The 144,179-nt window shown below is 33.1% G+C and overlaps 17 protein-coding genes and 1 long non-coding RNA gene across 18 annotated transcripts; 8 read left to right on the top strand and 10 right to left on the bottom strand.

Moving 5' to 3' along the window:
* Positions 1-17,556: 17,556 nt before the first annotated feature.
* Positions 17,557-18,573, bottom strand: LOC138348174 (uncharacterized). Its single transcript, XM_069296792.1, has 2 exons — positions 18,113-18,573; positions 17,557-17,950 (listed from the first exon to the last, which is right to left on the bottom strand). The coding sequence occupies exons 1-2, from the start codon at positions 18,571-18,573 to the stop codon at positions 17,557-17,559; spliced, it is 855 nt and encodes a 284-aa protein (XP_069152893.1).
* Positions 18,574-26,292: 7,719 nt separating this feature from the next.
* Positions 26,293-26,901, bottom strand: LOC104646964 (uncharacterized). Its single transcript, XR_741123.4, has 2 exons — positions 26,652-26,901; positions 26,293-26,568 (listed from the first exon to the last, which is right to left on the bottom strand). It is a non-coding gene; the product is annotated as an uncharacterized lncRNA (long non-coding RNA).
* An 8,691-nt stretch (positions 26,902-35,592) lies between these two features.
* Positions 35,593-36,897, bottom strand: LOC109120063 (uncharacterized mitochondrial protein AtMg00810-like). The gene is made up of 2 exons (XM_019213429.2): positions 36,745-36,897; positions 35,593-36,612 (listed from the first exon to the last, which is right to left on the bottom strand). The coding sequence occupies exons 1-2, from the start codon at positions 36,895-36,897 to the stop codon at positions 35,593-35,595; spliced, it is 1,173 nt and encodes a 390-aa protein (XP_019068974.2).
* A 19,380-nt stretch (positions 36,898-56,277) lies between these two features.
* Positions 56,278-60,825, top strand: LOC101252771 (auxin-responsive protein SAUR68-like). Its single transcript, XM_069297183.1, has one exon. It carries the CDS (start codon positions 60,123-60,125, stop codon positions 60,567-60,569), a length of 447 nt encoding a protein of 148 aa, XP_069153284.1. The 5' UTR covers positions 56,278-60,122; the 3' UTR covers positions 60,570-60,825.
* Positions 56,511-56,951, bottom strand: LOC101252479 (auxin-responsive protein SAUR68-like). The gene has a single exon (XM_004237401.5). The coding sequence runs from the start codon at positions 56,949-56,951 to the stop codon at positions 56,511-56,513; it is 441 nt and encodes a 146-aa protein (XP_004237449.1).
* An 820-nt stretch (positions 60,826-61,645) lies between the features above and the next one.
* Positions 61,646-62,092, bottom strand: LOC101253080 (auxin-responsive protein SAUR68-like). The gene has a single exon (XM_004237403.5). It carries the CDS (start codon positions 62,090-62,092, stop codon positions 61,646-61,648), a length of 447 nt encoding a protein of 148 aa, XP_004237451.2.
* Positions 62,093-62,725: 633 nt separating this feature from the next.
* On the bottom strand, positions 62,726-64,584 carry LOC101253683 (auxin-responsive protein SAUR68-like). Its single transcript, XM_004237405.5, has one exon. It carries the CDS (start codon positions 64,435-64,437, stop codon positions 64,009-64,011), a length of 429 nt encoding a protein of 142 aa, XP_004237453.2. The 5' UTR covers positions 64,438-64,584; the 3' UTR covers positions 62,726-64,008.
* Positions 64,585-65,459: 875 nt separating this feature from the next.
* On the top strand, positions 65,460-66,047 carry LOC101268177 (uncharacterized). Its single transcript, XM_019213428.1, has one exon. The coding sequence runs from the start codon at positions 65,460-65,462 to the stop codon at positions 66,045-66,047; it is 588 nt and encodes a 195-aa protein (XP_019068973.1).
* A 21-nt stretch (positions 66,048-66,068) lies between these two features.
* On the top strand, positions 66,069-68,293 carry LOC104647048 (uncharacterized). The gene is made up of 3 exons (XM_010321611.1): positions 66,069-66,276; positions 66,937-67,048; positions 67,642-68,293. The coding sequence occupies exons 1-3, from the start codon at positions 66,069-66,071 to the stop codon at positions 68,291-68,293; spliced, it is 972 nt and encodes a 323-aa protein (XP_010319913.1).
* Positions 68,294-68,302: 9 nt separating this feature from the next.
* On the top strand, positions 68,303-69,033 carry LOC109120062 (secreted RxLR effector protein 161-like). Its single transcript, XM_019213427.1, has 3 exons — positions 68,303-68,381; positions 68,429-68,499; positions 68,566-69,033. Exons 1-3 carry the CDS (start codon positions 68,303-68,305, stop codon positions 69,031-69,033), a joined length of 618 nt encoding a protein of 205 aa, XP_019068972.1.
* Positions 69,034-70,694: 1,661 nt separating this feature from the next.
* LOC112941374 (auxin-induced protein 15A-like) lies at positions 70,695-72,539 on the top strand. The gene has a single exon (XM_026030729.2). It carries the CDS (start codon positions 72,087-72,089, stop codon positions 72,396-72,398), a length of 312 nt encoding a protein of 103 aa, XP_025886514.1. The 5' UTR covers positions 70,695-72,086; the 3' UTR covers positions 72,399-72,539.
* On the bottom strand, positions 70,940-71,386 carry LOC101253994 (auxin-responsive protein SAUR68-like). Its single transcript, XM_004237406.5, has one exon. The coding sequence runs from the start codon at positions 71,384-71,386 to the stop codon at positions 70,940-70,942; it is 447 nt and encodes a 148-aa protein (XP_004237454.1).
* Positions 72,540-73,387: 848 nt separating the features above from the next.
* LOC101254589 (auxin-responsive protein SAUR68-like) lies at positions 73,388-75,176 on the bottom strand. The gene has a single exon (XM_019213497.3). The coding sequence runs from the start codon at positions 73,951-73,953 to the stop codon at positions 73,507-73,509; it is 447 nt and encodes a 148-aa protein (XP_019069042.1). The 5' UTR covers positions 73,954-75,176; the 3' UTR covers positions 73,388-73,506.
* An 11,049-nt stretch (positions 75,177-86,225) lies between these two features.
* LOC138348173 (uncharacterized) lies at positions 86,226-88,215 on the top strand. The gene is made up of 10 exons (XM_069296791.1): positions 86,226-86,253; positions 86,301-86,456; positions 86,565-86,644; positions 86,750-86,890; positions 86,998-87,198; positions 87,246-87,474; positions 87,522-87,609; positions 87,677-87,684; positions 87,767-87,891; positions 87,991-88,215. The coding sequence occupies exons 1-10, from the start codon at positions 86,226-86,228 to the stop codon at positions 88,213-88,215; spliced, it is 1,281 nt and encodes a 426-aa protein (XP_069152892.1).
* A 2,892-nt stretch (positions 88,216-91,107) lies between these two features.
* Positions 91,108-92,526, top strand: LOC138348172 (uncharacterized). Its single transcript, XM_069296790.1, has 7 exons — positions 91,108-91,126; positions 91,240-91,328; positions 91,434-91,620; positions 91,734-91,878; positions 91,964-92,073; positions 92,147-92,256; positions 92,365-92,526. The coding sequence occupies exons 1-7, from the start codon at positions 91,108-91,110 to the stop codon at positions 92,524-92,526; spliced, it is 822 nt and encodes a 273-aa protein (XP_069152891.1).
* Positions 92,527-92,533: 7 nt separating this feature from the next.
* On the top strand, positions 92,534-98,203 carry LOC104647050 (uncharacterized). Its single transcript, XM_069296789.1, has 15 exons — positions 92,534-92,552; positions 92,665-92,753; positions 92,859-93,045; positions 93,141-93,315; positions 93,389-93,548; positions 93,642-93,732; positions 93,863-93,957; positions 94,066-94,257; positions 96,643-96,747; positions 96,816-96,947; positions 97,056-97,242; positions 97,338-97,507; positions 97,555-97,749; positions 97,797-97,922; positions 98,030-98,203. The coding sequence occupies exons 1-15, from the start codon at positions 92,534-92,536 to the stop codon at positions 98,201-98,203; spliced, it is 2,097 nt and encodes a 698-aa protein (XP_069152890.1).
* A 5,613-nt stretch (positions 98,204-103,816) lies between these two features.
* Positions 103,817-104,323, bottom strand: LOC101268756 (auxin-responsive protein SAUR68-like). Its single transcript, XM_069296787.1, has 2 exons — positions 104,257-104,323; positions 103,817-104,151 (listed from the first exon to the last, which is right to left on the bottom strand). The coding sequence occupies exons 1-2, from the start codon at positions 104,321-104,323 to the stop codon at positions 103,817-103,819; spliced, it is 402 nt and encodes a 133-aa protein (XP_069152888.1).
* Positions 104,324-141,195: 36,872 nt separating this feature from the next.
* LOC101254894 (auxin-responsive protein SAUR68-like) lies at positions 141,196-143,777 on the bottom strand. Its single transcript, XM_069296786.1, has 2 exons — positions 143,702-143,777; positions 141,196-141,644 (listed from the first exon to the last, which is right to left on the bottom strand). The coding sequence occupies exons 1-2, from the start codon at positions 143,775-143,777 to the stop codon at positions 141,196-141,198; spliced, it is 525 nt and encodes a 174-aa protein (XP_069152887.1).
* Between the last annotated feature and the right edge of the window lie 402 nt (positions 143,778-144,179).

Below are 144,179 nucleotides of genomic sequence, written 5' to 3'. Positions count from 1 at the left end.
ATTCAGAAAATCCCTCAATACATAAAGATATTTTTGAAATCATCATTTATTTTGAGAGAATTCATGAGATTTTGTTTTGGAAATAAAAAATAATGTTGAATTTTGGATTGTATGTATTACAAATTTTTCATCATTTTTTCTATTTTTATATGAGTTTGTTAACATACTCATCAAATATTTATGCATTTCAGAATTTTAGTATTTGAAACACTATTTTTTATGATTTTATTTTCATATTTGAGATTTTGTAGATTGTAATTTGTAGTAATCCATATAAGTATTCATACATAATATATTGTTCGAAATTTTTTGTGTATTCATATTTAATAATTTTGAATTTTGCTTATAGAATTATTAATTCACAAATAAACACATATTCAGATTTGAATTTGGTTAAAAAAATTGAAAAAAAGAAACACAGGAGACGAAGAAAAAAGAGAAAGTAAAAAAAAAAATTGCGAAATTGTATTCATATCAAAATAATATTCATATTAATTTTGTTTGTCAATTATTTTTCTTTTACTCATCATTTGTATTTTTATTAAGAACATTGTATTTCTTTTTTATTTGTAGTCATTCAAATACGTATCTCATATGTATTTATATTTTTTAATCATAAATCCTATTTTTTAACAGTTAATTTATATTTTCTTAGAATATTATATTCTGATTATATCATTTTTCACTGTGTATGCTATCTCATATGAATTTGTATTACTTAAACATATATGTATCCTGTTTTTCAACAGTTAATTTGTATTTTTTTAGAATATTGTATCTTGATTATATTGTGTTACTGTGTATGCTATCTGTTTTTCAAAATCTTGTACTCTTATTTCTTTCATAGTCGATTTGTATTTTTTTTTCCTCAACAGATTTATTATTTCCACCAAGTATGTAAACCCCCCCCCCCTCCCACAAAATCTTGTACCCTTTAATAAATCATATTCATATATACTGAAATACGTGTATATATATATGTCAATTAAATAATACAATTTTGATCACCGAAATACAATTTGTAGTTTGAAAGGAAAAAAAGTTAATTTTAATTTGAATGATAAAATGAGCACATAAAATGTAAAAAATATTGGTATATAATTATAATAAAAACATAACAAAGGAAAAAGGAAAGTTGATCTAATGAATGAAAAAAGATTTTTTTTTTTTGAATAATGATGAGAATTTTAAGTGATATGTTCCTTTTCTAAAAAAATGTTGTCTCACTTTTTCATCATACTATTTTTTCGTATTTTATATATTATTATACAATATTCTAAATAAAACTAGAATAAATAGAAATACAAATAATATACATATTGAAATGAATACGAATTACAAGATTTTCGAAGAAACAAATAAATACACATGAAAAAAATATATGAATACAAATATGTTTCTTAAATAACTATAGATTAATTTGGCATACCTATTAAAATGAATACAAACTAATAGAAAAATGTTATGATTCTGGAGAAAAAAAGAAGAACAAAATTTGAGTTTTATTTGAAAATGTAAATGATGAAAAAATTAAGTGATATTTATTTTTTTTGGAAATATTCACTCCCTTGATTTTCATCCTATTGTTATTAAATAATTGTATTCTTTGAATAAAAATAAATAATAAAAACATAAATAAGATAAATAATAAATTAAAATTTTTACATTTTTACTAAATATTAAAAGTGTTGCTAATGACCCTCTTAAATACTAAAATATTAATATTTTTCTCTTAAATACTAAAATATTGATATTTTGAAAAATTTCCCTTTACTAATTAATTAGTTTTCATCGTACGACTCAAGCATACTGCATCAGGTAAATATACATACATTTATTGCTCCTATTTGGTAGTGATTCCAGGATGTATTAGGCTGTTACCACAATTAGTATCGTATTGTCGGTGAATGATTATTTTTATTTTTATTTTATTTTATTTCTGTTAGATTGTGTAAATTAAAGGGTAATTATTGTTGGGTGGCTTACTGTTGACAATTCTAGGGTTTTATTAAGAAGAAATTATGAGCAATGGTTGGGCATAATAATCCAATCAGTTGGGGGATGTCATATTATTAATTAATATTATATAATACATAATTTAAGAACAACTGCATAAAAATATTTCTCTGAGTAATTAGTAGCTCATGGTTAAGTACATATTTTTGTAATTAGAATTTGGTTTCGGAGTTTTTGTAATTATCAAAAATTTCAGTTGACATATTAGTACATGTAATTAAATGTTAGGTATATTATAATATATGAACACAACTATAGTTAAGTTATGGGAAATAATTATGACTTAGAATATTATATTTTCGTTTATTTTTCTACTTAAAATATTGAATTGAATTGGTAAAAGTATTAAATTGACTTATCTATCGGTTAGAAACATAGATACCATCACAATTTGATATTTTGGATCGTGATAAATTCGCTTGATATGAATTAGGAAAAAGAGCTTCTTTTTTTCTTTGAAAATTCAAAATCCTAATTATACCTTGCACACTATCTTGTTAATCAATTACCCATTATTATAAAAATATTACATCTTCACGAATTAAATTTGATTAATGTATTTCTCATTAACTATTTATCCGTGCTATATTAAGAATATAAATATCTTCTATCTTTATATAATAGAAGAAGAAAAAGCTTCACATGTTAACACCACAAAAAACTTATTTTTAGAAATAATTAGATGGAAATAATTTGAAAACAATTTTAAATATTATGATGATGTAATTGTAAAATTGTTTTTAATTAATACTCATAATTCTATATATTAAAAACAGATTGGTAAGAAAATTAATCAAAAACAGTGGATTTTCATATGGAAAATGAGATTGTTTTTTTGTTTTTAAAAAAATTAAAATATCATCTCGATTACATACCTTATTAAATAATATAAAGAAATCTTTCAGTCATAAACTTTTTTTTAAAAAATAATAATAATCAGGTTCTTTCTTTATAAATAAAAAGAAAGATCTAGCCATGACAAAATACTAAATAATGAACTTAAAATTTAAATTTTAAATAATAACTACTCTTATCCTTAAAAACAGTTAAACTTCATAAGCTATATCTGTGAAAAATACTCTTAACTACGTTATTATCTACATCTTTTTAAACCAACTCTTCAATAATATTTTCAAAAATGTGTAACAGTAATCACAATAAAAAATTAATTTGATTACACTTGAGATTGTAAAAGAAAATTGAGTGGAAGTATATAGTACTATATTATATGTATGCCTTCTATCTAATGGTATGCGCTCTTTTTTTTTCAATTTTATGTGAAATTGTTGATTATTGTTAAAGAGTACCATCATCTGCGGTGCAATGAAAAAGAAGAAGAAGAAATTAATAATAAAGAAATAGAGAAATTTTAAAGAATTTTGAATCCTTGCACGTGACTTATTCGTATTTTTTAATGCACTGCCTGTGATTCAGCATGGGAGAAAAAGCCGGAACTGCACACTTTCGTATTCAGAGCATATGATAGTGGATTATGTACGCCATTTTTTAATATTTTTGATACATAAATTATTGCCATGATAATTGTTTCGTTAATTTAATACATTGCATGACATTAAATATTTTCGGTTCTGAAAATTTAGACTTTCTATGTTCATTTTCATATTAAATTAAAATGGTCTCTTTTAAGTGATTTATTATTATTAGATTATTAGATGAATATACATTATAAACTTAATTACTATTTCAATTTGGTTGGCATTACTTATTTATGTTGATTTCATATTCTTCTACGGTTGGTGTTTCATTTTAAAAGAATAAAATTAATTAAATAATGATTATGAGACAAGAATAAAATCAATATGAATATTGATGGAAAAGATAAAAGCGATAATTCGTAAATAAAAATGCCATCATACCTTAGGTAATTATGGAAATTAATTTTTACTTTTTTAAAAAAAATTATACTTTTCTCATTCTTCTTCCTTTGTTGATAATACAAGTTTTATGCTAAAAGTTATTAAATTTTTTAATTATAAAAGCTAATATGCTACATTCACTCTCTAATTGGGATGAGATCATATTTCATACAATAATTGAAATTACATTTGTTTAATTTGGATAATGAAAGAATTTTGATTAATTTATAAATATTTATTATTTATTTTAAATATTAAAACTTTAATATATTCTTTTTTTTAAAAAAATTAAGTAACATCACAATTGAGCCGAACGAATAATTAAGATGAACATAGTTAGACTTTTAGGTTTATTAGTAATTTTTAGTTAGACACTTGAATTATAATATGTTTTGATTGAAAACTTGAATGTATGATAATTTATTTCTATAGACATTTCAGCCTCAAATTTTTAGAAACAGTCATTGAAAGTATATTTTCTATTGTTGTATTACTAATGGAGCGGACTTATTAATTGGGTGTGGTTTATTTAATAATAAGTGGGTAGTAGATTGATTTATAAATTATATTAATAACTTAAATTATAAAAATAGTTGAGCGCCATGTATTAAGAAAATATTCAAATAGTTTAAATTTAAAATCGCTAAATAAGTGGTTAATTTTGATCCAAAGATGGACGACTAGAGTATTTTGGAGTCAATAGGTGGATAAGAAGAATATTTTGAGTCAATAGGTGGGTGAAGGGTAGTTTTGTACCATTTCTGATACTTCTAGGGTATGTTGGGCCTTTTTCCGTTATATCAAAGCCATTAACAGGAATTCTCCTTGCTTACTGACATCACAATAGCAAGAATTGAATTTGTTGATTGATTATTAATCAAAAGACTAACTTAAGCATACACAAACATTAAAATTGAAAAATTATTTAAAACAGTTTATAAAAACCTCAAATATGAAAATATTGAGCATTAAATATAAAGTCTCAAATAAACATCTAAAACTGAGTACTGCAAGATTGACCAAGACTCTCTCTATCTATGAAGTCTTTACTATATAAAGATAGGTATAAATATAAGATTCATGGCACCTAAAAATGTTACTACTAACAAATCATAAAAACTGGAGTAGTACGAAAGTAAGAAGGTTATTTGAAGAGAATCTTGAACTTGGAGTCTTTAGATCTTGAGATATTAGAGAAATCCTTTCCCGGAGTTGTTGATCTTTGGAAGAATGAGAATTGGTGATTTTGAGAATTAGGTTATAAAATGGACTTAGGGAAGTTGATTTAGGGTAAAAGGTCAAAAATACCATTTTAGAAACATAAGAAAATCATAAAATAAAAGAAAATGACCTTTTAGTGAATTTTGTAGCCAAATCGGTGATCTAGAGGTCTCCTCACCAAAAATACTCGGTGGATCATTCATTGGAACTGTAGATCACACATATGGATATAAACTTGAAGTTTTCAGGAAAATTTGGCGAGCGAATTCGATGATTCGCCAACCCATTCGATGGATCGTCAATTAAGCAAGTGAGTTTGCCCAATTTCTCAACCCGGGTATGTTCTAGTAAAACGACCATATATAATTTCTTACTCCAACCTTTAAATAAGGAAAATTTGATGGCGATGGAAAGAAGACTCATAGGTCTTTAAATTGATAGACCATATGTACCTTATTCACCATATACCGAGAGATACAAGTGTTTGAAGTTAACAAGTATATGAACTCATGAGAGAACTTAGCCAATATGAATGCTTTGAGCTTGACTTGGTGTTTGAGATCCCTTATGACCCTGAATCACATTAGAAACCCTTTATACACTTGGCAAAAGACGTTAAGCAAGTAGGACATCATCCTGTTCAAACTCATACACTTACTGCAAATGATTCAAGTTTTAAGAGTAGAGTTGCAAGACATTATACAGTGATTTCAGTCTTAGCTTAGAATTTTTTGGAGTGTTAAAGTGATTCAATCAAGAAATGTTTCAATTAGACTCTTTTAAATTTGATTTAGGGATCATAAGACACAAGTAATCCCGAAAGTCGTTACTATAGCCACCACGATTTTGACAACCCTCCTTTTAATTTTTTTCTCACTTTTGCAATAAGTTGTTTTCTAAGTCTAAGATGTATCCTTATCGAACTAATTGGGTAAGCCCAAAACACTTAAAGATCGAACCAGGGGAATGAAATGTATCAAGAACGCTATTAGACATTTCTGAAATCATTCTTTTAATTTTTTTCTCACTTTTGCAATAAGTTGTTTTCTAAGTCTAAGATATATCCTTATCGAACTAATTGGGTAAGCCCAAAATACTTAAAGATCGAACCAGGGGAATGAAATGTATCAAGAACACCATTAGAAATTTCTGAAACCATTATAAATGCACTCCAAGATGAACTATGTGCATTAGCAAGGTTCTTTCACCTCTCTATCATAAAGATACCGGGAGTGAAAGATTCATTAATTTTTTAAAATGGATTTTTTTTAAAAATAAAATAAAAGAAATCCTGAAGTGATTGAAAGAAATTTACCTCCTTAATAACTTGAAATCATTAATTGAAAAGAAAAGAAATTTGAAATTCAAAAAAGATTAATGAAAGTAACTTTGGAGAGATTTGTAGAGTAAAAAAAATGAAGAAAAATTATGATAAGAAATTTCAAATTAATGTATCTAAATGAACAAAAAAAGGAACTTTTTAATATTTAAAATGTTAGGAAAAAATATAAAAATAAATAATGTGTAATTAGATAATTTTTTCAAAATTTCTTTTATCAAATATACCTTTCTATTTCCAAATATATAATTATAATAATAATATATAGAAGAGGCTAGAGCACACTAGGTTATCAAACATGGGTACTCTGCTTCATATTTAGTTACTTAGCTTAGTGGTTGCTTGAATGCACAAGGTCCCAAGATTAATCCCAAACCAGCGCCTCTTTTTTATTTCTATTTTTAATTCAGTCAATTTTCTCAGTTTTAGTTTTCGGTGGCATCAGTTCAATGCTCTTTCACTTTTTTTCGTATTAAAAAAATTGGGCTAGTTTAACTGGGAACGAAGTTTAAGAAAAGAAAAAATATTTTTTAATTTTGTGTTTTTTAAATTAAGGTTATGTTGAATATTACCAAAATGTTTTTTAATCTTGTAGTTTTAAACATGTCACGTGAAAAATTAAAATTGAAATGTTGTCAAAAAAGAAAAGGGGTCATTTTTCTTAAATAAACTAAAAAGAAAATATAAATATTCTTTTTGAAACAAAGGGAACATTAATTAAAAAGAAATATTTTGTATTACGTAAATATATTTTGTATTCGTATTTTAATTATCCATCTTCTATCTTACATAAAAATATCCTTAATTTTTTAATGTTATAAAAATATTTTATTTTATATAATTAAAAATAGTATTTGTATTATTATTAATTAATTAAGAAAATCTTTCATATATATATAGAGAGAGGGGGGGGGGGCTAACACGTACTCGACATGTCATTTGAATGTGGTTACTTTTGACACTATAAAAAGTCATTACAAAATAAAGCACTACGATTGCAGAAAATACAATTGAATGCAAACAATTACTTTTGGATTTTAAGCCTTGAAATTACAAATGATTAAATTTTTTTAATTACGAGAGTTAAAAAGTGTATTGGTACGAAACAAAATATATTCTGAAAATATTTTTTAATTTTTTCATTTTTGATTTATATAAAAGTTTTAAAAAATGTTTTCTAAATTAATTTATTTTTTTGAAAATTTAAAAAATTGAATTTTTTTCCAAAAGTTAAGGTAAAATATATTTTTCAAAACTTTCCTCCAACTCAAAATTACATTCTTTAGAGGGAAAAATAACAATTTAAGAAAAATATTTTCTATTTTTTAATTTTTAATTTTTTACTCGATCCATAACCCCCACTCATCCACCACTGGTCACCAACTCCAACCCCAACCCCTCCCCAAAAAATTAATTTTTCCTTTTAAAATATTTTCAACTTCAAATTTTTATTTTTAAACTTCTACCTCTCCCCTCCGACCAACCCCCTTACCCACTACCTACTAGCACCCCACCCACAACCTACACCAAAAAAATCAATTTTATTTTTTAAAAAATACTATGAACTTCAATTTTTTATTTTTCACTCCTACCCCTTTTCCGTCCCCCTCCCTCTGCCCCCACCCACTACACTTCACCCACCCCTACCCTAAAAAAATATTTTTAAAAATATTTTCTACTCTAGTAAAAATAAAAGATTTTTCAAAAATATTTTTCATTTATAAACCAAACACAAAATCATTTTACAGAAAAATATTTTCAACTCACCAACCAAACATGAAAAAACAAATCCAAAATTTACTTGTTTTCGAGAAAAACGTTTTTCATGGAAAACATTTTCCTTCCTACCAAACACACCTAAGAGTATCAATTCTCACGCTATCAAACTCCAATAGTGATTAAGAATTTTGAGTGATTGAGCTGAGGAAAAAGACAATGTAGTCCATAACACTATTCTCTTAATGAAAGGCCTAACAAAAAAATGTATACTGTTACATTATCATCACGATTTAACAATCTTAAATGATAAAAAAAGAAATTGAAAAATTTGGTCAATAATCTTAACTTAACGTAAGTGAATTAAGCCAAGACAAAAGAGAAATGTTTACTCTAGAGAGAAAGACATCAAATATTTCTATACAGGTAAAAAACATTGTCCTATTACAAATAATGGCATGATTTTGAGTTTTAGCTGATTCATTAAACTTCTAATCAACAACTTAATACATTTTTGTTCAGGGAAGAGTACACAAATGAAGATGGATCTCTTAATATTCTGGTGATAATAGGATACAAAATCAACTAATGGAATTTTTGCACCTTTCTACACCACAAGGGAAAAAAATGAAGTAAAAATATAACACAGAGAGAAAATTGATGTAGGCATTTTTATGAATATTGGTTACTATTACAGTGTGAATCCTGAAAAAAAACTAAGAGAAAAAAAAATGAAGTAGAAGAGAAACATGTTCATACCGTCTTGAAGAACTACTTTAACATGAAGAAGACAACTTTAAGAATTTTTGAGAAATAAATAAATTATACCTTGGATTACTACTAAAAATAGAACTTTTTTTTTGGGGTCAAGGAAAGAGAAAAGACTTATGCAAGTGTCTCATTAGGAATGGAAATGAAACATACACATCCTTCGAGAATTCCATTAAGATGCAACTACTATTTTGGCCTTGAATATAGTCACATTTTCAAAATTGCCTAGGTTGTTCCACCGTCCATGTTTCGTGATACAGGTCCAATATAATTTTACATATTTTATTGAATAAATTACATAAAATCAAAAGTTCCCTTATTAGAGAGATGGCTGATGCGTATAGTATTACTACCGTAGAACCATGTGGCTTCTTGCATATAATCCCTTTCAAATCACCTCTTAGAAGTCCTAATTAAGTCATGCATGATACATAAACCCTAGGTGGTTTATCCCTTAATGTAAATTCATAAATAGTACCACCCTATCGTTTAAGGGGCCCCAACACCCTTTAGACAAATTGCATACCTATGTTCAATGTGATTATAATAATTAAATCAAGTTAACTTTGTCAAAATGGAGTTTAGAAGTTATTTTTAGTTTTGTTTGCAGAGTCATGGATGATGTCGAATTTTCAAACCCTCAAATGGTCACAAACATAAATTACAGACTTAGAAGTTGGTAGATTGATATAAAGAGAGATCAGGAAAGGGAGATTCGTCAATTGTTGAGTGGTCTCAAATTACTTATCTTCATCATACAAAATCCTCATCTGCCAAGGCCCTACTAGAATCTTTGGACACTATGAGGATGGTTCTCAAATTTACAAATTGTAACTTGACACTAATAATTGAAGAAATCAGTGATTTTATCCACTTGTCATACCATGAGTGTGAAATGATGGTACCATATAAGTCATCATGAAGGTAATTTCTAAAAAGTCTAGTGATGAAATCAAATTTATCATTAAAAGTGTAGTAGCTATTATCTTGGCCAAATCGTGAGTATAGAAAGTCTACATTAGTCCAGCCAAAGTCTCAAAAATCCAAGTTGAATTAGACTTCATCCCAAAACTTTTTAAAAATTCCCTTGATTATGGCTTATGTGGTACCATCATTTCAAACTCATGGAAGATAAGTCAATGAAATCGCTAATTTCTTCAATTGTTGGCGTCAAGTCACAATTTGTAAATTTGAAAATCATCCTCACAGGATCCCAAAATTCTAGTAGGGCTTGTGAGATAAGGGTTTGGTATGACGAAGATAAGAAATGTGAGACCACCCAAAATGACGAATCTTCCTTTCCTGATCTTTCTTTATATCCATTCACCAAATCCTAAGTCTGTAATTCAACTCCTTGACCATTTGAGGGTTTGGGGAGCCGACATTATCCTTTACTCAAAAAACAAAACAAAAAATAACTTCTAAACTCTATTTTAACAAAATTGACTTGATTTAATTATTATGATCACATTGACACATAAATATGAAATTTTCTTAAAGGGTATTGAAATTCTTTAGACGATGGAATAACTAATATATAAATTGACACAAAAAGTCAAACCACTTAGGGCCTATGCAATATGTATAACCTTATTAATATTTCAAACAATAAAGATCACTTACTATTTTAATTAATAAAGCGTGCAAGGCTTAGGTGATAAATAACCACTATTAAGCAATTAATTCATATTATTATTTTAATAAATTATAAGCATACAAAACTAGGTGATAAAAATAATAAACATAGCAAATACTAATCAATTAAATAAAGATAAACGAGGCAATAGAAATTTCACAATTAAATAAGCGAATAATTTTATTTTATTTAAGCTACCCCAATTTTATTATTAAACAATTAAAATTACCTCAATTATTTATTAATTAAGCATGCGACATATGGATAAATAAATATTACACAAATATTGAGCAATCAATAAATAGATAAGCAAAAAGACAGAATATGCACAAATAGATATATAAAATAGTTCGATTTTATCAATAATGCTATCCTAAACAAGCATAAGATGTGCAAAAATAAAATTTTGAAAATCAAGCAAGTTATAAATAAAGGATTTTTTAAAAAATAATGTTTGTTTATTATTAATCGTGCTACTCCACCGTAAAATAATTTTGATTTGAGATCGGTTTTAGAAAAAATTGATAATAGTTTATATTTTGAAGATGATTTAAAAGATTTAGTTTACACATAAACACATAAATATTTAATATAAATACACATAATCCCTTTTTAAAATCATGGATACGTGATAATCCAAAGGACGCGTCGGCTTAATTTAAAAATTAAAATTAGATCTCATATTTTCTTTGACTTTCTTACTAACGATAGGTTAGGAGATGGTGCTTATCATTTATACTTATTAAAACACATGTCATAACAATCAAAAGTTTAAAAAGAGGATTGAACAATGATTTTGACAAAACAAAAAATAATAATGTTATAGGATTTTTTTTTTTTTTAAAAAAAGGTAGAACATTAACGTAGCCAATAAATTAAATGTAAAGATTATCACTATGAAATATATTTATTTATAAGTCAAGCAATTCATTAAACGCAACAAATGATTTTTTTAACTTTTAGAATAGTTACATATTGTATTACTAGAACAGAAATTACTTCAAGAGGTAAATTCGGTTATTAATTAGCAACAATATTAGCTGATTTATTTATTTAAAAATGGCAGAAAATATGTCCAACAAATATTATTTCAATTATTGATATGCTGAAAATTATTCAGAAGCCTATAAATTAGGTGATTAACATGATTTAATAACTCCGAACGAAATATAATATTCTAAGCCTTAGGCATGCTTTCTACGTAATAAGGCATGCTGAAAAAATTATAAATATACAAAGAATTATTAACATCTAAACAATTAATCTACTAAAATTATTAGAATTTGATTTAACATTTAACCAATTAATCTACTAAAAATATTAGAGTTTGATTTAACATGCAAAAGTTATTAGAATCTAATTATTTTAAAACTCATTAACAAACTTAAAGTTATTAGACAAAGCATTAGACATGTCGAAAATTGGTTAAATTATTATACCTATAAAAATGATTTCTAGGTGGTCAAAAGAAAATTAATATCGCATAACACATATAGCCATGATTTTTAACTTCAGAAATTATGATAAATAAATAAACAAGTAGCATATAGTCCCTCTCCCCCTTAGACGGGCCCCAAATATCTATCATATATATATAGAATTTAGAGTATGGAGTTTATACAAATTGTTACAAAGTCACAATTATGTGAAAAACATGAATTAATTAAAATTGGTTTGTCAAAGTGTTTTCGTCTCTTGGCGACTCTTCTAAATCTTGAAACTTAAGTTCAAACCTGCTAATTATTTAAGTTTTTCATATAATTGTTCACAGCCAACACACGAATTTCAACATATAAGATCACACATCGAGGATAAGAATACTAACTTGGATGCTAAATAAAAACACTAACCTGTTAGGCGAAAAAGATTATCAACAATGAAGTGTTTAGTAAAATTTTCAATCCACAACAAGAAAATATTGCCCAAAGGATGATCTAGAATTGTACTAGAATTCTTACTTCTTTTCTAGGGTAGAGTGAGTAATATATTTTTCTTATTATTCAAGAGTGAGCCAAAGTGAGATATGAGAGTGAATGATTAATAAGAAAACTTGTGATGAAAATGAGTGAATGAGTAACGAGTGAATGAGTAATGAGGTCTATTTATATAGGAAAGAGGGAGAGCACTTAAGGAAAGGGATAAACTAGAATAAATTAGGAGTATAATATTCTTTTACATTAAATAAAGAAATGCCAAAATTAAAATTATTTTAAATTATTTTTACCAAACATGAAAACAAGTAAGAGATTTGTCAATTTTAATCAAGGGAAGAAGGATCAATTAATATTATTTTCCTTATTTCAAAGGAGTCAAAAATCGAAATTATTATTTTTCTAAAGTAAGTAAGTAAGACTCTGCCTAATTTTCAACAAAAGAATAAGGAATCAATTAACAATATTAAAAAAAATAAAATAATATAGATATTCATCACATATTATAATACAATTTAACAACAAATAAGCAAAATTGAAAGGAAAAATATGAGATCCATCAACAATATTAAACATTGCCACCCCATATATGCGGGTTCGAACCTGGGCATCAACATGCCTTTTTTTTTCTTGCTCCTTTTTTTTTCTTTTTTTCTTTTCTTTTTCTATATTCATTCTTGTTATAAAACTATTAAATAAGAAGAAGAAGCTAGAGAGAAAAGAAGAGAAGACTTGTTATTTTTCTTGATGAATGAATTTACAATGAAGAGGGGCACTCTACTTATAGGAGAAATCTAACTTGGTCCCCAAGTAGGAGGACTCTTTAATCATATCCTAAAAAGGACTCCACATGATAGACATTCACTATAATACAAATACTTTATAACACTCCCCCTGAATGTCTAATTCATAGATGATGTGCCTCGTCAAAAACCTTACTAAAAAAAACTTTAAGAAAAGAAAAACTCTAGTAAAGGAAAAGAGTACACATATCTATTAATACGCATCTAGGTTGCCTCATTAAAAACCTTACAAGGAAAACCCAGTGGGACAAAACCTCATGAGGGAAAAAGAGTACAGCGCGTATTCACTCCCCCTAATGAGAACATTAATCCAGAGACTTGAATCTTCGCATTCCAAGCTTGTGCACCATCTTCTTGAAAGTTGCAGTTGGTAGAGACTTGGTAAATAGATCAGCCACATTGTCACTTGAACGAATCTGTTGCACATTTATATCACCATTCTTTTGAAGTTCATGTGTATAGAAAAGCTTCGGTGAAATGTGCTTTGTTCTATCTCCTTTTATGAATCCTCCCTTAAGTTGTGCTATGCATGCTGCATTATCTTCATATAAAGTGGTGGGTAATTTATCACATTTCAAACCACATTTCTCTCGAATGAGATGTATCATAGACCTTAACCACACACATTCTCTACTTGCTTCATGAATAGCTATTATTTCAGCATGATTAGATGAAGTGGCTACGATGGACTGCTTTGTAGATCTCCAAGATATAGCAGTCCCCCCACATATAAACACATAGCCTGTTTGGGATCGAGCTTTGTGTGGATTAGATAAATATCCTGCATCAGCATAACCAACAAGATTTGGGCTACAATTAACAGAATAAAATAAGCCCATATCAGTTGTCCCTTTAAGATATCGCAAAATGTGTTTGATCTCATTCCAATGTCTCCTAGTAGGAGCAGAACTATACCTTGCTAACAAGTTAACAGCAAAAGCTATATCAGGCCTTGTAGTGTTAGCAAGATACATTAGTGCACCAATTGCACTAAGATACGGTACTTCAGAACCAAGAATTTCTTCATCCTTTTCTTGAGGTCGGAATGGATCCTTATTCACATCAAGTGAACGAACAACCATCGGAGTACTTAATGGATGCGCTTCATCCATACAGAATCTTTTCAACACTTTTTCTGTGTAGGCAGATTGATGAACAAAAATATCATTTGTCAAATGCTCAATTTGCAGACCAAGACATAATTTTGTTCTTCCCAGATCTTTCATCTCAAATTCATTCTTTAAATAATCAATTGCCTTTTGAAGCTCTATTGGAGTTCCAATAAGATTTATGACATCAACATAAATAGCAAGTACAACAAATTCCGATATTGTTTTCTTTATAAAGACACATGGACAAATTGCATCATTTGTATAACCTTCCTTAATTAAATACTCACTAAGACAGTTATACCACATGCGCCCAGATTGCTTCAAACCATATAATGATCTTTGCAATTTAATTGAATACTTTTCTCGAGATTTTAAATTACATGATTTAGGCATCACAAATCCTTCAGGAATTTTCATGTATATCTCATTATCAAGTGATCCATAAAGGTAGGCTGTAACCACATCCATCAAATGCATTTCAAGTTGCTCATGGACTGTGAAACTAATGAGATAACGCAATGTTATTGCATCCATAACGGGTGAGTATGTCTCTTCATAGTCAACGCCAGGCCTTTGAGAAAATCCTTGTGCCACAAGGCGTGCTTTATACCTTTGTATTTCATTTTTCTCATTTCTTTTTCGCACAAAAATCCATTTGTAACCAACAGGTTTAATACCATTAGGTGTTTGAACTATAGGTCCAAAGACTTCACGCTTTGCAAGTGAATTCAACTCTGATTGAATTGCTTCTTGCCATTTTGGCCAATCATTTCGTTGTCGACATTCTATAACAGATTGAGGTTCATGATCCTCATTATCTTGCATGATATTTGTTGCAACATTATATGCAAAGACATAATCAACCTCTATTTCTGATCGATTCATATTAGTTTCAACATCTCTTAAATTTATGGATAGTTCATTATTTCTTTGAGTTTCAAGTTCATTGATTCTTTCATGAATATCAGACTTATTCAAATTTTGAACTTCCATATGAGATTCTTTCATAGTGTCATCTTGACATTTAATCTTTCTTTTTCTAGGATTTTGATCCTTAGACCCCAATGGTCTACTACATTTTAAGTGTGTTTTTGACTCATTAGCTATGACACTAGTAGATGGTCCTTTAGGGACATCAATTCGAATTGGGACATTTTCTGCAGGAATATGTGATTTAGTAATCCTTTTCAAATCTGTAAATGCGTCTGGCATTTGATTTGCAATTTTCTGCAGATGAATAATCTTTTGTACTTCTTGTTCGCAAGTAGAAGAATATGGATCAAGATGAGACAATGATAAATTTTTTCACAAAATTTCTCGTTTCATTTCACTATTCTCTCCCCCTAATTTTGGGAAAACTGTCTCATCAAACTGACAATCTGCAAATCTAGCACTAAACATGTCTCCAGTCAATGGTTCAAGATAGCGTATAATGGAGGGTGACTCAAACCCAACATATATTCCTAACCTTCTTTGAGAGCCCATCTTAGTGCGGTTTGGTGGTGCCACAGGCACATATACAACACTTCCAAAAATTCTTAGATGGGATATATTAGGTCCTTGACCCATAACCAATTGCAATTGAGAAACTTTATGATAACTTGTCGGTCTTAGACGAATAAGTGTTGCGGCATGCAAAATTGCATGTCCCCACACAGAAGTGGGCAACTTAGTTTTCATAAGCAATGGTCTTGCTATTAATTGCAAACGTTTAATCAATGATTCAGCAAGACCATTCTGAGTATGAACATGAGCAATAGAGTGTTCAACTCTTATCCCAATCGCTAAACAATAATCATTAAATGATTGGGATGAAAACTCTGCAGCATTATCAAGACGAATGGACTTAATCTGATTATCAGGAAAGTGTGCCCTTAACCTTATTATTTGTGCCAATAATTTTGCAAATGCCAAGTTACGAGATGACAATAGGCACACATGAGACCATCTAGAAGACGCATCTATTAGAACCATAAAATATCTAAATGATCCACTAGGTGGGTGAATAGGTCCACAAATATCCCCATGTATACGTTCCAAGAACGCAGGGGACTCAATCTTAACTTTCATTGGTGATGGTCTCACAATTAACTTGCCTTGATAACAAGCAGTACAAGAAAATTCACCATTTAAAAGAACTTTTAGGTCTTTTAGTGGATGTCCATTCAAATTTTCTATAATTCGTCTCATCATTATTGACCCAGGATGTCCTAGACGATCATGCCAAAGTACAAATGTATTGGAATCAGTAAACTTCTTATTTACTATAAAATGTGCCTCAATTGCACTAATTTTTGTCCAATACAAGCCAGAAGATAAAGCATGGAACTTTTCTATAACACATGTCTGCCCAGAGACATACTTGGTGATACCAAGATATTCAAGATTTATTTCATCCATTAATTGGATATGATAACCATTTTCACGGATATCTTTAAAACTCAACAAGTTTCTCTTAGATTTTGGAGAAAACATAGCATTATTAATGATGAGTTTAGTTCCCTTGGGCAAAATTACAATGGCTCTTCCAAAGCCCTCAATCATATTAGTACTACCAAAAATTGTAGTAACATTTATTTTTCCCATACTTAAATGAGAAAAATATTTCTTATTTTTGAATATCGTATGTGTTGTACCAGAATCAATCAAACAAATATCTTTATATTTCGATAATATGTTCTTAGAATTATCCATATCTTCACATGAAATGACATACACAAAATAAATATATATTAAATATTAGTGTTGTCAAAAGGGTACAATATATTCAAAGGAATAAATTAATGATTAAATATTAGAAATTGAGCCTTAATTTATTGTTTCCTCTAAGTCAAAAACGAGTTGTTTGGAAAATAAAATAAAATCATTATTTAATCCTAGTTAATAACAGACTGCATGTTTTTAACATTAGATCAAGTTAAAGACCTAATATAATACAAACACGTGATAAAGTTTAGTATTTGACTAACTCTATCATATTAGAATCATATAAATAAAACAATGAAAAATATATATTATTTTATTAAGAATTAAGGAACAAGCTAATGAACGACTAAACTAATTTAAAATACTAATATTCATGCAAACAACTATCATTACATGAAATTTATTAATAAATACTACAAAAAAAAATATCACTCTGCCATGTTCACAGAACCATCACCAATTAAGTGATCTATTTTTCCTTCAGGATGTGCGAAGAAATCTGCTATATCCAAGTGCGTGATGTCAACTTGATTTTCAGAGATAAAATTTGCCTCAGGATTTTTCTCTTTCTTCTTTAGTGATTCTTGATAAAGCTCAACCAAGTGTTTGGCAGTACGACAATCACGTGCATAATGACCTCTTCCACCACATCGAAAACAACCTTCCCTAGTTGCTTCACGTTTCTCATCCTTTCTTTTTTCCTTTTTATTTGAAGAATGATTAATGCCAAGATTAGAATTACGTTCTTGACCATAATCACGACCACGTCCACGTCCACGACCATGTCCACGTCCACGATTAGGACTGCGACCTTTTCCACGCCTAGCATGGTGGGCGTACGGCTCATTCACTTCAGGAAGTGGTTCAGATCCAGTAGGTCAATTCTCATGATTTTTCAATAATAAATCATTATTTTGCTCGGCCACAAGAAGTTGAGCAATTAGTTCAGAATACTTTTTGAAACATTTCTCTCGATATTGTTACTGCAAGAGCACATTCGAGGCATGGAAAGTGGAGAATGTCTTTTCCATCATATCAATCTCACTAACCGTTTCTCCACATAATTTCAATTGAGAAGTGATTCTGAACATGGCAGAATTATACTCATGTATAGACTTAAAGTCTTGTAGCCTTAGATGCATCCAATCATATCGTGCCTTTGGATGTATGACCATCTTCAAGTGGTCAAATCTTTCTTTTAGGTTTTTCCACAAAACAAGTGGATCCTTAACTGTCAGATATTCGATTTTCAGAATCTCGTCAAGATGATGACGCAAGAATATCATTGCTCGTGCACAGTTTTGATTTGATGCCTTATTTTCTTCTTTTATGGTGTCTCCAAGATCCATTGCATCAAGGTGGATTTCAGCATCCAACACCCATGAGAGGTAGTTCATGTCCGAACTTTGGAGGGCAGTGAACTCTAGTTTTGTAAGATTGGCCATTAAAATTAAAAACAAAAGAATAAATAATACCTTTATTAATTCTTCAAATCTAACGTTCACTTTTGAGAAATTAGAGTCTCGTGCTGATAACGTGTTATAAAACTATTAAATAAGAAGAAGAAGCTAGAGAGAAAAGAAGAGAAGATTTGTTATTTTTCTTGATGAATGAATTTACAATGAAGAGGGGCGCTCCATTTATAGGAGAAATCTAACTTGGTCCCCAAGTAGGAGGACTCTTTAATCATATCCTAAAAAGGACTCCACATGATAGACATTCACTATAATACAAATACTTTATAACAATTCTTATTTATTTATGACTATTCTTTATTAATTCAATTTGACCTTTTCTTTTCTTTTCTTTTTCTACGTGTATTCTTATTTATTTATTACTATTTTTTATCAATTCAAATTGACCCTTCTCATAATTAATTTTGAGTTTTTTTTTTACTTTCTCTTGCACTAATTTTTAATCTCTTGATATGAGTGTAGCATGTTTATCTGATCACATAATATCTAAAAGAAAATATTATTAATGCATATTTGATCGATTTATTTTAAAAAATAAATAAAATTAATAACCTGAGTTGTAACCCAAAAAAAATCAATCCTTTCCTCTTACTTAAACGTTGTGCTATCTCCGCCCTTCAAATTCTAGATCCGCCTCTGAAATTGGTCCAAATAGAGTGAAATGAATAGTGAGAATGCATATTCCTACTCTAAGGAGCATGTAATTGCGGTATGATTGTAATGGAATTAAAAAGAGTAATAGAAGTAACTGGATCGTTGTGGCCGATAAGTAAATGCTAACAAACTGATATACAAACATTAAGAGTTTTTCATCTATATTATTGTTACATGTTATAGATTTTGACCAAATGATAGCAAAAGTTTTCAGTTAGAAAACTAAGTAAAGCTTAATGTTGATCAAACAAACATCATCTGAACTTATGTGCTAGGGTCCAGTAATCTCAAATTGGGCTTTAGATTGTCATCACATATATACATAACATATACATAATCATAAACAAGGATTGTGTCATTGTTTTTAGAAAATTGCACCTTTTTAGTCAGTTACACCCATGATGCTGCCAAATCAGCTGAATTATTTCAACCATTTGTATTAAGTTCTAACTTGTTTGTGCATATGGGTTGATTATGTTATAATTCGTAGTACTATTATATTTAAACAACTTAATTAATATTCTCATATAATATTTACTCATGAAGGATTCATAATTTTGAATCAAAGAAAGAAAGTTGTACATGCAATCATGTATTACAAATAAATATAATTTTTTTCAAGTGTATATAGTGAAATGACAACGATACATTATCCATCCTAAAAAAGATATATACTAATCAATATTTTTACATTATGAAGTACAATTTTTGTTCGAAAATAACATCTTGATATGTATGTGAATATAAGGAGGAGACTATAGTTTCTTAAAAAGAAGACACAAACTTTAAGATGTGAAACATTTACAAACATAATCAACGTTACTTATATTTACCAATAAACTATATGTTCTTGAACTACTAAAAAAATAAGAAAAGTGTCACACTAAGTATAAAATATATGAGAACTACATGAGTAAAATGGTATACCAAATTCAATTGATTGTTTATAGCTAAAAACAAATACCCTTTCATAAATTTAGTCACTTATTTCTTACATGTTTTAGCATCATCTATATCATTCAAAAAAGTTGTACAAATTAACATGGAATACACGTACAACGCACGTATTCAAAAACTAGTATAAGAAAAGTAAGAAAGATTTTTTAATTAAGCAAAATGAATTTTTTTCCCTTAGTTGTCCATGACTTGGCATTTCTGTATAGTAAGAAAAAAAAAGAAATATAATTAAATATATATAGGGCTAATCCATCAGTGACCACCTAAACTTGACATCAATTTTCACTTAGACACCTTAATTAGGTTTTGTTCATTTTAGACACCTCATATCATGTTCAACTGTGTCATTTAAACACTTTTTCTACAATCTGCCAAATTTGTAAGGTGTGTGTAACACACTCGCTGATGACGTATCAAAGTGACGAATTAAATAACGACATGTGGTATATATAGAAAAAAAATATTAAATGATACTTTAGTAGGAAAAAAACTACCAATGAATATTGACATGTGACATTTATTTAACTAAACAATTTTCTTTAAAAAATTAACCACTTTTAATTTTTAAAAAATTATTCCCATGCCTCCACCCCGAATTGTCTTTTTCAATATCCCACCGCCCTACCTTAATCCCCAACCCCTCTCTCTCACGAAGATTGTCTTTCCACCCACCACCAGCCCCGACCCTCCCCCATCCAAATGTGTCAAAAGAAGAAGCTTTTTTTTGTTTGTTTTCATCACTTTGTGAATATCGTGAGATAAGAACCTTTTTTTGTGGTAAATTGATATTTGAATGTTTGATTTGGTGAATGTGGTAATGAATTTGTTTAACCTTTTTCAGGGATTTTTTTTTTCTTTTCAGCTGATTTTTTGGACGAATGCAAATACAAAATTCATACTTTAATATATAAATATGGAGTTTCAATCTGAACTTTTTTCGTGATTATGATGTGAGAACGCATACAAATGGATTAGAACGCTAAAATTATTTGTTGTGAATGTAGAATTTGATAATTGAAACTATAATTTCTTGCCATTTTCAATATGTTATTTTCTTCTTAAAATTCATGTTGATTTTCTCAAATTATTTTGAGGGGAAAGAAGAACAACACAATAAGTGAAAGTATCAAAGCTTAAAATTTCTGGACACTAGAATTTACTTTTTGTTTGTGGCATCGTAAGATTTATTTCACCATGAAAAAAGTTTAAGCTTGGAAAATGGAAGTCAAAAATTGGGGAAGAAGAAGAAGAAGAAAAAAATTTGGTAAATTGAGGCTCTCATGCGCGTCCAGTGAGTGTATCACACTTGTTATGCCATCTCAGCAAAAAGTGTCAAATAGACATAGCGAAACATGACATGACATGTCTAAAATGAACAAAGTTAAATTAAGGTGTCTTACTGAAAATTAGTATCAACTTCACGGCTACCAATGGGTTTGACCTAAAATATATAAATAATTTTAAGCATCTAATAGGAAATAATGAAATTTGGTGGATTAGCATAGGTTAGAAAATGGTTAGAAATTAATTTATATGCTTATTTAATTAATGAGTTGAATTGAGTTTGAATATGTCCTAAAGAGAGTTGAATAATCTATAGGTAGTTATATTTGGATAAGACAAAAGATTCCATAAATTACGATAGAAATCATAACAACACATTCTAACTTAATTCAGATCCTATTACCCTCTTCACTCCTCTAAACTCATTTTTTTTTTTTATATATTTTCGTATATGTTTTATGCTGATGTTACATCTTCAATTAGGTAAAATTAGTCACATATAACACGCACCGCCGCGTGTATAGTTATTTCATTTTTTATTTATATTTTTTTATTTTTATAAAAAAAAATCTTCTTATTTTCTTTATTTTGTATTTAAACTAAGTTAACACATGTAATTTTTAAAAAAACTTTTTACCATATATTTAAACTTTTTTTGCTTTCAATTTTTGAACTTCATTTGGGTTTTTCATTCTTTTCTTTCTATTGATTTTATTTATTCCTTTTATTTTCTTTGCCTTTTCTAAATTCGATTTCAAATTTAATTTCAAGTTTTTTCTATTTAAGTCAATTTCTGAAGATTTCGAAACAAGTGAAGAAAATTAAATAAAATATTTAAAAAATTAAAAAATTAGAATTAAATGAAACTTTTAAAAAAATATTATTATAAATGTACGTCATTTTTAAAAATAATTAAAAGTGAAAAGATAAGAAGTTTGTAAAAGAGGAAAATAAATAAATAAATAAACTCGTTATGCAACTTTTGAAGATGTTTCTTTAATTCTTCGATACATGTACAATAAGTTTAATTTATTTTTCGCTTCACTCATTTATCGATTCATATTCTAGCGAGAGTCTTTTCTTGTTGAAGTTAGTTGCATTATTTCCTTTGTTCATCTCGCTAAGGATTGAAAACACCATAAAAACTATCATGAAGACGGTAAAAAACAGTAAGAAGAAAAAGAGAAAATGTGAAAAAAACATTCAAAAGAACTTTGGAGCCGTTGGTACAGATTTACTGATTTTGATCTTCTATATCACTTGCTTCTTATTATATGGAAAACTTATTTAGAAAAATTGTTTTATATCTTTTTTTTACCTGATATAATATTTAAAGTATTCTAATAGGAAGATAATATGTTTTGATGGATTAACATATGCTAAAAAATGGTTAAAATATGATTTCTATAGGAAAAAAGAGGGTCATAAGTTGTTTTATTCAATAAATTCTCGTTCTCTTGTCGATAATAGCTTCCATCAATATTAAAATTTATAATCCGAAAAAATAAAATAAGTGAATAAGTGATGAACAATTTAAAGTCAATCTTCAATGGGAAAAAAATCACATCTTTTTTTAATTTAAATAAACTATTTCTTTTTATTTTTTTATTCTTTTTATTTAAAAAAAAATAAACCAAGAATTATCTAACCTAAGGAATTTCTAGCACATCAATAACTACTCATTGATAATGTCTTCAACCAATAATAAAAAAACCCCCAAAAAAGGGAAAACAGAAAAAACCGAGAGAGAGCAAATTATTGAGAGTCGGGCATAAATGCAAACCTTTTTTTTTTTTCTTTCACTTTATAAAGATTAAAGTTTTTTTTTTTCACAAATTGGTCTTTTATTAAACATAAAAAATATCACAATGAATGAGTATCAGCAAGGAGTGCTAGACCTTACCTTACTAATCCTAACGTCTATTACCTAACAAGCATGAAGAAAATAAGAGCTAGAGAGAAGTAAGTATTTTCCAATCATCACAGAATTTGTAATACACTCCATGGTTATATTACAAATGAGGATGCTTAAATAAAGTACAAATATGTCAACCAAGAAGAAAGTTGAGTTATCAGCCCTCAAACTTTCTATTACAAACGTATAAATTAAAAAATATTGATTGCCCATCAAAATTAATTTGAAATATTTTTCTCTTGTCTTCTTCTTCAAGCCTATCCAACAACACTTGAATATTCATACTTTCTTTATGTATTTATTGGCTCTTGTTGAACCTATTGATATTGTCAAATGGTTCTGCTTTGTCTGTCGCATCGGTAGGTGCCTTGGAACAAATTCCTTTGTCATTTTACCGTCCGACTATGTTACCTTCCATGTGTCTTTTTTTTGCTTTTGTTGCGTCGACTTCTTTGTTGCCTAGACAATGTATCTCCTTCCCTAGACACTCTATAAAGGCATATGTTGAACATATCTTCCATCTTCGTATCCTCGCCCAAAACAAACATATTGTCTTCCTTATCTTCATGAAGAGAATTCTCGCCCAAATCAACTGTATTGGAAATTAAGGCCCTTGACTCATTCTACTTATTCTTATTTGCAATCACACATTTAGGCATTGACTTAATTTGCTATTCAGAGTAGGTGGTGAGACCTGCTTTTCTTGGATCAAATTGTTGTCATTCTCTGTTAACTTTATTTGCTTTTCAGTAGTCTTCGATAAAGCATCAAAGCTATTCAAGCATAATAGGCCTCTTGAGGCATTACTAATATCTTATCTCTTCTCACTATCATCATGAAAATTTCTAGTCCCGCCCTTTTAACTATATGGAGATTTATTTAAACTAGTTGAAGAAAGACTTTGATTACTAATTGAATTTTGGTGTGAAACAACTGTCCAATTTTTAGTTGCATTCTTGGTTTTATTTTTCAACTTGTAAAATATGTTGTCCATAATTTTTAGCATCTTCAACATTATATGTATCCATTAGTTTGTGTCCTGAATTCATTATTTTTTTACCTGAACCAACTCACGGCTCATCAACCCCAACTCTTAGCGCGTTCCCCCTTTGTTTTCAGTAGTTGTTTGAACACCAATATTACTTGTACAACACCCATTGAGTGTGCACAACTTTGCTCAGAAGTGACAACAACCAATTGTCGATCTAGAGAAGTAGATTTACTTTGATCGACATCTACAACAATTCTTTTCTCATTTAGTATTTCTCTCGCATCACCTTGATAATGTTCACTATCGATAGTACCTTTTGAAGCAACTTCAATGGTATCATTAATTTAATTTCTATTTTAATTTCTTTTCAAGATCAAATGACAATTATATTCATCATAAACTTTGTGCTACATAATTGCAAACAGAGGTAGATTATCATATAAAATCTCTTGAAAAATCTTGATCAATTTATCAGATTTTTCATCTATAAACTGCAATGTTATACGATTTGAAAACTTTTCCATTATATCAAGTATAATTACCTTGATCCTAGTTGTTCTAGGTCTTGATTTTATTTGGGTAGCTTTATCTATAGCTATTGATTTTCCAACTGCCGATGCTATAGACAACAAAGACTTCTTTGATATCAAGATGTTTCGGAAATATTGACCTTAATCCTTCAAATCTGACGCACCATGCGATAATTTAAGCACCGCTGCTTAATGCAATCCCTCTTCAATCATAAAGTCTTGCCTTTCCTCCATTGTAGACGTGATAGTAGATTCTCCGTGAATTATTTTGATTGATTTTGCGAATGTTTTTGAGTTAATTAGGGCAGGTTGTTTAAGATTTATAATATTGGAATTGAAAAGATTGACGTATATGGTGGTTTGAGGGTGGTGGGGCGGGCAGATTGTTTAAGATTTATACTCCCCAATTCATTTTTAGATTAAAGTATTTACTTTGATAAAAAAATATATATATTTAATCTGTCCAGACTAAACAATTTTTTAAACCGTGATGTATGAGATTTTGATAAAAAAATTTATCGTCTTTACATTTAATTTCTTCCCAATAATCTAACAATTTATTATTTATTTTGTCGATGAAAATCTAAGAGTATTCACTTTTATCAAATTTAAAGATAAAAATTACTCATTATGAGTATCTTTTAAGGGTCCATTATAAATCTAAAGATAGACTTTACATGGAGAATTTTCAACTATATTTTTTTCAGAACATTAAAAAAAATCCTATAATAGAAAGGGACACTAAGGATTTATTGTATTGTATCCCATCGTTGGAAATATCGAATGAATTAATTACTTCCCTTTAATAATTAACTTCTGAATTTCTTTTGTTTGTGCTTTGTATCAATAATTTGGGGATTTAAAAAATTTAACTTATGAGTTTAATCTTTAATATTTTAGGATTATATTAAAATTTACATAAAATCTAATTGTCCGCGTAAAAAATTGGATTTGAATAAATTTACAAAGAAATAACTTGATCAGTCCCTATCAACATAATGATGCTTTTTATTACAATTTTTTACTATTATGTGTTAGATATCGAACTTTGTAAGTGAAACTGGCAAGCACTCTAAGTATTTGCCTAAAAAAGAAAAATTTTAACTATACCTATTTTGCACTTAACATTATTATTTTATTTCATTTTGCAAGTTGCATGAGAACTAAGAATGAATAAACTTGTATCATTGAACGTGATGATTGACTAATTTTTAATTTGTAATTAACTTGATTTAATAGTAGTAATTCGAAAATATTTCTTGGTTTTAAAGGTCTGGCATTAATTTTATTTTTTATTTTTGATTTATTTGAGTTTTTATTCTTATATACTTTATTAAAAAGACTATTAAACAAAATTATGAGATAACTTATAATACATTTCAGCAAAGTTAAATATTGAACGACTCCGGTACAAACCATGATAGCAATGAAATGAAAAAAAAAAACATTGCTAATACAATAAGATTTTTCAAAGAGAAAACTACAATTACTTTTTATTTTAATAAAACCCAACCTTTTTTTTCCATGGCATGAGCTGAAGCATTAAGGCCACACTAGAAATCTTTGGTTATAAACTCTACTTTTCATCAGCAACTGTCTTTACATTATTTGACAAAATTTGTCAATTTTTCATACTGCAAACAAAAGGCCATACAAAGTTAATAATCAATTTACTAGAGCATTTCATGAATTAATATTTGATGAAAAGAAAATTAACCTCCATTTGTAGTTGATCAAACTCCGTATACAACTTTTCAAGACGTTCCTTCAATTCTTTGATACATGCACAACAAATTGATTTTTCGCTCCACAAATTTATCGATTCGTCTTCTAGGGAGAACCTTTTGTTTTTAAAGATAATTGTATTGTTTTCTTTGTTCATCTCGCTAAGAATTGAAAACATCATAAGAACACATATGAAGACAGTAAAACAAATAGCAAGAAAAAAGAGAAAATGTGAAAAGGACATGGAAAAGAACTTTGGAGAAGCCATTTATAAATATTTTTAGAGCAATTAATAATAAAGGAACTTTATTTATTTTAGTTTTTTATATCACTTGCTTCTTATAAGAGGGAAAACCATTTTGAATAAAAGTTTTTATTAATTTTTTACCAAATATAATATTTGAAGTATCTAATAGGAAAATAATGAATTTTGATGGATTAGCATAGGTTAGAAAATGGTAAGAAATTAATTTTTTATACTTAATTTAATTAATGAGATGAATTGAATTTGAATTTATCCTAAAGAGACTTGGATAATATATAGATAGTTATATATTTTGGATAAGATATAAGATTCCAAAACTATATTAGAAGTCATAACGATACATCTTAACTTAATTCGAGTCCTATTACCCTCTCCTTCCCTTTAAACTCAATTTTCTATATTTCGTGCACGTTTATGGTGATGTAGCACCTTCAAGGTAAAAGTAATTGCGTGTCTGACACGCATCGCCACATGTGTTTTTTTTAAAAAAAATATTTTTATTTAGAAAATTCTTTTTATTTTGTTTATCTTGTATTTAAACTAAGTTTATACATGTAACTTTTTTAAAAAAAATTAACTTATATTTAATTTTTTTTCTTTCAATTTTAAACTTCATTCATTGTTTTCGCTCTTTTTTTTTATTGATTTTATTTATTCCTTTTTTATTTTCTTTGCCTTATTTTAATTAGATTTCAAATTTAATTCAAAATGTTTGTATTTAAGTTAATTTAGAAAGGATATCGAAGAAAATTAAGAAAATATTGAAATAATTAAAACGTCAAAACTAAATGACATTTAAAAAAAATTATTATTATGTTATTATTATAAAATATATGTAATTTTTTAAAACAACTAAAAGTGAAAAGATAAGAAGTTAGTAACAGAGGAAAAGAATGAAAAGTTCAATCAAACTTTTTATGCAACTTTTCAGATGTTTCTGTAAATTCTTCATACATGCAGAAAAAGTTTGTTTTTTTAAGAGAGGTCATTTTATTAATTTTTGTAGAGCAAATTAATAAAATGCATACCATACATTTTTTGAACTGCGATACATTAGATTTGATAAGATTTTTCTCGTCTTTGTATTTTATTTTCTCCCAATATAATCTAACAAATTCTTTTTTTTTTTGTCGATGAAGATCAAGAGTGTTCACTTAATCACTTTTATCAAAATTAAAAGATAAAAATTACTGATTAATATCTTTAAGGTCCATTATGAATCTACCCAAAATAGAGTTTCCATGGATTATTTTCAACTGTATATTTTTTCAAAACATTAAAAGATTTCCTATAATAAGAAGGGTCATTAAGGATTTATTGTAGATTTGTCAATTAAAATATGGATATCGTTTATTACTTCCCATTTAATAATTGATCTGTGATTTTCTTTTATTTTGTGTGTTGTATTGATAATTAAGGTGGATTCAAAAGTTAATCTATTTTAACTAAAAAAAAATATTTGACTTGTGAGTTTAACCTTTAAGGCTTTAAGACTGAAGTTATTATGTCAAATTATGAGTGAACGAAATCATAGTTTTTGAAATTCTTATTGGTCAAGTTTTACATAAATTTTAATTATCCACATAAAAATGTTGAATTCGAATATATTATCATTTATTAACAACGAAATAATTTGATCAGTCGTTATCAACGATGCTTTTTATTTATATGTTCTACTATTATGTATTTAATATTGTTGAATTTGTAAGTGAAATTGGCAAGTAGTACTCTTGGGCCTCTTAGTATATATTTGCCTTAACAAGAAATTTTTTGACTATGCCTATTTTGCAATTATATTAATATTTTACTTGGTTTTGCAAGTAACATGAGAACCGAATAAAGGAAACATTTGTACCATTGAACGTAATAATTAACTAATTTTTAATTTGTAATCCTTTAATTAATTTAGTAGTAAAATTAGTAATTAGAAAATACTTGTCTCGAATGATTTTAAAGGTCTGCCATTACTTTTAATAATTTCTTTTGGTTTATTTGACTTCTTATTCTAATACATCAAAAAGATTATGAACAAAAATCATGAGAATGAATATTGTACATTTTAACAAAATTAAGGTACAGAGAACATGACAACGATTAGATTTGATAAAAAAAAATTGTTATATACAACTAAAATTTCAAAGAGAAAAATTCAATTACTCTATTTTTAATAACTCCCAATCTTTTCACTAGAAATTTTTGGTCCAAACTCTACTTTTCACTAGATACTGTCTTCACATATTTAACAAAACTTGCAAACTTTTCATAAGTCAAATGAAAAGGTCAAATTATAAAGTCAACAATCAATTTATTAGAACATCCCATGAATAAATATTTGATAAAAAGGAAATTAATCTTGGTTTACTTTTCAATATGCATCCTTAGTATTTGCCTAAAAAAGATTTTTTTTTTTCCATCCCTACTTTGCACATACTATTATTTTACCTGATTTTGCAAGTAGCATGAGAACCAAATATAGAAAAACTTGTACCACTAAATGATAGACAAACATGTACCACTTAATGTGATGATTAACTATTTTTCTAAAATTAGTTTTAAATTAGTAATTAGAAAGTATTAAATTATTATTGGTTTTATTTTAAGTTATAGCTATGCCATTAATTAGTATTATTTTTTGGTTAATTTGACTTCTTATTCTTATGCATTGAGAAAAACTATAAAAGAAAATATGAGAACAACTATAGTACATTTTAAAAATTTCAAGGTATTAAAACATGATAGCAATTAAATATGAGAAAAAAAATATTTCTACACAACTAGAATTTTCTAAAAAAAAATTATAATTATTTTAATAGTACCCAACCATTTTCATTAGAAATCTTTGGGTCCAACACTACTTTTCATCCGATATTATCTTCATATAATTGACAAAACTTGCAAACTTTTAATACTAAAAACGAAAATGTCAGATTGTAAAGTCAATAATCAATTTATTAGAACATTCCATGTATGAATATTTGATGAAAAGGAAATTTACCTACATTTTTAATCAGTCTAACTCTTTAATTTATGTAACTTTTCTAGAAGTTCCTTGAATAATTTTTTACACATGCAAAATATGTTGATTTCTTGATCCATTCATTTATCGATTCGTATGCTAGCTAGAGACTTTTTCTTTTGAAGTTAATTGTATTGTTTCTTTTCTTGATTTTCGCTAAGGATTGAAATTACCATAAACATGTTCATGAAGACTATAAAAACAAATAGCAAGAAAATAAAAATGTAAAAAGACATCGATAAAATCTTTGGATTCAGAATCCGCTGGTAGTTATTTTTAGAGCAAATTAATAAGAATTATTTTAATCTTCTATATTACTTTCTTCTTATAAGAAGGAAAACCTTTTTGAATCGATGTTTTTATAAAAAATTTTTACAGAATATAATATTTGATGTATTCTAATAAGAAAAAGATAATGACTTTTGATAGATTAGCGTACTTTAGCATATGTTAAAAAATGATAAGAAATTGATTTTTATAAATAATTTAATGAGATGCGATTTTTAAGATATTTAAGTTATAAGTTTAAATTATAAAAATTTTAGCATTGAATCCGTTACATTAAATTATGAGCTCACAAATAATAATCTTTAAATTTTAAATAATTCTTACATAAAATTCAATCATTCGTATAAAAAAAATTGAATTTGAATTAATGTATAACAATATAACTTGATGAGTCCCTACTCCCTACAAATATGATACTTTGTAGTTGTATTTTTTCTACTATTATATATAAGAAAGGGGAATGAGACACAGCTAGCAGTCAACATGGCTGAAAGTGTATCTTGGCCTATTGGCCAGAGATTAACTTTCCATGTTCAAGGTCCCAGTTTCAAACCTTGGTTACAATTAGGGGTGTTTGTGATTCGATTTAGATCGATTATTGATTAAAAGTCAAAATCAAATCAATTTAATTGATTTTTTAAATTTCAAAAACCAAATTAAATCAAACCAAACGAAAAAAATAACTAACGATTTGGTTATTGTCGATTTGGTTCAATTTTTATGGTTTATTCAATTTGAAAGTAATAATTTTTTTGAGTATGTATGTATCTCGACAGATACAAACATCAATTACATGAGCAATTTACAGAAAAGTCAATGTCAGTTCAGTCAAGCAATTAAGCAAAAACTAAAAAATAGACTTGAATTTGAAATTGTTATACTTGGGCTGAAATGTTGGACTTGAGAAAATGATAAAGTTAAAATTTAAGTTAATTAAAATTTAACAAAATATTTTTAATTTATTTATAAATAATATATAAATAATTATAAAATCTATATATCTAATTTAACGGTTTGATTTGGTTATTTTTGCGGTTATATTTTATAAAATCAAAATCAAACCAAATAGTATCGTTTTTGAAAATTTAAAAATCAAATTTAACCAAACTAAATCAAATATCTATTTTTTTTAATCGGTTTGATTTGGAATGCGATTTAATTTGGTTGTTAACAATAACCATGAACAACCCTAGTTACAACCCTTTTCTTTAATTTTTCCTTTTTAATTCCTTCCAACTTTAATTTTATGTAAATATTAATAATCAAAATTTAATTATTTATGTATTACTTATTTATATTTTAGTTATTTCATTTTTTTATTGAAAAAAATTAAAAAATTATTCTTTTGGTTCTATACAATTTTTTCGCAATTATAGAATCTTTTTTTAGCTCTGACGTTTAATTCTCCATCAATGTGCTTGCTTGTTGACGGAAGGCTATTCAGGTAATTTTAACGAGAGGCTATTCAGATAATTTTAACTTATAATAATGTCAATTTCTATCCTTTTTGTTGCAAATATTTATAGAAAATTGTCATTATTATGAAATAATAATATTTCATTTACTTACTTCAATATTTCCTAATAAAAACTCACTAACAACTTATTTTAATTTCTTAATAAAAATAATTTTAAAATATTTACTTATTTTAATATGTTTACCCACCCGTTTATTATTTTACTTTACTTAATACTTTCTAATAAAACTTACTAGTTACTTACTAAAGTATAAAATTGTTATTACTATTATTATTACTAATATTATTATTATTGTTATGAGAATGTTTCATTTTACTTACTTTAATATTTTCTAATAAAATTACAAATGGATTATTTTAATTCCATAATATAATTAATTATTAAATTTTAACTTATTTCATTATGTTTACCGACCCCCTCAACAATTAATTACTTTACTTACTTCAACACTTTATAATAATATTAATTAAGTAAATAAACTCCTAATAATATTAATAAATAAACTCCTCAAATTACTTTAATGCTTAATTAAATTAAGTTAATTTCATTGTCAATACATATAATTTAAAAGAAAAAATTTAAATCATGTTAAATATCTTAAATATTTCACAAATATTATTGAATCCGTACAAGCACGGGCTATCTTTTACTAGTCATAGGTTAGAAAGTCTATTTTGTAAGTGAATTGGCACGTACTCTAAGTATTTGCCTAAAAGGGAAATTCTTTAAGTATGCCATTTTGCACTTATATTATTATTTTACCTGATTTTGCAAGTTAGCATGACCACCAAGTATGGAAAAACTTTTGTACCATTAAATGTGATAATGAACTAATTTTTAATTTGTAATTAATTTGACAGTGATAAAACTAGTAATTAGAAAACATTTATCTCCATTGATTTTAACTTTTAAAGGTCTGTTCATTAATTTTAAATATATGTATTTTTTGGTCTATTTGACTTCTTAATTAATCTTATGTAAAAAAGACTAAACAGAAATCATGAGAAATTTCAACAAAGTTAAGGTACAAAAAACATGATAACAATTAAATCTAAAGGAAAAAACTTTGCAATACAACTGGCTAGAATTTTCAGAAAACTACAATTACTTTATTCTAATAATACCAAACCTTTTTCACTAAAAAAATTTGTGTTCAAACTTGCCAACTTTTCATACTGCAAACGAAAAGACCAAGTAAAGTTAATAATCAATTAATTTACTAGAACATTTTAGGAATGAATATTTGATGAAAAGAAAATTAACCTTCGTTTTTAACTTGTCAAACTCCTTATGCAAATCTTCAAAATGTTCCTTTAATTCTTCAATACATGCAGAACAAGTTGGTTTATCGATCCACTCATTTGCCGATTTGTATTCTTTCTTTTCGAAGTTAGTTTTATTGTTTCCTTTCTTCATCTCGCTAAGGATTGAAAACACCATATGAACGTTCATTAAAACGATAAAACAAATAAAAAGAAAAAAGAAAAAATGTAAAAAGGACGTCAACAAGAACTTTAGAGAAGCCATTTATAAATATTTTTAGAGCAAATTACTAAGAAAGAAACTTTATTTATTTTAATTTTGTGTATCATTTGCTTCTTATAAGAGGGAAAACCTTTTCAAATTAGATGTTCATATTATTTTTTTACCAAATATAATAGTTAAAGCATCTAAATAGGAAAATAATGAATTGGATAGATTAGCATATGAAAATGGTAAGAAATTTATTTTTATACTTAATGTAATGAGATGAGATGAACTGAATTTGAATCTATCTTAAAGAGACATAGATAATATATGGATAATTATATATTTTGGATAAGACATGAGATCCCTTTAAATTATAATAGAAATCACAACGATGACACAAGTCCTATTACCTCTTCTCCTCCTTTGAACTTAACTTTTTTATATTTTCGTACATATTTTATTCTGATATGATATTTCTAATAAGGTAAAATTGATTGCGTGTATAACACACACTGTCAAATATGTAATTTTCTTTCTGACATTTTTAAAAAAAATCATCTTATTTTCTTCATCGTATATTTAAATTAATAAGTTAATACATGTAACTTTTAAAAGAATTATTAATTATTTTGCCCTTTATTTATCCTTTTTTTCTTTCAATTTTTAGACTTCATTCATTGTTTTTTCACTCTTTTCTTCTATTGACTTTTATTTATTCCTTTAATTTTCTTTTGTCTTTCCTTTTGATTGGATTTCAGTTTTAATTTCAAATATTCTTGTATTTTAGTTAATTTCGGAAGAATATTAAAATGAGTGAGGAAAATCAAATAAAACCTACATAAATATTAAAATTAAAGGACATTTTTTTTATAAAAATATTATTATTATTATTATATGTAATTTTTAAAACAATTATAAGTTGAAAGATAAGAAGTTAGCAAAAGAGAAAAAAATAACTTTTTTTAAAAAATCATACTCCTTATGCAACATTTAAAAATGTTTTTTTTTTATTGCAGAACAATTAAATTAATTTTTCGCTTCGTATCCTTAGAACAACCTTTTCTTTTTAAAGTTAGTTGCATGGTTTCCTCTCTTGACTCGCTAAGGATTGAAAGCATTATAAAAATGTCCATAAAAACGGTAAAACAAATTAACAAGAAAAAAAATAAAAAGATGTAAAAAGGACATCAACTAGAATTATTGGTGAACTTTTTTAGAGCAAATTAATATGAAAAAAGAAGCTTTATTTATTTATTTTAATCTTCTGTATCACTTTTACTTCTTATAAAAGGAAAAACTTGTTAAATAGATAATTTTTATAATTGTTTTACCTAATATAATATTTGAAGTATTCTAATAGGAATATAATGAATTTTGATTAATTAATATAGATTAGAAATGGTAAGAAATTGATTTTTATGATAAAGAAGAGAGTCATATATTGTTTTATTCGATAAATTCGTAATCTTTAGTTTTTCAAATTTGTACAATAGAATGTCAAGAAATGAATTCTTTTAGCTCTTGGCCAATTAAATCAATATCTTCCATCATTATGAGGATTCAAGAGTGGAAAAAAAATTAAGAGGAAAAAAACAAGTGATGAATGAATTGAAGTCAATTTTCAATGGAGAAATCTAAAGAAATCACCATATTTTTGGATTTAAATAAACTACTCTATTTGTCCTAATTTATATGAAACAATTAATATTTTGAAAGCCAAATAGTTCAAGTTTGATAAAAAATTTACGCATAAAATCTTTAATTTTTTTAAAATTGAAATTTACATATTTGTATATGTAAAAGTACTATGATCACAATGATTAACAATTAAAAGTTTTTTGGTCCAAACTTTACTTTTCATCCGGTAATGTCTTCACATAAGTGACAAAACTTGCCAACTTTTCATACTGCAAGAAAAAAGCCATATAAAGTCAATAATCAATTTACTAACAACATTTCATGAATGAATATTTGATGAGAAAAAAAGTTAACCTCCATTTTCAATTGATCAAATTTCTTATGCAATTTTTCAAGATGTTCTTTTGTTTCTTTGATACTATTAAGTTTGTGAACTCACACGAACACAGAAAGACAGAGGAACAGAAGAAGAAGAAGAAAGAAGAAAGAAGAAAGAAGAAACGCAGAGATAGTTTTGCAGGGAGAATTTGGAAGCAATCTGTCTTCCTTTTTCTTATTGATTACTTGTACATCTATGCTTCATTATATATATAGAGAATTACAATTGGTGTTAGTTTGTGACAAACTAACTCTTCAACTAACTATAACAAATCCTAACAGAAAAATGGAAAGCATGTGACAACCATGTGACTCTAACTAACACATGTGACTCCAACTAACATTTGAACTAACCAACCATAAAACTACACATCATCATATCTACATTTTAATACACCCCTCAAACTGAAGGGTGAAAGACATCTAGCACACCAAGTTTGGTCATGAGGAGATGATGTTGATTGGCCCCTAGCCCCTTTGTCAAAATATCAGCAGGCTGCATGGTAGTGGACAAATGTTGAATGTCAATGAACCCTGACTTCACCTTTTCTCGAATGAAATGACAATCAATATCGATGTGTTTCGTACGCTCATGGAAAACTGGATTCTCAGCTATTTGAATGGCTGATTTGCTGTCTGTGAACACTGAAATTGGAGTGGCACCTGAAAAATGTAATTCATTAAGTAAACCTGCTAACCAGATCAGCTCAGCAACAAGAGCTGCCAGACTTCTATACTCTGCTTCAGCTGAACTCCTACTTACTGTCTGCTGCTTCTTTGATTTCCACGAAATAAGAGAATCTCCAAGCTTTACCATGTATCCAGTTGTTGACCTTCTTGTGTTTGGACATGATGACCAATCTGAGTCAAAGTATCCTGTGAGTTTTGTAACCCCTGTACCTCTTCTAAGCATTACTCCAAGTCCTGGGGATCTTTTTATGTATCTTACTACCCTTAATGCTGCCTCCCAATGTGAAACCTTAGGGTGCTGCATGAATTGACTCAAAACTTGAACACTGAAACAAATGTCAGGTCTGGTAATTGTCAAATACAGCAATTTACCAATCAATCTTTGGTATGCTGTAACATCTTCTAGCTCTGCATCATCAGATCCACCAGTGTGTTGATCAAACTCTACACTAGTCAACTTTTGATTGAATTCTAAAAGAGTGCTTACAGTCTTTGCTCCACTCAATCCAGCCTCTGAGATTAGTTGTAAAGCATACTTTCTTTGATTCAATAACAACCCTTCTTTGGACTTCAAGATTTCAATCCCCAAAAAATATCTGAGGCTTCCCAAGTCTTTCATTTTAAAATTTTTGTGTAATGTGTCTTTGGCTTCTTGAACCATTCTGGAGCTATTTCCAGTTATCAAAAGATCATCAACATATACTAAAATCACAATCATTTCAGTTCCTTCCTTTCTAATAAAAAAAGAGTGATCATGAACACTTTGAGAGTATCCTGCTTCCAACAATGCTTCGGTGAATTTAATATTTTATTGTCTAGAAGCCTGCTTAAGACCATAAAGTGACTTCCTTAGCTTGCAGACCTTAGATTCCCCCTGTCCTTGGAAGCCTAGAGGAAGTGCCATGTATATGTCTTCAATTAAATCACCTTGCAAGAAAGCATTGTTAACATCCATTTGAGATAAATCCCAACCATAAGAAGCTGCCAAGCTAAGAACAGTTCTAATAGTAACCATCTTTGCAACTGGAGAAAAAGTGTTATGATAGTCAAGTCCCTCTCTTTGAGTATATCCTTTGGCAACTAGTCGAGCTTTGTATCTATCCACATCACCATTAGACTGAAACTTTATCTTCTACAGCCTTAATCTCTTGTTTCATAGCATCAATCCACTTCTTATCTTGTGATGCTTCATGAAAAGATTGAGGTTCTACAGCTGCTGAAAAAGCTTGTAAATAAGATTGATATCCTGAGGAGACATTGTCATAACAAACATGATTAGTGATAGAATGAGGACTGGATTTATGAGGCACAACATAATCTTTGATCCACACAGGTGCCTTGTTTGTTCTGGTAGTCTTTCTGGATCCAACCTTACTTGGAGGTTCATTATGAGAACTATGAGAACTTTCCTGCAGACCATCAGTGTTATTGGAAATCTCTTCAATATGAGTATGACATGGGTCCAAGTTTACATCATTACTAGCATCATCTACATTATCAAGGAAAGGTGCTAGCAAAGGACAAGGACCTGTATCAGCAGATTGCATGAGCTTAAAAGGAAACACTGTCTCTCTGAATACAACATCCCTGCTAATGAACATAATTTTAGCCTCAAGATCATATAGCTTATATTCTTTCTGTGTGGAAGAAAAACCCATTAAAACAACTTTCTTAGCTCTAGCTTCAAACTTTCCACCTCTTGGTAATGTAGTAGCAAAACATAAACATCCAAAAACTCTTATATGTTCTAGTTTTGGAGCCTTTCCAAACAACCTTTCATAAGGAGATTGTCCATTCAACACACCAGTAGGTAACCTATTAATTAAGTAGACTGCAGTTTGTACACATTCACCCCAGAATCTACTAGGAACATGAGACTGCAATTTTAAAGCTCTACTTGTATCAAGTATATGCCTATGTTTCCTTTCAACAATACCATTTTTTTGTGGAGTATATGCACAACTACTTTGATGTATAATACCAAAAGAGGACAACAACTCATTTACTTGAATGTTAAAGAACTCAGTTCCATTGTCAGATCTCAACACCTTTATTGCACAATCAAATTGATTACAAACCATTGCTATAAAACTTCTCAAAACAACTACTACATCCTTCTTATTTTGCAGTAAAGAAACCCATGTAAATCTGCTAAAGTCATCAACTATAGTCAGAAAATATTGTTTTCTATCATAAGTTGGATCTTTATGAGGTCCCCAAACATCTAGATGTACCAACTGAAACATCTTATTACTATGAGTAACACTAGAAAGGAATTTGAGTCTACATTGTTTTGCCAAAGGACAAATAAAACAATCTTCATGTATAGTCTCAACCAGTTTATTCTTCAATATATGTAGATGCTGCAATACTTTCAAAGAAGGATGTCCTAGTCTAAGGTGCCAAAGTTTATGTTCTTCTGAGTTCTTGCTTTTGAATGCTGCTCCAACAGTAGCTATTACTTCTTGTCTGAGAATATACAAGCCATCACTCTCCTTACCAATCCCAATCACCTCTCCAGTAAAGAGAGCCTGCATTACACATAAATCAGGATAGAAAGACACACTACATTTTAGATCCTTGGTTAGTTTAGAAATTGACAGCAAGTTGAACCTAAAATCTGGTACATGCAAAACATTTCTTAACTCCCAGTTCCCCAAAATCACTGCATCTCCTATATGTTTCACATGAATTTTATTTCCTGTTGGCACTTGCACTTTATTACAACTGGATTCTGATAACTTTCTACATTCACTCAATATACTTTCACAGCATGTAATGTGATATGTTGCTCCTGAATCAATAATCCATCTCACTGCATTTCCACTATCATTAACATTTAAAGGATTCATACCTGCAGCATTAGCCTCAGCCCTGCAGTTTCCTGTAGGTGAAGAAGGAGATAACATCTTAGTAACTTGCTCATATTGCTCCTTTGTGAAATAGCCTCCTGGAAAATAGAAGTTTGATGCTGATCCAGATCCAGATGACTCAGAAGTGAAATTATTTGCATATGCTTCATTCATAGATCCAGATCCCTTCCTCTTGCTCTTAAAATCTGCTGGAAATCCTACAATTCTATAACAACTTTCTCTGGTATGACCTTTGTAACCACAGTGATCACAAACTAATCTCATCCTTCTACCAAGTGAATTCTGACCCTGAGTCTTCTTAGTATGCAAGCTGTTGTTCATCTGATTATTGTTCATTTGATTATTGAAATTATGTGGTTGAGCACTTCTTCCTGCCATCATTGTGAGAGGTTCTTTACCTCCTTCTGTTTGTCCTAGCTTCCTTTGACTTTCTTCTTGTATAGCCATTGCATAGGCTTGGTTTACACTTGGAACAGATGGACTCAACAAAATAGAACTCCTCAGTTGAGCATAACTCTCATTCAAACCTACCAAAAACTGCAATAACCTTTGTTGTTTAACATGTTCAGCATGTGAACTAGATTCAACACAATCACAAGATGGAGAGGGTACCATTACATCCATCTCATCCCATAGATCTCTCATTTTGGAATAATAGGCTGTTACAGAATCAGTGCCTTGTGACAATATACTAATCTCTTTCCATAGGTGAAAAATCCTTGTCAAATTGGATTTATCAAACCTTTCCTTGAAGTCATTCCAGATCTTCTTCGAACTAGAAGCATATACTATGCTAGTCATCAACTCTAGTGCAACTGCTGCACTTATCCAAGATAACACAACTGCATCTCATCTTTCCCATCTAACTGCCAGATCTCCCTTGTACGAACTTTTAACACATGTGCCATCAACAAATTCAAGTTTATTTTTGACTAGTAGTGCTAATCGCATAGATCTGCTCCATACACCATAGTTCTCTGGTCCTGTAAGCTTCATTAGAATCAAGGCAACACCAGGTATGTCTGATGCTTGAAGATGAAGTGGATGGTTGTGATTTGACTGGGGATTATCTTCTACCTCTGTACTCTGTGATTCCACCATTGTTGCAGCTTCAACAATTGCAAAAATTATAGATTCAAAAACTTCAGAAATCCTTTGATCGTAGCTCTGATACAATATTAAGTTTGTGAACTCACACAAACACAGAAAGACAGAGGAACAGAAGAAGAAGAAGAAAGAAGAAAGAAGAAAGAAGAAACGCAAAGATAGTTTTGCAGGGAGAATTTGGAAGCAATCTGTCTTCCTTTTTCTTATTGATTACTTGTACATCTATGCTTCATTATCTATATATAGAGAATTACAATTGGTGTTAGTTTGTTACAAACTAACTCTTCAACTAACTATAACAAATCCTAACAGAAAAATGGAAAGCATGTGACAACCATGTGACTCTAACTAACACATGTGACTCCAACTAACATTTGAACTAACCAACCATAAAACTACACATCATCATATCTACATTTTAATAGATACATGTAGATAAAATTGATTTTTCTTTCAGCTCATTTACCGATTCATATTCTGTATTTAAAATTTCTCTACCACTTGCTTTTTATAAGAGGGAAAACCTTTTAAAATAGATGTTCTCATAAATTCTTTTTTACCAACTATTTACATCCCTAATCTTTCGGAATAGGTCGAAACGTCACGGCAACTCAGAAAATTATTAATTGATGCAATTTTAACAAAGTTAAAAAATAAACGAGTTTTAAAAAAAGAGTCACCACCTAATTTTAGGAAAAAACTAGGAAACCATTAAATGATTTACGAAACCAGTTCGATTCTAGGTAAGGGGTTTAAATTATTCCGAAGGGAAGTGTTTAGGCACCCTTCGGAATCCACAATTGTGGTTCCCGACTGAATTCATTTTTTTTAATTGAGGAAGAATATAAAATAATGTACAGATATAATAAACATGCAATATTCAAAATAAACAAAATAATAATCGGCCTAAGATTTGCCTAACGTCAATATTTACGAAATAATAAAATAAAATATAATTCGAGTTTTTCGAATGGCTTCAAGAAAGCAAGTTTTGAGTATCTGTAAACACACTTAATAAAAGTGTTAGTAAAGAATAAATATGATTAAAAATGAATAACTCAAATAATAACTAAAAAATAAAAATCCTTCTTATTAACATGGGAAGCCTTGAAAATCGACGGTAGTTTCTTCATCGGCCAATTCCAACAACAACAAAAAATTATATATAAACTTAGATTAGATTTCCGTCTTTCAAAATGGGAAGGCCTCCAAAAACAACGGAGAGTTTTCTCATTGGCCACTTTCAACATATAAAATGTATAAACTTGAATTAAAATTCCGTCTTTTTAAAATGGGAAGGCCTCCAAAACCGACGGAGAGTTTTCTCATTGGCCATTTTTAACATATAAAATATATAAACTTGAACTAAAATTCCGTCTTTTTAAAATGGGGAGGCCTCTAAACCCGACGGATAGATTTTTCATCGGCCCTTTTCAACAACTAAAATATATAAACTTAAATTAAAATTTCCGTCTTTCAAAATGGAAAGGCCTCCAAAACCGACGGAGAGTTTTCTCATTGGCCATTTTCAACATATAAAATATATAAACTTGAATTAAAATTCCGTCTTTTTAAAATGGGGAAGCCTCTAAACCCGACGGATAGATTTTTCATCGGCCCTTTTCATCATTGAATATATTAATCAAATAATTAAAAATAAAAATAATAAAAAAATGGATCGGTCAACCATAGAAACAATCATATGAAACTAATGAAAATCGATTAAGACAATATGCAACGTTTAACTAATAATTAACATAACAAAGTGAAAAGTAAAATAAAATAAACTAACCAAACGATAGTTACTATCAATATAATTGTTAATGACAAAACGGTAAATAGTGACAAACAAGATCATAAAGAAATCAAAATACCAATTATATCTAACTTTAGAATCAAAACATCCAAAATAAATAAATATTTAATAAAAGTCAAAACAATTCACAAGAAATTAATGAAAAGCAAAATGGGCAATAATTATATAGTCGCCAAAAATAAAATATGAAACACAGTGATAAAAACAACCTAACAAAAAAGTGAATAAAACTTGCCTCAAAATAGAAATAAAAAAAATATAAGAATAGTAAACAATAACAGCAAACCCAACAATCAAATGACAAAAATAATAATAATAATAGTACCACGAATTAATATTATTAAAAACACACAAAACCAATATATATATATATATATATATATATATATATATATATATATATATATATATATATATATATATATTGCAATAGCACAAACACCATAATCAAGATGACTAACAAAGCTAAGTCTATAAGAAAATAAATATACACATATTACTAAAGGTAATAAGAATAAGAAACAGTGCAAAAATAAGAACAAAACATTGATGGAGTATGAGTTAACTACCCTTAACGTTTAGTGCGAAAGCTCAATAATATAGTCGGGGGCACTGGAATATCATAATAGTGACTAAAGAATCACAAGAATAAAATAATAATTGCCAGAATTTGAAATCCTCCGGTTAGATCTAAAAGAGAAACAAAGTGAAAGAGGTTACCGGAGTTGGAAATTGGAGGTCCGTGCTTTGCGGGTTCGAGCTGTTGTCGCCAGCTGGAGCTGCTCTTATTTGCTTGTTATTCCTCGGAGGTACGCCGGAGTCGATGTTCCCCTGCAGCTCCTGATGCTGCTGGTGTCTTCACCGGATAAGTATGCAAGTGGTGGCACTGCTATTTCCGTCGTTTGTTGTTGCTGCTTCAGCCGGAGCTTTCGCCGGTTGCTGATGTTGCTATCGTTTTCCTTCACTGATGGCCTCTCCAGGCCTGTTGTCGTCGTCGGACGCCTTCGTCGGTGCCAAGGAGGAGAGAAGAAAGGGGATGAAGGGAGGGGAAGGCCGTTAGGAGATGGAGGGGAGATGGGAGAGGAAGGCCGCTAGCGGCTGGCGGTTGTGGAAAAAGGGAGGGGAAGGGTTTGGGAGGAAGAGAGAAGAGGAGATGGAGAGGGGGGAAGAAGGGTTTTTTCCCCTTTTTCTTTTCTTGAAAAATTACTTCCTCCTCTTTTTGACCTAAATAAAGACTCAAAATGGGCTCAAATGACGGACTTAGCATTGTGGCCCAAAATTATGAATTTTTTAAAAACGTTAAGCCAAAATTGGGTGTCAACAGCTGTCCCTTTCTTTGTGTATGATTGATGAATGAAATCGTGGACAACGAAAATTGACAAACCCAATTTTGACTGAACACATGACCTTTGTAGAGAAGTGCGGTTGCATGTGGTGGAAGTCGATTTTAGACCTGTCTCCAAAAGGTTCTAGCACCTGTTTTTTTTTTTTGAAGAAATTCATCCCTTCGAATGCTCTTGACAACGACTGAGATAAAACTCGTCAGCTTAAAATGCAATTTAAATGGGAGACAGTGTCTTTCACCGTGTCGACACTTAATTTCTCTCCTCCACATTTTACGTCAGTTGACGTTGAGGGATAAATATTTCCTTTGAGTTGCACGATTCTTTTTCTGGCAGTGCATGATTGCTTGCAGGGCACAAATATCTTCCCGCGATGCGCAAATTTTGCGAGGGATGAAATCTTCTCGCGATGCATAAAATTTTACGAGGGATGGGATCTTCTCGCAATGCATAAAATTTTGCGAGGGATGAAATCTTCTCGCGATGCATAAATTCCGCAAGGTATGAAATCTTCTTGCGATATGTAAACTTTTGCGAGGACTTGAATCTTCTCGCGATGCATAAAAAATTTAACTTGCGATGCATGAATATTAACTCGCAATGCATGAATATTAACTAGTGATGCATGAATTGACTCTCGATGCATGAATATTAACTCTCGATGCCTAAATATTAACTCTCGATGCATGAATTAACTAGTGATGCATGAATTTTCTGCGAGGTATGGAATCTTCTCACGATGCATAGAATTTTCTGCGAGGAATGAAATCTTCTCGCGATGCATGAATTTTCTGCGCGGTATGAAATCTTCTCGCGATGCATGAATTTTCAGCGAGGTATGAAATCTTCTCGCAATGCATGAATATTAATTCGCGATGCATGAATATTAACTCGCAATGCATGAATATTGACTCGCAATGCATGAATTAACTCGCGATGCATGAATATTAACTAGTGATGCATGAATTGACTCTCGATGCATGAATATTCACTCGCAATGCATGAATTAACTCTCGATGCATGAATATTAACTCTCGATGCATGAATTAACTAGTGATGCATGAATTTTCTACGAGGTATGAAATCTTCTCGCGATGCATGGAATTTTCTGCGAGGTATGGAATCTTCTCGCGATGCATGAAATTTCTGCGAGGTATGAAATCTTCTCGCAACGCATGAATATTAATTCGTGATGCATGAATATTAACTCGCAATGCATGAATATTAACTCGCAATGCATGAATTAACTCGCGATGCATGAATATTAACTAGTGATGCATGAATTAACTCTCGATGCATGAATATTCACTCGCAATGCATGAATTGACTCTCGATGCATGAATTTTCTGCGAGGTATGGAATCTTCTCGCGATGCATGGAATTTTCTGCGAGGTATGGAATCTTCTCGCGATGCATGGAATTTTCTGCGAGGTATGGAATCTTCTCGCGATGCATGAATTTTCTGCGAGGTATGAAATCTTCTCGCGATGCATGAATTTTCTGCGAGGTATGAAATCTTCTCGCAATGCATGAATTTTGACTCGCAATGCATGAATTTTCTGCGAGGTATGAAATCTTCTCGCGATGCATGAATTTTCTGCGAGGTATGGAATCTTCTCGCGATGCATGAATTTTCTACGAGGTATGAAATCTTCTCGCGATGCATGAATTTTCTGCGAGGTATGAAATCTTCTCGCGATGCATGAATTTTCTGCGAGGTATGAAATCTTCTCGCGATGCATAAATTCCTGCGAGGTATGAAATCTTCTCGCGATGCATGAATTTTTTGCGAGGTATGAAATCTTCTCGCGATGCATGAATTTTCTGCGAGGTATGAAATTTTCTCACTATGCATGAATTGGCTCTCAATGCATGAATATTAACTAGTGGTGCATGAATTTTCTGCGAGGTATGGAATCTTCTCGCGATGCATGGAATTTTCTGCGAGGTATGAAATCTTCTCGCGATGCATGAATTTTTTTGCGAGGTATGAAATCTTCTCGCGATGCATGAAATTTCTGCGAGGTATGAAATCTTCTCGCGATGCATGAATTTTGACTCGCAATGCATGAATATTAACTAGTGGTGCATGAATTGACTCTCGATGCATAAATATTAACTCGCTATGCATGATTTTCCGCGATGCATGATTTTTAACGAGGCTTGAATGGCTCGATAATGTTCCAACTGTAACGAGGTGGATGTCTCGATAATGTTCCAACTGTAACGAGGTGGATGTCTCGATAATGTTCCAACTGTAACGAGGTGGACGGCTCGATAATGTTCCAACTATAACGAGGTGGACGTCTCGATAATGTTCCAACTGTAACGAGGTGGATGGCTCGATAATGTTCCAACTGTAACGAGGTGGACGGCTCGATAATGTTCCACTGTAACGAGGTGGACGGCTCAATAATGTTCCACTGTAACGAGGTGGATGTCTCGATAAGGTTCCAACTGTAACGAGGTGGATGCTCGATAATATTCCAACTGTAACGAGGTGGATGGCTCGATAATAGTCCAACTTCAAATGAATTTTTGAGATCCTCTCAAAAATTCTGTCCCAGTTTCCATTATGAAGAGAAATTTAAATCTTACTGGGTATATGACCGAGCCGTTGTGGCGCCTACGTATCCCATTGGAGCAGGAATCAGGTCAAACGTAGTTCCCCTCTTGTGGATGATGAGTGCTGCAAAGAATCTAAAAGATTATCAGTAGAAAATGCACAATATGAACATGATGGAGTATGCAAATGGTATCCTTTGCTATATTCAAAGCCTAAAACAAGACATATTACATTTTGGAGATGGACAATCCAATGAAGTAAAATAGGCGTCTCAAATATATAAGATTAACTTAACAACACCTTTTATAATGAACAACTCAAAAGATAATTTTTTTTCTTTTTTTTTTCAAAAATAAAAATGTGATGAGATAGTCAAATTTTCACCACGATTGGTACCAACAGTTAAGATTGCAGGTAAATCTCTCATTCTTTTTTTTTAAAGATTGAATTAAGGTAATTCCTACAGCTTCAAGTGGTACCTCAAATATACTTAAGGATTGACAAGATCCGTTCATCTTGTTTCAAACAAAGATTTTGAATTGTATCAATCCTCATGTTTCAAGTGCCCTCATGACAAAAGCTAGTCCAATTTCACACGTATTTGAGACATGATTATAGGACATTTTTCAAAGTGCACTCACACTCACAAGAATGTTCAATGTACACAACTGTGATACCATATGTTTGACCCTTATGTAAATCTCAACTAATGTGAGAATATTCGGAATGAGATCATGTAGGGCTTGTCATTGGCTTGTAACGTAGGCTTAGTGATGGGTATGATACTTATTTGAGATAAAAGTGACTTAATTCCTCCTTAAGCGTCACACAGAATTTGTGCTCTTAATGATTGGTACGTCTTTGACGTTAGATCCTCTTCATTATTCTCCCACCTTTCATCTTCTTTTGAATTCTCATTTTTAACATTTCCCACTTTTTTTTGAGTTCTCAATTTTTGAGCTTTTCACTTCTTTTTTTTTCTTTTGAGTCCTTATTCCGTGGAGCTTTTCATTTATTCACTTCTTTATTATAATAGTTTTTCCCTTTTTTGTTGGAGTATTTTCCTTCCCTCCTTTCACTGACCCTGTAAGGGTATTCTTTACCTTTCTTTATTTCTTCCACTTTTCTTTCTTCCTTTCTCTCTTTTCTTTAGAGGTCTTTGCTTCCTTTATTTTGAGAGACTCAATATCTTTTCTTTTTGAATTTTCGAACATGGATCTCCTCTTATAATTTGCACATTCTTTGTGCACTCAAGAAGGTTGGGCCAAGAGAGGATAGCACTCGTAAGCACTCAAAAGGGTAGTGGTTAAAATGTGGTTGTCCAAATGAAGGTTTCAGGCTCAAAATGGGAAAACTAGGAATTAATGTAATTTGGTAGGCTTTGAAAGGCACAATCGGGTAAAAAAAAGGCCTACAATCCTTTCTCAAACCAAACATTACTCATGATTTCGCCTCGAAAAACTTTCAGGTCAAGTTCTAGATCAACAGTGTAACACAATCGAACTTTGATCAAAATCTCACCACACAATGCACATGAAACATAAGGTTAGTTTTATTCTTATCTTGATTGAATGCAAGAGAATTTTCAAGCATCACAAAATTACAGATAAGAGGTACCACGAGAATCTATGGTTTACCGCAAAGTCAGTCTTTTCCATCATATCGAATATATTTACACGCTCTTAACTGCATAGGTTCCGACCGAGTTGAAGACATGACTCTTACAGTATGTACAAATAATTTTTTTTGGAAAAGATAATACCGAACCCAAGAAGGGTTGCCTACGTATCTCATTAAAAATGAGAATCAGGTACGCGTAGTTCGACCAGATATGGCTTGAAAAATATGCACAAACTATTTTATAATAATTTTTTTTTGAAAAAGACAATACCGAACCCAAGAAGGGTTGCCTACGTATCTCACCGAAATGAGAATCAGGTACGCATAGTTCGGCCAGATATGGATGGGAAAATATGCACAAACAATTTTTATAAAATCTTTTTTTTTGAAGATTATACCGAACCCAAGAAGGATTGCCTACGTATCTCATTGACATGAGAATCAGGTACGCGTAGTTCGAACATATATAACTTTGAAAATATGCACAAACTCTTTTATTATTATTTTTTTTTTATTTTTTTAAAAGATAATACCGAACCCAAGAAGGGTTGCCTACGTATCTCATTAAAATGAGAATCAGGTACGCGTAGTTCGTCCAGATAAGGCATATAAGAATTTGAAGATTTAGACAACTCAAAGAAATTCCTAGGTCTAGCGCCACTAAATTTGTACTCATGAAGTTTTTTTTTATCAATATGCTTTATAACCTCTTAATCGTCAATATTTATCATGTCAATTGAATGCAACCTATGAATTTCTACAGTAACGATTTGTTGTACTCTTTTTGGATGTTTTCTTGAATCTTTGTCTCCTTCTAATTTTTACGAGATCCAGACATTGTTATGACCATCCCCGACTGATGTCGGGGATGATATCCCTACAAAAATATGAGAAATATGTGAGAGGAGAACCGACATGCAAAATAATAATAAAAATAAGTGGATGCGACCTCATAGTCAAATACTCCCCTAATTTATTGTTTTGACTTGATATTAATGTCTTGTGAAATACAGGGACTCGAATTTCGTAAATCCTCTTGTCTCTTACGGGTTCGGACAAATAATGATTTCAAAATATGAACATAAATTAATTTTTTGTTGTAAAGAAGAACAACTCAAAATGTAAAAAATGTTAGTTCATGTAAATAATGAATAATGCCAAATATCACACAATAATGAATAAAACACCTAAATACTGTTTTAATTTAAGACAAACTGAATATATCACATAGTATACAAACAATTATTGCGCGTCCTATACAAATATGTGACCCTTTTATGCCTAGGGTAGACCTATCGATTTGAATGATGTATAAGCCATTTCAAAATATTTCATTGCCCCAAAACTCAAAATTATACAAAATTTACAAATAAAACTTAATGGGGATACATAATAGGGGAAATGTATACAAAATAATCAATCCCACCCATGGGTACGACCCTAAATTATGCCTCCGCGAAATATCCTTTTGCTTTCTTGATTTGTTGTCATATCCGGTTGCTAAGATCTTCGAATAGGCTTGCAGCTGATGAAGCTCTTTCTTTAACCTAAACAAACTATAATCTAATATTTATCCTATGAGACAATGATTTTTTCTCAAACAACGTATACATCCTTCAAATTTAAACACATAAGTATGAACGTCCATTTAAGCCGTGGGCCGTTTTGGACTCAAGGTGGTCTTCTAATGGACCCAACACGTCTTGGGTATTGGGTCATCTTAGTTCTAATGCGCTATTTTTGGAATTTTGCTCGGCTCTACACTAGTTTACTAGGAGTGAGTTGTATTTATAGTAGAAAAGGTAACCCAAGCAGACTACTTGAGCTGGGACAGTTAACGATCATTGACTATCAAGTAGCCAACTACACTCGTCAGGGTGTCCCGAGAAAATCTTTGGTTAATGAACGATTGCGAACCCGCATAATCGTCCTTTAGTGGAATGAAATCAATGTCGTTTGACGGAAAATATTATGCCATGAATGCAATGATAATATACATACTACAAGATAAATAATGAATAAATACAATATACAAATAATTAGCGAAATATAAAAATACAAGGTATAACATAATAATAAAGCAAAAATTTCCTCAATTTGACAAAATAAATAGATTCATATTGGTTAAAACCTCTAAAACTCCCCAGCAGAGTCGCCATTCTGTTTACATCCCTAATCTTTCGGAATAGGTCGAAACGTCACGGCAACTCAGAAAATTATTAATTGATTCAATTTTAACAAAGTTAAAAAATAAACGAGTTTTAAAAAAAGATTCGCCACCTAATTTTAGGAAAAAACTAGGAAACCGTTAAATGATTTACGAAACCAGTTCGATTCTAGGTAAGGGGTTTAAATTATTCCGAAGGGAAGGGTTTAGGCACCCTTCGGAATCCACAATTGTGGTTCCCGACTGAATTCATTTTTTTTAATTGAGGAAGAATATAAAATAATGTACAGATATAATAAACATGCAATATTCAAAATAAACAAAATAATAATCGGCCTAAGATTTGCCTAAAGTCAATATTTACGAAATAATAAAATAAAATATAATTCAAGTTTTTCGAATGGCTTCAAGGAAGTAAGTTTTGAGTACCTGTAAACACACTTAATAAAAGTGTTAGTAAAGAATAAATATGATTAAAAATGAATAACTCAAATAATAACTAAAAAAATAAAAATCCGTCTTATTAACATGAGAGGCCTTGAAAATCGACGGTAGTTTCTTCATCGGCCAATTCCAACAACAACAAAAAATTATATATAAACTTAGATTAGATTTCCGTCTTTCAAAATGGGAAGACCTCCAAAAACGACGGAGAGTTTTCTCATTGGCCACTTTCAACATATAAAATATATAAATTTGAATTAAAATTCCGTCTTTTTAAAATGGGAAGGCCTCCAAAACTGACGGAGAGTTTTCTCATTGGCCATTTTTAACATATAAAATATATAAACTTGAATTAAAATTCCGTCTTTTTAAAATGGGGAGGCCTCTAAACCCGACGGATAGATTTTTCATCGGCCCCTTTCAACAACTAAAATATATAAACTTAAATTAAAATTTCCGTCTTTCAAAATGGAAAGGCCTCCAAAACCGACGGAGAGTTTTCTCATTGGCCATTTTCAACATATAAAATATATAAACTTGAATAAAAATTCCGTCCTTTTAAAATGGGGAGGCCTCTAAACCCGACGGATAGATTTTTCATCGGCCCTTTTCATCATTGAATATATTAATCAAATAATTAAAAATAATAATAATAAAAAAAATTGGATCGGTCAACCATAGAAACAATCATATGAAACTAATGAAAATCGATTAAGACAATATGCAACGTTTAACTAATAATTAACATAACAAAGTGAAAAGTAAAATAAAGTAAACTAACCAAATGATAGTTACTATCAATATAATTGTTAATGACAAAACGGTAAATAGTGACAAACAAGATCATAAAGAAATCAAAATACCAATTATATCTAACTTTAGAATCAAAACATCCAAAATAAATAAATATTTAATAAAAGTCAAAACAATTCACAAGAAATTAATGAAAAGCAAAATGGGCAATAATTACTAGACTTATAAATATAGTCGCCAAAAATATAATATGAAACACAGTGATAAAAAAAAACCTAACAAAAAAGTGAATAAAACTTGCCTCAAAATAGAAAAAAAAATAAGAATAGTAAACAATAACAACAAACCCAACAATCAAATGACAAAAAAAATAATAATAATAATACCACAAATTAATATTAAGAAAAACACACAAAACCAATATATATATATATATATATATATATATATATATATATATATATATATATTTATTGCAATAGCACAAACACCATAATCAAGATGACTAACAAAGCTAAGTCTATAAGAAAATAAATATACACATATTACTAAAGGTAATAAGAATAAGAAACAATGCAAAAATAAGAACAAAACATTGATGGAGTATGAGTTAACTACCCTCAACGTTTAGTGCGAAAGCTCAATAATATAGTCGGGGGCACTGGAATATCATAATAGTGACTAAAGAATCACAAGAATAAAATAATAATGGCCAGAATTTGAAATCCTCCGGTTAGATCTAAAAGAGAAACAAAGTGAAAGAGGTTACCGGAGTTGGAAATTGGAGGTCCGTGCTTTGCGGGTTCGAGCTGTTGTCGCCAGCTGGAGCTGCTCTTATCTGCTTGTTATTCCTCGGAGGTACGCCGGAGTCGATGTTCCCCTGCAGCTGCTGATGCTGCTGGTGTCTTCACCGGATAAGTATGCGAGTGGTGGCGCTGCTATTTCCATCGTTTGTTGTTGCTGCTTCAGCCGGAGCTTTCGCCGGTTGCTGATGTTGTTGTCGTTGGCCTTCACTGATGGCCTCTCCAGGCCTGTTGTCGTCGTCGGACGCCTTCGCCGGTGCCAAGGAGGAGAGAAGAAAGGGGATGAAGGGAGGGGAAGGCCGCTAGGAGATGGAGGGGAGAAGGGAGAGGAAGGCCGCTAGCGGCTGGCGGTTGTGGAAAAAGGGAGGGGAAGGGTTTGGGAGGAAGAGAGAAGAGGAGATGGAGAGGGGGGGAAGAAGGGTTTTTCCCCCTTTTTCTTTTCTTGAAAAATTACTCCCCCCTCTTTTTGACCTAAATAAAGACTCAAAATGGGCTCAAATGACGGATTTAGCATTGTGGCCCAAAATTACGAATTTTTAAAAAATGTTAAGTCAAAATTAGGTGTCAACACCAACTATAATATTTGAAATATTTTAATAGGAAAATAATGAATTTTGATGGATTTAACATAAGTTAGAAAATGGAAAAAAAGTTAATTTTTTTTACTTAATTCAATGAGATGAGATTGAAATTGAATCTATCTTGAATAATAGGTAAGTTAAATATTCTAGGATAATATTGAATGTAAACTTCATTCATTGCTTTTCTTTTCGCTCTTTTTTTCTCTTAAATTTATTTGTTCGTTTTATTTGATTTCAAATTTAATTCAAATATCTTGTATTTAAACTAAGTTAACTTCAAACGAATATCAGAATAAGTGAAATAAATCAAATAAAACATTGAAATGAAAGTACACTTTTAATATATTTCTCAATAGTATTTTTAAATAAAAGCACAAGTATTTTTCTTAATAAAATTAAAATATGGAAAGATAAGAAGTTAATAAAAGAGAAATAAATTAAAATGAGGCGAATGAATATTTTACAAAGAAATAAATAAAAAACAGTTAGATATATATACATTTTTATGTCAATAATTAAATGTACTGACTAATTATAAACAAACCAAAAAAAAAAAAAAGAAGTAGATATATTCACTTGACTTTGAAAGAGTGTGAACATTTTCTGTGTTTGACATTTATAAAATACTAGTTTCTGAGGACGTGCTTCGCACGTGTGTTTCATGTAAATTTTTATAGATACGTTAGAATGACTAAAATCTCATGGAAATATATATATAATTATAATGAATAAAAATGTATCAATTACAAAATTCAAAGACTTACGACAATAAAATATTCATAGAAAACTAAATTAAGAAGTCTAAAAACAGAATATTTAAGTAAAAATACAATGTAGACATTATTCTTATAAGATTGATGTATATAGATGAAAATATAAGTTCAAAATTAGTATTTCATATCCTATCAAAATTCAAGAGTTTTCATCATCTGTTTTTACTATAGAATAAAAATAATAGCCTAATAATCTTCATAGGGGTTTCATGAGATAAAGAAGTTGAATTTATATAAATAGAATAGAAGGAATATTAAAAGATATCTTAAAGTTTTAGTTTAAATGTTTGGAGGTTATGAATATGAAAAGATGAGAGTTATGAATATTAAGAGTATAAAAGTTAAATAAGTAATTAGAAAATAATAATAAATAAATGAAGAATATGAAAAAAAAATTAAAGTTAGCAAACCATGTAAAAAGAACAACTAAAGTTCTTATCATGTAATTAAGCATTAATGAATTAAATTTGTGAAGCTAGAGTCATTTTTTAATAATAATCAAGAGGACATTATCAATGTGCGTCTCCATTTTGTAGATTTGCACCCTTTAAATTATTAAATTTCGTTATTTATCATAAAGGATAATACTTTATCCACATCAATTATATTATTCACGAGAGGGGTTAAGGAAAAAGTTATAAGAAGAGGGAAAGAAAAGAAATTTAGGTAAAAAAATTTTTTTAAAAAAATTATAACTATTATATACATATAGATTATAGATTATAGATGATAAATATTAATAAATTAGATATTTAATTAGAAATTAATCTTAGGAAGTCTAAAAGTCATTAACATTTAATTAAATTTATACAATCAAATATTTAAATATTTTATAATAATTTAATTTGCAGAAAGGGTAAAACCGTAATTCAACTTTCAACTTTTTTGTTCATGCTTTTAGTAATATACTAGTTTCTGACAACGTGCGTTGCACGTTTATTTTTTACTATTGTTATATAATTTAAAATTAAGCTATCAAATAGAAAATGTTTAAATCAACAATATTAATTTTACCAATTATATTTCATGTATCAACAAAAATAAATGAAAAAGGATTGCGCATTTGACACCAAGCAAAAAGTATGTGAAATTAATTAATATAATATAGTCTCCTTTAGCTTTGTATAAGTCCTTTTTATAATCTAAATATCAGTAATAACCTTTTATAGTCATAAATGGATATTAAAAATACATGCACACTTATTGATCAGATTGCCTATTTTATTTTAATGAGATACGATAGAGTGAAATATTTATATTTTTAAGTAAGATTCTAAAATTAAAAGACAGTACTATCAAAATTATACAATATTAAAAGCAATTACATTTAAAGTATAAAATTGACAGATATATAATTTAAACGTTGAACTTCATACATGTATTTCAAAAGCTCATAATAATAGCTAAAAGATTACAACACCACAATGAGTTTATTAGAAATGCAAAAGAAATTGGAAACAACACTAATCTTCGTGATAAAGAATATATATCGAAAGAGATATGAGGACTTAGACAAGTCTAAAAAGAAGTCTTCAAGTTCTTCTCCCCACCTCATGTATTCTATTTTTTCATGTCTTTTTTGCCTATCATAGATGGAATAGATTTTTGATTATCAATTGAATGACATTTTCTTTCATTTTTCAATGGTTATCACCTAGTTCTTAAATAGTAGTAAAAATGTCTCTTTAAATTCTATATTTTTCAGTTCTAAATAATAGTCTTTAATATATAGATAGATGGAAAGATGAAAAATACAAATCATAGTTAGACTTAATAAGAGAATTAACATTACCACTAATAACTATTGCTTTGAACTTGGAATCTAGTCTAGTTTTTTAATAATTAAAAAGATGAAAAACATAAATCATTGTAATTAGTAATAATGAGGCAATTACAAGTCATCTCAATAATTTATTACTAATTCATTCATATATAATAACACATTTTTAATATCTTAGTAATAATAAATCAAATAAATAAAATCAGTGGCATTAATCGATAAATGAAAAGTCACACTTTTCATATGCCAGTAATTATTGGATATACATGTACAATAAAAATATATCTTTTCACATTCCCAACTTTTAATTATTTGCATATATTTTAATTAAGAATTAATTTAAAGAAATGCAAAAGTCATCTACATTTTTATTAAAATAATACAATTTAACATTTAAACTAAATAATTAAATGCTTTTATAACATTTTAATTTATAGCAAGGGTAAAATTGTAATTCAACTTTTAACTTTTTTGTTCCCTCTTATAATAATATATGATGATTTATTCAATTTTGAAGTAATTCGAGAGAGAGGGTAATAGGGGTTGCCCTAGTGCTCTCATTCATCAATATTTGTTGTTGTACTTCATGTCATTTCATTAAAATTGAACTATTCTAAAAATGAGCGGTAGGTTATACAATTGTGTTAATTATTTATTCTAATAAAAGGGATTTGAGGATCCAATAAGGGGGATATTGGTAGAAAACATTAAATGACACATGAGATTTAATTATAATTAACTAAACTATTGAGTTAGTCAAGGAAATTATCCATGGAATAATGATTTTGTTGATTTACTTTTGTGACTTAAAATCTAGCATTTTGGTAAAGGGCAAATGTACATATTATAGCATCTTATCTCATTTTTATGAAGCATTAGATTGTGGTCAAATAGAGTGGTATAAGTCAATGTGGTATGATGTTCATTACAATTGTGTACTATTCTCTCTAAAGACTATTTTTGAGCCAACCTTTATTACAAGACTTGTTAGCTAAAGATGAACAAGAGTTTGACTTCGATCATCCAATGGGTAGTCTCACAATACCTTGCAAAGAGGACGTGCTCGTTCATCTCATGTCATCATGGATTTTATCATAGTGCAAATTCTTTTGCACCATGAAGTTTTGTATAGTACGTAGTAGCACTTAGAAATTAGAAAGTGGAGATCCGTTTATGAATGCAGAAGTTTTTATTATGGTACTATTCTCTTAAAACAATTTCATTAATTCTTTTGGAATTTTTCAGCTGAACAGATTAATTAAGCACCTACCTGCATTCAACAAAGTGTCATTTAGTGGAGTTAGTTTGCTAATATAAGCTACTTTTTGACTTATCCAATATATTTGAAATTCTGTGTAGTAACCTAATGCCAAAGATTTACAGAACTTTTAAAATGTTTCTACATTTGAAATGAAGCTAGTCTGCAATGAGTTTAAATATAGTAAGTGAGAATTTATATAGTTGATCCCACCTTATTATTTGGGACTTAGGTGTAGTTGTTATTGTAGTATTATTGGAGGTCATCGATCCCTAATGTGTAGCACGATAATACATTATAATATGAGAATTGATCATCTAATATGATCCACCATATAATACGTGGACGTTTAGATGCAAAAATCCATAGGTTCAACACAGTATGATTACTGTTGCTGAATGATGGTAAGAAGGAATGAGTAAGACCATAGATCACATAACAATCACTTGGAGACAATGCAGACTTAACTGGAAACATAAAACAAAGTTACACTTGCCATTACATGTGGTTTGCGTCAAATTTTCCTTTTATGAGTTAAAGATTGATATGTCTGGTGCTCCAAGATTGGATTGTTATGACTTCTGATAACAAAATATAAAATTGAAATCCATGTATACGGTAAATTTTCAAATAAATTAGTAGTAAAATTTTGTATGATCTGCTTTACAATTGTGTACTCGTCAATGTCTGATTCTCTAAAAACTATTTTTGAGCTAGCATCTACTAAAATATGTTGTCTTTGACTCAATAAACAAGACGCTGTCGGCTTCCACTCTCTTGGTGCATAGAAGAAATGGAACAGCAGGATGAAGGAATCGAGAGGAGCACTGCTTTGTGAAGATCTCCAGCAGCTACGCCTTTCTTGACAAGTGAAATGATGTAGCTCATGAAGGCTGAATCACAGGGTAATGTAATAGGGCCACCACTTGGCAACCCAAACTCTTCTTCAGACATGCTTAATAGTTGCCTGATGACTTCATTTTCGAGGTAAGCCAATGGAACGACGAAGCGGGCTTGATCTGCTGTATAGACTACAAAATGACCTTTCTCAACTATAGAGGATGAAGATGTACTGAAACTGTCTGCATCACCATCATTTCTTGGAAATGAAATCCTCTTCCTCTGCATAGCCGCTAACTTCTGCCATTTCCTAACCATCTTGATGAGTTTCTTAGCACTGAGCATTGTTATTTTCTTTTTGGGAGATTGAAAATAAGAAAGTTGAAAAGAAATTTAGAGAACTTTGATGGTTGAACTGATAATGCTTGTCCTTGATGATGAAAAGGCTCATGAAAGAGGTATTATTTATACAAAATAGATTTGAAGTTATTGCCACTAACCACCGAAGGCAAAGCCATGTGCCGATGTCATGGCTTTGCCTAAAATTTGTGGATGATGCTAGTTTGTGATAAAAAACCAATTAAGCCTATTTGGTATAATATCAGCTCATAGTTGGTACTTCTCTCCAATACCAATAATTTGAAACCATTAAATGAACCATTGCTGGTGAGAAGCAAAACCATGTTCTTTTCCCTTCATTTTCATGTAGATAGGGGACACTCAACTATCATCTTGGCTAGTTGTGCTAAAAAAACCACTTCATCAAAGTTATCATGTGGCTATTTTGTTTGAGTCTTTGTCACCCTATCTTTAAATCAGGTGGTCCAGGCAAAGTTATCATCTTTATCTATTCTTGTGGATTTTGTTCTAAGGGTGTCCTTTATGTAAATCACGAGTCTTGTTCTTCAACAAATTTGTAGTCTGAATACTTTAGAGAGTAAGCAAAGCCATGTGAAACTTCATATCACATTATCTCTCTTGACCACCACTAAATATTTTGATATGAAACTTGTAACAACAAACTTTCACTTGGGTTTTTCTAAAATTCTTTAGTCATTATTTTTATTTTTATAAGTGAGGGAGTGCTAGAACTTTTCTTACTATTCCTAATGAGTTAACGGACCTCTTGCTTGCAAAACAAGAAAAAATGAACTAGAGAGAACTAAATATTCTAGGATCGGGTCAACATAATAACTATTGCTCTCTTCTTGACTCGATTAGCTGCCAAGATAGGTAATAATTGATCCTACTCAGGGACATGCAGTGCAATATCGAACTCCAAAACTAGCATGTATGTATATACTCCATCAACTTTCTGTTCCCACTAACTCTTATATTATGTGATGAAGAAGTGTTTCCATTGGTCTCTGAGTTTGTTGAAAAATCCTCTGGTTTCGTTCAATCTAGATGTTGTGTATAACCATTGCAAAACTATCTTTTAAGATGATACCCCTTGCTTGTTTACCCCTTGAATTTTTATCCACTCATCTTTCCATTCGAGTATGCCTCTGTGACATGTTTGCAATGCTAGTATTGATGTCCATAATGCTTTGGTATAGAGGCATTAAAAAGATAAATGATCCTCAATCTGCCTTGCATTTGTACCCATAGCATAAATATATGTTTTTCTTCAGCACAACTATGACATACCTCATTTCGTCATTCATGTCTATTCGTCTTAGCCCTGCTGCGGCGATTCAATCCGACATTTCATTTCTCCCTTCATCATTTGATTTTTCGCATCTAAGAGCTGATCTTGCAAAAGGAACACAGTGTGATGACAAGTGATTTGTGATCAATAAAAAGTACCGCCTTTGAGATCAGAAATTTACATCTATGGATCAGTTTTTCAGTGTCTTCCCAAGTCCGCCAAAATTTCCTCATATGCAATATCTTGTATTGGAACTTTCATAGTCCCATTAAGCTGACTTTCAATGTAGTATGTATGAATCCATGTTATTCCGTAGTTTTTCCTTCTTCAAACTCAAAACCAAAGTAGTTTGCTTAAGGCTGCAGTATTCCATATCTTTAGATTCAACAGGTTCATCCCACCGGCACCTTTAGGGAGACATACCTTCTTTCAAGATGTGAAGGCCTTCCTGGAAATGGACGATTCTCTCTATTAGTTTCATAACCTTCTTTGGAAGTAAGAACATTTGGTCCCTATAAGCTTGTACACCAAATAAGACTGCTTTGATAAGTTGGATTCTCCCTGCATATGATAGCTAGACTCTTAACCATCCATGTGGTTAATTTCTGATAAGGCAATCACTGATCAGAAAAGTATAGCTAACAATTAGCCAAATCCAATCTCCTTTAACATTTTCTCAATGAAGTGACATTCAATTGAATCATATGTTTTCGGTAGGGTCCACCTTTACCATACATCTAGAGTATCATTTCACTATTTCATAGCTTAGGATTTAAATGTTATCTGAAATAAGCCTACCAGGAATAAAAGCTAATTGACTTTGGCCAATTACCCCATCTAAACGACCCTCAATTTCAAACTGATAAGATCTTAGAAATAACTTTGTACACTGTTGTGCAACAAGCTATAGGCCTAAAATGCCTTACACTTTCAGGATGGGGAGTTTTAGGTATCACAGTGACCACACTGCTATTCACAGCTTTAAGGAACCTGTTATGCTGATTATATCCCATGTTTTCTTATAAAAAGTATGCTTTAAATTCATCAATACCTGGTGCCTTATTGTCATCAACGGCGAAGAGTGCAATCCTGGCCTCTTCTCTAGTGTCCAGCAAGCAAATTTCCCTTTGTTGGTATAGATCAATTTCCCTTTGTTGGTATAGATCAATTCTGAAGTCCTGTCTCATGATAGATAAGTCTATACGAGCAATTTGTCTGCTGATGTACACATCAAAGCCTTTGTAAAAAGTTTGTTTGAACGTCCGTAGACTTGTGTTTTGCTTAAAATTATTTCTATATATGTGTGTGTATATATACAAGTTAGGGGAATGCTTTATATACAAATTTAATGGTGACAGACAATGGCACATGTAGCTTAACATGGTTTTGCTTACTCTGTTACTATGAACTATTTGAAACAATAAATTTGTTTAAGAACAACATTAGGCCCCATATCAACATGTCCAAGATGGAAATCTATAGTTCACCTATCTACATGACAAAGAAAAGAGCGGAACATGGTTTTGCTTCTTACCAGCAATCGTTCATTTAATGGTTTCGAATTATTGGCGTTGAGAGAAGAAGGCAACAAACTTCTCATCTTTTAATTTCAAACGAGCTGCATTCACAAATTTTAGGCCCCATGTCAACATGGCCAACAAGCATAGGCACATGGATTTGCCTTCGGTGGTTAGTCATGACAAAAACATCAGCTCCAACCCAAGGCCTGTCTATATACTCCTTATATAAATAGTCTCCCATTCATGATCTTTTTTCATCGTCAAGAACAAGAATTATCAATTTAGCCATCAAAGATTTATTAATATCTCATTTATTTTCTTGTTTCCGGTCATCCAAAAAAAGAAATGGCAATGCTCAGCGCCAAGAAACTCATCAAGATGGCCAGGAGATGGCAGAAGTTCGCCGCCATGCAGAGGAAGAGGATTTCATTTCCAAGAAATGGTAGTGATGCAGACAATTGCAGTACTTCCTCATCCTCTATAGTTGAGAAACGCCATTTTGTAGTTTATACAGCTGATCAAGCCCGCTTTGTCGTTCCATTGGCTTACCTAGAAAATGAAGTCATTAGAGAACTTTTAAGCATGTCTGAAGAAGAGTTTGGGTTGCCAAGTGGTGGCCCTATTACATTACCCTGTGATTCAGCCTTCATGAGTTACATTATTTCACTAATCAAGAGAGGTGTAACTGCTGGAGATCTTCACAAAGCACTACTCCTCTCAATTCCTTCAGGCTATTGTTCAACTTCTTCTTTGCACCAAGAAAGTGGAAGCCGACAGATTCTTGTTTGTTGAGTCAAGGCCAACTTTCTTTTTGTAAATGTTAGATCAAAAATAGTTTTTAGAGAGGCGTACATTGAAGATTACACAATTGTAAAGCACATCATAAAAATTTAATACCACTTCATTTGAAAGTTCACCATATTCATGGCTTTGATTTTTCGAATTGGTTATGATCCCAACAATCTAATGTTGGATATTTTTACCTCCTTGATTGAAGAAAGAGTAGACTGTATGAAAGTTTGAAACAAAGGAGTTTATTCAATCAGCATTCAACTGTCTTAAACCCAAACTGTTTAATCTCAATTATATGAATCAACTTTATGCATTATATATAAAGCTAATTTTGTGGCTTGCTTATTCCTTTAATCTATTTTGCAAGAAACAAATGTACATATGGCTGATCGCTTATCATGGCATCTTATCCCATTTATTTTGAACTTATTGTGACAGGTGCATATAGTGCAAATACAGAGGATAAAATGAGAGAAGGTCGTCTGAATCTATCAAGCCATATCCTAGTGGAACTTTAGGAGCACGGATACATAGGTATAATTATATGATGTTGGAATATGATAAGAAGGAATGAGTTAAGCCAATAACGTATAACATAGGGTGCTAATATAACAACCCCTTGGAGCATATGTGGACTTAACTGAGAACATAAACCAACTGATGGATAAGCATAACCATCCTTCGTTGATGAACCGTCTTCTTACTTAAAAGACAAACTTTTCATAACTGGAATGAATGAACCTGATTAGAGCATAATGCTTAAAGGTGATTCATATAATTGAGACTAAACTGTTGGGGTTTGAGATAGCTGAATTATTGTTAATTGATTGATCTACTCGGTGTCAAATTTTCATATTATCTACTCCTTCTGTCAAGGAGGTTCCAAAATCCAACATTAGATGCTTAGGACTTCTCTTAAAAAAATAAAAAAGTGAAAGCCATGACTCATGAATATGGTGAATTTTTAAATGAAGTAGTATTCAATTTGTATGATGTTCTATACAATTGTGCATTTTTAAATGTCTACTTCTCTACATACTATTTTGGCCATCTGCGAAAAATATGTTGTCCTTGACTCAATAAACAAGAAGTTGTCGGCTTCCAATTTTTTGGTGCATAGAAAAAGTCGAACAGCAGCATGAAGGAATCGTGAGGAGCACTGCTTTGTGAAGATCTCCCGCAGCTACACTTTTCTTGATTAGTGAAATGATATAGCTCATGAAGGCTGAATCACATGGTAATTTAATAGGGCCACCACTCGGCAACCCAAACTCTTCTTCAGACATGCTCAAAAGTTTCTTTATGACCTCATTTTCAAGGTAAGCCAAGGGAACGACAAAACGGGCTTGATCAGTTGTATATACTACAAAATGGCCTTTCTCAACTGTAGATGATGAAGATGTACTGCAACTGTCTGCATCACTACCATTTCTTGGAAATGAAATCCTCTTCCTCTGCATGGCTGCAAACTTCTGCCATTTCCTGGCCATCTTGATGAGTTTCTTAGCACTGAGCATTGCCATTTTTTCCTTTGAAGACTGTAAACAAGAAACTAAATGAGAAAATTAGAGACCTTTGATGGCTAAATTGATAATGCTTGAGCTTGATGATGAAAAAGAATCATGAATGGGGATTATTTATACAAAATGGTGCTGAAGTTTTTGTCACTAACCACCGCAGACAAATCCATGTGCCAATGCCTGTTGACAATATTGACATGGGGCCTAAAATTTGTGGATGCAGCTTGTTTGAAAATGAAATATGATAAGTTTCTTCCTTTCTTCTATTTAATTAGGCCTACTTCGTATTTCTCAGCAATGCCAATAATGTGAGACTATTAAATGAACAATTGCTGTTAACAAGCAAAACCGTGTTCTGCTCTCTTCTTTGTCATGTAGATAGGTGACCTTCAGATTTCCATCTTGGCATCAACTCATTGATTCTTGTGGTTTTTATTTCAAATGAAAGCGGGGCCTAATGTCGTTCTACAAATTTATTGTCTGAATACTTGAAAATAATAAAGTAAGCAAAACCATGTGAAGCTTCATGTGCCAATGTCTCTCACCAGTGACCACCAAACCCTCAACACCATTTAACTTGGATATGAAACTTATCACTAACTTTGTATATATACACATACACAAAAAGCTTTTTATGCAAAACACAAGTCTCAATTTCTGTGTATTCTCGAAATCCTTCTCTTTTTAAGTCATTCATTTAAAGCTACAAAAAGTATATCACTATGGGCATCAAAATGAGTCCTCTTATCCAAGGTATTAGAATCTTGAGGAGGTTTTCAAATTCCGGAGGTGTTCCCAAAGGTCATTGTGCAGTATATTTAGGAGAGAGCCAGAAGAAGAGATTCGTCGTGCCTATATCATACTTGAGCCAGCCTTTATTTCAAGACTTGTTAACTCAAGCTGAAGAACAGTTTGGCTTCGATTACCATATGGGTGGTATCACAATACCTTGCAAAGAAGACGTGTTTGTTGATCTCACATACCGCTTGAGACGATGAATTGTATTGAAGTACAAATTCTCTTTGCACATGAAATTTTGTAAATTAGTAGGACGTAGATATTAGAAAGAGGAAATCCACTGTATAGTTCAGAAACGCTTGAACCTTGAAAATTTCTTCAATGGTCAATTTATGAATAGCAGAAGTGCTGGTTCTGATAATCACTATTTGCTAAAAAAATTCTGTTATTCATTTATAATATTTCTTTAAAAAATATTTAAGCCCCTGTATGGAACAGTTGCACGGCGTGGAGCAAACTAGCACATTGAAGAAAGTATCATTTAGCAGAATAAGACTGTCATTTGAATGCCATAAACTTATATATACACATACACAAAGTATTTGAGCATTTCTCAAAATTATTTAGATTTAAAAATCATAGCTTGAAAGACAAAGCCAGGCGATATATTTTGGACATCATTTAGGTTCTTCAGCATCTGCAGTTGTTTTTTCACCTAATTGTTTCTGCAGTAAAAATATATTTTGGACATCTTATTAAGTTCAATAATTTTATTTTAATATTCTGATACTAACTTGGAAGAGAAAGCCACACGATACTTTAGTAAAGCCTGATGTCTGTTGGATATTGTTTATGGGGTCTTAAATTTGTGGAGAAGTTTTGCAGATTTCTTTCTTTCTTCATTTGTTTGACAACTGAATGGACCTATTGATTAATAATAATAGCTTGGGTCCTTTGAATGAAGAATTGATATCTTAGTGGTGTTAATACATAAGAGGTACTAATCCAGGATTAGATTGTTACGTCTTTTCATAGCCAAATGTAAAAGTGAAACATGTAGATATGGTAAATCTTCTCTGATAATATTGAATATTGAATCTGTATGATGAGCTTTACAATTGTGTTCTTCATCCTATGTCCTATCTAAGCTAGAGTGTAATTAGAAAACTGTTAATTATGACTCAACAAACAAGAAGATGTTGGTTTCCACTTTCTTGGTGCAAAGAAGAAGTCGAACAGCAAAAAGAAGGAACTGATAGGAGCAACGCTTTGTGAAGATCTCCAGAAGCTATGCCTTTGTTTATTAGTGGAATGATGTAGTCCATGAAGGCTGAATCACAAGGTAATGTAATAGGGCCACCACTCGGCAGTCCAAACTCTTCTTCGGACATGTTTAAGAGTTGTTCAATGACTTCATTTTCAAGGTAAGCCAATGGAATGACAAAGCGAACTTGATCGACTGTATATACTACAAAATGTCCTTTTTCAACTATAGGTGATGAGAATGTACTGCCATTTCTTGGAAATGAAATCCTCTTCCTCTGCATGGCTGCAAACTTCTGCCATTTCCTAGCCATTTTGATGAGTTTCTTGGTACTAATCATTGCCATTTTCTTTTCCGGAAGATTGAAAACAAGAAAGTAAATAAGAAATCTAGAGAGTTTTGATGGCTGAATTGATAGTGCTTGTGCTTGATGATCAAGGAAGAGAGTTAATTTATACAAGAGGAGCTGATAAGTTTGTTAGGCAAAGCCATGTGCTGATGCCTGTTCACCATGTTAATATGGGGCTTTAAATTTGTGGATGTAGCTAGTTTGAATATATAAGATGATAAGTTTCTTCATTTCTTACCAATGCCAATAATTTGAGACTATTAAATGAACAATTGCTGGTGAGAAGCAAAACCATGTTCTTCTCTCTTCTTTGTCATGTAGATTTTCATCTTGGCATCAACTTCACCAATCCTTGTCGATATTATTTTAAGGGTATCCGTAAGATAAATTTGGGGCCTAATTCAACAAATGTATTGTTTGAATACTTGACAATAACAGGGTAAGCAAAACCATCCAAAGCTTAATATGCAATTGTCTCTCACCAGTGGCCAACAAATTTTCTTCACATTTAATTTGTTCATGAAACTTACAACTAACTTCGTATATATACACATACATAGGAAGTCTTTTATTTATGCAGAACACAAGCCTCACTTGTTGTGTATTTCTCAAAATCATGCATTCTTTTTCTTTTTGATTCATCATTTGAAGTTACAAAGTATCTCAATATGGGTATCAAAATGAGTCCGCTTATTCATTTTAGACAATTGACATTTTTTTCAGCTTATTATTATTTTTTTACTGTTTTTACTTATTTTAGTTTAGTGCTTCCTATTTTCTAGCTAGATTTAGTCAACTTTAGTTGCTCAACTTCCTGAAGTTAGTGGCCCCATTTATGGCTGTTAGTGACCCCTTTTATGGTAATTAGTGACATATTTTCTTATTTAGTTTTAATGTCCTTGTATGAGTTCACTCTATTTTTATTTTTCAAATCAGTTTCTTGAGTATTTTGTTCTAAAAGTGGCATCAGAGCCTCTAGTTGATCTTACAGGACCAAAAGGTTTTAACCTACAACATAAATGACATCCAACAACCTACCTTTAAATCCACCATTCACTTGTACCGGTGAAAATGACCAAACTTGGTCTGTGAAGATGCAAGCTTTTTTTGAAGCCTATGAACTTTGGGAAACTGTGACGGATGATAAACCACTTGTTGCTCTACCAGCAAATCCTACCTTGGCTCAGATCAAATCCAACAACGAAGAGAAGGCAAAGAAATCTAAAGTCAAGTCGCTTATGCAGAATGCTGTGGCAGATTCTATGTTTTACAGAATCATAGCTTGCAAAACTGCAAAAAAGGCTTGGGATAGGTTGAAAGAAGAATATCAAGGCAACGATAGAACACGTCAAATGCAAGTGTTGAACCTGAAAAGAGAGTTTGAGTCCTTGACTATGCAGGAGGATGAAACTATCAGTAAGTATGCTGATAGAATCTCCTTATTTGTTAATAACATTGGACTTCTTGGTGAAGAATTTACAGACAAACAAATTGTGGAGAAAGTGCCTGTGACTCTTCCTCAGAGGTTTGAATTTAAGATTTCCTCTCTTGAAGAATCCAAGGACCTGGGCAAACTTTCATTAAGTGAACTAATGAGTGCTCTTTAAGCACAAGAGCAAGGGAGGACTATGAGACGGGGAAAGTTCAGTGAAGGAGCTTTCTCTGTACAAAAGCAAAAAGGAAAGCAACAATTCCACCAAAAGAATAAGGTCAAGCATGATGGAGGAAACAATAGTGGAGATGTGAAGCAGAAGTTCCCTCCTTGCAAACATTGTAAAAGAAATACACATCTGGAGAAGTATTATTTGTGGAGAGTCGATGCTATATGCGGCAACTGTAAGCATACGGGACACATATCCAAGGTATGCAAATCAATAGCAAAGGCCTCTGGTGCTTAGCAAGCACAAGTAGCAGAAGCTGCCGATGCACATGAGGAGCAACTTTTTGCAGTTTCATACTTTTCAATCAATGAATCCTCTTATTCATAGCTTCTTGACAATTGTTGCACACATCACTTTGCAATGATGTTGAACTGTTCAAATTCGTCGATGATACTTACAAATGTAAAGTAAAAGTGAGAAACGATGAGGCAGTGAAGTCAAAGGCAGAGGTACAATGTCTATCTCAACAATATCAGGTATCAAAACTATTCCTGATATTTTGTACACACCTGATATGAGTCAAATTTTGTTGAGTGTTGGACAAGTGCTTGAAAATAATTATTCTCTGCATTTTAAGAATCGTGAAGGTGTTGTTTTTGACCCTTCTGGAGTAGAGTTATTTTATGTCAAGATGAGCAACAGAATGTTTTATATTGATTGGGAGAAAATAATTGAGCAGGCTTACACTATTACTTCACAAACATGTACAAACCTATGGCACAAAAGGTTTGGTCACTTAAATCTGAGAAGCATCGCGGAGATGAAAAAAAAGGAGCTAGTGGAAACTATGTCTGAATTTCTTTATAATGCTCAAGTTAGTGAAACTTGCCAACAGGGAAAGCAAACAAAATTGTCATTTCAAGCAAATCAAGAACGGAGAGCAAACTAGAAGCTTCAGCTCATTCATACGGATGTTTGCGGCCCAATGAAAACAAATTCACTGAGTGGTAACAAAACTTTCTCCTTTTTATTAATGACTACACCAAAATGTGTTGGATTTATTTCATAATACTGAAGAGTGAAGTCTTTGATGTTTTTAAACAATTTAAAGCTTTAGTGGAAAATATGTAATCTTAGTATTAAAGCTTTAAGGTCTGACAATGGAGGAGAATATACTTCTTCTCAATTTGTGGAGTTTTGTAGTAGCACAGGTATTGAACGCAAATTAACATTACCATACACTCCACAACAAAATGGCATGTCTGAAAGGAAGAACAAGACAGTAATGGAGATGGCCAGATGTATTTAGCTCGAAAGAAAGATCCCAAATCAATTTGGGCTGAGGCAGTCAATACCTCTGTATATTTGCTGAACAGATTGCCTACAAAGGCCTTGCAGGACATGACTCCATATGATGCTTGGTGTGGGAACAAACCATCAGTACACCACCTCAGAATCTTTGGGTGTATATGTTATTATCGAGTTCCAGAAACAAAGAGGAGTAAGCTGGAAACAAGGCTTCATAAAGGCATATTTATGGGCTATAGTTCATCCAAAGGTTACATGATTATTTGTTTGAAATTAGACAAACTAATTCCAGCCGAGAAGTGAAGTTTGATGAAGTAGCTGGTTGGGATTGGAAAAATCAGAAGACCTCTTATTCTGATTTATTTTCAATAGAGCAGCCTCAACTTTTTGAAGATGAACTAGTGGATGATGTACCAGTGAGGGGAACTCGATCCTTAAAAGATGTCTATCAGCGGCGTAACTTGGTTACTCTAAACCAACAAGATATCCTAAAGCACAAGACTCTCTGGCATGGAGGAGAGATATGCAAGAAGAACGACATGATCGAGAAGAACAGAACCTGGCAGCTTGTTGACATACCTAGAAATCGCAAGGTGATTGGTGTAAAATGGATTTTCAAGACTAAACTCAATCCTGATGGAACAATTTGCAAACATAAGGCTAGATTAGTGGTGAAGGTATACACACAACAATATGGTGTGGATTACCAGGAGACATTTGCTCCTATAGCAAGGTATGACACAATCAAGCTTGTTCTTGCATTTGCATCTCATAGTTCCTGGCAGATTCATCAACATGATGTCAAATCGACTTTTTTAAATGGCTTGCTTGCTGAAGAGATCTATCTAGAGAAACCTGATGGTTTCTCAACTCCCAAAAAAAAGAATCAAGTTTATCTCTTAACGAAGGCCTTGTATGGCCTAAAACAAGCCCCAAGGGCATAGTATGAGAGGATGGATAATCATCTTATCCAACTTGGCTTTAGTAGAAGTCAAAGTGAAGCTACTTTGTATGTGAAATTCACTGTTGCAGGTGAGTCCTTAATTGTCTCAATTATGTGGATGACATGCTTGTGACAGGAAACAAAATTGAACTAATCCAAAGGTTCAAGGATGAAATGAAGAAAATCTTTGACATGACTGATCTTGGAGTCATGAAGTACTTTCTTGGCATGAAAGTGTTGTAGTCCAGTGATGGAATTTTCATATGCCATCAGAAATACATTTCGGATATTCTAAACAAGTTCAAAAAACAATACTGCGAACCTGTGAGTGCTCCAATATCTACTGGTGTGAAGCTTGGCAAGGATGAGGATTCCGAAAAAGTGGACGATTGTATATATGGAAGCTTAATTGGCAGTCTTCTATATCTAACCACAAACAGTCCTGACATTCTATTTGTTGTTAGTTTGGTCTCTAGGTTCATGCATTCTCCTAGAGACACAAACCTCACAGCGGCTAAAAGAGTGTTGAGGTATATTAAAGGAACCAGCAAGTATGGAATTTTTTTCCCAACATCTGCCGAAGTAAATATGAACCTCATCGAATACTCTGATAGTGATTGGGGTGGTGGAGTTGATGATTCGAGAAGCACCTCTGGATATCTTTTTTGTTTGGGGACAAGTTTTTTTAGTTGGAGCTCTAGAAAACAAGAAACTACAGCTCAATCAACAGCAGAAGCTTAGTACATAGCTGCTGGAATCAAGCTATCTGGCTGAGGAAGATGATGAAAGACTTAGGCCATGAACAAACATAAGCTACCAAGATCATGTGTGACAACAGTTCAGCAGTTTCAATCTCAAAAAATCCAGTGTTTCATGGTCGAACTAAGCATATCATGATCAAGTTTCATTTTATTAGAGAAGTCCAATAATCTAATAAAGGTGTTGCTTGTTCATTGTTCATCTGAGAACCAGCTAGCTGACATTTTCACCAAGTCATTGCCAAAGGAAAGGTTTGAAGATCTGACGCAAAGATTTGGTGTTTGCCACAAAAATGCCAAGGTGGAGTGTTAGACAATTGACATTTTTTCCAGCTTATTATTATTTTTTACCGTTTTACTTATTTCAGTTTAGTGCTTCCTATTTTCTAGATAGACTTAGTCAACTTTAGTTGCTTAACTTCCAGAACTTAGTGGTCCCATTTATGGCTGTTGGTGGCCCCTTTTTATGGTAGTTAGTGGCACATTTTCTTATTTAGTTTTAATGTCCTTGTATAAATTCAGACTTTCTGCAGATTAATATATAGCTAGAATTTCATAAGTTCACTCTATTTTTATTTTTCAAATCAGTTTCTTGAGTAATTTGTTCTAACAATTCAAGGTACTAGAATCTTGAGGAGGTTTTCAAATTCCGCAGGTGTTCCTAAATGTCATTGCGCAGTATATGTAGGAGTGAACTAGAAGAAGAGATTCGTGGTGCCAATATCTTACTTGAACCAACCATTATTTCAAGACTTGTTAACTCAAGCTGAAGAAGAGTTTGGCTTCAATCATCAGATGGGTGGTCTCACAATACCTTGCAAAGAGGATGTGTTTGTTGATCTCACATTCCGCTTGAGACGATGAATTGTATCACAGTGCATATTCTTTTGCACATGGAATTTTGTAAAGTAGTAGTAGGACTTAGATATTAGAAAGAGTAAAATCCATTGTATAATTCAGAAAGACAACATACTAGAAAATTTCTTCAATAATAAATTTATGTATAGCAAAAGTGCTGGTTCTAATAATCACTATTTTGGAAGTATCTGCGTTCATGTAGGATATTTCTTCTAAGCAAATTAATTAAGCCCCTGCATGCAACAGTTGCACTTAAGAAAGGACAAAGAAAAATTTATATCATGTTTACACCGATCGGATTTCAAAAAGTCCTTCGCCCCTTATCTTCTCGTCTATCTTCTTTATTTTAACTAGCACATCGAAGAAAGCATCAGTTAGCGGAATAAGAATGTCATTTGAGTTGTTCCTCACCAGCTCCACCTTATTGTCTCGACTACTAAATTTTGGATGTGAGACTTTCCATAACATGTACAGTGACAAAATATTTCATTTTTTGTGCATTTTTCATGATTATTTGTTTCTTGTTTATTCTTGGACCATCATTTAGAGTTAAAAATTATATATAGCTTAAAAGAACAGGAATCAAGATGACTCCACTTAAGGACGTTTTCAACATCTGCAATTATTTTATCACCTAATTGTTTCTGCACAAATATATTTTGGGCATCTTATTTTCTTTGACAAGTTTATTTTTAATATGCTGACATCAACATGGAAGACAAAGCAACGCGATGTCTGTTGGATGTTGATATGGGGTATTAAATTTGTCAAAAAATCTTGTTTGACATGATGGAAGTTATGAGTTACATTATTTCTTCATTAGGTTGACAACTAAATGGACCTATAAAATAATTATTGTTTGGGACCTATGATAACCAAATGTAAAAGTGAAAGCGACAGATATGGTAAACTTTCTCTGATTAAATAAAATTCAATCTGTGTGATGCACTTTACAATTTTGTTTGTTAGTCAATGGCCTATCTAAAAACTATTTTGATCTAGGATGTAGTATAAATAATGTTGATTATGACTCAACAAACAAGAAGCTGTTGGTTTCCACTTTCTTGGAGCAGAGAAGAAGTCGAACAATAACATGAAGGAAATGACAGGAGCAATGCTTTGTGAAGATCTCCTGCAGTTAGGCCTTTCCTTATTAGCGAAATGATGTAGTCCATAAAAGCTGAATCACAAGGTAATGTAATAGGGCCACCACTTGACAGACCAAACTCTTCTTCAGATATGATTAAAAGCTGCCTAATGACCTCATTTTCAAGATAAACCAAGGGAATCATGAAGCGCTTTTGATCAATTGTATATACTACAAAATGTCCTTTTTCAGCTATAGACGATGAAGACGTACTACAATCATCTGCATCACTACCATTTCTTGAAAATGAAATCCTCTTCCTTTGCCCGGCTGCAAACTTCTGCCATCTCCTGGCCATTTTGATGAGTTTCTTGGTACCGATCATTGTCATTTTTTTTGGAAGAATGGAAACAAGAGAGTAAATAAGAAATTTAGAGAATTTTTATGGCTGAACTGATTATGCTTTTGATTGATGATGAAAAGGCTCATAGAAGAGGGATTATTTATACAAGATGGAGGTTAAGTGTTTGTTACTAACCAAAGCCAAAGCCATGTGCTAATGTCTGTTGGCCATGTTGGTATGGGGCCTAAAATTTGTGGGTGAAGCTACGTTGAAAATTAAAGAAGATAAGTTTCTTCCTTTCTATTCTTTGATTAAATAGGCCTACTTGGTATTTCTCAGCAATGCCAATAATTTAGACCATTGAATAAACAATTGCTGGTGAGAAGCAAAACTATGTTCTGATCTCTTCTTTGTCATGTAGATAGGTGACCTTTAGATTTCTATCTTGGCATCAACTTCATCAATCCTTGTCGATTTTAATTTAAGGGTGTCCGTAAAATAAAATTGGGGCCTAATGTTGTCCTTCAACAAATTTGTTTTCTGAATACTTGATAATAATAGAGCAAGGAAGGTCATGTGATGTTTCATGTGCCATTGTCCCCTCACCAGTGGCCACAAAATTCTCTTCACCATTAAATTTGGATATGAAATGTACCACTAACTTTGTATATATACATTCATAGAAAGTTTTTTATGCAGAACACAAGTTTCACTTGCTGTGTATTCCTCAAAAATACTTTCTCTTTCTATGAAGTCATCATTTAAAGTTACAAAGTATCTCACTATGGGCATCAAAATGAGTCCGCTTATTCAAGGTACTAGAATCTTGAGGAGGTTTTCAAATTCCGGAGGTGTTCCAAAAGGACATTGCGCAGTATATGTAGGAGAGAGCCAGAAGAAGAGATTCGTCGTGCCAATATCATACTTGAGCCAGCCTTTATTTCAAGACTTGTTAACTCAAGCTGAAGAACAGTTTGGTTTCGATCATCCAATGGGCGGTCTCACGATACCTTGCAAGGAAGACGTGTTTGTTCATCTCACATCCTGCTTGAGATCATGAATTGTATCAAAGTGCAAATTCTCTTGCACATGAAATTTTGTAGATTTAGATGTTAGAAATAGGAGATTGTTAAAAGAACTTTCACTGTATAGTTCAGAAACACAAAAATCTATAGAAGTTGTTACATGATCAGTTTATTAATAGCAGAAGTACTGTTTCTTATAATAACTAATTTAATTGGTTATATTTGCTTGCAAACTAACACATCCAAGAAAGTACCATTTAGCAGAATAAGAATGACTGTTTGTGATAAGAAACAAGGAATTACGTAGCGGAACCAAGTCATCAGCTTTATCAATACTTAAGGCTTAAAATTTTTTATGATGTCCTTGATTCTAAGTTATGAGAAGCTGAGGCCTACTATTCAACAAGTTTAGTGTCTGTATATTTGGATAAACTTTAGGATGTCAAACTTCCTCTAAACATATATATACACAGTGCAAAAACCTTTCCTTTTCTGTGTCTTTCTTAAGATTATGAGTTAATTGTTCATTCTTATAACATCAGTTAGAGTTAAAAACCATATCTTGAAAGAACGGGAATTATCAAATGACTATTTATTCAATCTAATGGAATTTTAAGGACATCTGCAGTTATTCAGATATCATACTTGAGTCTTTCTTTAGATTTGAAGACTAGTTAGCTCATACTGTTTATCACCTAATTGCTTCTGAAAATACCACAAAATGTTCACACTGGATGCTAACTTAGAAGAAAAGCACAACGGTACTTCAGATGTCGTTGTCTCTCATCCCTGACACCCTAATGCAGATACTTCAGCAAAGCCTGATTAGAACATACTAATGCACATACTCATAAAAGGAGCATAGTTGATTTATTGATCATTTAGACCTTATTCAATCTAGAAGGTACTGCTGTAAGTGAAATGCTTGCCATAAACAAAGTGGTGTTAATACGTAAGAGGTACCAATCGAGGATTAGATTGTAAAATCTTCTCATAACTAAACGTAACAAGTGAAAGCCGTGGATATGGTAAACTTTCTCTGATAAAATAATATTAGAAATATCTGTATGATTCACTTTACAATAATGTTTATTCGTGTATGGCCTATCTAAAAAACTATTTTCAGCTAGCATGTATTATGACTCAACAAACAAGAAGCCGTTGGTTTCCACTTTCTTGGTGCAAAGAAGAAGTCGAACAGCAAGAAGAAGGAATTGATAGGAGCAACGCTTTGTGAAGATCTCCAGCAGTTATGCCTTTCTTGATAAGCAAAATGATATGGTGCATGAAGGATGAATCACAGGGTAATGTAATTGGACCACCACTCGGTAGCCCAAATTCTTCTTCGGACATGTTGAAAAGTTGTCTAATGATCTCATTTTCAAGGTAAACCAATGGAATGACAAAGCGAACTTGATCAGCTGTATATACTACAAAATGTCTTTTTTCCACTATAGAGGATGAAGATGTACTGCAACTGTCTGCATCACTACCATTTCTTGGAAATGAAATCCTTTTCCTCTGTATGGCTGCAAACTTCCGCCATTTCCTGGCCATCTTGATGAGTTTCTTAGCGCTGAGCATTGCCATTTTTCCTTTGAAGACTGGAAACAAGAAATTAGAAATTTAGGAAACTTTGATGGCTAAATTTATAATGCTTGTGCTTGATGATGATAAAGGATCATGAATGGGGGATTATTTATACAAAATGGAGCTGAAATTTTTGTCAGTAACCACCTAAGGCAAAGCCATGTGTTGATGCATGTTGGCCAAGTCAATATGGGGCCTAAAATATGTGGATGCAGCTAGTTTTAAATTGAAAGATGATAAGTTTCCTGCTTTCTTCTCTGAATACCAATAATTTGAAACCATAAAATGAACAATTGCCGGTAAGAAGCAAAACCATGTTCCACTCTTTTCTTTGTCATGTAGATAGGTGACCTTTAGATTTCCATCTTGACAATGGAACTTCATCAATTTTTGGGGATTTTATTTTAAGGGTGTCCTCAAAATAAAAGTGGGGCCTGATGTTGTTCTTCAACAAATTTTTGGTTTGAATATTAGATAATAACATAGTAAGCAAAAATATCAGTTGCCATAGTCTTGAATTTTGTTTTGAAGTCCTCCGATAATGTTGTAAAAAAGAGATCATTCCAAGGTGTGAGAACATCAAAAAGCTAAGATTTCACGGGACTACTAAGGACTATAAAATTGGTGAAAATAACAGGTAGTTTGATAATGTTGTCCATATATTCCAAGTGCAAAAAATTTTCCCATCACATCTCAAGGAATTAAAATTGGTCAGACATAGGACTACCTGAACACATTGAGTGAATTGCCTAAAGCTGAAATCAGATGCTTATTGTGGCGAAGAATAGAATCATAGATAACTGAAGGGGTATTTGCTAGATAAGAAGCATAAATCTCATGTCATGGAATATCTGATAAGGAAGAGATTTCTATCGAGTTGTTACCTAAAATGTAGGGACTCAAGTAGAACCGAGGTTTTAGAAGCTAAAAAGTAGTGTAGCGAAGATACTCAGCCGTACTTAATAATAGAAGGATTTGGCAGAAATATGTAAAATTGTCCCTCCTAAAAAGATTATTCCAGAATAAATGGGCAATAGTTAGGAGAGGTGCGCCAGCGGCGAGCAGAAGCAAGGTTATATACATGCAAACAAAGACACTGAGCATAGGAGTAGATCTCCACCAAACAAAGAAAAAGAAGAAACGAGTTATTCAGCTATGTTGGATGAAAAGACAGAGGAGGAAAAATAGAATTTCAGTAATAACTTTGTAGTATATTCAATTGATAATTAAATCTGGATGTTAAGATGTGTTTATAGTAATGGGAAAAGGATAAAATTTGTTAATTGTTGGCAAAGTTGTATTGAACAGGTAGAGTCAACACGTTTCAGAGAATTCAACGAATTCAAGATTGCATAAGGAATACACCATTTTAACTAAATCAAGATGAAAAGGAAATTATATTTTCTTATTTAAATAAGGAAAGTATACCTTCTTATTTACTTGAGGAAAATTTGTGTTTATCCAAGTTAAAGTGCAGCAAGGTTTTCAAGATTAACAAGGCATTTGTCAAAGTCGAGATCAACAAAGATTTGTTGATGTGCAGTATTTTGTAGAAATGAAGTCCAAATAGAAGTCAACAAGGATTTGTAGAAGGCAAATACAAGTTGAATTATACAAGGACTTGTGGAAGTTTTGATCTATAAGTAGGGAGCTATTTGCATCAGAAAAAATCGCGCACTTACAAAAAGAGAAGATCAAAACACGATCAAGAGTTTTGATAAATACTTTTGAGTGTTGCGAGTTGAGTGTTAAAATTGTAAGGTTAAGAGTCTTGTTTAGTAGAAATTGCTTGACAAGTTGAAGAACTTGAAAAGCATTAGAAGATACAAAACTAGAGATTAGTTTTGTGTCTTGGGTAGAAGAAATTAGAGTTTATAATTTCTTAGGTTACGGAGTTCTGTAATCGTTGTATTGTTTGAATCATCATATCATATATTATTACAAGTGGGAAGCCTTCAAGTCCGAAGTTGAATTACGAAAATGCTCATACAAATTTTTATTAACAATTTATTTCTACATTAAAGATTAAAAAAAATAAAATAAAATAAAAAACTTTTAAACAGAAAACCATTCATTTTCTAGGTTGAATTTGAATGTAGAAATTGTTCCATCTTCCCACAATTATTAAATGTTTGAATTACTTAGTTATCTCCGTATTTATTTCGATTTTAATGTTTTGTCTCTTTCATCTTCCATGTAGTAATAGCTTTTTCATATTCTTTACAAATTTTTATGAATTTGCATAGAAAAATATATACATTGATCAATCAAAATAATCACTCAAACATCTAATTTCTTGAAAAAAAATAATGTTAGAAAAGCAATCATAAGACAATTTTATATATTTGTTTCTTCAAGCATATGTAATTGTCCTTTTCCTTCACTTCTCAGTAATCCTTTTAGATTTGGAAACCTTTTCATAAGTGTCTATTTTGCTGCCGAATTGATCCTTTCCCTAGCAAGTCGTTCCAGGTATGAGAAAGTTGGTGCAAAAAATATTATGCTTCTTTGGGTTTTGATAATTGTATGAAACTTTATTTGGGTGTTAGAAATATGCTGGTTGTACTCCCATTATTTATGTATTAATATATGTTAATTATTTTTGGGTTTATATGATACTTCTTTTAGGATGGATTGTAATAATAATTGTGTCTAATACATTTTTACTAATATTCCTTGCAATTGTCTTGCTGAAAATCCCTTCATTTTTTCCTTTTGTATAAATTAATCATTTATTTTTCTCGCTTTGTATATTTTGATAAATAGGTTTGTTGAGTTGCAACTATTTTGGTCTGTTAATAGGCTAATCTCTTGAATTATATGTCATGAGTTCTCTTTTTTGTAATTCTGCTTCTTCAATAGAGAAGATGTGGGATTAAATAATGAATTAGAAATTTTTTATAGTAGTATTTATATGCTTTTAAGTATGTAGTGCGAAGGATGATGGCTCAAAAATTGTATTCGTAAGTTATACGATAAAGTAAAGTCATAAGTTTTACATCGACTTTGTTGTTTATGTGATACAAATAATTAATAAATAAGAGTAAACAAAATAATTAATAAATAAGATTAAAATTTCAATAAGCGAAGCAAGTTGTTGATACTCTTCTCTTAAGGACTATGCAGTATAGCTTCTCATGTTAAATTTTTATTTCATCTTGTTTGAATTGTGCAAATTAGGTTTGCTAAGTTTCATTATGCTTTTAAGTAACTTGTACAAATTAGGTATGCTAAGTTTCATTATGCTTTTAAGTACAAATTTGGATTATAATTTTACCTTTTTGCTAAATTAAATATCTAACTAATTAAATAATAAACAATATCATATATATTATACTAAATACTAAAAGTGAAAAGATGTTAAAAGTAAAAATTTGAATAGACTTATAATTGTAATAAAATGAGAAACATTAACAAAGATGAAAGATTAAAGATCAATACTTTTCATTTAATTTCTACAAATTAAATTTTAAACGGAAAAGAGTCTAAAATACCCTTAAAGTATTGGAAATGGTATAAAATTACCCTCCATCCACCTATTGATTCCAAAATACCCTTCCCACCCACCTATTGGGTCCAAAATACCCTTGTCATCCACCTTTTGATTCAAAATTGACCACTTATTTAACGGTTTTTTATTTAAACTATTTAAATATTTTTTAAATACATGGCGTTCAACTATTTGCTATAATTTAACTTATTAATATATAAATTAATCTACTACTCATCCATTACTAATTATTAAACCCTCCAAATTAATAAATCACTCACATTATTAATACAACAATAGAAAAGCTTCTGGCAATTGAGTTTTTAAAAATTTGAGGCGAAAATATCTATAGAAGTAAATTATCATACATTCAAGTGTCTAAATAAAAATTACCGATAAACTTAAAAGTCTGACTATGTTCATCTTAATTATTCTTACGTGCAATTATGTGATGTTACTTCATAGGTAACTTTTTTTCAAAATAATATATTAAAAGAAATCATAAATATTTATAAAATTATATTTTTAAAAAGTGCATGAATTAATTCGGGATGACGAATTTTATATTATAGTTAGATAATTAATTGTGTGGGGTTTAGTTAGTAATGGGTGGGTAGCGGGTTGGTTTATAAATAATACAAATAAATTAAATTATAACACATTAGTTGAACATCAAGTATTTTAAAAATATTTGAATAGTATAAATTTAAAATCGTTAAATAAGTGGTCAATTTTGAACACAAAGGTGGGTGACAAGGGTATTTTGGAGCCAATAGGTGGATGAAAAGGGCATTTTAGAGCCAATAGGTGGATGAAGGGTAATTTTGTACCATTTTCAATACTTTAAGGGTATTTTAGACCCTTTTCCGAATTTTAAAACTTCATCTTCCATTCTCTCATATTGAATGAAGGAAAAAAATTGGATTGCAAACTATAAATTATGCATTCGATAATATCTTATAAATCATAAGAAATGGTAGTATTTAATTATTAATTTCAAAATCTTTTCTTTATTTTATTCAATCTTCATACGTGTTTTACCATATGTAGTTGTGTTTGTGTCATTTTTTCCTTCTTTCAGTTTTAGTGGCATCATATAAATCATAAATATAGGACAAGATATAGTGTACAACTATAATTATATGTGATAATTCAATAAATTAACTATATTTATTTGGTAAGAATCTCTTATTTCTTTATAATTTTTTTTATGTTTCACAATATCAATTTATGAACTTTTAAAATTTATACGCATACATTATTATTTAGAATAAATGCGCAACACACATTTCTAAAAATTAGTATATATATATATATATATATATATATATATATATATATATATATATATATCAATCAATATATTTAGTATAAATTTAATGAATCCCATAGTGTAATACAATAATTACATTTTGTCCCGATAAATTTAGTATTTCCTAATAATCCCTTATAATTGTTGTGGCGTGATACATTAGTATGTTGTGATACATGGTAAATGATACACAGTAACTTAAAACTGTTAAGATTAAAAGGGGGAAAAATGGAACATTTAAATTTGTTATCTAAATCAACTTGAATTACGGTAACGGTTCATTAATAAGCATTAATTCAGCACGTAATTGGATACAAAAATCAATTGAAGTAGACAATGTTATTAAGAGGATACGGGCCAAATCTATTTTTTGATGGAGAAAGTATGCAACACGGAGTGAGCATAAGTTTTTCCTGGATTCACAATTGTGGAAGGGAACTTTGGATGATTTACAGCGTCAGGATACCCTTGAGTCTCCAAAGACAATGCTGAACGAGCTGATACACAAATCCACCTTTCCCTTTTACATTTATGATCCAATTTGCAGTGAAATGCACAAGGCGCAGTCGCTTGGATATTCATTACTCTTCCTGATTTCTTGTCATAAACTATTGCCACTGGTTTCATTTTCTTATTGCTGTCTAGTACATAGTTTCTATCATATCCAATTTGGACTTCATCGATCCTGCTCCCTACCTTACATTTTGTCCCAACAAATTTGGTATTTACTAATAATCTTTTATAATTGTTGTGGCGTGATACATAGTATGTTGCGATACATGGTAAATGATACACAGTAACTTAAAACTGTTAAGATTAAAAGGGAGAAAAAATGGAACATTTAAATTTGTTATCTAAATCATCTTAAATTACGGTAACAGTTCATTAATAAGCATTAATTCAGCACGTAATATGATAACAATTTCAAATTTTGAAAATTCAAGATTATATCATCTAATTTGAAGACATTTTTATGAACATCCAGTTATTAAACTTATTGACTGATACATGATAACAATTTTCAAAAACTCGTGATACATAGAAAATCATATGATACACATCAAATTCATGTATCAATGCATCGTCTAAACACTATAACACACTGAGTCGATATGTATCAGCAAGCACATTTGATGGGGCAGATATTAAATTTATTGACTGATACATGATAACAATTTTCAAAAGCTCTTGATACATAGTAAATCATATGATACACATCTAAATCATGTATCAATGCATCGACTAAGAACTGAACGGGAGAGAATAACTCAAAACGTGATGGAGTAAGAACTGAACGAGAGAGAAATTGTCCAGATTTTTGAAATTTCAAATTTTTTAAAATTTGAAATTCAAAATTTCAAAATTGGGTGTTTTAATTAAAATTAATAATTCAAAATCCAAAAACTGATTTAAAAGGTTGAGTGTTTTAATGGAGAAAATTCAAAATCCAAAAACTGATTTTAAAGGTTGAGTGTTTTAATGGAGAAAAAATAGGCATTAAAATGGGTAATTGTGTATTATAGGAGAGAGAATGTTATGTATCTATACACTTATACTAAAATTAAAAAAAAGGGAATTATGTAATATTTTAAAAAAGAAGGGAAAATTAGAGAATATAAAACTTATAGTTGTGTATTTAAGTTATTTTTCCATATATTTATATAAAGTAAGAATTTCGGCCCACTGATGTGCGTACCTCAATGATTAGCAAACCTATTTGTCGCAGTTTTTTTTGGAGTTTCCCCCTATATTTCTGTTGAAATGAATTTTAATTAATTAAATGCAACATGAAATTTCCAGTCCTTAACCGTTTCTTCTAATTAAGGCAATAATAATTTATGAATTCTAATAAATTAACGTTTAAGAAGAGAAAGATACCGTTTCATATTATAATTGTAATTTGTCATGCTTAACTGTTTCTCTAATTAAGGCTAAAATAATTAATGGATCCTAATTAATAAATGTATAAGGAGAAATTATATGATGATAAATCTCAGAAAATTTAGTTAATTATGAAATCAATTAATGTCACATAAGATTCAATTGAGAAAAGAAAAGAATTTTTATTAAAAAAATTCTAAACCCGAGAGCAATATCATTCACTATACAAATTATCTTTTTATGACTAAAGGGGTACATTGGACAGAGAGAAAAAAGTAAAAAGTTGCCTTCATTTCGTCCCAAACGTCTAGGAAAATCCTGATGCCGATTAGCAACGAATGTTTGCAGTCTTTGTAGTACAGTAGCGGATCATAAAAAGCATTGTGATAATCCTTGTAAAATGAAAAACTACTTTGTTACACGTACATATGGGTTGATGGTGAATCATTATGGATATGACTTGGTGAAAGAAGTAGTACTTAAAAAACATGAAATTAACTCAACGGATTTGAAGGTGTGCATATCTACAAAAATAGTAGATATTGAACGAATGAATGAATTTGCCAGTGTGATTTTCGCGTAAGTTTTGAATATTCTTATAGTTTTCATTTTTATGTATAATGTATCATGATTTTATATTTAGAAATCCAAATCTAGATTCCGATCCGAATGTACCTCTGGATAAGATTGATAGAGCTCATCGGGCTGGAAAAGCTCAGAGAAAAGGAGCTAGTTCTTCGGTGAATCCTGTTCAAGAAGGAGTTTCAAAGGCTCTGGCAGTTGATACTGTAGGTTACATTAGGTCCCATAGTCCATTTTGTTATTGTTAGGAAAACAACCATTCTAATGAACCTAAAAATGGTTCTGTTGCTGTAGAAGAAGCTGCTGATGAAGAAGCTGCTGCTGCTGATGATACTGATCCACCCCCTCCACCAGCAGCTCAAGCTCGAATACTGTTATAGCAGATTACAGCAGGTCCCATAGTCCATTGTGTTATTGTTAGGAAAACAATTATTGTAATGAACCTAACAATGCAGGTTCTGCTGTAGAAGAAGATGCTGATGAAGAACCTGCTGCTGATGATGATACTGATCCACGTCCACCACCACCTCCTCCACCAGCAGCTCAATAGTCTTCTTAAGCTCCTAATGCTGTTACAACTCAATTTTCTGATCAAGCTCGTAATACTGTTACAGCATGTCCCACAGTCCCATTATGTTATTGTTAGGAAAAAAATTATTGTAATGAACCTAACAATGCAGGTTTTGGTATAGAAGAAGCTATTGTAGAAGAAGCTGATGAAGCTGCTGATGAAGAAGCTGATGGTGCTGATGATACTGATCCATGTCCACCACCACCTCCTCCACTAGCAGCTCAATTGTTTGCTCAAGCTCCTAATGATGTTACAACTCAATTTATGCTCAAGCTCGTAATACTATTACAGGCGGTCACATAGTCCCATTATGTTATTGTTAGGAAAACAATTATTGTAATGAACCTAACAATGCAGGTTTTGCTATAGAAGAAGCTATTGTAGAAGAAGCTGCTAATGAAGAAGTTGCTGCTGATGATGATACCGATCCATGTCCACCACCACCTCCTCCACTAGCAACTCAATGTCCTGCTCAAGCTCCTAATGGTGTTAAACTCAATTGTCGGCTCAAGCTCGTGATACTATTACAGCCAGTCACATAGTCCCATTGTGTTATTGTTAGGAAAACAATTATTGTAATGAACCTAACAATGCAGGTTTTACTATAGAAGAAGCTACTGTAGAACAAGCTGATGAAGATGCTGATGAAGAAGCTGCTGCTAATGATGATACTTATCCATGTCCACCACCACCTCCTCCACCAGCATCTCAATTGTCTTCTCAAACTCTTAATGCTGTTACAACTCAATTTCTGCTCAAGCTCGTAATAATGTTACAGCAGGTTCCATAGTCCCATTGTGTTATTGTTAAGAAAACAATTATTGTAATGAACCTAACAATGCAGGTTCTGCTGTAAAAGAAGGTGCTGATGAAGAAGATGCTGCTGAAGAAAAAGTTGCTGCTGATGATGATATTGATCCACGTTCACCACCACCTCCTCCACTAGAAGCTCAATTGTTTGCTCAAGCTCCTAATGCTGTTACAACTCAATTTATGCTCAAGCTCGTAATACTGCCACTGCGAGTCCCATAGTCCCATTGCGTTATTATTAGGAAAACAATTATTGTAATGAACCTAACAATGCAGGTTCTCCTGTAGAAAAAGCTGATGAAGCTGCTGATGAAGAAGTTGCTGATGATGATGATACCAATCCACGTCCACCACCAACTCCTCCACCAGCAGCTCAATTGTCTGCTTAAGCTCCTAATGCTGTTACAACTCAATTGTCTGCTCAAGTTTGTAATACTGTTACTTAGGTTCCATAGTCCCATTGTGTTATTGTTAGGAAAAAAATTATTGTAATAAATCTAACAATGCAGGTTCTGTTGTAGAAGAACCTGGTGAAGAAGCTGGTGATGATGATAATATTGATCCATGTCCACCACCACCTCCTCCACCAGCAGCTCAATTGTCTGCTCAAGCTCCTAATGCTGTCACAACTCAATTATCTGCTCAAGCTCGTAATACTGTTACAGCAGGTCCCATAGTCCAATTGTGTTATTGTTAGGAAAACAATTATTGTAATGAACCTAACAATGCAGGTTTTGCTGTAAAGGAAGCTATTGTAGAAGAAGCTGATGATCATAATAATACTGATGCACATCCACCACCACCGCCTCCATCAGCAGCCCAATTGTCTGCTCAAGCTTCTAATGCTGTTACAACTCAATTGTCTGCTCAAGCTCGTAATACTGTTACAGCAGGTCCCATAGTCCCATGTGTTATTGTTAGGAAAATAATTATTCCTGGATTCACAATTGTGGAAGGGAACTTTGGATGATTTACAGCGTCAGGATACCCTTGAGTCTCCAAAGACAATGCTGAACGAGGCTGATACACAAATCCACCTTTCCCTTTTACATCTATGATCCAATTTGCAGTGAAATGCACAAGGCGCAATCGCTTGGATATTCATTACTCTTCCTGATTTCTTGTCATAAACTATTGCCACTGATTTCATTTTCTTATTGCTTTCTAGTACATAGTTTCTATCATATCCAATTTGGACTTCATCGATCCTGCTCCCTACCTTACATTTTGTCCCGACAAATTTAGTATTTACTAATAATCTTTTATAATTGTTATGGCTTGATACATAGTATGTTGCGATTCATGGTAAATGATACACAGTAACTTAAAACTGTTAAGATTAAAAGGGAGAAAAAATGGAACATTTAAATTTGTTATCTAAATCATCTTAAATTACGGTAACAGTTCATTAATAAGCATTAATTTAACACGTAATACGATAACAATTTCAAATTTTGAAAATTCAAGATTATATCATCTAGTTTGAAGACATTTTTATGAACATCCAGTTATTAAACTTATTGACTGATACATGATAACAATTTTCAAAAACTCGTGATACATAGAAAATCATATGATACACATCAAATTCATGTATCAATGCATCGTCTAAACACTATAACACACTGAGTCGATATGTATCAGCAAGCACATTTGATGGGGCAGATATTAAACTTATTGACTGATACATGATAACAATTTTCAAAAGCTCTTGATACATAGGAAATCATATGATACACATCTAAATCATATATCAATGCATCGACTAAGAACTGAACGGGAGAGAATAACTCAAAACGTGATGGAGTAAGAACTGAACGAGAGAGAAATTGTCCAGATTTTTGAAATTAAAATTTGAAATTCAAAATTTCAAAATTGGTTGTTTTAATTAAAATTAATAATTCAAAATCCAAAAACTGATTTAAGAGGTTGAGTGTTTTAATGGAGAAAATTCAAAATCAAAAAACTGATTTTAAAGGTTGAGTGTTTTAATGGAGAAAAAATAGGCATTAAAATGGGTAATTGTGTATTATAGGAGAGAGAATGTTATGTATCTATACACTTATACTAAAATTAAAAAAAAAAGGGAATTATGTAATATTTTAAAAAAGAAGGGAAAATTAGAGAATATAAAACTTATAGTTGTGTATTTAAGTTATTTTTCCATATATTTATATAAAGTAAGAATTTCGACCCACTGATATGCGTACCTCAATGATTAGCAAACCTATTTGTCGCAGTTTTTTTTTTTGGAGTTTCCCCCTATATTTCTGTTGAAATGAATTTTAATTAATTAAATGTAACATGCAATTTCCCGTCCTTAACCGTTTCTTCTAATTAAGGCAATAATAATTTATGAATTCTAATAAATTAACGTTTAAGAAGAGAAAGATACTGTTTCATATTGTAATTGTAATTTGTCATGCTTAACTTTTCTCTAATTAAGGCTAAAATAATTAATGGATCCTAATTAATAAATGTATAAGGAGAAAGTATATAATGATAAATCTCAGAAATTTAGTTGATTATGATATCAATTAATGTCACATAAGATTCAATTAAGAAAAGAAAAGAATTTTTATTAAAAAAATTCTAAACCCGAGAGCAGTATCATTCACTATACAAATTATCTTTTTATGACTAAAGGGATACATTGGAATTTTTCTTTCTTTTGTCTTTCTAGAATTTTCCTGGACAGAGAGCAAAAAGTAAAAAGTTGCCTTCCTTTCGTCCCAAACGTCTAGGAAAATCCTAAAGCCGATTAGCAACGAATGTTTGCAGTCTTTGTAGTACAATAGCGGATCATAAAAAGCATTGTGATAATCCTTGTATAATGAAAAACTACTTTGTTACACGTACATATGGGTTGATGGTGAATCATTATGGATATGACTTGGTGAAAGAAGTAGTACTTAAAAAACATGAAATTAACTCAATGGATTTGAAGGTTTGCATATCTACAAAAATAGTAGATATTGAACAAATGAATGAACTTGTCAGTGTGATTTTCGCGTAAGTTTTGAATATTCTTATAGTTTTCATTTTTATGTATAATGTATCATGATTTTATATTTAGAAATCCAAATCTAGATTCCGATCCGAATGTACCTCCGGATAAGATTGATAGATCTCATGGGGCTGGAAAAGCTCGGAGAAAAGCAGCTAGTTCTTCGGTGAATCTTGTTCAAGAAGGAGTTTCAAAGGCTCCGGCAACTGATACTGTAGGTTACATTGGGTCCCATATTCCATTTTGTTATTGTTAGGAAAATAGCCATTCTAATGAACCTAAAAATGGTTCTGTTGCTGTAGAAGAAGCTGCTGATGATACTGATCCACCTCCTCCACCAGCAGCTCAAGTTCGAATACTGTTATAGAAGATTACAGCAGGTCCCATAGTCCATTGTGTTTTTGTTAGGAAAACAATTATTGTAATGAACCTAACAATGCAGGATCTGCTGTAGAAGAAGCTATTGTAGAAGAAGCTGCTGATAAAGAAGCTGATGAAGAACCTGCTGATGATGATGATACTGATCCACGTCCACCACCACCTCCTCCACTAGCAGCTCAATAGTCTGCTCAAGCTCCTAATGCTGTTACAACTCAATTGTCTAATCAAGCTCGTAATAATGTTACAGCAGGTCCCACAGTCCCATTGTGTTATTGTTTGGAAAACACTTATTGTAATGAACCTAATAATGCAGGTTTTGCTATAGAAGAAGATATTGTAGAAGAAGCTGATGAAGCTGCTGATGGTGCTGATGATACTGATCCATGTCCACCACCACCTCCTCCACCAGCAGCTCAATTGTTCGCTCAAGCTCCTAATGTCGTTACAGCCCAATTGTCTGCTCAAGCTCGTAATACTATTACAGTAGGTCCCATAGTCCTATTGTGTTATTGTTAGGAAAACAATTATTTTAATGAACCTAACAATGCAGGTTTTGCTGTAGAATAAGCTATTGTAGAAGAAGCTGATGAAACTACTGATGAAGAAGCTGCTGCTGCTGATGATACTGATCCACGTCCACCACCTCCTCCACCAGCAGTTCAATAGTCTGCTAAAGCTCCTAATGCAGTTACAACTCAATTGTCTGATCAAGCTTGTAATACTGTTACAGCATGTCCCACAGTCCCTTTGTGTTATTGTTAGGAAAACAATTATTGTAATGAACCTAACAATGCAGGTTTTGCTGTAGAAGAAGCTATTGTAGAAGAAGCTGATGAAGCTGCTGATAAAGAAGTTGAGGCTGCTGATGATACTGATCCATGTCCACCACCACCTCCTCCACCAGCAACTTAATTGTCTTCTCAAGCTCCTAATGGTGTTAAACTCAATTGTTTTCTCAAGCTCGTAATACTATTACAGCCGGTCACATAGTCCCATTGTGTTATTGTTAGGAAAACAATTATTGTAATGAACCTAACAATGCAGGTTTTGCTATAGAAGAAGCTATTGTAGAAGAAGCTGATAAAGCTGCTAATGAAGAAGCTGCTACTGATGATGATACAAATCCATGTCCACCACCACCTACTCCACCAGCATCTCAATTGTCTTCTCAAGCTCTTAATGCTGTTACAACTCAATTTCTGCTCAAGCTCGTAATACTGTTACAGCAAGTTCCATAGTCCCATTGTATTATTGTTAGGAAAACAATTATTGTAATGAACCTAACAATGTAGGTTCTGCTGTAAAAGAAGGTGCTGATGAAGAAGCTGCTGCTGATGAAAAAGTTGCTGCTGATGATGATATTGATCCACCTTCACCACCACCTCCTGCAACAGAAGCTCAATTGTTTGCTCAAGCTCCTAATGCTGTTACAACTAAATTTAAGCTCAAGCTCGTAATATTATTACAGCAAGTCCCACGGTCTCATTGTGATATTATTAGGAAAAAAAATTATTGTAATGAACCTAAAATGCAGGTTCTGCTGTAGAAAAAGCTGATGAAGCTTCTGATGATGATGATACCGATCCTAGTCCACCACCACCTCCTCCACCAATAGCTCAATTGTCTGCTTAAGCTCCTAATGCTGTTACAACTCAATTGTCTGCTCAAGCTTGTAATACTGTTACACAGGTTCGATAGTCCCATTGTGTTATTGTTAGGAAAACAATTATTGTAAAGAACCTAACAATGAAGGTTTTGTTGTATAAGAAACTATTGTAGAAGAACCTGATGAAGAAGCTGCTGATGATAATAATACTGATCCAAGTCTACCACCACCTCCTCTACCAGCAGCTCAATTGTCTGCTCAAGCTCCTAATGCTTTTACAACTCAATTATCTGCTCAAGCTCGTAATACTATTATAACAGGTCCCATAGTCCCATTGTGTTATTGTTAGGAAAATAATTATTGTAATGAACCTAACAATGCATGTTTTGCTGTAAAGGAAGCTATTGTAGAAGAAGCTGATGATGATGATAATACTGATGCACATCCACCACCACCTCCTCCATCAGCAGCCCAATTGTCTGCTCAAGTTTCTAATGTTGTTACAACTCAATTGTCTGCTCAATCTCGTAATACTGTTACAGCAGGTCCCATAGTCCCATGTGTTATTATTAGGAAAATAGTTATTCCTGGATTCACAATTGTGGAAAGGAACTTTGGATGATTTACAGCGTCAGGATACCCTTGAGTTTCCAAAGACAATGCTGAACGAGGCTGATACACAAATCCACCTTTCTCTTTTACATCTATGATCCAATTTACAGTGAAATGCACAAGGCGCAGTCGCTTGGATATTCATTACTCTTCCTGATTTCTTGTCATAAACTATTGCCACTGGTTTCATTTTCTTATTGCTGTCTAGTACATAGTTTCTATCATATCCAATTTGGACTTCATCGATCCTGCTCCCTACCTTACATTTTGTCCCGACAAATTTAGTATTTACTAATAATCTTTTATAATTGTTGTGGCATGATACATAGTATGTTGCGATACATGGTAGATGATACACAGTAACTTAAAATTGTTAAGATTGAAAGGGAGAAAAAAATTAATCATTTCAATTTGTTATCTAAATCATCTTAAATTACGGTAACAGTTCATTAATAAGCATTAATTCAGCACGTAATATGATAACAATTTCAAATTTTGAAAATTCAAGATTATATCATCTAGTTTGAAGACATTTTTATGAACATCCAGTTATTAAACTTATTGATTGATACATGATAACAATTTTTAAAAACTCGTGATACATAGAAAATCATATGATACACATCAAATTCAGGTATCAATGCATCGTCTAAACACTATAACACACTGAGTCGATATGTATCAGCAAGCACATTTGATGGGCAGATATTAAACTTATTGACTGAAACATGATAACAATTTTCTAAAGCTCTTGATACATAGGAAATCATATCATACACATCTAAAGCATGTATCAATGCATCGACTAAGAACTTAACGGGAGAGAATAACTAAAAACGTGATGGACTAAGAACTGAACGAGAGAGAAATTGTCCAGATTTTTGAAATTTCAAATTTTTTAAAATTTGAAATTCAAAATTTCAAAATTTGGTGTTTTAGTTAATTAATAATTCAAAATCCAAAAACTGATTTAAAAGGTTGAGTGTTTTAATGGAGAAAATTCAAAATCCAAAAACTGATTTAAAAGGTTCAGTGTTTTAATGGAGAAAAAATAGGCATTAAAATGAGTAATTGTGTATTATAGGAGAGAGAATGTTATGTATCTATACACTTTATACTAAAATTAAAAAAAAGGGAATTATGTAATATTTTAAAAAAGAAGGGAAAATCAGAGAATATAAAACTTATAGTTGTGTATTTAAGTTATTTTTCCATATATTTATATAAAGTAAGAATTTCGGCCCTATGATGTGCGTACCTCAATGATTAGCAAACCTATTTGTCGCAGTTTTTTTTTGGAGTTTCCCCCTATATTTCTGTTGAAATGAATTTTAATTAATTAAATGCAATATGCAATTTCCAGTACTTAACCGTTTATTCTAATTAAGGCAATAATAATTTATGAATTCTAATAAATTAATGATTAAGAAGAGAAAGATACCGTTTCATATTGTAATTGTAATTTGTCATGCTTAACTGTTTCTCTAATTAAGGCTAAAATAATTAATGGATCCTAATTAATAAATGTGTAAGGAGAAAGTATATAATGATAAATCTCAGAAAACTTAGTTAATTATGATATCAATTAATGTCACATAAGATTCAATTGAGAAAAGAAAAGAATTTTTATTAAAAAAATTCTAAACCCGAGAGCAATATCATTCACTATACAAATTATCTTTTTATGACTAATGGGGTACATTGGACTTTTTCTTTCTTTTGTCTTTCTAGAATTTTCCTGGACAGAGAGCAAAAAGTAAAAGGTTGCCTTCCTTTCGTCCCAAACGTCAAGGAAAATCCTAAAGCCGATTAGCAACGAATGTTTGCAGTCTTTGTAGTACAGTAGCGGATCATAAAAAGCATTGTGATAATCCTTGTATAATGAAAAACTACTTTGTTACACGTACATATGAGCTGATGGTAAATCATTAGGGATATGACTTGGTGAAAGAAGTAGTACTTAAAAAACATGAAATCAACTCAACGGATTTGAAGGTGTGCATATCTACAAAAATAGTAGATATTGAACGAATGAATGAATTTGCCAGTGTGATTTTCGCGTAAGTTTTGAATATTCTTATAGTTTTCATTTTTATGTATAATGTATAATGATTTTATATTTAGAAATCCAAATCTGGATTCCGATTCGAATGTACCTCCGGATAAGATTGATAGAGCTTATCATGCTGGAAAAGCTCGGAGAAAAGGAGATTGTTCTTCGGTGAATCCTGTTCAAGAAGGAGTTTCAAAGGCTCCGGCAGCTGATACTGTAGGTTACATTAGGTCCCATAGTCCATTTTATTATTGTTAAGAAAACAACCATTGTAATGAACCTAAAAATGGTTCTGTTGCTGTAGAAGAAGCTGCTGATGAAGAAGCTACTGTTGCTAATGATAATGATCCATCCCCTCCACCAGCAGCACAAGCTCGAATACTGTTATAGCAGACTACAGCAGGTCCCATCCATTGTGTTATTGTTAGGAAAACAATTATTGTAATGAACCTATCCATGCAGGTTTTGCTGTAGAAGAAGCTATTGTAGAAGAAGCTGCTGATAAAGAAGCGGATGAAGAACCTACTGCTGATGATGATACTGATCCACATCCACCACCACCTCCTGCACCAGCAGCTCAATATTTTGCCTAAGCTCCTAATGCTGTTACAACTCAATTGTCTAATCAAGCTCGTAATACTGTTACAGTAGGTCCCACAGTCCCATTGTGTTATTGTTAGGAAAACAATTATTGTAATGAACCTAACAATGCAGGTTCTGCTATAGAAGAAGTTATTGCAGAAGAAGCTGATGAAGCTGCTGATGAAGAAGCTAATATTGCTGATGATACTAATCCATGTCCACCACCACCTCCTCCACCAGCAGCTCAATTGTCTGCTTAAGCTCCTAATGTCGTTACAGCTCAAGTGTCTGCTCAAGCTCGTAATACTATTACAACAGGTCCCATAGTCCTATTGTGTTATTGTTAGGAAAACAATAATTGTAATGAACCTATCATGCAGGTTTTTTTTGTATAAGAAGCTATTGTAGAAAAAGCTGATGAAGCTACTGATGAAGAAGTTGCTGCTGCTGAAGATACTGATCCACGTCCACCACCTCCTCCACCAGCAGTTCAATAGTCTTCTCAAGCTCATAATGCAGTTACAACTCAATTGTGTGATAAAGCTCGTAATACTGTTACAGCATGTCCCACAGTCCCTTTGTGTTATTGTTAGGAAAACAATTATTGTAATGAACCTAACAATGCAGGTTTTGCTGTAAAAGAAGCTATTGTAGAAGAAGCTGATGAAGCTACTGATGAAGAAGCTGATGCAGTTGATGATACTAATCCATGTCCACCACCAACTCCTCCACCAGCAGCTCAATTGTCTGCTCAAGTTCCTAATGCTGTTAAACTAAATTGTCTGCTCAAGCTCGTAATACTTTTACAGCCGGTCACATAGTCCCATTGTGTTATTGTTAGGAAAACAATTATTGTAATGAACCTAACAATGCAGGTTTTGCTATAGAATAAGCTATTGTAGAAGAAGCTGATGAAGCTGTTGATGAAGAAGTTGCTGCTGCTGATGATACTGAACCATGTCCACTACCACCTCCTCCACCAGCATCTCAATTGTCTTCTCAAGCTCTTAATGCTGTTACAACTCAATTTCTGCTCAAGCACGTAATACTGTTACAGCAGGTTCCATAGTCCCATTGTGTTATTGTTAGGAAAACAATTATTGTAATGAACCTAACAATGCAGGTTCTGCTGTAAAAGAAGTGCTGATGAAGAAGTTGCTGCTAATGAAAAAGTTGCTGCTGATGATGATACTGATCCACTCCACCAGCAGCACAAGCTCGAATACTGTTATAGCAGACTACAGCAGGTCCCATCCATTGTGTTATAATTAGGAAAATAATTATTGTAATGAACCTATCAATGCAGGATCTGCTGTAGAAGAAGCTATTGTAGAAGAAGTTGCTGATAAAGAAGCGGATGAAGAACCTGCTGCTGATGATGATACTGATCCACATCCACCACCACCTTCTGCACCAGCAACTCAATATTCTGCCTAAGCTCCTAATGCTGTTACAACTCAATTGTCTAATCAAGCTCGTAATACTGTTACAGCAGGTGCCACAGTCCCATTGTGTTATTGTTAGGAAAACAATTATTGTAATGAACCTAACAATGCAGGTTCTGCTATAGAAGAAGTTATTGCAGAGGAAGCTGATGAAGCTGCTGATGAAGAAGCTAATGCTGCTGATGATACTGATCCATGTCCACCACCATCTCCTCCACCAGCAGCTCAATTGTCTGCTTAAGATCCTAATGTCGTTACAGTTCAAGTGTCTGCTCAAGCTCGTAATACTATTACAACAGGTCCCATAGTCCTATTGTGTTATTGTTAGAAAAACAATAATTGTAATGAACCTATCATGCAGGTTTTTTTGTATAAGAAGCTATTGTAGAAAAAGCTGATGAAGCTACTAATGAAGAAGTTGCTGCTGCTGATGATACTGATCCATGTCCACCACCTCCTCCACCAGCAGTTCAATAGTCTGCTCAAGCTCCTAATGCAGTTACAACTCAATTGTCTGATAAAGCTCGTAATACTGTTACAGCATGTCCCACAGTTCCTTTGTGTTATTGTTAGGAAAACAATTATTGTAATGAACCTAACAATGCAGGTTTTGCTGTAAAAGAAGCTATTGTAGAAGAAGCTGATGAAGCTGCTGATGAAGAAGCTGATGCAGTTGATGATACTGATCTATGTCCACCACCAAATCCTCCACCAGCAGCTCAATTGTCTGCTCAAGTTCCTAATGGTGTTAAACTAAATTGTCTGCTCAAGGTTGTAATACTATTACAGCCGGTCACATAGTCCCATTATGTTATTGTTAGGAAAACAATTATTGTAATGAACCTAACAATGCAGGTTTTGCAATAGAAAAAGCTATTGTAGAAGAAGCTGATGAAGCTGTTGATGAAGAAGTTGCTGCTGATGATGATACTGAACCATGTCCACTACCACCTCCTCCACCAGCATCTCAATTGTCTTCTCAAGCTCTTAATGCTGTTACAACTCAATTTCTGCTCAAGCTCGTAATACTGTTACAGCAGGTTCCATAGTCCCATTGTGTTATTGTTAGAAAAACAATTATTGTAATGAACCTAACAATGCAGGTTCTGCTGTAAAAGAAGTGCTGATGAAGAAGTTGCTGCTGATGAAAAAGCTGCTGCTGCTGATGATACTGATCCACGGTCACCACCACCTCCTCCACCAAAAGCTCAATTTTCTGCTCAAGCTCCTAATGCTGTTACAACTCAATTTATGCTCAAGATCGTAAAACTGTTACTGCAAGTCCCATAGTCCCATTGTGTTATTATTACGAAAACAATTATTGTAATGAACCTAACAATGCAGGTTCTGCTGTAGAAAAAGCTGATGAAGCTGCTGATGAAGAAGCTGCTGCTGATGATGATACTGATCAACGTCCACCACCACCTCCTCCACCAGCAGCTCAATTGTATGCTTAAGCTCCTAATGTTGTTACAACTCAATTGTCTGCTCAAGCTTGTAATATTGTTACATAGGTTCCATAGTCCCATTGTGTTATTGTTAGGAAAACAATTATTGTAATGAACCTAACAATGCAGGTTCTGTTGTAGAAGAAACTATTGTAGAAGAACCTGATGAAGAAGCTGCTGCTGATGATAATACTGATCCATGTCCACCACCACCTCCTCCACCAGCAGCTTAATTGTCTACTCAAGCTCCTAATGCTGTTACAACTCAATTATCTGCTCAAGCTCGTAATACTATTACAGCAGGTCCCATAGTCCTATTGTGTTATTGTTAGGAAAACAATTATTGTAATGAACCTAACAATGCAGGTTTTGCTGTAAAGGAAGCTATTGTAGAAGAAGCTGATGATGATAATAATACTGATGCACATCCACCACCACCTCCTCCATCAGCAGCCCAATTGTCTGCTCAAGCTTCTAATGCTGTTACAACTCAATTGTCTGCTCAAGCTCGTAATACTGTTACAGTAGGTCCCATAGTCCCATGTGTTATTATTAGGAAAATAATTATTCTTGGATTCACAATTGTGGAAGGGAACTTGGGATGATTTACAACGTCAGGATACCCTTGAGTCTCCAAAGACAATGTTGAACGAGGCTGATACACAAATCCACCTTTCCCTTTTACATCTATGATCCAATTTGCAGTGAAATGCACTAGGCGCAGTCGCTTGGATATTCATTAATCTTCCTGATTTCTTGTCATAAACTATTGCCACTGATTTCATTTTCTTATGGCTTTCTAGTACATAGTTTCTATCATATCCAATTTGGACTTCATCGATCCTGCTCCCTACCTTACATTTTGTCCCGACAAATTTAGTATTTACTAATTATCTTTTATAATTGTTGTGGTGTGATACATAGTATGTTGCGATACATGGTAAATGATACACAGTAACTTAAAACTGTTAAGATTAAAAGGGAGAAAAAATGGAACATTTAAATTTGTTATCTAAATCATCTTAAATTACGGTAACAGTTTATTAATAAGCATTAATTCAACACGTAATATGATAACAATTTCAAATTTTTAAAATTCAAAATTATATCATCTAGTTTGAAGACATTTTTATGAACATCCAGTTATTAAACTTATTGACTGATACATGATAACAATTTTCAAAAACTCGTGACACATAGAAAATCATATGATACACATAAAATTCATGTATCAATGCATCGTCTAAACACTATAACACACCGAGTCGATATGTATCAGCAACCACATTTGATGGGGCAGATATTAAACTTATTGACTGATACATGATAACAATTTTCAAAAGCTCTTGATACATAGGAAATCATATGATACACATCTAATTCATGTATCAATGCTTCGACTAAGAACTGAACGGGTGAGAATAACTCAAAACGTGATGGAGTAAGAACTGAACGAGAGAGAAATTGTCCAGATTTTTGAAATTTTAAATTTTTTAAAATTTGAAATTTAAAATTTCAAAATTGGGTGTTTTACTTAAAATTAATTAAAATTAATAATTCAAAATCCAAAAACTGATTTAAAAGGCTGAGTGTTTTAATGGAGAAAATTCAAAATCCAAAAACTGATTTAAAAGGTTGAGTATTTTAATGGAGAAAAAATAGGCATTAAAATGGGTAATTGTGTATTATAGGAGAGAGAATGTTATGTATCTATACACTTAAACTAAAATTAAAAAAAGGGAATTATGTAATATTTAAAAAAAGAAGGGAAAATTAGAGAATATAAAACTTATAGTTGTGTAATTAAGTTATTTTCCATATATTTATATAAAGTAAGAATTTCGGTCCACTGATGTGCGTACCTCAATGATTAGCAAACCTATTTGTCGCAGTTTTTTTTTGGAGTTTCCTCCTATATTTCTGTTGAAATGAATTTTAATTAATTAAATGCAACATATAATTTTCAGTCCTTAACTGTTTCTTCTAATTAAGGCAATAATAATTTATGAATTCTAATAAATTAACGTTTAAGAAGAGAAAGATACCGTTTCATATTGTAATTGTAATTTGTCATGCTTAACTGTTTCTCTAATTAAGGCTAAAATAATTAATGGATCCTAATTAATAAATGTATAAGGAGAAAGTATATAATGATAAATCTCAGAAAATTTAGTTAATTATGATATCAATTAATGTCACATAAGATTCAATTGAGAAAAGAAAAGAAATAAAAAAATTCAAAACCCGAGAGCAATATCATTCACTATACAAATGATCTTTTTATGAGTAAAGGGGTACATTGGACTTTTTCTTTCTTTTGTCTTTCTAGAATTTTCCTGGACAGAGAGCAAAAAGTAAAAAGTTGCCTTCCTTTCGTTCCAAACGTCTAGGAAAATCCTGAAGCCGATTAGCCACGAATGTTTGCAGTCTTTATAGTATAGTAGCGGATCATAAAAAGCATTGTGATAATCCTTGTATAATGAAAAACTACTTTGTTACACGTACATATGAATTGATGGTGAATCATTATGGATATGACTTGGTTAAAGAAGTAGTACTTAAAAAACATGAAATTAACTCAACAGATTTGAAGGTGTGCATATCTACAAAAATAGTAGATATTGAACGAACGAATGAATTTGCCAGTGTGATTTTCGCGTAAGTTTTGAATATTCTTATAGTTTTCATTTATATGTATAATGTATAATGATTTTATATTTAGAAATCAAAATCTGGATTCCAATCCGAATGTACCTCCGGATAAAATTGATAGAGCTCATCGGGCTGGAAAAGCTCGGAGAAAAGGAGCTAGTTCTTCGGTGAATCCTGTTCAATAAGGAGTTTCAAAGGCTCCGGCAGCTGATACTATAGGTTACATTAGGTCCCATAGTCCATTTTGTTATTGTTAGGAAAACAACCATTGTAATGAACCTAAAAATGGTTCTGTTGCTGTAGAAGAAGCTGCTGATGAAGAAGCTGCTGCTGATGATGATACTGATCCACCCCCTCCACCAGCAGCTCAAGATCGAATACTGTTATAGAAGATTACAGCAGGTCCCATAGTCCATTGCGTTATTGTTAGGAAAAAAATTATTGTAATGAACCTAACAATGCAGGTTCTGTTGTAGAAGAAGCTATTGTAGAAGAAGCTGCTGATGAAGAACCTGCTGCTGATGATGATACTGATCCACGTCCACCACCACCTCTTCCACCAGCAGCTCAATAGTCTGCTCAAGCTCCTAATGCTGTTACAACTCAATTGTCTGATCAAGCTCGTAATACTATTACAGCATGTCCCACAGTCTTATTGTGTTATTGTTAGGAAAACAATTATTGTAATGAACCCGATAATACAGGTTTTGCTGTAGAAGAAGCTATTGTAGAAGAAGATGATGAAGCTGCTGATGAAGAAGCTGATGCTGCTGATGATACTAATCCATGTCCACCGCCATCTCCTCCACCAGCAGCTCAATTGTCTGCTCAAGCTCCTAATGGTGTTAAACTCAATTGTCTGCTCAAGCTCATAATACTATTACAGCCAGTCACATTGTCCCATTGTGTTATTGTTAGGAAAACAGTTATTGTAATGAACCTAACAATGCAGGTTTTGCTATAGAAGAAGCTATTGTAGAAGAAGCTGATGAAGCTGCTGCTGATGAAGAAGCTGTTGCTGCTGATGATACTGATCCATGTCCACTACCACCTCCTCCACCAGCATCTCAATTGTCTTCTCAAGCTCTTTATGCTGTTACAACTCAATTTCTGCTCAAGCTCGTAATACTGTTACAGCAGGTTCCATAGTCCCATTGTGTTATTGTTAGGAAAATAATTATTGTAATGAACCTAAAAATGCAGGTTCTGCTGTAAAAGAAGGTGCTGATGAAGAAGCTACTGCTAATGAAAAAGCTGCTGTTGATGATGATACTGATCCACGTTCACCACCACCTCCTCTACCAGAAGCTCAATTGTCTTCTCAAGCTCCTAATGTTGTTAAAACTCAATTTATGCTCAAGCTCGTAATACTGTTACAGCAAGTCCCATAGTCCCATTGTGTTATTATTAGGAAAACAATTATTGTAATGAACCTAACAATTCAGGTTCTGCTGTAGAAGAAGCTGATGAAGCTGCTGATGAAAAAACTACTGATGATGATGATACTGATCCACGTCCACCACCTCCTCCTCCACCAGCAGCTCAATTGTCTGCTTAAGCTTCTAATGCTTTTACAACTCAATTGTCTGCTCAAGCTTGTAATACTGTTACACAGGTTCCATAGTCCTATTGTGTTATTGTTAGGAAAACAATTATTGTAATGAACCTAACAATGAAGGTTCTGTTGTAGAAGAAGCTATTGTAGAAGAACTTGATGAAGAAGCTGCTGATGATGATAATACTGATCCATGTCCACCACAACCTCCTCCACTAGCAGCTCAATTGTCTGCTCAAGCTCCTAATGCTGGTACAACTTAATTGTCTGCTCAAGCTCGTAATACTGTTACAGCAGCTCCCATAGTCCCATTGTGTTTTTGTTAGGAAAGCTTCTAATATATATATTTGTATTCTTAACCGACTTTTTATGCAACCTATAATTACAATATTTAATATGTATTAACCTCTAACAATTGAATTATTATTATTTATAATAATTATAATAAAAATATTATTTTGCATACCTTAAGTAAATAAAATTCAATTATTTAATTTTTCAATTACATAAATTTAACGGGATTTGAAAGTGGAAAAGTGGTTCTTTAATGCCTAGAGTCTTACATGATTAATTGTTTTAAACTAACACATCATGTATTACTTTACCAAATTTTTACAATTCCTATAATTTGTCTTCTATTTTTTTTAACTTGACTTATCAAATTCTAACACTTTTAAATTAGTAACCAATCTTTGTTAATACAATATCAGTAGAATTTCAATAGTTCATTAAGTATTTAGTGTAGGTTAATTAGTATTATGTGAAAAGGAATTTCAAAGAACATAAAAGAAATAGTATATAAAGGTAACAAATGATTTCCATTTCCTTCAAGTTTTGTTTCTTTAGTTGAGCATCTAACCTTCCTTCTAAGTTTTTTCTTTTCACTTAAATTTTTCCTTAAAGAAAACGGGAAATAGAGAAACATGTAGAGTTGATACATGTTGAAATTAAATAATTTTCATATCAATTTACATCGAACATTATTATCTCCGTAAGGAGTGCTAGCAGAAATTCATGAGCTATGAAAAGGAAGAAATTGATTTCTTTGAAATACTGAATTTAGAATTTTCATTAATTGATTTATTCTTATAATGTACTGTAAATATAATTGCTTCAACTATAGATAAATGCAATGTTATTTGTGTATTTGGAGGGAGTTTATATATATATATATATATATATATATATATATATATATATATAAAATAATTTTTTTAATAGATTAATCAATTGGATGAATAACTTTTTATTTTAATTCTTCAAAAATAATCTTAGTTGCAAATTTTTACTACTTTTATTTTCAAAACTAAATATGCATGTAACTTTATGAAATATTATTAATGGGAAACACGCGCAATGCGCGTGCACAAAAACAAGTATTATAAATAATACGAAGTGTTGTTCAATTAGTTTGTTGTTAAAGTCTTGTACAACCAGAAACATGTTGTCTATACGTGTTCCTGTGAAGAATTCAGAAGGATAGAATTTTAACAAGTGGTATCAGAGCGGGTTATATTAATCAAGAGTCTAATAACTCAAGAGAAAAATCAATATGAGTTCTGCACCTCGGATCGTACATGGTCAAGGACAGCACATTAACATACCTCCTTTATTTAATGGATAATACTACTCATGTTGGAAGGCAATGATGGAAGACTTCATTCAAAATGAATACTACGAACTATGAGTTAGAATCACTAAGGGACCACTAACTCCTACTATTACTGATAGTGAAGGGAATAAAATACCTAAACCCACAGATAAATACGATGAAACTGATTATAAGATCTTAGGAAAGAATGCAAAAGCTAAGTGTATTCTCGTATGTGGACTAGGACCTGATGAGTTTAACAGTATTTCAAGTTGTACCTCTTCAAAACAAATATATGATACGTTACATTTCCCTCACGAAGGAACAACTCAAGTTCGAAAATTCAGAATTGCCAGACTTTTTTCTGAATATGAAGCCTTCAAGATGAAGTCCGGAGAATCTCTTCAAGACATGATTACCAGATTCACCACTGTGGTAAATGAAATAATATCCTTGGGCAAAGTATACACCACTGCGAAACAGGTTGACAAAGTACTTAAACGCTAGTAAAAAATCACCACCCATGAAAGAAGAAAATCTTTAGAGACCATAAAGCGGAGACTGCTTCAAGTGTAGCAAGACAGATCACCAGATCAAGGACTGCCCAATGTGGAAATTAGAATGGCAAAAGGAAAAAGTTGAAAAAGAAAAGAAAGAATTCTTTAATAAAAAGAAAAATAAAGAAAAAGAACAAACAATGTATACAACTTGGGAAATAGGTCCTTCATATATGTATGATGAAGATAATGATGACATAGCTTTGATGGCGATGGAAGAATCAGAACCTGAACCTGAATCAAACTCTGAAGAAGCTGAGGTAAATCTTCTTGACTTAAAAGATAAAATAAACTAGAAAAGTTCTCTACGAAAAATCTATCATTCCTATTAATTGCTTCCATAGACACAATTCAAGAACTTGTTAAAATGAAGAACCAATTTCTTGCTTCTTTGTCTAGCTTAAAGTTTGAGTATATTGATCTACAAGAGAAAATCAAGAAACTTGAATCACACAATATGGAACTAAGAAATGAGATTCTAAAACAAAAAGTTCTTGGTAAAGAAAAAGTGGGTGAACTGCCTAATCAAAAACTTGAGGTAGAAAAACTCAAAAATCACTTAAAGCTAGAAGAAGAAAACTCTAGGAGAATAAATTTTGAATTAAATCGGATGAAAAGTGATATGGAAAGAGAAAATAAGTGGAAAAAATCCTTCATGCTAGTAACCCATCTAGGTAACAATAATAGGAACATTAAAATCGAAATAGGTTATAAACAACCCTTAAATAGGAATCCTATGTTTTGTACTATTTGTAAAACTCAGGTCACTCTAAACAATATTGTCCTAAATACATAGTTACTGGAGAAAATAAAACAAAAGGAACTTATGGAACTATTCAAGAGGAACATGTATATTCCTAGAACAAACCGTCTGCCCAAGTGGGCTCATAGAGATATTATTTACCTTTTGATCAATACAAAGGACCCAAGTTAAACTGGGTTCCTAAATCTAACCTCTAATTATTCTTTTTTTAGGAAGAAGTGAGAGAAAACAAGCAACATTGGTACTTGTATAGTGCTTGCTCAAGACACATGACATGTAATAAAACATTGTTTCTCTCACTAGAAGAAGGAAAAGGAGGAATGGTAGCTTTTGGTTGTGGAAAAGGGTCTAATCAGAGGACGTGGTAAGATTGGAAGATCTGATGAACACTCAATTGATAGAGTCTATTATGTGGAAGGACTAAACACAACCTACTCGGCATATCTTTATTATGTGACAAAAGAAACAATCTATTCTTTAGATCCACTGGTGTTGAAGTAATTTACCTAAGCACACAAAAGGTAGTATTAACCGGAAAAAGAGATAAACATGTCTACACTGTAGATACCTCATCTCTCTCTGATAAAAATTTGGCATGTTTAAGCGTGTTGGATAAAGATCCCTTGTTATGATATAAATGGTTGGGTCATGTTAGCCAAGTACAATTGAACAAACTCATCACTAAGGACTTAGTTATAAGACTTCCTAAAATAAAATCCAAGGAAGATAAGGTGTGTGAATCATGTACTCTAGGGAAACAGATAAAATCATCTTTTAAATAAAAAAAGATGATAAGCTCAACATGTTCCTTAGAACTATTTCACATGGACCTGTGTGGACCAATGAGGGTTCAAAGCAGAGGAGGAAAATGATATATGTTTGTTTTAGTTGATGATTATACTAGGTACACCTGATTACTATTTCTTGCATCAAAAGATGATGCCTTTGTTGCTTTTTGTTCATTAATGAGAAAAATTCAAACAAAATTTGGAAAACAATTAATGGCAATCAGATCCGACCATGGAACAGAATTTGAGAATTTAAAGTTTGCCCACTATTGTGACTCCCATAGAGTTGATCATAATTTTTCTGCCCCTAGAACCCCTCAACAAAACGGTGTGGTTGAAAGATAGAACATAATTTTTCAACAAATAGCTAGAACCATGACGATCGCAAGTAAAATCACCAATCATTTCTGGGCAGAAGCAATAAACACTGCCAGTGATACTATAAATAGATGCATGTCTAGACCTCTGTTAGAGAAAACTCCTTATGAATTACTAAAAAGTAGAAAGCCCAACATCTCTCATGTAAGAGTGTTTGGATGCAAATGTTTATTCACAACAATGGGAAAATTTTGCTAAGAATTTGCCTTTTATTTGAATATTATTTGAATATATATAACATTATATGAAAATAAAAGCATAATATTTTCATTTTTAATGACCTGAAAAATAAATTCACACTTCAATTACAATAATTAGGATATTGAAAAGACAACATTTAAACTTACAGTTAAATAACCATGAATAGGGTAAACGAAAAGGCAATTGAAAGTAATAAGTCTTTTTTCTAAGTGAATAATGACTTTCTTCAGGTAAAGAAAGAAACTATGTTTCGTCTTTAAATAAATAATTTCATCTTCATATACATTTAAAAAGGCATGGAATATATAGGAACACTATTTTAGTTAAGAAATCGAAGACTTTAAGACAATTATGAAGAACATATGAAGTGTGGTGTCTGCAGTGATTTCTCGACAATGACAACGGTGAGAAACTGATTTTGTGTTCCTAGAAATCTCATAGTCCTCCAGCATCAACTGCCCTTTATCATTTTTCTTTTTTGAAACTGGAAGTTTTCAAATTTTTAACACTATTTCTTTGTTGTTGTTTTCTTCTAAACCCCCTCCCCCCCTCCTCTTATTGTAGAATATGCCTCTTTTTAGTTTTATATGTGATGCAATTTGAAGTGTTCTTGAAATTCAAGGTATATTGATTTATCCAAGTATTTCTATAACACAATTTCAATCAGGATATTCATTCTAACATATCTATAAAAATTCACATGAAACACACGTGATTTGCACGTACTCAGAAACTAGTATATATATATATATATATATATATATATATATATATATATATATATATATAAAGTTATATAATTTTTTTTAGTTTAATTAAGAAGCAGTGTCTGTGGGATTTCGGTCATAGTCTAGGGGTACTTGTGCCTTATCCCCATAAAATTACTCAAAGGATAGTTTGCAACAAATGAAGTGACTTTCTGAGATAATTACTATTAGTTGAGTAACCATCTAAGAAATCAACTCTCAGCTGGTGGCTTCAGCTGTGCAAGTTCAAGAATAGCAAGAAAACCTTGGAAATAAACCACTGGATATTCTTTCCTACAATAATCCAGGAACTAACTCCCCATAATTAATTGGTTTTGTAACCTACAGATTTTTCATCTTTCATATTACCAAATTGTTTTGATTCAACTTAATAAATGAATTTCTGACAAAATAGATTAAACAATACAGATCAAAAAATGGTGATAGGTGTATGTCATTTTGCCTTTGAAAACTTTTTTATAATTATATATTTATCATGCTTGAATTAGAGTTTTCGCTTATGAAAAGAAAATACATCAATCCAAGATTAGATTGTTAGGACTTCTGTAACCAAACTGAAAAGTAGAAGTCTTGAATATGGTAAATTTTCTCACAAAAATAATATTCAATGTGTATGATTTGCTTTACAATTTTGTACTCTTTAATCTTTACCGTCTAAAAAACTATTTTTCAGCTAGCATGTAAAACAAAATTGTTAACCTTCACTCAACAAACAAGAAGCTGTTGGCTTCCACTTTCTTGGCACAAAGAAGAAGTCGAACAACAAGAGGAAGGAATTGATAGGAGCAACGCTTTGACAAGATCTTCAACAGTTATGCCTTTCTTGATTAGTTATATGATGTAGTCCATGAAGTCTGAATCACAAGGTAATGTAATAGGGCCACCACTTGACAACCCAAACTTTTCTTCGGACATGTCCAAAAGCTGTCTAATAACCTCATTTTCAAGGTAAGCCAAGGGAACAACAAAACGAGCTTGATCAATTATATATACTACAAAATGGTCTTTCTCGATTATAGAGGATGAGAAAGTACTGAAAATTTCTACATCACTCCCATTTCTTGGAAATGAAATTCTCTTCCTCTGCATGGCTGCAAACATCTGCCATTTCCTGGCCATCTTGATGAGTTTCTTAGTGCTGAGTATTGCCATTTTTCCTTTGAATACTGGTAACAAGAAAGTGAATGACAAATTTAGACACTTTTGATGGCTAAATTGATAATTCTTGTGCTTGATGATGAGACAGGATCAGGAAGGGGGATTATTTATACAAAATGGAGCTAACTTTTTGTCACTAACCACCGCAGGCAAAGCCATGTGCCAATGCCTGTTGTCCATGTTTATATGGGGCCTAAAATTTGTGGATGCAGCTTGTTTGAAAATAATTGATGATAAGTTTCTTGCTTTCTTCTCTCAATGCTAATAGTTTGAAACCATTAATTGAACAATTTCTGGTAAGAAGCAAAACCATGTTCTGCTCTTTTCTTGTCATGTAGATAGGTGACCTTTAGATTTCTATCTTGGCAATCAACTTCATCAATTTTTGTTGATTATATTTCGTAAAATAAAAATGGGGCCTAATGTTTCTCTTCAACATATTTATTGTCTGAGTAGTTGATAGTAATAGAGTAAGCAAAGCCATGTGAAGCTTCATGTGCCATTTTCTCACAAGTATCCATTAAATATTTGATATGAAGCTTGTCATAAGCTTGTGCATATATATTTCAAAGCCAAACATGTCAACAAAACACAAGTTATTTGTTTCCCTTCATCAGTTAGAGTTACATCTTATTTCTTACGATAATGGGTATCAAAATAACTCCATTTATTCACGCTAATCAAATTCTAAGAAGGTCTTCGATACATCTGGAGTTGTTCCAAAAGGACATTGCGTAGTATATGTAGGAGAGAGCCAGAAGGAGCGATTTGTCGTGCCAATATCATACTTAAGTCATTCTATATTCCAAAACATAGTAAGTCAATCTGAATAAAAGTTTGGCTTTGATCAATTAATGGGCGGTCTCACAATACCTTGCAACGAAAAATTGTTCGTTGAGCTCACTTCCTGCTTGAGGTGATTATGAGTATGAACATGGTGCAAATTCTTTTGCCCGTGAAATTTTGTCAAGCAATAGGATTAGAAATGAGAAAAATGAAGACAGTAGACAGAGAAATAAAATAATTCCTTGTTTGTTTCTTAACCATTTCGTATAGTATTAGTAAACAAGGAATTTCTGCTTGTGAAGTTGAGTTAAAATGACTAACCACCTCTTGTCAAATGGATATAAACAATATTTATTTAAGAAAAAAAACTCAAGTCACTTGATTAGAAGACTTGAAACTTTTTGGATTTTCATGCCTCCTCATTCTATGGATTGATGCGCCATTCTGCTGACTATATTAACGCCTGCGGTTAAGTACTGTTATCAACATTTATGGCTCGTGAACCTCTCCTTTATGTGGTTGTGTTAAATAAGTTTACGAGACCTAAAACTAGTGCATACGGAAGATGAACTAGAAAAATTTGCTTGAGGTTCTTTGTCGAAGATATGGCAGCACCGTCTTTTTCTATCAGATTTGTTCATTTTGACTTGAAAAATACAAATTTATGCTATTCATTGTTTCATCCAATTCTCTTTTTGTAGGCCTTCCATCAACAGCGTTAGAAGCAAATCCAGGTGGAGGCGGATCATGTTTCTGTTGCATTTCCACTCTTATCTCTGCAATCTGTTGCATCAGCTACATAACTAACTCATTGTGTTCTGCAGCGGTGGGTTGGGCCACCACAAAATCAGTAAGACTCACTTCTTCATTATTGTCCCCCATAACTGCCTTTCCTTTGTCTGAGCTTTGTCTAGGCAAAGAATCTGTGAGTCCTTTTGATCTGGTGAAATAAGGATGATCTGCCAGCTTTCGATTGACACAGATCAGTATTAACGTACATATATCACACAGAGAGCAGATAAACACACAAGTTGCTTTATTTGAGGATATCTTGAATCCACGAGTGAGGACGAAAACACACTTTTTAACAAGAAAAAATTTGCTTATTTCAGTTTTGACGCTCTCTCAGGAAGGCTAAATCACGTTGAGCTAAGGTCTTCTTGCAGCTGCTCTTTGACGTTTGTTGATCTGGTCTTCGTATCTTATCTTAACATGGAGGAGAGAATGAAATTTTCTAGAAGATATGGGCCGGTCCTGGAGAGGCTGCATACATATCCCACGATGAGAGTTCAAGCCCAACAAAGTTCGAGTACAAGATAAAACATTTTTGTTCATTTGTTCATTACGATTACAAGGAAATTGAAAGGCAACAATAGAGCTTCTAAAAGATGAAATGATGACAACACGTTATGTCACGACCCAAATCCGGGCCGCGATTGGCACCCACACTTACCCTCCTATGTGAGCGAACCAACCAATCTAAACCTTAACATTTCAAGGTAATATCAACATAAAGTAATGCGGAAGACTTAAACTCATTAATAAAACCGATAACTATTATTATTCCCAAAATCTGGAAGTCATCATCACAAGAACATCTATAATCAAATTACTAAAATAAGAGTATTCTAAGAAGCTAAAAATACATAAGAAGCTAGTCCATGCTGGAAGTTCAAGGAATCAAGACTTGAAGAAGAAGATCCAGTCCAAGCTAGAAGCATTAGCTCACCCTGAATTTTTGATGTAGTAAGACTGGCTTGAGTTACTGTTGAGTCGAAGATGACGGCACGTTTGCTGCACTCCACAAATAAACAAGAAGAAAATAATAAAAGTAGGGGTCAATACAAAACACGGGTACTGAGTAGATATCATCGGCCAACTCAAAATAGAAAACCGTATGTATTAAGCAATATCATAAAATCAACTAATATCCTTAGCATGCAGCATCTACAGTTACCATAACCCTTGGTTACAACACCAAGCACATCAATGAGGATTCACACCTCCTCGTCATATTCATTTGGGAATTTAGTTCATTAGATTGGATATATTAACATATTTCAAGATTCATTATCTTTATTCCCCTCGTGTCGGTACGTGACACTCCGCTCCTCAATATACTATCCTGGTGTCGGAAGGTGACACTCCGGTCCTCATTCTATCCTGGTACCGGAAAGTGGCACCCGATCCATATTCTATCCTGGTGTCAGAACGTGACACTCCGATCCTCATATACTATCCTGGTACCGGAACGTGGCACCCGATCCATATTCTATCCTGGTGTAGGAATGTGACACCCGATCCATATTCTATCCTGGTACCGGAACGTGGCACCCGATCCATATTCTATCCTGGTACCGAAACGTGGCATCCGATCCATATTCTATCCTGGTACCGAAACGTGGCACCCGATCCATATTCTATCCTGGTGTCGGAACGTGACACCCAATCCATATTCTATCCTGGTACCGGAACGTCGCACCCGATCCATATTCTATCCTGGTACCGGAACGTGGCACCCGATCCATACTCTATCCTTGTACCGGAACGTGGCACCCGATCCATATTCTATCCTAGTGTCGGAACGTGACACCCGATCCATATTCTATCCTGGTACCAGAACATGGCATCCGATCCCCTAATCTCACCACTTTCGTTCATCAAGCCTTCTTTTATACCAAGGCATCATCATTAACAAAGTAGATTAGGGTTTATTTTCAAGATTTGGGATTCAATAGCTTCATCATGCTTATTTATTCACAATTACATAATCATATCATTCATGCAAGCATACAATTAAGCATATAGAAGGTTTACAATACTACTAACACATATCATTCGCTATTAAGAGTTTACTACGAATAGCATGAAAACCATAACCTACCTCCACCGAAGAATTGAAATCAAGCAAGTTAATCCTCAAAGCTTGGTGCTTTCCTCTTCTCTCGATCGTTTCTCTCTCTCCCTTCTTGTTCTTTCTATTTTCTTATTCCAGCCCTCTTTCTTTTACCCTAATTAGTATATAATTAAGAATAAAAGATGACAATAATGCCCCACTAATTAACTTAAGGTTACCTCTTTTTACCCCCAAGTAATTAGACTTATTAACATTAACCCACTAACTTTATAATTAAGGCAAGAATAGTCAAAAACGTCTCTTAAAACGTATCAAGAAATCCGACCCGGACTGGGATTGCGCAACCTGTGACGGGCCGTCGTGCCTGCGACGGTCCGTCCTGCAGGTCGTTGCAATGTTCAGAGACCCAAATTTCCACCAAGGGTCTGTGACGGTCCGTCACACCTGCGGCGGTCCGTCCTGCCATTTCGTTACGAAGTTCAGAGAGTCGATTTTCAGTACCCAATTTCAGATTTTCTAAGTATTTTGAAACGAGACACCCTCGACGGTTCGTCGTGCCCATGACGTTCCGTCGTGGGTTCCGTCGTCTCAGCCTATTTTTCCAGAAATAAAATCTGCTGCTCAAAACGACTAAACAGGTCGTTACATTAGATACCAATTTACCCATCGTTCATCCCCGAACGATCACAAGAAGGAAAACAAGGGCGAAAAGAAGTACCTGAATCTGTAAACAGATATGGGTATTTTTCTCGCATACCCGCCTCCTTCTCCCAAGTGGCTTCTTCAACGGGTCAATTCTTCCATTGAACTTTGATGGATGCAATCTCTCTTGACCTCAACTTGCGAACTTCTCTATCTAAAATAGCAACAGGCTCCTCCTCATAAGACAAGTTCTCATCAAGCAAAACTGAATCCCAACGGATAATGTAATTTCCATCCCCATGATATCTTTTCAACATAGACACATGGAATACCGGATGCACTCCGGACAGCCCTGGAGGCAAGGCTAACTCAGAAGCCACCTCCCCTACTCGCTTAAGTACTTCAAATGGACCAATATACCTTGGGCTAAGTTTACCTCGCTTACCAAATCGTATCACCCTTTTCATTGGCGAAATCTTCAACAAGACTTGTTCACCTTCCATGAACTCTAAGTCTCTAACCTTTCGATCTGCATATTCTTTTTGTCTACTTTGCGCCGCTAGAAGCTTTTCTTGAATAGACTTCACTTTCTCTATCGAATCCCTCAAAAGGTCAGTACCCCAAGGTCTAACCTCGAATGCATCAAACCAACCAATGGGAGACCTACATCTCCTCCCATACAATGCTTCAAATGGGGCCATATCAATAATTGAGTGATAGCTATTATTGTATGAAAACTCCGCTAAGGGTAGGAAGCTATCCCAATGTCCACCAAATTCTATCACACATGCACGAAGCAAATCCTCCAACACTTGAATCGTCCTTTCAGACTGACCATCGGTCTGAGGATGGAACGCAGTACTAAGGTCTAACCTAGTACCCAATTCCGCATGCAATGTTTTCCAAAACTTAGAAGTAAACTGCGTACCTCTATCTGATATGATGGATAGTGGAACCCCATGCAATCAAATGATTTCTGAGATATAGATCTTGGCTAACTTCTCTGCATTGTAAGTCACATTTACCGGAATGAAATGAGCAGATTTACTTAACCTATCAACAATCACCCAAATGGAGTCATACTTCCCCATTGTCTTTGGAAGACCAACCACAAAGTCCATTGCAATTCTTTCCCACTTCCATTCCGGAATGGGCATTCTCTGAAGTGTTCCTCCGGGCCTTTGGTGTTCATACTTTACTTGTTGACAGTTTGGACACTTGGCAATAAAGTCAACAATATCACGCTTCATTCTACTCCACCAAAAGTGTTGTTTTAGGTCACGATACATCTTGGTTGCACCCGGATGTATAGAATACCTTGAACTATGAGCCTCTGTCAGAATAGTGTTGATCAAATCATTGACGCGGGGTACACATACCCTTCCCTTGATTCTCAAAACACCTTCCTCATCGATTTGTGCTTCCTTAGCCTCTCCTCGCAATACCTTATTTTGGATTCTTCTTAGTTTCTCATCATCAAACTGTTTTCCCTTAATCTTGTCAAGAAAAGAAGATCTTGCCTCCATGCAAGCCATTAATCCTCCCTTCTCATTTACTTCTAACCTCATAAGGTCGTTAGACAGAATCTGAACTTCTCTAGCCAATGGGCGTCTAGAAGCTTACAAGTAAGCTAGACTTCCCATGCTTCCAGCCTTTCTACTTAAAGCATCCGCTACAACATTCGCCTTCCCCGGATGATACAAAATAGTGATGTCGTAGTCCTTCCGTAGTTCCATCCATCTCCTCTACCTCAAGTTCAAATCTTTCTGAGTAAAGACATACTGAAGGCTACGATGATCCGTGTAGACCTCACACTTAACCCCATATAAATAGTGTCTCCGTTGCTTTAATGCATACACTACCGCAGCAAATTCCAAATCATGAGTTGGATAGTTACGTTCATGCACCTTTAATTGCCTTGAAGCATAAGCAATCACACTCTTCTCTTGCATTAGTACTGCACCCAAACCAGAATAGGATGCATCACAATAAACAATGAAGTTCTTACCCTCTACTGGCAAGGTAAGGATAGGTGCGGTAGTCAACAAATTCTGGAGCTTCTGAAAGCTTTCCTCACATTCGTCCGACCATACAAATGGAACATTCTGCTTAGTCAAGTTCGTCAATTGGGAAGCAATAGAAGAGAATCCCTTGACAAATCGACGGTAGTAGCTAGCTAACCCAACAAAGCTCCTTATTTCTGACACATTAGTAGGTCTTACCCAATTCTTCACTGTCTCAATCTTAGAAGGATCCACCATCACTCCATCCTTAGAAACCACGTGCCCCAAGAAGGACACTGCATCTAGCCAAAACTCACACTTAGAGAATTTGGCATAAAGCTTTTTCTCCCTCAACATTTCCAATACCATTCTCAAATTCTCTTCATGTTCCTTCTTGTTCTTTGAGTATACCAATATATCATCGATAAATACGATCACAAAGAGATCCAAATATGGCTTAAAAATCCCGTTCATCAAGCTCATGAACGCAGCAGGGGCATTCGTTAGACCAAAAGACATCACTACAAATTTGTAATGCCCATACCTCGTTCGAAAAGCAGTCTTTGGCACATCCGTTGCCCGTATTTTCAATTGATGATAACCGGATCTCAAGTCAATCTTAGAGAAGACACAATCACCTTGTAATTGATCGAACAAGTCATCAATGTGGGGAAGAGGATACTTGTTCTTTATGGTTACCTTGTTTCGTTGTCTGTAGTCTATACACATTCGAAAACTCCCATCCTTCTTCTTCACAAACAAAACCGGAGCACCCAAGGAGATGCACTTGGTCTAATAAAGCCTTTGTTTAACAACTCTTGAAGTTGGGCTTTTAACTCTCTTAACTCCGCGGGAGCCATTCTGTAAGGGGGTATCGAAATGGGGCGAGTACCCGGTTCAAGGTCAATACAAAAATCAATATCCCTATCTGGTGGCATACCAGGAAGATCTGCAGGGAACACATCCAGAAACTCACGGACCACCGAAACCGACTCAATCGAGGGTACTTGGGTAGTGTCATCCTTGAGATGTGCCAAGAAAGCTAAACACCCTTTACTAACCATTTTCTTAGCACGAAGAAAGGAGATGATACGCACCGAATTGGAAGTGTAGTCACCCTCCCAAACTAACGGATCTATCCCAGGCTTGGCTAACGTCACAGTTTTAGCATTACAATCCAAAATTGCAAATTGCGGAGAAAGCCAAGTCATACCCAGAATTACATCAAAATAATCCATTTCCAAGATAACCAAATCTACATAAGTGTTGCTCCCCACAAATTTCACCAAACAAGACCTATATACCTTTTCAACTACCACAGACTCACCCACCGGAGTAGAAACACGAATAGGCATATCAAGTAATTCACAATGTAAATTTAGACCATTATCAAATGAGGAAGATACATAAGAAAATTTGGATCTAGGATCAAACAATACAGAGGCCATGCAATCACAAACCAGAAGATTACCTGTGATGACAGCATCAGACGCCTCCGCTTCAGACCGCCCAGGGAAAGCGTAACAATGGGCCCTATCGTTCATCTGTCCGTTGCCCCTACCATGTTGTGATGTAGTGGCTCCTGTTTGCCAATCACCTCGGCCGTTTTGGTGACCACCATTTCCTCGACCACCCCGTCCTCCAGAATAACGGCCTCTGCCATGACCACCTCTATCTCTAACATTTGGAGGTCTGTAACTCTGTTTTGGACAATATCTCTTAATATGTCCAATCTCCCCACATCCATAGCACTCTCTGGGTTTATGCATAGGTCTCTTAGAGGAGTGTTGACCGTTCGGAGGTGGACCCCCAACTACAGACTGTAGTGAAGTCTGAATTGGTCGGATTGAGTAACCTCCAGAACCTTGTCCTCTAGAGTAAGAACCATTAAACTCACCTCCCTTTCGAAACATTTTTGATGTCAATGTCGTAGTGAAGTCGTCTGGCTTCACTCCTTCCACTTCCATCACAAAGTCTACCACCTCTTGGAAGGATTTTGCCGTTGCCGCTATCTGTAAGGCTGAAATTCGCAATTCTGACCTCAACCCCTTCACAAACCGGCGAATCCTCTCTTGTGGACTGAAACAAAGTTGCGTGGCATATCTGGATAACGCGCGAAACCTAGCCTCGTAAGCATTAACCGACATCCTACCTTGCTCTAGGCTCAAGAACTCATCCCTTTTCCTATCCCTCAAAGTCCGAGGGATATACTTCTCCATAAACAAGCTAGAGAATGAGGCCCAAGTCATAGGTGGTGCCTCTGTTGGTTGACACTCAATATGTGATCGCCACCACATTTTGGCGTTCCCTTGAAACTGATAAGTCACAAACTCCACACCAAACCGTTCTACTATACCCATCTTGTGTAGTAGCTCGTGACAGTCAACCAGAAAATCATAAGCATCCTCTGATTCAGCACCCTTGAAGACCGGAGGTTTCAATTTTAAGAACTTACTGAAAAGTTCATGCTGATCATTTGTCATTATAGGCCCAGTAGTCAGACGTGGAAACGTGCCTATTTCCAATGGAACATCCATGCAGGGAGCCATAGTAGCCGCATGTTGTACCTCCGGAGCCTGAGGTGCTGGTGCTGAAAACACTGGGGGTGTCTGGCCCTGATCAGATAACCCGCTAAGATAAGCCAGAACCTGATTGATCATCTCTGGGGTAGGTTGGGGTGGCAATCCCTCATTCTGCACTTGTTCAGTTTCCCCATCCTCCCCTTCTCTTATTACTTCCTCAGTCGGTGGAGGAGTCACTGCCCTAGTATCAGATGGTCTAGGCGCTCGTCCTCTTCCCCTAGAGGACGTCCTCCCACGACCTCTACCACGGCCCCTTGCCGCTGTTCTTCCTTGAGCCACAGCCCCAGTGGCTGGCTCAGTTGTTTCTTGTCTGGCCGGTGTTGGTGTTGGCTTAGTCATTGCTCTAGTTCTAACTATCTGCGAAAGAGAGTGAAGATGGTCAGATACCAATTCGTATCGCCTAGATACCAATTGGACTCAAGTGGTAGCACGAAAGAAAGAATGAGAGAGTGAAATTTTCCTAAAGTCTTATAGCCTCTCAAGGAAAAGTAAAGGCATCCCCCTACCGTTCCTTAAGACTCTACTAGACCTGTTCTTGTGTGATGAGACCAACGAACCTAATGCTCTGATACCAAGTTTGTCACGACCCAAATCCGGGCCGCGACTGGCACCCACACTTACCCTTCTATGTGAGTGAACCAACCAATCTAAACCTTAACATTTCAAGGTAATATCAACATAAAGTAATGCGGAAGACTTAAACTCATTAGTAAAATTGATAACTATTATTATTCCCAAAATCTGGAAGTCATCATCACAAGAACATCTATAATAAAATTACTAAACTAAGAGTTCTATGAAGCTAAAAATACATAAGAAGCTAGTCCATGCCGGAAGTTCAAGGCATCAAGACTTGAAGAAGAAGATCCAGTCCAAGCTAGAAGCATTAGCTCACCCTGAATTTCCGATGTAGTAAGACTTGCTTGAGTTACTGTTGAGTCGAAGATGACGGCACGTTTGCTGCACTCCACAAATAAACAAGAAGAAAACAATAAAAGTAGGGGTCAGTATAAAACACGGGTACTGAGTAGATATCATCGGCCAACTCAAAATAGAAAACCGTATGTATTAAGCAATATCATAAAATCAACTAATATCCTTAGCGTGCAGCATCTACAGTTACCATAACCCTTGGTTACAACACCAAGCACATCAATGAGGACTCACACCTCCTCGTCATATTCATTTGGGAATTTAGTTCATTAGATTGGATATATTAACATATTTCAAGATTCATTATCTTTATTCCTCTCGTGTCGGTACGTGACACTCCGCTTCTCAATATACTATCCTGGTGTCGGAAGGTGACACTCCGATCCCCATTCTATCCTGGTACCGGAATGTGGCACCCGATCCATATTCTATCCTGGTGTCAGAACGTGACACTCCGATCCTCATATACTATCCTGGTACCGGAACGTGGCACCCGATCCATATTCTATCCTGGTGTCGGAACGTGACACCCGATCCATATTCTATCCTGGTACCGGAACGTGGCACCCGATCCATATTCTATCCTGGTACCGGAACGTGGCATCCGATCCATATTCTATCCTGGTACCGGAACGTGGCACCCGATCCATATTCTATCCTGGTGTCGGAACGTGACACCCGATCCATATTCTATCCAAGTACCGGAACGTGGCACCCGATCCATATTCTATCCTGGTACCGGAACGTGGCACCCGATCCATACTCTATCCTTGTACCGGAACGTGGCACCCGATCCATATTCTATCCTGGTTTCGGAACGTGACACCCGATCCATATTCTATCCTGGTACCAGAACATGGCATCCGATCCCCTAATCTCACCACTTTCGTTCATCAAGCCTTCTTTTATACCAAGGCATCATCATTAACAAAGTAGATTAAGGTTTCTTTTCAAAATTTGGGATTCAATAGCTTCATCATGCTTATTTATTCACAATTACATAATCACATCATTCATGCAAGCATATAATTAAGCATATAGAAGGTTTACAATACTACTAACACATATCATTCGCTATTAAGAGTTTACTACGAATAGCATGAAAACCATAACCTACCTCCACCGAAGAATTGAAATCAAGCAAGTTAATCCTCAAAGCTTGGTGCTTTCCTCCTCTCTCGATCGTTTCTCTCTCTCCCTTCTTGTTCTTTTTATTTTCTTATTCCAACCCTCTTTCTTTTACCCTAATTAGTATATAATTAAGAACAAAAGATGGCAATAATGCCCCACTAATTAACTTAAGGTTACCTCTTTTAACCCCCAAGTAATTAGACTTATTAACATTAACCCACTAACTTTATAATTAAGGCAAGAATAGTCAAAAACGTCCCTTAAAACGTATCAAGAAATCCGACCCGGACTTGGATTGTGCAACCTGTGATGGGCCGTCGCGCCTGCGACTGTCCGTCCTGCAGGTCGTTGCAATGTTCAGAGACCCAAATTTCCACCAAAGGTCTGTGACGGTCCGTCACACCTGCGACGGTCCATCCTGCCATTAGTCAATTTTCAGTACCTAATTTCAGATTTTCTAAGTGTTTTGAAACGAGACACCCTCGACGGTCCGTCGTGCCCATGACGTTCCGTCGTGGGTTCCGTCGTCTCATCCTGTTTTTCCAGAAATAAAATCTGCTGCTCAAAACGACTAAACAGGTCGTTACACGTTAGTCATTTTCTTTTTTTGGAACCATTAGCCTTCTTCTTTCAGACGACCTAGGAATGGAGGCTTGTAAATGATTTCCTTGTCATCGTCTTCCTTAGTTGCTTCAGGGTGAGCGTTGTCGGGACCACTGTTGGCTCCTTTCTTGTAGACGGGGTATTTTCCGAAGCTTATTGGTCATGTAGCTATGGAAGAGTTTGTTCTTCCTCATTGCAACTATCCACTCTCTCATGGAGAAGAATTCTTCCATTCCACTGTCAGCTCCTTGTCGAGTGACATGTTTTTAGCTAACAAAGCGGCGGTCTCTGAATCTATCCTCTCCTCTCTCGCTTCTCTTCTTGCACTTTCAATCGAAGCATGTCCAACTTTTGTCACAAATCCTCTGTCTCCATCTCAATATCTTTCTTTCTTTTCATCTGTTGCCAGAGCCTCACCCAACGTCACGGTTGCAGCTCTGTAGATTGCGGTGGCCATGTCGACTCTAAGCCCCTCCTCCTTGGCTTCTTGAATTTCTCGACTGATCCGTTTAATCTTTCTTTGTAATTCTATTTCACTGAGCTCCATCTGGATGTTCTTACCTTTGTCCATAGCAGTGAGTTTTCCTTTCCTGAGACGGTAGAGTAAAGTTTTAGGATTTGTGGTATTGGAGGGGTCTTTTGAGTGAGAAATATAAGACTTGAAAATTTTGGTCGGACATTTTGTAATAGTGGCTTCTGTATATTCTTTTGAAATTTCTGGATAAGAGTGGGTCTATGATATCCTCATTCATAGCAACATAACATATAAGCAGTTAAACACACATATATCGTGTCCTAATCATGCATGTGACCCTTTGTGCCAATGGTAGGCCTAGCGATCTGAAGGATGTATTGAGTCATTTAAACAAATAGTTGTATCCCAAAAATAAACTTCACTAAATATCATAGCGTTCATTACATAATTTTAATAAACGAGATACATTTAGGGCGGGGGATGTGATGTGAATACAGATAGAAAACAATCCCACTCATGGGAGCTAAAAGGTTGATGGCTCAGCTCCTCTTCTGGCCTTCTCTACTTCTTCGCGGATGATGCACTTGTTGATGAACACGTACGTCTTAGTGAACACAACTTTGGAATATGTTGATACGGCTTGTAAAGTAGTCATCTGCTCGTCCAGAATCGTGTCCCAACACATCATGCAAGCCCTTGTATCGGCTAGCTCTTGTGACGTCTCAGCTGAAACCCTCTGACTTTCTAACTCTCGGAATTGGTACTCTCGCTCCCTTTGTTGAAATTCTTGCTCCTTCTGCTGAAATTTTTTCTCTCTTCGGACCCACTCCTGCTGAAAATGGTATGAATGGATCTGAAGCCTTGTCTACACGTCTTCAATTTCTCGACCTGTGCGTGGTATCGGATCCACTACACCATGTAGATCATTATGCAACCATCTCTTGTATTTGTTGACATACCCCGCTTCATATATGTTCTCGGTCATATCCCACTTCATGTTGACACGTGTGGACCATTTCTTGGAGGATGATCTTAGCGAAAGGTGATTTGCCATTCTCATTGTAATCAAAAACAAAAGAGCTAGCATCCCCTTGAGCGGGTATGATTTGTGTTCTACCGAATTGTCGCATCACTCTTGTTGGGTTGTAGGGAAGCAATCCTCAAACGCCAGGAAGGATTAAAAATGGAAGTTTGGCCCCTTGTGCTGCTATCCTCTCAGTCTTGAAGTTTGGTAACATCCATTGTATGTCTCCTTTCAGATCATGAAATACCCTCGCCCATGCATCCCTGGTTGTATGAATTGGGAATCTATGGACACTGAGATAGAATTCATAATTATCAAGAGGACTCGTCTGGCTTAGTTTGGACAACTCTTGTGGCTAGGCGTCGTCCCTTTTACAGAGATGCTCAATCAACCACTATTGAAGTAGAATGTTGTAACCTTGGAAAAATGGGAACCCATTTTTACACATACTTAAAGATCGATAAATGTCGGCCAAAATGACCGGGGCCAAACTACAGTACTTTTTTTCTTCTTGTTTTCTACAAATTCCTCTGAACATGGTGTCCACTAACATCACGACCCGGGTGTTGATTTCTTTTCCTTCATCTTTAGGGAACATCATTGTTCATAAAAGGCATGAAGATAAAGCGATAATTTGAGTTTGCCTCCATATACTGTGATTGTGGAATTCATTCGGAAATAGTCTGAAATAGCTATCGTGCCCCCATCTCCCAAAAACACTCATTAGTGGTATATCGTGGGTGTCCAACCAGCTTGCGTTTACTAGTAACAATATATTCTTCAATTCTTCACTAGTTGGCCTATCTGGAAGAAGGATGTGATGATTTGGACATTTTTTTTCCTTTTTCCACATGTCCCGATAGAGTCCAGACAATTCTTAATTTCCTCTGGTGTGGGTGTTATTTCGACATCCTCAAATTTAAAAACCATCTTCTTATCGTCCCCAAACCGAGTGATAACCTCGATAAACATGGGTCATACCTTGTAGTCTATTATTCAAGGTAAGTGACCCAGGTGAATCGAGATTTCTATCTTTTGACAATCTTGGGGTTGTCCCACCATACGCGGAGAATGTCTGGTGTCTTGGTGACCATGTTGAAATGAAGGAACTGACTCGACATCTACAAAACATATAACAAGTTAATTGGTATTCCCCACGACACAACAAACATTTAAACACGCAATACATCCTTCAAATTTATCACACAAATATGATCGTCATATCGAGTCGTGGGCTCTTTGGACTCAAGGCAGTCTTTCTAATGGGACCAACACTCCTTGGATGTTGGGTCGTCTTAGGCCGATGCGTTTATTTTGAGATTGGGTTTCGGTCTATCTTAGTTTGACTAAGAGCGGGTTGTATTTAAACTGGAAAGGGTAACCCAAGCGGACTACTTGGGCTGGGACAATTAACAATCATTGACTATCAAGTAGTCAACCACACTCGTCAGGGTGCCCTGAGAAAACTTTTGGTTGTTGAACGACGCGAATCCGCATAATCGTCCTTTAGTGGGAATGAAAAATAATTGTCATTTGACGGAAGATGTCATGCTATGAATGAAATAGTTTAATAAAGCAATAAACAAATAAACAAACATACACATCACCAAATAATGTTAATTTTTAAGGCTAGAATCCTCTCAACATCCCCAGCAGAGTCGTCATTTTTGTTTTATCTGAAATCAGGAAAAATATCTATTTTAAGAAATTTTTGACTTTTTAGAGTCGCTTACATAATTTTTAAGAAAATCAAGAAAAACTAAGATTTCCAAAAGACTTAACAGAGAAAAATCATTTGAAAACAATCAAAACAGGTGATAGGCACCTAAAACATTTCGCTTAATACGATTATCTGACAAATAACTATTTGGCAAAAAAAATTGTTGTTAACTTCATTTATAAGAAGAAAGGTTAAAAGTCGAAGGTTTTTAAATATTAGCTTATTGTCTAAATGAGCTTTTCGTGATAATTAGTGATTTTGATTTGACAAAATGTTTAAGGTGTTCCACGGGGATTCGAGTTTTCCTAACTTTAAAACTTAACGATGAATAAATAAGGCAGATAATTTAAAAAATATAAAGAGATAGGGAGAGAGAGATTGGGTCCAAATCTGGGTTCAGTTCGCCTTGACCGGAATTTTGGACCCACCTATTCTTGGGTATTGACCCATTTTCTTTCGCACCTGTTCTAGTCTAAACGAATAATAAATACAAAATAATATAAAAAGGGTACACGTCTTATGCCCAAAATAAATACAACATAATAAATTAAAATTGGATCTTCCAATCCGACTTCTTCGATCCTTTAAATATCGGGAGTCGTCCGTTGGCTGTGGGTTGACTCGAAAAGAGGAATTTTGAGCCCCTATGTCTCTCTTCGAGATGCAAAGGAAAAGGATGAGTTCTCAGCAAACTCGGCTCGGTTTTACATGCGATTGGAAGAGAAAAGGAAACATAAGTAACACTCGAAATAAATTGCAATATAAGACACTCTAATGATACTCCTAAGCTTTAATCAGTAACAATAACCAAGAGGAAACGTAAAAATTCATGACAGAGGGACATCACCCAAGGATAAGAAGGATTCACTACGATTACGCCTAAATGGTGGATTCCATTACGACAATTCACATTGAGATAAAAAAAATCATAAAACCAAGTTACTGCCAACCAACATTTAATACTAAATTTAAAGAACAAGGTATGCTTGAAACATACCCTATCCGCTAAACATAAATAATCGATACAAACCTGCGCAAAAGATAACTATACTAAATAAAGACTAATAAGATAAAAGAATTGTTGACTGCTTAGCCCTACATGCATACTCTTTACAGAAAGGTAATTAAGCATATGATAAATGATGGCATGCTAATACACATAATCAGTTCTCGATTGGTATTCTATCAATTAAATAGCCACAAGCAGATCCTTTTTAAAAAAAAAAGAAGAAGAAGAGAACAACAGAACTTAGGACATAATACTTCAACTTCACCAAATGAATTTCTTTTCATAAAATATACAGTATTGTCAACTTGCTTTAGTCAAACTTTGAAGAAAAAGGTAATAATTGAGGAAAAACATTCAGATAACTTAACGGATGATAAAATAAAATAAAGGAAAACAACCAGTGTTGTGGATGCATGACAAACGGGCAGGCCTATATTTGTAAAGATAACTCATAATAAATGAATGATCTCTGAAGATAACACGATCAAATTCAGCATTAAGGTTGCACAATTCAAACAAGGAATTTTCTGCTCATTCATAAGAAAACAAACCACTAGCCATACCAATAGGAACAAAAATTTTGGTTGCTCAAAACTATTCTAAAAGAGAAAAGGAATAATTTCTTAGGCATTTTACAAGAATGTAGTCTGAAACGAGAAAGGCATTAATAAACTAGAAACTCGACGGAATAAAAACAACTTGGAAAGACGAAAGAAGAGCGCTACCTGATTCTCGAATTCGACTTACACTCACACGTGAAGGAGGATATTAAAATAAGTAAATAATATTAAAAGGAAAACAAATAAAGAGGTAGCGTCAAATTTACACTTGATAACACGACGAAATTTGACGTAATAAGAAAAACATGCACCTCTCTTATAAAAAAACAGCGAACCCCAACAGTGCTTAACAGCTAACCACATATAAACGACTCTCTTCCATACATTTAAAGTCATTTCGAAATAGAAGGGGAGACAGGAAAACTTACTTCTCTTTGGGGAGCGATACCGAGAGCAGAGCGAGCTGGAAGCGACAACTTTGCTACTCCACAGGGACGTAGGCAGCGATGAAGAAAACTCCAGTAAAAAATTGAGTTTCGAAAAGACTTGACGGAATGCTTTCTTTATGATCTACTCTGAGTCTATTCTAAATATCATTTGCTCTAAAATACGGCTAGGAATCTTTGAACAAAAAAAGAGGACTTCCGTCCCGAAAGTATGAATCAAGAAGTACCTGAAGACTCAAATATATTGGAGAACTGCTCCCACATCTCCTGCTTAGTCTCCCAGTAGCCTCCTCGACTAGATTATACCTCCAAATAGTTCGTAACAACAAGAATGGCTCTCAACCATAACTGCTTGACATTTGTGGCTAGAATGGCACTACTTCTCTATAAAGGCCAAAGGATCATCCAACTCAATTAAATCAACTCATAGGCAACCACGCTAACTGCCTTTAAAATCTCAAAATAGAATATATACCTAGGGTTAACTTTGCCCCGCCTCCGAAATCTCATCACGCCTTTCATGGGCGATACTCGGAGAAATACTTAGGCACCAACTACAAACCTCAATTGCCGACGCCTCTGATCCATGTAACTCTAGTGTCTACTATGGGCCGTCCTGAGCTTATCGTGAATCACCCTCATCTAATGTAAGGCATCCTGAAGAAAATTAGTATTATGCGGCATAGGCTTTGTAGACTCAAACCAACCGAGTGGAGAGCGACAACGCCTACCATATAAGGCCTCAAATAGGTCCATTTAGCCTAGTTGTTGTTGTTGTATGGAAACTCCACCAAAGGAAGGAACTGGTCCCACTGACCTCCAAATTCTATATCACAAGATTGCAATATATCCTCCAAGACCTGAATAGCACGCTCCAGCTGGCCATTAGTCTGTGGATGAAACTATGTGCTAAGGTGGACATGAGTGCCCCCTGAAAATGTTCTCCAAAAGTTGGGAGTGAACTGTGAACCCTGATCTGGAATGATAGAAACAGGCACGCCATGAAGACGAACTACCTCCCAAATATGTATACGAGCCAACCTCTTGGCACTGAAGATAGTATGAATAGTAAGGATGTATTAACATGGTTAATCGATCCACGACATGTTTCCTCTTCAAACATGTCTTGTTTCCTTTTCAGTTGCTTAATCTAGTGTCATGTATTTAGTTGAAGCACATTGTTGATTGGGACATCCTTCTCTACCCCTATTGAAGAAGCTCTACCCTCAATTATAGAATATTCCATCATTGAAATGTGATTCATGTCAGTTTGCAAAACATCATCGTCACTCAATTTTTCAAGGGTTAATAAGTTAGTTGAGTCGGCATTCGAGTTAGTTCATTCTGATGTTTGGGACCATGTCCCGTCGTCTTCAAAACTGGGCACAAGTATTTTTTCACTTTTATGGAAGACTTCTCTCGATGACTTGTATTTATTTTATGAAGAGTCGCTCTAAAGTTTTTACTCACTTTCGTGCCTTTTGTGCTGAAATAAAGACTCAATTCAATGCTTCTATGCGTATTCTGATAAGAGATAGTGCAAGAGAATACATGTTAGAATTTTTTTGGTTCTACATGGACAACACAGTGTTCTCCATAAGTCTTCATGTGTTGATAAACCCTCTAAAAATGGAGTTGCTGAGAGGAAGAATATACATTTACTTGAAACATCTCGGGCCCTCTTATTCCAAACGAAGGTGCCTAATCATTTTTGGGTCGATGTAGTCTCAATGACATTTTTCCTATTAATCGCATGTCATTTGCTATGCTTGATGATGATATGCCTTAAAGTGTTCTTTTTCTAAGCAAGGCATTATTTCATGTGGAACCTAAGATATTTGGAAACACATTTTATGTTCGAGATGTTCGACCATCTGTTACTAATTTAGATCTCAAGGAATTGAATGTGTTGTTCAGGAATTTTCTCGCCTTCAGAAGGGGTATCAGTGCTATTCTACTGAACTTGAAAAATATATGGTATCAAATGATCTGGTATTATCAGAGACTACATTATTTTTATATGCACCTCCCATTTGTACGAGTCAAAGGAAGAAGATGAATGGTTAGCCTATCAGGTTACCCATTATGTTTCTCCATCTCCCACTTTTCCTAATTGTAAGAACCCTAAAAATGAATATGCTATGTAATGCTTAATGGTCTAGAATGACTACAATTAGACTGGGTTCACACTGATTGATGCGCGTAGAACCGGACCTTTGAACCTTTGATACAGCCAAGCCAACTAACTTGGGGAGTTATTGGATCTAGAAAAGGTTGTGTCCAACCATGTAGGGCTCTCGAATACAAAGATTTACTTGAAGGAGTCTTTACCAGACTTAAAAAGGGAAAATCTTAGGTATGGAGGGTCTAGGGGTAAAATAGTCTTTTTCAAGGCTAAGGGTAGCATTGTAATTACCCTAAATATATAATTAATTAGTTAACTAATAAGGTGGTGGGGCATTTTGTGGAGAGGGCCAAAAAATTATCTCTTGAAGTGAAGTCTTGCTCAACCCAGGTTCGAGCCTAGGTGGAAGGAATGAATTAAATTGTTTTTAATTTAAGTTGGTAAATTAATGTAATTAATTTATATTTATTATTTATTATCTGAGTTAAATTAAAAGGAAATAAGATTATTAATAATTAAATCAAAACCTTTATTGACTAAGTCCTAAACTAGACTCCTAATCCTAAGGAAACTCTTTTCTCCCACGCTCATCTTCAAAAAAAGTACGTAAACCAAATTTCTTCACACTTGAAGAACTCACAACGAAAAAAATAAGAAAACAAACGAAATCAATCACGTAGGCAAAGAGAAGTTTGTCCGTCGAGTTGGTGTTGACTTTGAGGGAATTTGGACATGATCGTGGGTGAAGTTTTTGGGCAGCAAGTTGAGGGTTAAACTTAAAAAAGGTATGGGTTCTCTTCTCTTTTGGTCCCTTTCCCAAGAGACCCCCTAAGGTTCAGACGAATATAATCCAAAAACTAGGGTTGTTCCCCGTTGCATGTCCCTGTCACTAGCTTCCATTGAATCATAGGTTGGTTATGTCTGCTGGTAGAAAACTATGGGATGAAACGTGTTTTCCTGATGATTATGTGTTTATATGTATGTTCTTAATTATGTGACTTATGTTGATGTTTTTCTGAAATTATGTGTACGTGTATATGCAATGTGAACAGTATCTATATGCCTCGGGTTAAGGCTTTAAAAATGTGATGTTCATATGAGTTGAAATGTGGCTGATTTGAGTGATAATCTATTGGCTAAACGAATCCATGAAAAATGCACCTAAGAACACATTAAATGATCTACGAATTACCCTATGAATTCACGTGTAAATGTTGAAGGAAGTGAGATGAATTTCCAGTAAATTACAAGTAGTTTGGCTAAACATAGATGAAAAAATCTGGAATTCTAAATGAGTATAAATTAGGTGAGGTCATCAGGAATCGAACCCGCGACCTCACCCATGAAAAGCACTAAAAAGGTGAATAAAGAAATGGGGTTGAGGGGGGTTCGAACTTGGGTACTCCTGGCTGGAAATTAATATATGAAATTAAGAATTGAGAGGAGTGGGATTCGAGCCCACAACCTTTCAATCAGAACATAAGGAAAAATGAAAACAAAATAAATGTGAGACGTGGTAATCGAACCCACGACCTCAAGGCAGTAGATGAGAGTAAGATAACATGAAAAGAAAGAAATGTGAGCTGTGGGAGTTGAACCCACGACCTCAAGGAAGTAAAGCAGAGTTAAGAGAAAATGAAAAAAAAAGAAATATGAGGCGTACAAATTGAACCCACGACCTCTAGGCAGTAGAGGCGAATTAAAAGAAAAATAAAGAGAGGATGTGAGGGTTTGATCCCACAACCTAATGGTCAACTCGAGATTGTCAATGAAAATTTAAAAGAAAAATAAAAGGGGTTGTGAGGGTTTGAACCCACGACCCCTCGGCCAAGAAAGAGAATAGAAATAAAAAGGAAATGGTGATGTTGGGGCTCGATTTAGGGTCCCAATGTCATGTGGACTGGAATTAAATAAAAGGAAAAATGTTAAGTGTTGTCCAAGGGATTTGAAACCGGGGGCCCTTGCCCAAATTCCCTATTGATACATATGTCATACGTGAATTAAATATTCAAGAATAATGCTACCTACTTAGATCGAAATCGAGATTTTGGCATACATACAAAGATGCATAAGTCTTGTACCACATAATCTTAGGAAGATATGAATCACTTAAACGAACTATGAATGAAGCCTCATGGCTAGTATGTATAGACCCATAAGTCTAGCATACGTTTAAAAATAAGTGAATCTAAGATGTATGTAATGAAATGATGTAACCCTAGAAGGGTTAAGTAAAAGTGTAAAACACAACAAATGTCCAAGTGCATTGGCACGTGATGAAATGAATAATGAAATGATGAAATTAACAAAGAAATTATGAAATGAATAATGAAATGATGAAACCCTAGAAGGGTTAAGTAAGAGTGTGAAACACACTAAATGGCCGAGTGCATTGGCATATGATGAAATAAACATTCACGTAAAATGGGGTGAGTAATTATGAAAAGAAAATGTGTTAATGTTAATGAATGTGGTGACAACATGATATGAGGCTAATATAAAAGATGATAACAATCTCAAATGAGCCTAAGTAAATGTTACCAAAAGTACTCAACTATGAGAGTGTAAAGTTAATGAAGAGACTAGTCTCTATGAACACTCTAATGAATGTATTGGGATTAATAAACTTGATACTAATGATGAGATCAAAAATCATCTATTGAGCTATGATGTCCTCATTCTAGAAGCCAGCTTCCATGACGTATGAGTTGAATGTAATGGAACTTTATACTGATATTGATAGACTAGCTATGAGCAGTGATGCCTTTTTTTTGGAAGGGCACAGGTTCACACAACTCTCATGAGATGATACTGTCCAGCATATCGGTTATGGGTGTTCTTATATCTCCTAGTCTTCGAACCTATACTGCCAATATAGGGATCTAGCAGGGTTCAATTCCCATGTACTCTAGCATGTTTTGAGTCACTTTGGCCGATGATTCCACCTCTTTTCGGTGTGGGGGAGACATTGGATTTCATAATGCTCACATGATCTATGTCGGTTAAACTTAAAGTTCCCTTTAATGGATGAGGTCAGCCTCAAATGATGCACATAATGAAATGAATGATACCAAAGGTGTTAGGATAGGATAATCAAGAGGTGAGCTAGACTTAAGTAATGATACTAGGTCTTTCTAAATCATTGTACAGCGAACCCGATGAAAATCTTAAACTACATCCTATGTATAACTGGTGTTACACTAGCCTATGAATGAAATGAAATGAAGTACCTATGAATGAAATGAAATGAAGTACCTATGAATGAATGAAGCAGACTCTGTGCTTGCTAAAAAAGGCTCCCTAGTTAAGGTCCCATATGTTGAGCCCTCATTTTCGGGATGTCTTGATGTCATGATTCCAAGGTCTCATGGCATATGAACGAATTATATGAAAAATGTTATGTTCTATATTCAATATGTTATATGCTATGTGCTAGATGTTATGTGTTGTGTGCAATATGATAAGTATGATGATACATGTTACTTTCATGGCATGACTTTCCTAATCCAAATTTGGAAAGTTCTCTCACTTTGTTAATCCAAATTTGGAAAGCTCACCAACTTTCCTAATCTCAATTTGGCAAGTCCACTAACTTGACTTTCCATAATCATGTTGTTAGGAAAGAGCTATTCTTACTCATGCATATCCTTGGTGTGTGCTTTCATATACCCATACTTAGTACAAGTGTGTACAAACCCTATACAACTCTACAATTTTAGGTGTAGGCACAGGTGGACGCTAGAGCTACATGTTGACGCTGAAACTATCCGGACGTGGAGCACTCATTCGGACTTGGTAGGCCCTCATGCATTCGGGGATGTCTACCATTATTATCTAGCTTAGATGTTGGCTATAGATATTGGAGCAAGTTCCATAGTGTTTCTTTCCTTTTTTGTTCAGACATTATACTGTGCCATTTTGGCAAGTATACATTTAATGTTATATTAAACTATTTCGTTCATATGATGATCTTAATGTTAGATGGTTGATGGTGAACAATTTTAAATTTAATAGAATGATTAGTATGTATGTTAAGAAACAAAAAGTTTCAAATTTTCCGCTAAAATTAACCTAGATGAAGTAAGAATGACATAAGTAGGCTTGTGTGCGACCTCAGAGAGGTCAACGACGCCGGTCTCGTCTGGGGTCTAGACTCCAGTCATGACACTAATTAACACCAGTAGAGTATTTTTCCTTTACACGTGCTCCATCTACGCTAGCAAAACAACCAATTCTTCAAGTTTACTCAAGTAGAAGAGACATCAGTGATAAATGTGTGGCACCGGTTTCTTCATCATCAAATCTTTTTTTGCTTGATCCTTCTGAAAACATTGAACTTTCTATTGCACTTTGTGAAGGTACACTTACTTGCAAATCCACATATTCAACTGCTACTTTTGTTTCCTATGACCGTTGGTCTTCCACTTCTAGATCTTTGGTTGCTTTTGTAGACTTTATCTTTGTACCCCAAGATAGTGAAAGAGGACTTGAGTCATACAAGATGGTCTAATGCAATGCTTGAGGAAATACATGCCTTAGGGGAAAACTACACGTGGGATTTGGTGGATTTACCTGAAGGGAAGAAATCAATAGGATCTAAGTGGGTGATTACCGATAAAATTAATCATGATGGTTCTGTGGAAAGACTTGTGGCTAAAGGGTATGCTCAGACTTATGGCGTGGATTATTTAGACACCTTCTCTCCGGTTATCAAACTCACTTTTGTCTGCTTGTTCATTTCTCTAGCTGCTTCCGAGAATTGGCCTTTACATCAATTAGATATCAAGAATGCATCACTTTCATGGTAATCTTCAAGAGAAAGTGTATATGGAGCAACCACTTGGTTTTGTTGCTCAGTAGGAGTATGGGAAAGTTGTCATTTGAAGAATTCTTTGTATGAATTGAAACAGAGCCCCCGAGCTTGGTTTGAAAAGTTTAATGAGGTGGTTCAAGAGTTTGGTTTGAAAATGAGCAAATGTGATCACTCAGTCTTATATCAACAATCAACCACCGACATTGTGCTCCTTGTTGTATATGTAGATGACATTGTCATTATTGAAAGTGATTACGCAAGGATTTCATCCCTCAAGTCTTTCCTGCATATGAGATTTCATACGAAGGAATTGGGACAATTAAAATATTTTCTAGGAGTAGAAGTAAATACTTTCACGTGTCGGTAACAGATTTTCCAGCATTTTGATGAGGTGGCACGTGTAAGTCTGATTTTCTAGCAATCTGGAGATTGGATCTGATTTCATTTTGGGCACAGTCGTGACGTTGATAGTACTTGATTTTATTGTCTCAATTGTGAAAACTTCGAGTACGCCAGATTCTACCCAAGTTTTTAAATTCAATCAATTTATTTTCTCTGTTATTTGGCTGCTTGATGACATTCTTAGGGAAGCTTTTATTTCATCGTTAAGATTTGGGTGTCAGATTTATTATCCATTTCAACTCCTCAATCTTGTTTGCACATTGGATTTATCAAATGGGTGGTAGTGTGCTTTTCATTATTAAGGAAAGTGATTATTCTTTGATCTGAGATTAATCTGTTGGTTACCCATTCGCAAAAGCCGCTACTTCAAAACGCAAAACACAACCTTGACCAAACGCCACCACTTCTAACTCCTTCACTTTCAACAAACCCGTCTGTCTAGATTTTCTAAACCGACATACCTCATTGGTTCCTACTCTATATAACTCTGAAACTTAGATGGCTCTCCACATTGAACACCTATCAAGTAACGCACAAGTTTACATCAATTTTCTTCCTTCTCCTTTAAAATTTCCGCCGAAAGAACCTATCCTTTTACTTAACCAATTCATTTGTTTGTCCTCTACGCAACAAATTTTGAAGCACAAAATATGGCTTTGCTTTGGTATTTATCAAGTTGTAAGTCATTCCCTTTTATATATTGTGCTATTAATTTCAAATTTCATTAACACGGCTGTTGTTTTGCACCATACAATTTCTCCCATCATTCTTAAAGTAGAGAATGTACATCACATCCCACATTGAATATTGCTATGACTACAGCGTACTCATTCCCTTGGTTCATTGCTAATATTGCAAAAATAGCATTCATCAAATACAACCCAGATGACAACTGAAATGGAACTAGCAAAACAGACTGTACCGATAAACAACATACCTAAAAACTATGTTGATTCAGTCATGCGAGTCTTAATTATTCGAAGAGGTTATGTTATACCTAACAAGAATTCAAGGCATGAAGGAACTTACATAACGATAATATTAGTTGACAAAGAGGTATCAACGCTGATGCTTTAATTTATCTTAAATTACAATGGTTCATCTTTGAGGTACTTATTCCACCACTAAGCTGCTCGATAATAGGGGACAAATAATCAAGGCACACTATTTAATAAGTATATTGAAACATGGAAGGACTCCTTCAAGCCAAATAAGAGTTACTACATTTTATAAGGGCACTTAGATCGCGTAAACCTCATATACTTTTCTGTGCATAAAGAAGTGGAATTGGCCTTCACGGACATTACAATCATAAAGGAATCTGAACATGAGGTTCCAACAGACAAATTCTTTGATGGCTTAAACATGCTGATAAATTACCTAATGGGGCTATTCTAGGTAACTATCCACGCTACCTACTTCTTATTTGGTTGCCTCATTACGTTATCGTTATGACTAATCGTCATGATCTGATTGCAGACTTGATTTGCATTTTTGTTTCGGTGATCTCCTAATCGAAAAAGAAAATTCAAAGAGACGGGAAATAATGGTTACAAATGAGTTGTAAGTTGCAATGCTACATAATGTACCTTCTACATAGAGATAATGTTACATATTCAATTTTAACTTTTGACGAATAATCCAGCATGGAGCATACAACCGTTACTCTATGAGGAGATTTCGCAAAAAATGATGGGCATTCCTAGAAAAGCTGCAAGATGATAAGCCTATAATTGCCTTATGTAACGTTAGAGTATCAATCTACAATGTATCGACACTGTATTGTGTGTGTTTATCAACTATAAAATGTTTATAATTGTTGTTTCTGACTGTTTAAAATTGTCCTGTTGCACTAGGCCGATTTGGAATCTCTACTATTCCTGTGAGCAACATCTTGATCAATCCACTATTTGAAAAAACAAATGACCTTTGAGCATGGTACATTAAAACATTCACTAATATGTTCCCACTATTAGTTTACCCCCGCTCCCGCAACTATCAAGTAATATTTGATAGTGCATCGTTGTGAAGTTTCAGAAAATCAATATAAATTCGATAGTGCCACGCACCAAACAAACCTCACTTTAAATGGGTGATACAGTTTAGTAAACTCATTGTAAATACGGGCATGAAATCATAAAGGTCGACAACAAAGATATTATAATCACACTGACAAAGGTAATGACAAGAGCCATAGAAGTATTGTTGAACATATTTTGGATGGGTTGTTGGTCGATGCACAGGTACGCACTAACATATACCTGCACTACCCATTAATAAAATTCATTTCATAGTTCATTGTATATTCTCAAATATGGTATAATGTCAATTTGTAGGATTGTATGTACAAGTTCCAAGTCACAATTGAGGACATACTGAATAAAGATGATCCATGGTATTCGTCATGCAAAAGGTGCCACAAGAACGTGAAATTTATAGAAGAGACTGCAAGTTGTAACAAATGTGATAGAATATGAGCCTTCACTTAACAAGTAATGGACCAGGTCCCTTACTTCACTTCAGAAAAATACCAGAAAGTTAAATGCAGTAAAATTAACACAATGATTTTACATGGAAACCTCCTTGCTTAAGGGAGTAAAACCACGACCTGTCTCACAGGATTTTCAATCGTTTTCACTAGTCTTCAAAAGCAAAAGTAAAACACGATTACACCAAATGTAAGAAAGAGTTATCAATCTTACTGTTAAGCAATAGTCCTCTATTGCTAAACAAGCCTAAGTAGAAAACAATATACCCACTAAGCTATCCAACCTGGACAACCTAGACTTTTAACACAACACACCACTTCCTTTATAGATTCAGGAATGGTTTATAGTTTAAGAACAAGAGAATGTATTCTTAAACAACTAAACAAAAAACTCCAAATATTGTTGTTGTTCTTGGAATAATTCTGTCTTTGCTTTGTAGTAGCATTTGCAAGAGTTCTTGAAAAGTTTTTATCAAGTTTCAAAAACTAAGCAAAAATGTTTAGGAAAGTGCCTTTTATATGAGCAAGTCACTTTCCCAAACTTCTTGCCATTGGCTGGAAGAGTCACACTTTCTGACGCCATCGGGAAGTGTGCACCTACTTTCTATACCGTCTCTAGCTGGCAATCAACTGGATCCTCATCATGAGAGCCTGGTACCTCTACTAGGTCCCTGAGTTTGTTTCATCTACAATACTCAAGCAAGAACCCTACAACAGACAATTAAGAAACTGGTACCTTTACAAGGTCCCCAGGTTTGTCAAATGAGGTTCGTCTGTTTTAAAACACCATTCAATATTTACTAATTACTGACCACATTATATTAAAAGATACTTCCACATATTTTGCAGGTACTGCTTTTGGCTTGAAGTTTGTGCGGGAGAACGACGTACGACACTAATTCTATTAGAGGAAGCTAAATATTTACTAGTTTGCAGCGTGCAAGAGTACATCAAATCAACGTTAGTAAAGGTAAGGGATTATTTACGTACTCTATTGTGTCTCTTAATGAATCCTCTCCAACTAACCTATCAATTGTTTTCTTATTATCAAAGCGGGAAGAATGTTACTACTACCGCAAATTGATGTTGAGTAAAGACAAACGATTCAACTTCCTTGTGCGAATTGGTATAAATGATTCCAACAACAAACACAACATAAATAATGAAGAAATACATCAAGCTGAAGAGCAAGCACCAATTATTGTTGATGATGAAGTCAAATCAACGAGGAGGTATAGAAAGAGCGCAAAGAAAACAACAGCAGGAGTGTCCCAATTCAAGAGACACAACATAATTGCCAAAGAAACACACCAAGCTGAAGAGCAAGCACCAATTATTGCTAATGACAAAGTCAAAACAGTGAGGACGTACAGAAAGAGGGCCAAAAAAACAACGGCAGGTGCGTCCCAAGTCAAACCGAACAAACCAAAATCCGTCAAAAATAGATGTCTTTCTGAATTATGTAATATGTAACTAAACAATGTGCACATTTACAAATAATAATCCAATGTTTGAATCGTATTAAATACTTTGTCTGAATGTGTAATAGTTAGTTTACTATCTAATTCAAATGTAACTACTTACAAAAAATTGTTGTTGGCATTCTTATACTAAAATCTAAATGCTCCCACATCATAAGTTTTAAATTACCTCTCTTCAATGACACCCACATTGAATAAAATATGCAATCTGAAAATACATATTCATAAGAATATCATTTAAAATAAACTGAAAAAGATTACAGATCATACGTAAAGGCCAAGTTAACAAATTACTCTTCGTCATATCTTTTACTGTGAACATACTTTCTCTACACGGAAAAGAGGTGTCTGTCACATGTTATAATTTACAAACTTTCAGAGAGACATTATGGAGGATTAGAATACCGTATGAAACTACTCCCTACTTCGGTTGTGACTACATTATCTTTTATATGAAAAAAATTACTGAGCAATGTCTAAAGAAATGACAGAAATTGAAAATAGGGTTATGGTAAGATGCACTTAGAGTTTTTACTCACAAATAAAGTCGATTGGCACTTCTTACCCTTCTTGAAAAGGTGCTTGTTATAGTAATGACTATTTTCGTATCGTATGGGTATAATATGGGCACTGTGTAATTATCATTCCTACCCTCAAGGGACAACCTAAACTAACATATATGTTAAATAAACTGATTTTATCGATACTAAACCTTAAATTGAGTGACTATAATCAGCAAAACATACTGTACTAACTTACCGATATAAATTACTAAAGTGGCACAAACTTATAAGATGGTATCGTCAATTTGAAATGCATTAAGAAGAACAAAATTAAACCACATTCCATGTTCCCACGAATCACTGATACTCTAAAACACTAGAATCACGCTAGACTTAACCACTACAATATCACAACCCTTAATTAAAAATAATAACACAAAATATAGCGACATATCAGGAGCGAACGACCATTAGTGAACAATCACAACTTTTCAAATACATCGTAACTTTCTGATTATGTTCACAACTCTCCGCAAAAGTTGTATACTGTAATGTTGCCAAAACTTCGTCAAACTCATTTAAAAAGAATTAAGACACTCCCAAATCACTGTAACATAATTCTACAAAACAAACACCTTAATCAAGTTATTCAATATTTTTTGAATACTATACTCGTCAAAGGAATCAATATTGTGATAGAATAACGGATTTGGAGGAATTGAATAGCAGATTTGTAGAGATAGAACAGCTGATCTTTAGGGATAAAAATCACATATCTTTAGGGATATGTAATCTTTATTCTCTCTATATAATGGAAAGACTCTCACTTTGAGAGACATTCAGTAGAAAATTGACAGAAAGAGTAGATAGGGAGAGTAATTTTCAATGTATAGTTTAGTTACACAAGAACCTAGGAAGGAATATTCTTCCATGATCAATTTATGAATAGCAGAAGTTGTAGTTCTCATTAATCGCGATCTTTTGATCATATTTGCTATAACAATTCCCTTGTTCTTTTAGAACTTTGTCTAGACTACTGAACTTTTGAATGTGAAACTTGCCAAAAAAATTTATATACACATACACAAATTAGTTGAGCAGAACACAGTGCAAAAAACTTTCCTTTTCTATGCATTTCTTGAAATTATTTAGCATCAGCATTTGTTCCAATATCATTATAATATTTTGGGACCTTTGAATGAAGAATTGATATATTAGTGGTGTTAATATATAAGAGGTACTAATCCAGGATTAGATTGTTAAGTCTTCTCATAACCAAATGTAAAATTGAAAGGTGTAGATATGGTAAATCTTGTCTGATAATTTGAATAATTAATCTGTATGATGAGCTTTACAATTGTGTTCTTCATCCTATGTCATATCTAAGCTAGAGTGTAATTAGAAAAATGTTAATTATAACTCAACAAACAAAAATGTTATTCTAGAAGAAGCTGATGAAGAAGTTGCAGAAGAAGCTGCTACTGATGATGATATTGATCCACGTCCACCACCACCTCTTCCACCAGCAGCTCAATTGTCTGTTCAAGCTCCTAATGCTGTTACAACTCAATTTTCTGCTGAAGCGTGTAATACTGTTACAGCAGGTTCCATAGTCCCATTGTGTTATTGTTAGGAAAACAATTATTGTAATGAACCTAACAATGCATGTTCTGCTATAGAAGAAGATATTGTAGAAGAAGTTGATGAAGCTGCTGATGAAGAAGCTGCTTATGATGATAATAATGATCCACGTCCACCACCACCTCCTCCACCAGCAGCTCAATTTTCTGCTCAAGCTCGTAATATTGTTACAGCAGGTTCCATAGTCCTATTGTGTTATTGTTAGGAAAACAATTATTGTAATGAACCTATCAATTCAGGTTCTGCTGTAAAAGATGTTATTCTAGAAGAAGCTGATGATGATGATAATACTGATCCACGTCCACCACCTCCTCCTTCACCAGCAGCTTAATTGTCTGCTCAAGCTCCTAATGTTGTTACAACTCAATTGTTTGCTCAAGCTCGTAATACTGTTACAGCAGGTCCCATAGTCCCATTATGTTATTGTTAGGAAAACAATTATGCAGGTTTTGCTGTAGAAGAAGCTATTGTAGAAGAAGATGATGAAGCTGCTGTTGGAGAAGCTGATGATGATGATAATACTGATCCACATCCACCACCTCCTCCTCCACCAGCAGCTCAATTGTCTGCTCTAGCTCCTAATGTTGTTACAACTCAATTGTCTGCTCAAGCTCGTAATACTGTTACAGTAGGTCCCATAGTCCCATTGTGTTATTTTTAGGAAAACAATTATTGTAATGAACCTAAAAATGCAGGTTCTGCTGTAGAAGAAGCTATTGTAGAAGAAGCTGATGATACTTTTGATGAAGAAGTTGATGATGTTGATAATACTGATCCACGTCCACCACCCTCTCCTCCACCAGCAGCTCAATTGTCTGCTCAAGCTCCTAATGTTGTTACTGCTCAATTGTCTGCTTAATCTCTTAATACTGTTACAATAGGTTACAGCAGGTCCCATAGTCCCATTATGTTATTGTTAGGAAAGCTTCTAATGAACCAAACAATGCATGTTCTGTTGTAGAAGAAGTTGTTAATGATTTTACTGCTGATGATGATCCACGTCCACCACCTCTACCACCTGCTCTAGCTCAATCTCCTGGGTCATCTGCTCAAGCTCCGGCGGTTGAAGGTACATGACTTAACCATTCTATTTTCTTCATCTTCTGCAGGAGGCTGAACACGTGTTCCTGCTAGTATTATTATAAGTAGGAAGAACTCAAGTCAAAAGTTGAATTACAGTTTTACCCTCCTATAAATTAAAATTTTATAATTAGTTTAATTAAATAGTAATAACTTTTGAATTTTCTTAGATTAATTCCTATATATTATTATTATTATTGTTGTTGTTGTTGTTGTTGTTGTTGTTGTTGTTATTATTATTATTATTGTTATTATTATTATTATTATTATTATTAGTAGTAGTAGTAGTAGTAGTAGTAGTAGTAAAAGTGAATAGCTTTTAACTTCCAAATTGGATTACCATTTTACCTCTACTATAAGTTAAAATGTTATAAAATATTTAATTAGTCAAATATTAGAATTCTCAATAAGTTTTCTCTAATATATATTTGTATTCTTAACCGAATTTTTATGCAACCTATGATTACAATATTTAATATGTATTAACCTCTAACAATTGAATTATTATTAATTATAATAATTGTAATAAAAATATTATTTTGCATACCTTAAGTAAATAAAATTCAGTTACTTAATTTTTCAATTACATAAATTGAACAGGATTTGAAAGTGGAAAAGTGGTTCTTTAATGCCTAGAGTCTTACATGATTAATTGCTTTAAACTAACACATCATGTATTACTTTACCAAACTCTTACAATTCCTATAATTTGTCTTCTCATTTTCTTAACTTGACTTATCAAATTCTAACACTTTTAAATTAGTAACCAATCATTGTTAATACAACATCAGTAGAATTTGAATAATTCATTAAGTATTTAAGTGTAGGTTAATTAGTATTATGTGAAAAGGAATTTCAAAGAACATAAAAGAAATACTATATAAAGGTAACAAATGATTTTCATTTCCTTCAAGTTTTGTTTCTTTAGTTGAGCATCTAACCTTCCTTCTAAGTTTCTTTCTTTTCCCTTAAATTTTTCCTTTTGCATGAACTAAAGAAAACGGGAAATAGAGAAACATGTAGAGTTGATACATGTTGAAATTAAATAATTTTCATATCAATTTACATCGAACAGTTAACAGTCATTGAATGATATATGAAAATTATTATCTTCGTAAGGAGTGCTAGCAGAAATTAATGAGCTATGAAAAGGAGGAAGTTGATTTCTTTAAAATACTGATTTTAGAATTTTCATCAATTGATTTATTTTTATAATATATTGTAAATATAATTGCTTCAACTATAGATTCATTTTTTTATAGATTAATCAATTGGATGAATAACTATTTATTTTAATTCTTAAAAAATAATCTTAGTTGCAAATTTTTACTATTTTTATTTTCAAAACTAAATATGCATGTAACTTTAAAAATATTATTATTGGGAAACACGCACAATGCGCGTGCACGAAAACTAGTATTATAAATAATACGAAGTGTTGTTCGATTAGTTTGTTGTTAAAGTCTTATACAAACAGAAACATGTTGTCTATACGTGTTCCTGTGAAGAATTCAGAAGGGTAGAATTTTAACAAGTGGTATAAGAGCGGTTTATATTAATCAAGAGTCTAATAACTCAATTGAAAAATCAATATGAGTTCTGCACCTCGGATCGGACATGGTCAAGGACAGCACATCAACATACCTCCTTTATTTAATGGATAATACTACTCATGTTGGAAGGCAATGATCGAAGACTTCATTCAAAATGAAGACTATGAAATATGAGTTAGAATCACTAAGGGACCACTAACTCCTACTATTACTAATAGTGAAGCGAATAAAATACCTAAACCCACAGATAAATACGATGAAGTTGATTATAAGATCTTAGGAAAGAATGCAAAAGCTAAGTGTATTCTCGTTTGTGGACTAGGACCTGATGAGTTTAATAGTATTTCAAGTTGTACCTCTTCAAAACAAATATATGATATGTTACATTTCGCTCACGAAGGTACAACTCAAGTTCGAAAATTCTGAAATGCCAGACTTTTTTCTGAATATGAAGCCTTCAAGATGAAGTCCGGAGAATCTCTTCAAGACATAATTACCAGATTCACCACTGTGGTAAATGAACTAATATCTTGGGCAAAGTATACACCACTGCGAAACAGGTTGACAAAGTACTTAAACGCTAGTAAAAAATCACCACCCATGAAAGAAGAAAATCTTGAGAGACCACAAAGCGGAGACTGCTTCAAGTGTGGTAAGACAGATCACCAGATCAAGGAGTGCCCAATGTGGAAATTAGAATGGATAAAGGAAAAAGTTGAAAAAGAAAAGAAAGAACTCTTTAATAAAAATAAAAATAAAGAAAAAGACCAAGCAATGTATACAACTTGGGAAATAGGTTCTTCATATATGTATGAAGAAGATAATGAGGACATAGCTTTGATGGCGATGGCAGAATCAGAACCTGAAACTGAATCAAACTCTGAAGAAACTGAGGTAAATCTTCTTGACTTAAAAGATAAAATAAACTAGAAAAGTTCTCTAAGAAAAGCTATCATTCCTATTACTTGCTTCCATAGACACAATTCAAGAACTTGTTAAAATGAAGAACCCATTGTTTTCTTCCATGTCTAGCTTAAAGTTTGAGTATATTGATCTACAAGAGAAAATCAAGAAACTTGAATCACACAATATGGAACTAAGAACTGAGAATCTAAAACTAAAAGTTCTTGGCAAAGAAAAAGTGGGTGAACTGCCTAATCAAAAACTTGAAGTAGACAAACTCAAAAATCACTTAAATCTAGAAGAAGAAAACTCTATGAGAATAAATCTTGAATTAAATAGGATGAAAAGTGATATGGAAAGAGAAAATAGGTGGAAAAAATCCTTCATGCTAGTAACTCATCCAGGTAACAATAATAGGAACATTAAAATCGAAATAGGTTATAAACAACCCTTAAATAGGAATCCTATGTTTTGTATTATTTGTAGAACTCAGGTCATTCTAAACAATATTGTCCTAAATACGTAGCTACTGGAGAAAATAAAACAAAAGGAACTTATGGAACTATAGAAGAGGAACAAGTATATTCCTAGAAAAAACAGTCTGCCCAAGTGGGCTCATAGAGATATTATTTACCTTTTGATCAAAACAAAGGACCCAAGTTAATCTGGGTTCGTAAATCTAACCTCTAATTATTCTTTTTTTCAGGAAGAAGTGAGAGAAAACAAGCAACATTGATACTTGCATAGTGCTTGCTCAAGCCACATGACATGTAATAAAACATTATTTCTCTCACTGGAAGAAGGAAAAGGAGGAATGGTAGCTTTTGGTGGTGGAAAAAAGGGTCTAAACAGAGGACGTGGTAAGATTGGAAGATCTGATGAACACTCAATTGATAGAGTCTATTATGTGGAAGGACTTAGACACAACCTACTCAGCATATCTCTATTATCTAACAAAAGAAACAATCTATTCTTTAGATCCACTGGTGTTGAAGTAATTAACCTAAGCACACAAAGATAGTATTAACCGGAAAAAGAGATAAACATGTCTACACCGTAGACACCTCATCTATCTCTGATAAAAATTTGGTATGTTTAAGCGTGTTGGATAAAGATCCCTTGTTATGGTATAAATGGTTGGGTCATGTTAGCCAAGTACAATTGAACAAACTCATCACTAAGGATTTAGTTATAGGACTTCCTAAAATAAAATCCAAGGAAGATAAGGCGTGTGAAGCATGTACTCTAGGGAAACAGATAAAATCATCTTTTAAATCAAAACAGATGATAAGCTCAACATGTTCCTTAGAACTAATTCACATGGACATGTGTGGACCAATAAGGGTTCAAAGTAGAGGAGGAAAATGATATATGTTTGTTTTAGTTGATGATTATACTAGGTACACCTGGTTACTGTTTCTTGCATCAAAAGATGATGCCTTTGTGGCTTTTTGTTCATTAATGAGAAAAATTCAAACAAAATTTGGAAAACAATTAATGGCAATCAGATCCGACCATGGAACTGAATTTTAGAATTCAAAGTTTGCCCAATATTGTGACTCGCATAGAGTTGATCATAATTTTTCTGCCCCTAGAACCCCTCAACAAAACAGTGTGGTTGAAAGATAGAACAGAACTTTTCATGAAATAGCTAGAACCATGACGATCGCAAGTAAAATCACCAATCATTTTTGGGCAGAAGCAATAAACACTGCCAGCGATACTATAAATAGATGCATGTATAGACCTCTGTTAGAGAAAACTCCTTGTGAATCACTAAAAAGAAGAAAGCCCAACATCTCTCATCTAAGAGTGTTTGGATACAAATGTTTTATTCACAACAATGGGAAAATTTTGCAAGGAATTTGCCCTTTATTTGAATATTATTTTAATATATATCACATTATATGAAAATAAAAGCACAATATTTTCATTTTTAATGACCTAAAAAATAAATTCACACTTCAATTACAATAATTAGGATATTGAAAAGACAACAGTTAAACTTACATTTAAATAACCATAAATAGGGTAAACGAAAAGACAATTGAAAGTAATAAATCTTTTTTCCAAGTGAATAATGACTTTCTTCAGGTAAATAAAGAAACTATGTTTCATCTTTAAATAAATAATTTCATCTTCATATACATTTCAAAAGGCATGGAAGATATAGGAACGTTATTTTAGTTAAGAAATCGAAGACTTTAAGACAATCATGAAGAACATATGAAGTGTGGTGTCTACAGTGATTTCTCGACAACGACAATGGTGAGAAATTGATTTTGTGCTCCTAGAAATCTCATAGTCCTCCAGCATCCCCTGCCCTTTACCATTTTTCTTTTTTGAAACTGGAAGTTTTCAAATTTTTAACACTATTTCTTTGTTGTTGTTTTCTTCTAACCCCCCCCCCCCCCCCTCTTATTGTAGAATATGCCTCTTCTTAGATTTATATGTGATGCAATTTGAAGTGTTCTTGAAATTCAAGGTATATTGATTTATCCGAGTATTTCTATAACACAATTTCAATCAGGATATTCATTCTAACATATCTCTAAAAATTTACATGAAACACACGTGCTTTGCACGTGCTCAGAAACTAGTATATATATAAAGTTACATAAAAAAAATTTAGTTTAATTAAAAGCAGTATCTGTGGGATTTCGGTCATAGTCTAGGGGCACTTGTGCCTTATCCCCATAAAATTACTCAATGGATAGTTTGCAACAAATGAAGTGACTTTCTGAGATAATTACTATTAGTTGAGTACCATCTATGAAATCAACTCTCAACTGGTGGCTTCGGCTGTGCAAGTTCAAGAATAGCAAGAAAACCTTGGAAATAAACAACTGGATATTCTTTCCTACAATAATCCAGGAACTAACTCCCCATAATTAATTGCTTTTGTAACCTACAGATTTTTCATCTTTCATATTACCAAATTGTTTTGATTCAACTTAATAAATGAATCTGACAAGATTAGATTAAACAATACAGATCAAAAAATGGTGATAGGTGTATGCCATTTTGCCTTTGAAAACTTATTTATAATTATATATTTATCATGCTTGAATTAGAGTTTTTCGCTTATGAAAAGAAAATACATCAATCCAAGATTAGATTGTTAGGACTTCTGTAACCAAACTGAAAAGTAGAAGTCTTGAATATGGTAAATTTTCTCACAAAAATAATAATCAATGTGAATGATTTGCTTTACAATTGTGTACACTTCAATCTTTACCGTCTAAAAAACTATTTTTCAGCTAGCATGTACAACAAAATTCTTAACCTTCACTCAACAAACAAGAAGCTGTTGTCTTCCACTTTCTTGGCACAAAGAAGAAGTCGAACAACAAGAGGAAGGAATTGATAGGAGCAACGCGTTGACAAGATCTTCAGTAGTTATTAGTGATATGATGTAGTCCATGAAGTCTGATTCACAAGGTAATGTAATAGGGCCACCACTTGACAACCCAAACTCTTCTTCGGACATGTCCAAAAGCTGTCTAATAACCTCATTTTCAAGGTAAGCCAAGGGAACGACAAAACGAGCTTGATCAATTGTATATACTACAAAATGGTTTTTCTCGACTATAGAGGATGAAAAAGTACTGCACCTTTCTACATCACTCCCATTTCTTGGAAATGAAATTCTCTTCCTCTGCATGGATTCAAACTTCTGCCATTTCCTGGCCATCTTGATGAGTTTCTTAGCGCTGAGCATTTCCATTTTTCCTTTGAATACTGGTAACAAGAAAGTGAATGAGAAATTTAGAGACTTTTGATGGATAAATTGATAATTCTTGTGCTTGATGATGAGAAAGGATCATGAATGGGGGATTATTTACACAAAATGGAGCTAAGTTTTTGTCACTAACCACCGCAGGCAAAGCCATGTGCCAATGTCTGTTGTCCATGTCTATATGGGGCCTAAAATTTGTGGATGCAGCTTGTTTGAAAATAATTGATGATAAGTTTCTTGCTTTCTTCTCTCAATGCTAATAGTTTGAAACCATTAATTGAACAATTTCTGGTAAGAAGCAAAACCAAGTTCCGCTCTTTTCTTTGTCATGTAGATAGGTGACCTTTAGATTTCTATCTTGGCAATCAACTTCATCAATTTTTGTTGATTCTATTTCGTGAAATAAATCTGGGGCCTAATGTTGCTCTTCAACATATTTATTGTCTGAGTAGTTGATAGTAATAGAGTAAGCAAAGCCATGTGAAGCTTCATGTGCCATTGTCTCACAAGTAATATTTGATATGAAGCTTGTGATAAGCTTGTATATATATATATATATTTCAAAGCCAAACATGTCAACAAAACACAAGTTCTTTGTTTCCCTTCATTAGTTAGAGTTACATCTTATTTCTTGCGATAATGGGTATCAAAATAACTCCATTTATTCACGCTAATCAAATTCTAAGGAGGTCTTCGATACATCTGGAGTTGTTCCAAAAGGACATTGCGCAGTATATGTAGGAGAGCCAGAAAGAGTGATTTATCGTGCCAATATCATACTTAAGTCAATCTATATAAAAGTTTGGCTTTGATCAATTAATGGGAGGTCTCACAATACCTTGCAAAGAGAATTTGTTCGTTGAGCTCACTTCCTGCTTGAGGTGATTATGAGTAGGAAAATGGTGCAAATTCTTTTGCCCGTGAAATTTTGTCAAGCAATAGGATTAGAAATGAGAAAAATAAAAGACAGTAGACCGAGAAATAAAATAATTCCTTGTTTGTTTCTTAACCATTTCGTATAGTATTAGTAAACAAGGAATTTCTGCTTGTGAAGTTGAGTTAAAATGACTAACCACCTCTTGTCAAATGGATATAGACAATATTTATTTAAGAAAAAAAACTCAAGTCACTTGATTAGAAGACTTGAAACTTTTTGTATTTTCATGCCTCCTCATTCTGTGGATTGATGCGCCATTCTGCTGACAATATTAACGCCAGCGGTTAAGTACTTTTATCAACATTTATGGCTCGTGAACCCCTCCTTTATGTGGTTGTGTTAAATAAGTTTACGAGACCTAAAACTAGTGCATACTGACGATGAACTAGAAAAATTTACTTGAGGTTCTTTGTCGAAGATATGGCAGCATGGTCTTTTTCTATCAGATTTGTTCATTTTGACTTGAAAAATACAAATTTATGCTATTCATTGTTTCATCCAATTCTCTTTTTGTGAAATTTGATATTGGCATTTTATTGTTGTTATGACGAGAAAAGCATAAGTGTAAGGAAGACTTTGATGTTGAAACCGTCAAACAAGACATCCTACTTAATGGTCAAAAGTAGTAAAAGAATAACAAATATCTCTCACAAATGTATACATATCTGTTAGTTTTGACGAAACAGGATGTGAAATAAATTTAAGAAGAAATGTGAATGATTGGAGAACTCAAGAACGTTAGACTAAGCCCCTAGAACAGAGAGGGGCTCACCAAGAATATAGAACCTAGCATATTGCCTAATCTCGTATCTGCGTACATGAGTTCACATCAATAAATAGATGCAGCTCCCCTGTCAAAAAGAAGTGAATAAAAAAGGGCAGCCTGGCACTAAAGCTCCTGCTATGTGCAGGGTTCGGGGAATGGCCCGACCAAAAGACCTTTGCATTAGATGCCTTGAGCGGACTACTAGAATCTCTTAGCACATGTACATAAATTCAATGGTCCTATTGCTAAAGTCAAACAGGACTCTGCTCAACCTGTTCAACAATTTCACCCCCAAAACAATAGCAAGAAGTCTGAAGCAAAAGTTGTTCCGTGTAAGAGTTGTTGAATATTATTACATATAGAGGCAGTCTGTGCTTCTCTTTCATCAACTACACTGATAGGATTAGCCTTACAACTTAACCATTTCGCCATGTCCTGATCAATTAATTAGTTTTGAGCTAGCATGTACAAAAAATTTGTTGATTGTAACTCAATAAACAATAATCTGTTGAGTTCCACTTTCTTGGTACAAAGAAGAAACTGAACAGCCACATGAAGGAACTGAGAGGAGCTACACGTTGTGAAGATCTTCTTTACAATATGCTTATGATATTTATTGTTGTTTTTGAGTAAATGTTTTAAACTTTGTTGCTTATATTTCTGTAAAGTTATTGTTATAAGTATTTGATAGTACAAATTTAGATTATTTATTAGAAAATTTTATATCGTAGGTTGATGTTCATCTAATTTCAACAAAAATATCAAATAGTAACACTTTCGGAAGGCAAAAGGATAAATTGTAAAATCAAATTAAAGTGATTGAAGGATAAATGA

Source organism: Solanum lycopersicum, chromosome 4, assembly GCF_036512215.1.
Source record: "Solanum lycopersicum chromosome 4, SLM_r2.1".
Lineage (NCBI taxonomy): Eukaryota > Viridiplantae > Streptophyta > Magnoliopsida > Solanales > Solanaceae > Solanum > Solanum lycopersicum.
This window is presented reverse-complemented; position numbering and strand designations above follow the sequence as displayed.

Bases quoted from the DNA above. Each gene is read 5' to 3' on its own strand.
- LOC101253683 (XM_004237405.5), bottom strand. From the start codon at position 64,437: ATGGCAATGATTAGTACCAAGAAACTCATCAAAATGGCTAGGAAATGG.
- LOC101268756 (XM_069296787.1), bottom strand. From the start codon at position 104,323: ATGGACAACAGGCATTGGCACATGGCTTTGCCTGCGGTGGTTAGTGAC. The intron at 104,152-104,256 runs GTATAAATAATC...TCTTGTTACCAG, and splicing joins CAAAAAGTTAGCTCCATTTT to TATTCAAAGGAAAAATGGCA.
- LOC101254589 (XM_019213497.3), bottom strand. From the start codon at position 73,953: ATGGCAATGCTCAGCGCTAAGAAACTCATCAAGATGGCCAGGAAATGG.
- LOC138348172 (XM_069296790.1), top strand. The intron at 91,329-91,433 runs GTTCAATAGTCT...TGTTATTGTTAG, and splicing joins CACCACCTCCTCCACCAGCA to GAAAACAATTATTGTAATGA. The intron at 91,621-91,733 runs GTCTGCTCAAGC...CTATAGAATAAG, and splicing joins TAATGCTGTTAAACTAAATT to CTATTGTAGAAGAAGCTGAT.
- LOC101268177 (XM_019213428.1), top strand. From the start codon at position 65,460: ATGACATCCAACAACCTACCTTTAAATCCACCATTCACTTGTACCGGT.
- LOC101254894 (XM_069296786.1), bottom strand. From the start codon at position 143,777: ATGGCGAAATGGTTAAGTTGTAAGGCTAATCCTATCAGTGTAGTTGAT. The intron at 141,645-143,701 runs GTAATAATATTC...TCTTGTTACCAG, and splicing joins AGCACAGACTGCCTCTATAT to TATTCAAAGGAAAAATGGAA.
- LOC109120063 (XM_019213429.2), bottom strand. From the start codon at position 36,897: ATGGTTACTATTAGAACTGTTCTTAGCTTGGCAGCTTCTTATGGTTGG. The intron at 36,613-36,744 runs GTCTGCAAGCTA...TTTATTAGAAAG, and splicing joins AAGGACAGGGGGAATCTAAG to GAAGGAACTGAAATGATTGT.
- LOC138348174 (XM_069296792.1), bottom strand. From the start codon at position 18,573: ATGGCCAATCTTACAAAACTAGAGTTCACTGCCCTCCAAAGTTCGGAC. The intron at 17,951-18,112 runs GTAACAATATCG...CCACCATGCTAG, and splicing joins GCCTCGAATGTGCTCTTGCA to GCGTGGAAAAGGTCGCAGTC.
- LOC104647050 (XM_069296789.1), top strand. The intron at 96,748-96,815 runs GCAGCTCAAGAT...CGTTATTGTTAG, and splicing joins CTGATCCACCCCCTCCACCA to GAAAAAAATTATTGTAATGA. The intron at 97,750-97,796 runs GTAATACTGTTA...TGTTATTATTAG, and splicing joins CTCAATTTATGCTCAAGCTC to GAAAACAATTATTGTAATGA.
- LOC101253994 (XM_004237406.5), bottom strand. From the start codon at position 71,386: ATGACAATGATCGGTACCAAGAAACTCATCAAAATGGCCAGGAGATGG.
- LOC101252771 (XM_069297183.1), top strand. From the start codon at position 60,123: ATGGCAATGCTCAGCGCCAAGAAACTCATCAAGATGGCCAGGAGATGG.
- LOC101253080 (XM_004237403.5), bottom strand. From the start codon at position 62,092: ATGGCAATGCTCAGTGCTAAGAAACTCATCAAGATGGCCAGGAAATGG.
- LOC112941374 (XM_026030729.2), top strand. From the start codon at position 72,087: ATGAAGTCATCATTTAAAGTTACAAAGTATCTCACTATGGGCATCAAA.
- LOC104647048 (XM_010321611.1), top strand. From the start codon at position 66,069: ATGAGACGGGGAAAGTTCAGTGAAGGAGCTTTCTCTGTACAAAAGCAA. The intron at 66,277-66,936 runs GTAAGCATACGG...ACTTGCCAACAG, and splicing joins CGATGCTATATGCGGCAACT to GGAAAGCAAACAAAATTGTC. The intron at 67,049-67,641 runs GTAACAAAACTT...AACTAATTCCAG, and splicing joins GAAAACAAATTCACTGAGTG to CCGAGAAGTGAAGTTTGATG.
- LOC138348173 (XM_069296791.1), top strand. From the start codon at position 86,226: ATGTTACAGCAGGTCCCACAGTCCCATT. The intron at 86,254-86,300 runs GTGTTATTGTTT...CTAATAATGCAG, and splicing joins GCAGGTCCCACAGTCCCATT to GTTTTGCTATAGAAGAAGAT. The intron at 86,457-86,564 runs GTAATACTATTA...AAGCTATTGTAG, and splicing joins CCAATTGTCTGCTCAAGCTC to AAGAAGCTGATGAAACTACT.
- LOC101252479 (XM_004237401.5), bottom strand. From the start codon at position 56,951: ATGCTCAGTGCTAAGAAACTCATCAAGATGGTTAGGAAATGGCAGAAG.
- LOC109120062 (XM_019213427.1), top strand. From the start codon at position 68,303: ATGGATAATCATCTTATCCAACTTGGCTTTAGTAGAAGTCAAAGTGAA. The intron at 68,382-68,428 runs GTGAGTCCTTAA...TGCTTGTGACAG, and splicing joins TGTGAAATTCACTGTTGCAG to GAAACAAAATTGAACTAATC. The intron at 68,500-68,565 runs GTCATGAAGTAC...ATATGCCATCAG, and splicing joins TTGACATGACTGATCTTGGA to AAATACATTTCGGATATTCT.